Below are 144,179 nucleotides of genomic sequence, written 5' to 3'. Positions count from 1 at the left end.
GAAGGGGCGGGGCTAAAGGAGGGGGGCCTTGCCGGGGCTCTAGGGGCCGTAGGGGGGAGGCTAAAAGGGGAATGGGCGAGGCAGACTCGTGTATGGGCAGGGCTAAAGGGGGAAAGGCCGTGGCTGAAGACGGAATGGGCGTGGCTAAAGGGGGAATGGGCGGGGCCAAGGGCGGGGTTGGCGGGGCCAAGGGCGGAGTGGGCGGGGCTGAAGGCGGAAGGGGCGGGGCTCCTGGTGAGCAGGGCAGGTGCAATGGTTCCCCGGCGGCTGCAGGGGGCTCTCCGGAGCGAGCTCAGGGAGCACGCGGCACTGGTGCCCTGGGATCCCGGGAAGGGATGGGACAAAGGCTTCACAAACCCCTGGGCAGCCGATCCCAGACTCTTGGGAACAGCAGGCTGGAACGGCAGGCTGGAACGGCAAGCTGGAACGGCAGGCTAGAACGGCAAGCTGGAGCTGCAGGGACGAACACAAATCGTAGGTGGCAGATGAGATGTATCCAGAGGGGAAAACCCCACGGAGGCCCAGGCAGGCAGGGCGAGCAGGGCTACAGCGTAGCGAAAGCTCGAAGCAGCAGCGGGGCAGGGCAGCCACAGCCCAGCCTCCAGCAGGGCAGGGAAAGCGGCTTTTGGGGTCCCGGCGTTGTTTCCAGCAGGAAGAAAGAACGGCCAAAAGAAAAGAAGCAGCAGCTCCTTTCTCTGCAGCTTCTCTCTCCGGACGCTCAGAGCGAACTGACCCCACACCCAGGTGTAGACAAAGGCGTAGCCAGGCCCGCCCCACTCCCCTTTTTGTCTTTCTTAAGTACAGCTATTTGTCCCCTAGCAACATGCATATGGGAGAAAATTCCTTTAACAGGAAAAAAACTAAAACTAAACTAAAACCCCAACAGCCAGAAACCGAGCATTGGGCGGTGGAGAGTTCCAAGAAGAAAGAAGAAGAGGGAGCAAGGTTTTGGATGTGCTGTGCACACCTTGATATGCCTTTTGCATGGTGAGTATCCCTGGAGCTCCTGGCTTTGTGGTTTTCTCAATTCTAAGACTAGGCGTAACCCTAACACTAACCCTAACCCTAGCTTGAGGCCAAAATCGGGCATGGGGCTGTGGCGAGTTCTGAGCAGAATGACTAAGAGGGAGCAAGGTTTTAGAAGTGCTGCGGTCACCTTGGTATGCCTTTTGCATGGTGAGTATCCCTGGAGCTCCTGGCTTTGTGGTTTTATCAACCCTAACCCTAGGCATAACCCTAACACTAACCCTAACCGTCACCCTACTTTGAGCCAGAAATCAAGCATTGGGCTGTGACGAGTTCCGAGAAGAAAGAAGAAGACCAAGCAAGGCTTGGGCTGTGCTGCGCTCATCTTGGCATGCCTTTTGCATGGTGAGTATCCCATGAGCCCCTGGCTTTGTGTTTTTCTAAACTCTAACCCTAGGCGTAACCCTAACTGTAACCCTAACCCGAGCTTGAGCATGAAACACGGCAGTGGGCTATGGCGAGTTCCGAACAGAAAGAAGAAGAGGGAGCAAGGTTTCAGAGTTGACCTGCTCAACTTGGCATGCCTTTTGCATGGTGACTGTCCCTGGAGCTAGTGACTTTGTGGTTTCCTCAAACCTAACCCTAGGTGTAACATTAACCCTACCCATAGTTTGAGCCACAAATCCCGCATTGGGCTGTGGTGAGTTCCAAGCAGAAACAGGAAGAAGGAGCAAGGTTTTGATACACCGTGCTTAACATGGCCTGCCTTTTCCATGGTGAGTATCCCTAGGTCTCCACTCTTTGTGGTTTACTCGATCCTAAGTCTAGGCATAACCCTAACCCTAACCCTAAACCTAACCCAAACCCCCAACCCTAAACCAAACCCTAACCCTAAACCTAACCCTAACCCCAACCCTAACCCAACCCTAACTCTAACCCTAACCCAACCCTACCCCAAACCCATAACCCTAACCCTAACCCTAAGCTAACCCTAACCCTAACCAACCCTAACCCTAACCCTAAACCAACACTAACCCAAACCCTAACCCTGACCCTAACCCGAAACACTAAACCTAAACCTAACCCCTAACCCTAAACAGAACCCTAACCCTAACCCCAACCCAAACCCTAACCATAACCTAACCCTAACCCAACATTAAACGTAACCCTAACCTTAACCCTAAACCTAACCCTAACCCTAAGCCGAACCCTAACCCTAACCCTAACCCCTAACCCTAACCCCTAACCCTAACCCTAACCCAACCATAACTCTACCCCAAACCCTAACCCTAACCCCTTAACCCTAACCACCCTAACCCTAACCCTAACCCTAACCCGACCCCCCTAACCCTAACCCTAACCCTAAACCGGACCCCTAACCCTAACCCTAACCCCGGACCCTAACCCTAGCCCTAACCCCTAACCCTAACCCTATCCCTGGCAGAAAGAGGAAGAGGGAGCAAGGTTTTGATATGCCGTGCTTAACTTGTCCTGCCTTTCGCATGGTCAGTGTCACTGGACCTCCTGGTTTTGTGGTTTCCTCAACCCTAAACCTAACCCTAACCCTAGGCAGAACCGTCACCCTAACCCTAACCCTAGTTTGAGCCAAAAATCGGAGATTGGGCTGTGGCGACTTCCGAGAAGAAAGAAGAAGAGGGAGCAAGGCTTGGGCTGTGCTACGCTCATCTTGGCATGCCGTTGGCATGGTGAGTATCCCTGGAGCACCTAGCTTTGTGGTTTTCTCAACCCTAACCAGAGGCGTAACCCTAACCCTAACCCTGACCCTAACCCAACCCTGACCCTAGTTTGAGACAGAAATCCGGCATTGGGCTGTGGTGAGGTCCGAGCAGAAAGAGGAAGAGGGAGCAAGGTTTTGATGTGCCGTGCTTAAGTCGGCCTGCTATTTGCATGGTTAGTGCACCTGGGCCTCCTGGCTTTGAGGTTTTCTCAACCCTAACCCTAGGCGTAACCCTAACCCTAACCCTAAATGTTAACCCTAACCCTAACCCTAGCAGAAAGAGGAAAAGAGAAAAAGATTTTGATGTGCCGTGCTTCACGTGGCCTGCCTATCGCATGGTCAGTGTCCCTGGAGCTCCTGGCTTTGCAGTTTCCTCAATCATAAGACTCGGCATAAACCTAACCCTAACCCTAAACATAACCCTAAGCCGAAACCTGACCCTAACCCCTAACCCTAACCCTGGCAAAAAGAGAAAGAGGGAGCAACGATCTGATGGACCGCGCTTAACAAGTCCTTCCTTCCGCATGGTCAGTGTCCCGGGAGCTCCTGGCTTTGTGATTCCCTCAACCTTAAGACTAGGCGCAGCCCTAAACCTAACCCTAACCCAATCGTAACTCTAACCCTAACCTTAAGCCTAACCCAATCCTAACCCTAACACTAACCCTAAACCTAGCCCTAACCCTAACCCAAACTAAATCCTTACCCTAACCCTAACTCTAACCCTAACACTAACCCCCTAACACTAACCCTACCCTAACTGTAACCCTAAACCTGAACCTAACCCTAACCCCCAACCCTAACCCTAACCCAAAACCTAACCCAAACTCTAACCCAAACCCAACCCTAACTGTACTCCTGAACCTAACCCTAAGCCTGAACGTAACCCTAACCCTAACCCTAACCTAACCCTAACCGCCAACCCTAAACCAAACCCGAACCCTAAACCTAACCCTAACCCTAACCCAAACACTAAACCAACCCTAACCCAACCCTAACCCAAACCCCTAACCCCTAACCCTAACCCGAAACCTGACCCCTAACCCTAACCCTAACCCTGGCAAAAGAGAAAGAGGGAGCAACGATCTGATAGGCCACGCTTAACTCCTCTTGCCTTGCGCGTGGTCAGTGTCCCGGGAGCTCCTGCCTTTGTGATTCCCTCAACCTTAAGACTAGGCGTAGCCCTAAACCTAACCCTAACCCTAAGCCGAACCCTAACAATAACTCCCTAACCCTAACCCGACCCTAACCCAAACCCTAACGTGACCCTAACCCTAACCCATACTCAAACACTAACGCTAACCTAACCCAAACACCTAACCCTACCCCAAACCCAAACCCAAACCCTAACCAGAAACCCTAACCCTAACCCCAAACCCTAACCCAACCGTAAATCGAAACCTAACCTTAACCCTAACCCAATCCTAAACCTAACCCTAACCCTAACCCTAACTCAACCCTAACACCCTAACCCCAACCCCAAATCCTAACCCTAACCCAAACGTAACTCTAACCCTAACCTTAACCCTAACCCAATCCTAACCCTAACCCTAACCCTAGCCCTAACCCTAACCCAAAATGAATCTTAAACCTAACCCTAACTCTAAACCTAACACTAACCCGCTAACACTAACCCTACCCTAACCGTAACCCTAAACCTGAACCTAACCCTAACACCCAACCATAACCCAAACCCTAACCCCTAACCCCTAACCCTAACCCTAACCCCAACCCTAACCCTAACCCAACCCTAACTCTAACCCTAACCCTAACCATAACCCCAACCCAAACCCTAACCCTAACCTAACCCAAACCCAACCCTAACCCCTAACCCTAACCCTAAACCGAACATTAACCCCCTAACCCTAACCCTAACCCAACCATAACTCTAACCCTAACCCTAACCTAAACCCAATCTTAACCCAAACCCTAAACCTAGCCCTAACCCTAACCGAATACTAACCCTAACCCTAACCCCTAACACTAACCCAAACCCTAACCTTAACCCCCTAACCCTAACCCTAACCACCCTAACCCTAACCCTAACCACCCTAACCCTAACCCTAACCCTAACCCTAAACCTGAAATCTAACCCTAACCCGAACCCTATCCCTGGCAGAAAGAGGAGGAGGGAGCAAGGTTATGATATGCCATGCTTAACTTGTCCTGCCTTTTGCATGGTTAGAGTCCCTGGGTCTCCGGGCTTTGTGGTTTACTCAGTCCTAAGCCTAGGCATAACCCTAACCTTAACCCTAAACCTAACCCTAACCCTAACCCTGAAAACTAACCCTAACACTAACCCTAACCCTAACCCCAAAACGTAACCCTAACCCTAGGAGAAAGAGGAAGAGGGAGCAAGGTTTTGATGTGCCGTGCTTAACTTGTCCTGCCTTTCGCATGGTCAGTGTCACTGCAGCTCCTGCTTTTGTGGTTTCCTCAACCACAACCCTAGGCGTAACCCTAACCCAAACCCTAACCCAAACCCTAACCCCTAACCCTAACCTGACACCCTAACCCAATCGTAACTCTAACCCTAACCTTAACCCTAACCCTAGCCCTACCCCAAACTGAATCCTAAACCTAACGCTAACTCTAACCCTAACACTAACCCGCTAACATAACCCTAGCCTAACCCGAACCCTAAACCTGAACCTAACCCTAACCCCCAACCCTAACCCTAACCTAAACTCTAACCCGAACCCAAACTCTAACCCTACCCCTGAAACTAACCCTAAGCCTGAACCTAACACTAACCCCTAACCCTAACCCAAACCCTAACCCTAAACCAAACTCTAACCCAAACCCAACCCTAACCCTAAGCCTGAACCTAACCCAAACCGAAACCCTAAACCCAAACCTAAACCTAACCCTAAGCCGAACCCTAACCCCCTAACACTAACCCCTAACCATATCCCTAACCCAACCCTAACCCTAACCCCTAACCCTAACCCCAAACCCTAACCTAAGCCTAACCCGAACCCTAACCCTAACCTAACCCTAAACCAACCCTAACCTTAACCCTAACCCTAACCCCATAACCCTAACACTAACCCCATAACCCTAACCCTAACCCAAACCACCCTAACCCTAACCATAACCCTAACCCCCTAACCCTAAACCTGACACCTAACCCTAAACCTGACACCTAACCCTAACCCTAACCCTATCCCTGGCAAAAAGAGGAAGAGGGAGCAAGGTTTTGATATGCCATGCTTAACTTGTCCTGCCTTTTGCATGGTTAGAGTCCCTGGGTCTCCTGGCTTTGTGGTTTTCTCAATCCTAGACCTAGGCATAACCCTAACCCTAACCTTAACCCTAACCCTACGCGTAACCCGAACCCTAACCCTAACCCGAACCCTGGCAAAAAGAGAAAGAGGGAGCAACGATCTGATGGGCCACGCTTAACTCGTCCTGCCTTGCGCATGGTCAGTGTCCCGGGAGCTCATGGCTTTGTGATTCCCTCAACCTTAAGACTAGGCGTAGCCCTAAACCTAACCCTAACCCTAAGCCAAACCCTAACACTAACCCCCTAACCCTAACCCTACCCTAACCCAAACCCTAACGTGACCCTAACCCTAACCCATACTCAAACTCTAACGCTAACCTAAACCTAACACCTAACCCTAACCCAAAGCCTAAACCAAACCCAAACCCAAACCATAACCCCTAACCCTAACCCCAAACCCTAACCTGACACCCTAACCCAAACCCTAACCCGAACCCAATCGTAACCCTAACCCTAGCCTGAATCCTAAACCTAACGCTAACACTAACCCCCTAACACAAACCCTAGCCTAACCCTAACCTAAACCTAACCCTAACCCACAACCCTAACCCAAACCCAACCCTAAACCTACCACTGAACCTAACCCTAAGCCTGAACCTAACCCTAACCCTAAACCCAACACAAACCCTAACCCCCTAAACCTAACCCAACCCTAACCCTAACACAAACCTAACCCTAACCACAACCCCAACCCAAACCCTAACCCTAACCTAATCCCAACCCTAACCCTAACCCTAAACCCTAACCCCCCAAACCCTAACACTAAGCCTAACCCTAACACTAACCCTAACCACAACCCCAACCCCTAACCCTAACCCAACCCTAACCCTAACCCCCCTAACCCTAACACTAACCCTAACCCTAAACCCTAACCCTAACCCCAAACCCTAACCCTAAGCCCAAACCCTAACCCCAAACCCTAACCCTAACCCAACCCTAACCCAACCCCTAACCCTAACCCTGGCAAAAAGAGAAAGAGGGAACAACGATCTGATGGGCCGCGCTTAACTTGTCCTTCCTTGCGCATGGTCAGTGTCCCGGGAGCTCCTGGCTTTGTGATTCCCTCAACCTTAAGACTAGGCGTAGCCCTAAACCTAACCCTAACCCTAAGCCAAACCCTAACACTAAACCCCTAACCCTAACACTAAACCCCTAACCCAAACCCTAACGTGACCCTAACCCTAACCCATACTCAAACTCTAAAGCTAACCTAACCCTAACACCTAACCCTACCCCAAACCCTAAACCAAACCCAAACCCAAACCCTAACCCCTAACCCTAACCCCAAACCCTAACCCTAACCTGACACCCTAAACTGATACCCTAACCCAAACCCTAACCCGAACCCAATCGGAACCCTAACCCTAGCCTGAATCCTAAACCTAACCCTAACACTAACCCTAGCCTAACCCTAACCATAACCCCAACCCTAACCCAAACCCAACCCTAACCCTACCACTGAACCTAACCCTAAGCCTGAACCTAACCCTAACCATAAACCCAAACCAAACCCTAACCCTAACCCCCTAACCCCCTAAACCTAACCCTAATCCTACCCCAACCCTAACCCTAACCACAACCCCAACCCCAACCCTAACCCTAACCTAATCCCAACCCTAACCCTAACCCCTAAACCTAACCCTAAACCCTAACCCTAACCCCAACCCTAACCCCAAACCCTAACCATAAACCTAACCCCCAACCCTAAACCCTAACCCCAAACCCTAACCCGAACCCCTAACCCTAACCCCTAACCCTAACCCAAACCCTAAACCCTAACCCAACCCTAACCCTTAACCCTAACCCCAAACCCTAACCCGTAACCCCAAACCCTAACCCCTAACCCTAACGCCAACCCCAATCCTAACCCTAACCCCTAACCCGAACCCTAACCCTAACCCAACCCTAACCCCTAACCCTAACCCTAACACTTAACCCTAACCCTAACCCCAAATCCTAATCCTAACACCAACCCCCAACTCTAAACCCTAACCCCTAACCCTAACCCTAACCCCTAACCCTAAACCCTAACCCTAACCCAACCCTAACCTAACCCTGGCAAAAAGAGAAAGAGGGAGCAACGATCTGATGGACCGCGCTTAACAAGTCCTTCCTTCCGCATGGTCAGTGTCCCGGGAGCTCCTGGCTTTGTGATTCCCTCAACCTTAAGACTAGGCGTAGCCCTAAACCTAACCCTAACGCTAAGCCGAACCCTAACACTAAACCCCTAACCCTAACCCAAACCCTAATGTGACCCTAACACTAACCCATACTCTAACGCTAACCTAACCCTACCACAAACCCAAACACATACCCTAACCCCGAAACCCAACCCAAACCCTAACCCCATCGTAACACAAACCCTAACCTTAACCCTAACCCAATCCTAAACCTAACCCTAGCCCTAACCCAAACTGAATCCTAAACCTAACCCTAACTCTACCCCTAACACTAACCCCCTAACACTAACCCTAACCCTAACTCAAACCTAACCCCTAACCCTAACACAAACCCTAACCCTAAACCCAACCCAAACCCTAACCATAAACCCAACCCTAAACCTAACCCTAACCCCCCTAACCCAAACCTAACCCTAACCCAAACCCAACCCTAACCCTACCCCTGAACCTAACCCTAACCTAACCCTAACCCAAACCCTAACCCTAACCCCTAACCCTAACCTCTAACCCTAACCCAACCCTAACCCCTAACCCCCCAAACCCTAACCCTAACCCTTAACCCTAACCCTTAACCCTAACCCGTAACCCTAACCCCAACCCGAACCCACTAACCCTAACCCAAATCTTAACCCTAACCCAATCCTAACCCTAACCCTAGCCCTAACCACCCTAACCCTAACCCTAACCCTAACCCTAACCGTAAACCTGACACCTAACCCTAACCCTATCCCTGGCAAAAAGAGGAAGAGGGAGCAAGGTTTTGATATGCCATACTTAACTTGTCCTGCCTTTTGCATGGGTAGGATCCCTGGGTCTCCTGGCTTTGCGGTTTTCTCAATCCTAGACCTAGGCATAACCCTAACCCTAACCTTAACCCTAACCCTAACCCAACCCTAACCCTAGGCATAACCCTAACCCTAACCCTGGCAAAAAGAGAAAGAGCGAGCAACGATCTGATGGGCCGCGCTTAACTTGTCCTGCCTTGCGCATGGTCAGTGTCCCGGGAGCTCATGGCTTTGTGATTCCCTCAACCTTAAGACTAGGCGTAGCCCTAAACCTAACCCTAACCCCCTAACCCGAACCCAAACCCTAACGTGACCCTAACCCTAACCCATACTCAAACGCTAACGCTAACCTAACCCTAACACCTAACCCTACCCCAAACCCTAAACCAAACCCAAACCCCTAACCCTAACCCTAACCCACCCTAATCCTAACCCTAACCCTAACCCATAACCCTAACCATGACCCTAACCTGAAACCTGACCCCTAACCCTAACCCTAACCCTGGCAAAAAGAGAAAGAGGGAGCAACGATCTGATGGGCTGCGCATAACTTGTCCTTCCTTGCGCATGGGCAGTGTCCCGGGAGCTCCTGGCTTTGTGATTCCCTCAACCTTAAGACTAGGCGTAGCCCTAAACCTAACCCCAACCCTAAGCCGAACCCTAACACTAACCCCCTAACCCTAACCCTACCCTAACCCTAACCCTAACGTGACCCTAACCCTAACCCATACTCAAACTCTAACGCTAACCTAACCCTAACACCTAACCCTACCCCAAACCCTAAACCAAACCCAAACCCTAACCCTAAACCCTAACCCTAACCTGACACCCTAACCCTAATCCCAAACCCTAACCCTTACCCAACCGTAACTCTAACCCTAACCTTAACCCTAACCCAATCCTAACCCTAACCCTAGCCCAAACCCTAACCCAAACTGAATCCTAAACCTAACCCTAACTCTAACCCTAACACTAACCCGCTAACACTAACCCTACCCTAACCATAACCCTAAACCTGAACCTAACCCTAACCCCCAACCCTAACCCAAACTCTAACCCAAACCCAACCCTAACCCTAACCCTGACCCACCCTAATCCTAACCCTAACCCATAACCCTAACCCGACACCTGACCCCTAACCCTAACCCTAACCCTAACCCTGGCAAAAAGAGAAAGAGGGAACAACGATCTGATGGGCCGCGCTTAACTTGTCCTTCCTTGCGCATGGTCAGTGTCCCAGGAGCTCCTGATTTTGTGGTTTCCTCAACCCTAACGCTAACCCGACCCCAAACCCTAACCCCGAACCCTAACCCAAACCCTAACCTGACACCCTAACCCTAAACCCAAACCCTAACCCAACCGTAACTCTAACCCTAACCTTAACCCTAACCCAATCCTAACCCTAACCCTAACTGAATCCTAACCCTAACACTGACCCCCTAACACTAACCCTAGCCTAATCCTAACCCTAAATCTGAAACTAACCCTAACCCCCAACCCTAACCCAAACTCTAACTCTAACCCAAACCCAACCCTAACCCTACCCCTGAACCTAACCCTAAGCCTGAACCTAACCCTAAACCCAACCCAAACCCTAACCCCAAAACTAACCCTAACCCCTAACCCTATCCCTAACCCAACCCTAACCCCTAACCCTATCCCCTAACCCTATCCCCTAACCCCTAACCCCAACCCTAACTCTAACCCTACCCCTGAACCTAACCCTACCCCTGAACCTAACCCTAACCCCAACCCAAACCCTACCCTAAGCCGAACCCTAACCCACTAACCCTAACCCCTAACCCTAACCCCCTAACCCTAACCCAACCCTTAACCCTAACCCCAAACCCTAACCTACTAACCCACTAACCCTAACCCCTAACCCTAACCCACTAACCCTAACCCCACCCTAACCCTAAGCCCAAACCCTAACCCGTAACCCCAACCCCCCTAACCCTAACCTTCTTGGCCTAACCCTAACCCTAAACCCTCAACCCTAAACTCTACCATGGTCAATTGAGGAGGGTCTAATATGCTCCATAAAGAAGTCCAAGGGAATAGGACACAAACAGAAGGCACTACCAGAAGCAACAACGAAGACGGATGAGAACATCTCCTGTACTTCCTCTGGTCTCAGAAAGCAAAAATGTAAAGCTGCTGGAATAAGCCCAATCTGGGAAAGTAGGCGAGCAGAGACCCCCCGCTGCTGATACGGCCCAGAACAATGCTGATAAAGCATTGAGACATAACAAGGCCCTATGATGCGGAAGTCGATGGCCACAAACTACACAACATACATAACTACATAACACAAACTACATAACACAGATGGAAGTTGAAACTGCCCCGCAGTTTCACCTGATGGACCCAAGATTCCTGCTGCAAAATTGGCCAGAGGCCGATGATGCCAAAGGAAAGAAGGCTCTAAGGCAATAGCACGTGATGGTGCAACAACTTACAAGACTTTAGTGCCAAAGCTGTTAAGAAGATGCTCAAGAAGCTCAGTAGGCCTAGAGAAGGAGGCGATGACTGCCGGGTGACCGCTCTGGACCCCAAAGGTGGGCTCCTCGGGTGAAAGGATCTGCGATGACATTGAGACTCAAAGAGGGCAGATGACACAAAGCTCACAAAAACGTGGGTATGGAACTGCTCAGCCCGGCAAAGGGTCATTTATCGATCTCAGAGTGTAAAAGCACACAAGAGATTTCAGTTTTAATTAGAGGTCTCATACAAGGGCAGCAGTTTTCCCCACAATTTTTCACTAGCACTAGTTCTTGTTGGAGGTATATTTGGTGAATGTGAGGAGTTTGCTTTTACTCTGTCTCTTTTGGTGAGTCAGTATTCTTTGAATTCCTAAAGTATCCCTCTTTTAAAGCAGCCTCTAGCAAATGATTTTTATTCTTCTCTTCATCTAATTGTTTCTGTAAAATCTCCACTAGGTTTTGAAGGGAATCTATGATTGCTTTCTCCTCAGTACATCGCTTTAAGTGGTGATCTATAGCTGCCACAAGGCATGGTCTTAAAACGGAGCAGATTATGATTTTATTTTGGCCAAATTTAAATCTAGTCTCATGTTGTAAAGAACATACTCTATCAGTTACATTATCCAAATTAAACCAGTTATTTTGAGCCCATTCTTCCTCTCCCGGAGAGGGCTGGGCATTATGTTTTGCTAGCAGAGCATAAAACGCAGCTTTAACTTTTGCACTGGGGTTTTCAGTCATTTTATGAAGGGATCAAAACCACTACAGGGAGGTAAAAGTTAATTACACACTGCGACACACACAGCTTCACTGTGTCTCCCTTCGCTTCCCTGGGTGGGTGAAGAGACCAAATCTGCTTGGGAGGTACTCCTTAAGTTACTTATGGTTGTCTCTTTGCTACACCAAGCAGTCTAAATTCACACACACACACACTAAAACAGTTCCCCCTTTTACACTAAGAGATCTTTTGCGAAAAATCTGAAGACAGAGCCTTCAACTGAGGATGGGGTGCTTTTCACCCAGGCATGTGCAGTTTGCGGGAAATTCGAGTCACCCCCCTTGCTTTCTAGACACCGCTCACCCTTTTCAGGGTGTCGGGCTAGGTGTGGCTGGGGCAAAACGTCCTTCCCATATTACAGACTACACACAACCTTGCAACCCCTTCTGTCTGTCAGATCCTGTCCGTGATGCTAGTTTAATGTCACGATCCGCTAATATAAGTGGGGGTCGTGATGGTTTGTTTATCGATCTCAGAGCGTAAAAGTGTTGGGGAAGATGAAACAGGAAAGCCTTAGAAATATGATTGCCTGACAAAAGATTTTGGGAATATGAAAACTACAGGCAACATCGAAATGAAAGCCACTTTTGAAATACCAGGTCTTAGTTACTGAACAACTAGAAAACAATGGTATGGCCACTGAAGTAATCCCCTCTTGATGGAACAATACCCTCTGCTTGCAAACAGGTCCAAGGGTCAGAGCAGACCCTACTAGCTCAGCAGAAGGGGTCCAAAGAGTAGTTTTTAGAAGTTAAGATGTAACACTCTATGGTAATATAAGAACTCTTATAGGCTGTATGTAAATGCTATAGGATTTGTATCTTGTATTAGATTGGTTAGTGACAATTAGAATATTCAGTACAGAAGATGATTTATTGTATTGTAACCAGGACTTCAGACATTCTCACTTCTATTCATTCTCTCTCTTCCACTTCTACTCTTGCTCTTACTCTTACACCCTCTCTCTCTCTCTCACCCGTTCGCTCTCGTGGGCCTGCTCAGAGCTGAGTCTACCAGCTCTGAGCAGTGCCCCAATACCCACGCCCTTTACAATAAACCGACTGTGTCCCAAGACCTGCCTATAGAGATCTCTCGTCTCCATCCGTCACCGTCTACGTCTGGCCGTCCCGACTGGACCCCAGAACCCCGTAACCTACATAAAAGGACACGCGAGATTGCAGTTTTAATCAGAACAGTGCACCTTTATTAAGTGCCCACAACACAGTAATGCGATAGAAGAGAGAAAGAGAGAGAGAGAGAGAAGGAAACACAGAGAGGAAGAAAAAGAGGGGGGCAATAGCTACCAACAGATGAGACGAAGTCCGCGTGGTCTTCCGCCAATAGATTCGTCTTCTTTCCGTGGGGAGATCTCAGACGCGGTTATTTCAGAAAGTCCCTTTATAGTCCTTTTCAGAGGCGAGGGGCAACTGGCCAAGAGGTTGGGAAATCTACAGCTGTTGTTATGGGGTCCGTTGCTTTGGGAAATGGGTACAGGACAGACGTACAAGACAGTTGTACAGGAGAGGTGCACAGGACAGGTCATTCCTTTCCCCTTCAGCGCAGTCCTTCCCACCTGGGAAGCATGAACGGCACAGTCCATTGCAACCTGCACTAATTTTCCTCAGGAATGCGTACCAGTTCCCAGTGGGCACACCCACAGGCAACACTTGGCAGACATCCCACCTCAGCCAGGCCAGGACTCCTGTGCTCAGTCTCTGTCCTCGGCAATGATCGTGAGGCAGATGAGGGATCTTTGGACTGTCTCTTACACCGTTTCCAAACTTGGGCTCCACACCGGCTCATGGTACCTAAGACAACAAAACAGAAAATGCGACTATCGCCCTCCAGAAGATTAATCCCCAGGGCTCCTCTACACTGCTGCCCCAGAGCACCTCAAATCATCCGACTCTGGAGGTGGCCTGGAGAAGGCCTGCAAAGTGAAAAGGTACAAGTTTGGCACGCCGCCGCATACCACCCGCCTATTAGTCGCCCCACCTTAATGCCGACTTGCCTGCTCGCCTCTGTTCCTTGGCACGCCTAGGGCGGCGGCAGCACCTGCAAAGAAACAAAGCAAAAAAACATGCTGAGAGACTGAAATCACAACCTCCCCACTCCGACTGAAGTATGCCACACCGATACCTTAAGCTTGCACCCACCTGGCCTCTGGCATTCTGGGCCGGGACATCTTGTGAGTGGACCGCTGAAAAGGAACAAACAACAATGGATGCTTAGAGCTGAACCAGACATTGATACTGGAGCAATACCAACTCCTTCTGTCCACCAGTCACCTTTAATGTCGCTCCATCAACCTTAAACATCAATATCCGGCTTTACTACCTAAAAACAAAGACAAGGAACAATGCTGTAACATAGCCACCATTTATGCTTGCCATACAAAGACAAACAGTGACTGACCTTCCTGTGGGAACCCCCTCTCCAGGTACAGGGCACTCTGCCACAGTCTTAATCCACCTGCATCTGAAAGAAAGTGATGACAAAAGTCAAAGGGCTGCATGAGAACTTAACAGCTCCAGCGACCCTGTGTCAATCTAGGAATACCATCTTGAAGCCAAACTACACCCTACATCACAAATTACAAGCCCCCAGGCCTTGTCCTATTACGCTCATACACCAGAGTATGCAGCAGGGCAGAGCAGCTCTGGGCCAAACCCACTCAGGCAGCCGTGACACAGGAGATGACAAACAAAGGAACCCTAACCCTACAAGGAGATAAAACTCTGGGCTAGATGATCACAAGGACCAAGAGAATGAGATGACCCAGGCGAGACCAATGGTGAGCCAATGAGGCTGCAAGAACCCTGGCAGAAGAGAATGATAACAGAAGGACTTATTCCAAGAACCGCAAAGATGCATGCCCGAGAATTGGACAGGTAGAATCCTCTAGCTATCTTCTCATTCTTACAAGTCCTCATCCCCTATAATGGATCATTGTGGTGCACAGCTGTCAATGCAGCTCAGAACAAGACCTGAAAAGACACCTGACTCAACGTCGCTGAAGAGAGACATGATTCTGATGCACCTCCAAGCTCACAAGTCAAAGGATCAATGGTATCAGCACTGCACTGAGGAACACCAAGAACAGAGATGCTAAGAATAATGCCCAGCGTTTGCGATAAGCATCACAAAGGGCTAAGGCGAAAGACCTGTGACACGAGATGCACAAAAGACACAGAGCGCACAATAGACAAGTGAAATGTACCGGAACCACTCTGCCCTGCGCAACTCAGCACTGTGATCAAAAGCAAGACTTTTGCTTTATGCGGCCTAAGGGGCCCCTTCTTGGGTATCCCCACCTCCAAATCTGACTCAAAAATACCTCCTGGTGGGTATACTCAACACCCCGCTTTCACCCCCTCTGTGGGTAGCAGGCCTCGACTTATCTCTTGGATGCCTGAGGATGTCAATCTGATTCAGGTGCAAAAGAAGGCCACCTCGCCATGCAGGAAGCTCATGCCTTCATTGGGCTGGTTATCGCTTGGTCAGCTACAATAAACAAAACCAAAGAATGTCAGTGCATGAACTTAGTGGCACCACAGCCAAAACCCATCAATTCTGCCCCTCACCATCTCCTAAAAAGGCCAGGGTCCTCGGAAAGCACACTTTGGCCACGCTCCAAGGCCAACGCCATCGTCGCAGGGTACACCTGGGTTGAGTGGAGAGGAGGTGATGTGGCATTGCTGAAACTTGAGTGGACCCTCGCTCCTCCTCCCTCCCTCCCCGACTTGCTGCAATTCCTCAGCTGTTGCCAAAGGCTACCCGGATGGTACGTTCACATGGAAAATGTAAAGGCTTCATCACAGAGTCCCGTGATACTTGCAGAGGACTCACGAGGGCGGCAAGATGGGTCCGTCGGCCGGTCGGTGAGGGGTTCAGCATAATACAAGGGGACCGCCTGAAACACACAAATGACAATGGATGCTTAGAGCTATACCAGAACTTGGCACCCAAGGAATAACAAGTGGTTCTTACCACCCAGGACTTCTTACCTTGTTCACTTGACCTTGACTGCTGAGATCGGGCTTGACCTCCTAAGAACAACGAACAATGCTGTGACATAGCCACCATTTACCCTTGCCCTACAAACACAAACGGTGACTGACCTTCCTGCAGGAACCCCCTCACCCGGTGTGGGGCGCTCTGCCACGGATTTAATCTGTCTGCATCTGAAAGATAGGGATGACAAAAGTCAAAGGGTTGCATGAGAACTTAACAGGCTCCAGCCATCCTGTGTCAATCTAGGAATACCACCTTGAGGTCAAACTACACCCTACATTACAAACTTCAAGTCCCCGGGCCCTGTCCTATTACACCTATACGCCAGACGGTGCAGCAGGGCAGAGCAGCTCCAGAGAAAACCCACACAGGCACCCGTGATACAGCAGATGACAAATGCGGGGAAGCAACAAGGAGAGAAAACCCTTGGTGAGAAGAATGACCGCAGGCACATCGAAGGGCTAAAGCAGAAGACACGAGACACCCAGTAGAGACAGAACACACAATAGACAAGCTGCACAACGTGCACTGGGACTGCTCTGCCTGGCACGCCTCAGCGCTGTGATCGAAAGGGAGACTTGCCCTTTAGGGGCCCTAAAGGGGCCCCTTCTTAGACATCCCCATCTCTGAAGCTGACTCAATATTCCCTCCCGGCGAGCCCCGACCCGACACCCCGCTTGCATCCCCTCAACTTATCTCTCGGACATCCAGGGATGCGAATCCTCCTCAGGTGCAAAAGAAGGCTGCTCACCGTCTGGGAAGCGCCTGCCGTCATCGGGCTGTCGTCTCTTAGTCGGCTACGATAAAAAAAAACCAAACGTCGAGGCCTGAACTTAGCGGGACGTGGGCCACTACAATTCTTGTACTCACCATCTCCTAAGATGGCCGGGGTCCTCGGGCCGCACGCTTCGGCCGCGCTCCGAGGCTGACGCCACCGTCGCAGGCTATACCTGAGCTACGAGGAGACAGGCCATGTGGCATTGCTGAAACCCGAGTGGACTCTCGCTCCTCCCTCCCTCCCCGACTCGCCGCAACTCCTCGGCCGTTGCCGAAGGCTACCCGGACGGCACCGTCACGTGGAAAAGGTCAAGGCTTCATCGCAGAGCTTTGCGATACTTGCGGAGGGGTCACGAGGGCGGCGAGCCGGGTCCGTCGGCCGTTCTGCGAGGGGGTTCGGCGTAACGCAAGTGGACCGCCTAAAACGCACAAATGACAATGGACGCTAAGGGCTGCACCAGAACTTGGCACCCAAGCAAGAACAACTTTTTCTTTTCAGCGGTCACTGCTTACCTCGCTCACTTGACATTGACTGCTGAGATCCGGCTTTACCTCCTAAAAACGAGGACAGAACAACAGTGGAACAGAGCCACCCTGTTACACTTGCCCTGCAAACACAAACGGCAACTCACCTTCCTGTGGGAACCCCCTCACCTACTATGGAGCGCTCCACCACAGATAGAATTGATCTGCATCTGAAAGACAGCGATGACAAAAGTCAAAGTGCTGCATGAGAACTTAAAGGCTACAGGCACCTTGTGTCAATCTAAGAATACCATCTAGACGGCAACTACAGCCTACACAACAAATTTCAAGTCCCCGGGCTTTGCCCTATCGCACCTATAATGCCAGGCTATGCAGCAGGGCAGAGCAGCTCCGGGCCAAACCCACGCTGGCCCCTGTGACACGGGACGTGACAAACAAGGGGGTGCAACACGGAGAGAAACTCCCAGTGGGAAGGATGGCCGCCAGCACCTCTAAGGGCTAAGGAAAAAGACACACGACGCGAGAAGCCCAAAAGACGCAGAACACACGACAGACGAGCGACACAAGGCGCACCAGGACTGTTCTGTCCTACGTGCCTCAGCATTGTGATCCAAAATGAGACTTTCCCTATACGTGGCCTAAAGGGGCCCTTCCTTGGACGTCCCCGTCTCCAGAGCTAATTCAAAAATCCCTCCGACGAGTCCTGACCCGGCACATCGCTCTCATCCCCTCTGTGAGGCGTAGCCCTCCACTTACCTCTCGGCTGTCCAGGGATGCAAATCTGCATCAGGTGTGAAAGAAGGCCACCTCGCCATCTGGGAAGTTCCAGCCGTTGCCAGGCTGTTGTCTCTTAGTTGGCCACAAGAAAGAAAACCAAACGTCAAGGCGTGAACTTAGCGGCACATCAGCCAGAACCCGACAGTTCCTCTACTCACCATCTCCTAAGAGGGCCAGGCTCCCTGGGGGTCGCACGCTTCGGCTGCGCGCCGAGGCTGACGCTGTCATTGCGGCACATACCTGGGTTAAGAGGAGACAAAGTGATGCGGCATCGCTGAAACTTGAGCGGACCCTGGCGCTTCCTCCCTCCCTCCCGGACTCGCCGCAACTCCTCGGCCGTTGCCTTCACGTGGAAAAGGTCAAGGCTTCATCGCAGAGTCCCGTAATACTTGCGGAGAGCTCACAGGGGCGGCGAGCCGGGTCCGTCGGCCGGTCGGCAACGGGGGGGGCCGGGGGCAACGGGGGGGGGGGGGGGGGGGGCGGCGTAATACTAGTGGACCACCTAAAACGCACAAAAGACAATGGATGTTAAGAGCCGCACCAGAACTTGGCACCCGAGCAATAACCACTTTCTTTCCACCCGTCGCTGCTTACCTCGCTCACTTGACGTGGACTGCTGAGATCCGTCTTTTCCTCCTAAAAATAAAGACAAAGACCAATGCTGTAACGTAGCCACCATTTACCCTTGCCCTACAAACACAAACGGTGACTGACCTTCCTGCAGGAACCCCCTCACCCGGTGTGGGGCGCTTTGCCACGGATTTAATCCGTCTGCATCTGAAAGATAGTGATGACAAAAGTCAAAAGGTTGCATGAGAACTTAACAGGCTCCAGCCATCCTGTGTCAATCTAGGAATGCCACCTAGAGGCCAAACTACACTCTACACTACAAATTTCAAGTCCCCGAGCCTTGTCCTATTACATCCATACACCAGGCTATGCAGCAGGGCAGAGCAGCTCTGGGACAAACCCAAGCAGGCAGCCGTGACACAGGAGATGACAAACAAGGGGACGCTACGAGGAGAGAAAACTCTGGGCTAGATGAGCACAAGGACCAAGAGAATGAGGAATGAGATGACCTAGGCGAGACCGGCGGTGAGCCGACTAGGCTCCAAGAACCCTGGCAGAAGAGGACGCTAACAGAAAGACTTAATCCAAGAACCGCAAAGATGGATGCCCGAGAATTGTATGGGCAGAATCCTCTAGCTGTCTTCGCATTCTTACAAGTCCTCATCCCCTGTAATGGGTCGTTGTGGTGCACAGCTGTCGATGCAGCTCAGAACAAGACCTGAAAAGACACCCGACTCAACATTGCTAAAGAGACGCAATACTGATGAAGTTCCAAGCTCAAGAGTCAAAGGATCGATGGTATCAGCACCACACTGAGGAACACCAAGAGAAGAGATGCTAAGAATAACGCCCAGCATTTGCAATAAGCAGCTCAGAGGGCTAAGACAAAAGACCTGTGACACGAGATGCCCAAAAGACAGAGAACACACAATAGACAAATGACGTGCACCAGGACTGCTCTGCCCTGCACACCTTGGCATTGTGATCAAGATTTTCCCTTTATGTTGGCCTAAGGGTCCCCTTCTTGGGTATCCCCACCTCCAAATCTGACTCAAAAATCCCTCCTGGCGAGTCCCAACTCAACACTCTGCTGTCAGCCCATCTGTGGGTCACAAGCCTTGACTTATCTCTCAGACGTCTGCCTCGGGCACAAAAGAAGGCCGCCTCGCCATCCGAGAAGCTCCTGCTGTCACCGGGCTGTTCTCTCTTAGTCGGCTACCGCAAAGAAAACCGAACAAACATCAGTGCGTGAACTTAGTGGCACCTCAGCCAAAACCCGACAATTCCGCTACTCACCGTCTCCTAATAGGGCCAGGGTCCTCGGACCGTACGCTTTGGCCGCGCTCCGATACTGACACTGTCATTGCAAGGTATACCTGGATTAGGAGGAGACAAGGTGATGCGACATTGCTGAGACTTGAGCAGACCCTCACTCCTCCTCCCCCTCCCTGACTCGATGCAACTCCCCAGCCGTTGCCAAAGGCTGCTCAGAAAGACCCTTCGAACGGAAAAGGTGAAGGCTTGGTCGAATAGTCCCATAATATTTTCAGAGGGCTCACAAGGGTGGCAAGGCAGGTCTGGCAGCAAGGAGCCTCGGAGAATACAAGCAGACCACCTAAAACACACAAATGACAACGGATGCTTAGAGCTGTACCAGAACTTGACACCCAAGGAATGACAACTTTTTCTTTCCACCTCTCACCGCTTACCTTGCTCGCTTCATTTTGACTGCTGCGATCCGGCTTGACCTCCTAAAAACAAAGAACAATGCTGTAACGTAGCCACCATTTACACTTGCCCTGCAAACACAAACGGCAACTCACCTTCCTGCGGGAACCCCCTCACCCGGTGTGGGGTGCTCTGCCACGGATTTAATCTGTCTGCATCTGAAAGAAAGTGATGACAAAAATCAAAGTGATGCATAGGATCTTAATAGCTCCAGCCATCCTGTGTCAATCTAGGAATACCACCTTGAGGTCAAACTACACCCTACATTACAAACTTCAAGTCCCCGGGCCCTGTCCTATTACACCTATACGCCAGACGGTGCAGCAGGGCAGAGCAGCTCCAGAGAAAACCCACACAGGCACCCGTGATACAGCAGATGACAAATGCGGGGAAGCAACAAGGAGAGAAAACCCTTGGTGAGAAGAATGACCGCAGGCACATCGAAGGGCTAAAGCAGAAGACACGAGACACCCAGTAGAGACAGAACACACAATAGACAAGCTGCACAACGTGCACTGGGACTGCTCTGCCTGGCACGCCTCAGCGCTGTGATCGAAAGGGAGACTTGCCCTTTAGGGGCCCTAAAGGGGCCCCTTCTTAGACATCCCCATCTCTGAAGCTGACTCAATATTCCCTCCCGGCGAGCCCCGACCCGACACCCCGCTTGCATCCCCTCAACTTATCTCTCGGACATCCAGGGATGCGAATCCTCCTCAGGTGCAAAAGAAGGCTGCTCACCGTCTGGGAAGCGCCTGCCGTCATCGGGCTGTCGTCTCTTAGTCGGCTACGATAAAAAAAAACCAAACGTCGAGGCCTGAACTTAGCGGGACGTGGGCCACTACAATTCTTGTACTCACCATCTCCTAAGATGGCCGGGGTCCTCGGGCCGCACGCTTCGGCCGCGCTCCGAGGCTGACGCCACCGTCGCAGGCTATACCTGAGCTACGAGGAGACAGGCCATGTGGCATTGCTGAAACCCGAGTGGACCCTCGCTCCTCCCTCCCTCCCCGACTCGCCGCAACTCCTCGGCCGTTGCCGAAGGCTACCCGGACGGCACCGTCACGTGGAAAAGGTCAAGGCTTCATCGCAGAGCTTTGCGATACTTGCGGAGGGGTCACGAGGGCGGCGAGCCGGGTCCGTCGGCCGTTCTGCGAGGGGGTTCGGCGTAACGCAAGTGGACCGCCTAAAACGCACAAATGACAATGGACGCTAAGGGCTGCACCAGAACTTGGCACCCAAGCAAGAACAACTTTTTCTTTTCAGCGGTCACTGCTTACCTCGCTCACTTGACATTGACTGCTGAGATCCGGCTTTACCTCCTAAAAACGAGGACAGAACAACAGTGGAACAGAGCCACCCTGTTACACTTGCCCTGCAAACACAAACGGCAACTCACCTTCCTGTGGGAACCCCCTCACCTACTATGGAGCGCTCCACCACAGATAGAATCGATCTGCGTCTGAAAGACAGCGATGACAAAAGTCAAAGTGCTGCATGAGAACTTAAAGGCTACAGGCACCTTGTGTCAATCTAAGAATACCATCTAGACGGCAACTACAGCCTACACAACAAATTTCAAGTCCCCGGGCTTTGCCCTATCGCACCTATAATGCCAGGCTATGCAGCAGGGCAGAGCAGCTCCGGGCCAAACCCACGCTGGCCCCTGTGACACGGGACGTGACAAACAAGGGGGTGCAACACGGAGAGAAACTCCCAGTGGGAAGGATGGCCGCCAGCACCTCTAAGGGCTAAGGAAAAAGACACACGACGCGAGAAGCCCAAAAGACGCAGAACACACGACAGACGAGCGACACAAGGCGCACCAGGACTGTTCTGTCCTACGTGCCTCAGCATTGTGATCCAAAATGAGACTTTCCCTATACGTGGCCTAAAGGGGCCCTTCCTTGGACGTCCCCGTCTCCAGAGCTAATTCAAAAATCCCTCCGACGAGTCCTGACCCGGCACATCGCTCTCATCCCCTCTGTGAGGCGTAGCCCTCCACTTACCTCTCGGCTGTCCAGGGATGCAAATCTGCATCAGGTGTGAAAGAAGGCCACCTCGCCATCTGGGAAGTTCCTGTCGTCACCGGGCTGTTGTCTCTTAGTTGGCTACAAGAAAGAAAACCAAACGTCAAGGCGTGAACTTAGTGGCACACCGGCCAAAACCCAACAATTCTTGTACTCACCATCTCCTAAAATGGCCAGGGCCCTCGGGCCACATGCTCCGGCCGCACTCCCAGTCTGACGCCGCCGTCACAGGGCATAGCTGAGATAAGAGGAGACAAGGCCACGTGGCATGGCTGAAACTTGAGGGGACCCTCACCCCTCCTCCCCCCCTCCCCCAACTTGCCGCAAATCCTCAGCCATTGCCAAATTCAACGTGGAGGGCACCTTCAAATGGAAAAGGTCAAGGCTCCGTCACAGAGTCCCGTGATACTTCCAACAGGCTCACGATGGCGGCGAGCCGGGTCCATCAGCCGGTAGGCGAGGCGATTTGGCATAAAAAAGTGGACCACCTTAAACATACAAACAACAACGGATGCTTAGAGCTGCACCAGAACGTGGCAACCATGCAATAACAACTGGTTCTGTCCACCGGTCACTGGTCACCTCACTCATTTGACATTGATTGGTGATACCTGGCTTTACTTCCTAAAAATTAAGACAAAGAACAATCTGGTGACATAGCCACTGTTTACACCTCCCCTGAAAAGCTGAATGACAATGGACCTTCCCGGGGGAGACAGGGCAAAACAAAACGGAAAGGCATGTACCGACATAGGGTCCGAAAGCATGGCATTGCCGGATTAGTTTCCATCTGAAACCGCTTGACCATGACCTCTTTCCGCAAGGGCCTCTGTCATATTGGACCAGCGGTTGGAATGCTTCAGACCACCTGTAAAACACAAAAAAACAAAGGATGTTTATAGTTTTATTACTAACACATTAAAACTCCGGTAACATCCAGCTCTGTGCTGGAATCAATACTCATCTCAGTCACCAATACTCATCTGGCTCATGGTGCCCCCGGTACCAGTACCTGGCCGTACCAAGCGCTTCGCATCTTCTAATGAAACAAAGAGCCAAACAACGGGGTAAGCATTGAAGAAAGTCAGGCTGGAGCTTGGGCTTCAGGTGCCAACCCACCTCATTGCTGTGCTCCTCTGGCCTCCTCCATTTGTGTCTGTCTGGTTTACATCCTATCCCTCTGCAAAAAAAATTATTTGTCAAAGTCACTCAGGCACACAGGGAAAGCTTAGCCTTCCCCAAGTTCTCATTTCTCAAAGCAAACCATCTAGGAGCCGCAAACAGCATGCATTAAAACAAATGACTAGAAAACTGCGAGACACTGCAGTACTTCTCCCATGCCTCCACCGAACCTCGCATGAACTGGCTGCGGTTGCTCCATCCGAGGTGTGGCTCAGGTGGCTAAACAAAGCAAAAAGTTCCCCGTAAAGTCTTCTTTCTACTCCACCTACCCCCCCAGTCTACTCCACAGGGCAGAGCAGTTTCAGGCTAAACACAAACTACACATTATGCTACAAACAGTGTGACACTAGGATGATAAAAAAAGCTCTCAGGAAGAAGAATAATGGCAAGGACCGAGACAACGCCAAAGAGATGACTGATGGTATGGTGATGGTGGAGGCTCTACGGAGCAGAAGAAAAAAAACTGTAACTATGACCTGTGAGAAGGACTGTCAGTCACGATGATCAAGATGGCTGCGAGACAATGCTACATTCAGAATGTTCCCCATATCCTTACAGTCTTAGAAGCCCCAGGACATGACAGCTCACGGCTGCAAAGGATGGATGGCAATAGAGCCAGGAACAAGGCCTCAAAAGGCATCCGACTCGACGCTTCTAAGATGCGATTCCAAGATGGGATTCCAAGATGTGGCTGAGCCCGCCGGTAAAAGAACAAATTATATTGGCATCATGCCGATAAAGTACAAATATTCAAGAACCTAGAGATGGCAGCCAATGCTTGTAATAAGGCCCTCAAAGGGAAAAGGCAAAGATATCTGATCCAAGGGATCCCAAAAGCATGCTAGACAGCACAAGACTGAGGGGAACTGCTCTGCATGTCCTACGGTTGCAATCAAAAGTAGAGCTGCTCTCTTTAGCTGTCCAAAGAAGCCCCTTAAAGGGCATCCTCTTTCCCCTCTGCTAATTTTTAAATCTCTCCCAGGAATTTCTAACCCGCTGCTCTGCTGGCATCCCATCCCCAGGTTGTGGCACCCAACTTATCTTTCAAATGATCCGCGATGTGCATCCGCATTGGACGCGAAATAAATCTGCCTCAGCCATCTCGGAAGGCCCCGCAATTGCCGGGTAGCCTCCTGGATAAAAAAGAGCCAAAATCAATAGACGAGTTTAGGAGCACATGGGCCAAATCCCAACAAGTCAGCTGCTCGCTCGCTCCTAAGTGCGCCTAGGTCCTCAAGTCTCTGGCTTTAACCCATGTCAAGGCTGTGGCTGTTATTATGATGGGCACCTGCATTAGCGAGAGACAAAGTTACGAGGCATTTCTGTGAGTGCAGTGGATGCGTTTGTGGGCCGTAAGACGCACGTAAATGCATCTGATGCACGTGTAGAAAAGCTTTAGGGGGCCCCAAATGGACACTGTTTCCTACTGTGCTGCCTTCAAAACCTCCCCACAATAACCCCTAGTCCAATACCCTGCACACCCCTCCCTCTCCCAGTCACAATCCTTGACTATTAGAAGCCTCGATCTCAGTCATCATCTTTGACATGGGGCAAATCCCTTTTGGGACACAATGCATTTGCTGAAAAAAATTGAAGTATCCCACTCAACGCAATCTGGAATTGCGAGAAGTTACACAACTCCTAAAAAAAATACAAGAACAAAAACAGAAATCGCAAAAGCACCTTATCACCCCTGAATGCACAACCAAAAATTGTGAACTTATATACTCTCTGTGTTCAATGCTATCTTCTTCACAGTGCCTTTAAGGCCTCTGATGCTTTAGATACCAAAAGCACCTACTGAAAACAAGCTAAGCTGAAAGATCCCTTTCATTGAAATAAGAGAAAAGCTCTTGTCACAGTCACTCCCAGGGAGGGAATGAAGCCCTTAGCCAAAGGCTGGGGTTGATATAGCTCTGGCCGGGCCCGCCTCTCGATCCCACAATGCCCAGGAAAAGGGAGGAGGCAAATACCGCAAGGTATAAAAGCTCTTGGAGGAGCAGTGGTCATTTGGCTCCTCTGACTTAAATTCGAGATGAGTAAAAGGCTCAATAGAGAAGAAAACTCTTCAGGGAAATGATGACACTTTCTTTTTTGCTTCAACAACATCAAGCAAAAGGGCAGAAAACCGGTAAGAAATAAAACATTGTGTTTTGGCAGCACAGCTAGATAACTTGGATAATTTGTTCCTAACTTGGATAAATATTCCTTAGTGATTAATAAGTAGTATTCCACATGTGACTAAGGTAGAGAGGAATAGTAATTGTATGAATGATGTAACTCTCATTGAGATCTCTAATTAGGGCTATATACATTAAAAATAAAAATAAGAAAAATGAATACACTCCCAGGTGGCATTAGGGTTACATCTGTGCCAGACTCGCTCCCATATGACATTCAGTACCGGGGCTCGGGTAGGAGCACCCTGAAACACAGATTTAAATCCTTAAAATGCTCAAAAAGGGAGAGCTTCCTTCAATTGAGCTCCTTACAATGCGGGAATGGGCACCAGTTACCTCCACTTAAACTGATACAGTGGCAAATAAATGGCTTCTCCCCTTCAATTTAATCCCCTAAACTATTGGGAAAAGAGGGGTTTCCTCACTTTAAATCTCTCCAGTGATGGAAAAAGGGGGATTTTTCCTCAATTCAAACCTTTAAAAAGGAGGGACAACTGGGCTTCCCCCTCAATTTAAACCTTAGGACAATAAAAAGGGGGAAGCTACCCTTAATTCAAACGCATAAAAGAGCATTGTTGAGGTTTTCCCCTTCCATTTAAACTGGAAAATAATGGACAGTGAGGATTCCCTGTCAATTTATACCCCTGATGGCATGGAAAATGCAGGGTTTCCCTCAAATGAGACCATTAAAATGACAGGGGAAGCAGATACCCCCCCAATTTTAACACAGACAATTATGGAAAAGGAAGCTGATTATCTCAATTTAAGCTCCTTTTCTCCTAATAACTCTCTCTTTTCTAGGGGCACTGGGGAGGGACTGGGGGCTCTGGAGAGGGGCTGATGAGATGAAAGGGACCTCACAGGCTCCCCTGCCTGCTCAGGTGCCACCCCTTGGCACAAAGGTTTTTCCCTGGGCATTTTCTTGAAGCGATGTTCTGTACCCGGGTGCATCCGGCCAACTTCCCAGCTCCTGCCGGATGCTGTGACCGTTGTTCCCGGAGGGGCTCTCGAGATGCCTCCGTTGGCCCCTCTCGACCAGCAGCTCCCTGCATAGGTGTGCCCAGGGAACCCTCTGAAAGCAGCCTGTGGCAAGAGCCGCCCCCTCCTCATTCTCGCTGGTCGCACCTGGGGCTGCTGGATCTTGGAGTGCAGGGATGAGGCAGAGAATGGTCCTGCCGGTTGTTCCCTCCCCTGCGCGGGCCATCATCCACCCCCGAAACACCGGGGTGCCAGGCTTTCCTTTCCGTGGAAAAGGACCGGCCTTCTCGTCCGGGTGCCCGTGGCCAAAACTGGGATCCTGCCTTCAAAATTCCGTATGTCCTAGACTTGTAACTACCAAGGAAATTCCCCACAGATCACAAGCAATTACCAGTAATTTTTCTTCCATAATCATTACTGACTTGCGTTTCCAGTGAAGTGTTTGACGCACCCCTTGAGAGGTCGGGGGTTTGGCCGGGTTGTTTATGGCTGATCCTGGCAGGCACGCCCATCACCAGTCCACCCTGAATTTCAGTGAAATATTGATATTGTTTATAAATACTCCCTCTGCCTGCTACTCGATCTTTCCTCGTGCATCTGCAGGGAGCAGATTGACTCCATCCTTTGATCCCAACTGCAGCTCTCCGGCCCAAATGCCGGTCCTCGTGGACACAATCTAAGCAGAAAACTACTATGTGTTTGCTTTTGAAGTAAAAGTCTTATTGCATCTGGCTGTACAATTAAAATAAATACCTGTGTTGATGGTCACTGTAAGAAAGCTTTTCAGAGGATAAAATATCCATTTTGGTAGCACAGATCCCATTTTGACAATGTTGCATTCTTGTGGGTTTGGGAATCCTGCCTGTATAAGACATCTGAAAATTGGTATTTTGCAAATTGATATCTTGAAACAGAGTCATTTTGATATTTTGGAACTTGAGACTCTGCTATTATGAAATGGGAAAAAAAAATGGTATTTTGGAACCTGGTAGTTTGCAATTTTGAAACAGGGTAACTTTGGTATTTTGGAACTTGGTAATCTGGTATTTTAAAACTGAGATTTTGAAACCTGGTTTTCTGGTATTTTGAAATTTGGGTTTCTCTTATTTTGAAACAATGTTATTCTAGTATTTTGGAACCTAGTTTTTGGTAGACTGTTTTTTTAGTATTTTTTAAGATGAGCTTTTAGTATTTTTGTAATCCCAGGGTTTGGTTTTTTGTAATCTGTGCTTGGCAGGGACCTGGGACATCCTAACTGAGTCTCTTGGCTTCATTTGCTGTCTTCCACTACAATTAACCTGGCATGGAAACTGTTAAATAGCAGACTATATGATGAGACACCTCCTGAAACAAATAAATTGCAGTTAAACGTCTCTTCCTACACTAACACCTGGCCCAGTTTAAATCCATATTTAGCCCTTAATCAGGGGGGATGGGGAAGCAGAGGTTAAATGATTTACTAAGAAGTTTTTTGTTAAAAGCAATGCATACAGCTTGCTCAACACTTATTGTGCTTACCAAAGCAAGATGAGAAGATAGAGGACTATTGATAAAGGGAAGGAATCTTGACCAAAGATCCTGTTTTTAACCTAACTCAAACCAGTCTTGAAGTTTAGACTTGGGCCAGGGACATAAAGAGCATGCACATGGAAGCAAGGTGAAAAGTTCAGGATGAGGAAGACCCTTTACTTCATCTGAGGAAGACTTATTTCATTCCGGAGACCCCTGCCCACAACCACCAGACAACACTGCACAAGTGCAGCGCAGACATAAATGACTTTTGGGCTCATTGTAATACAAAGCGAGGCTAGGCAATGAATAGGTATAGGCATATTGGGAAACTTAATGAATATGCAACTTGTAACCCGATATATACCAAGCTGAATGCAGCTGTTGGCATGCATGACTTTGGAGGAACTATTCCCCCGTGTGTTCCAGTGCTGGAATAAACATACCTACTTTACTATTTATTCCAGCAGTGGAATCTTTTCTGCATATCAGCCTGACTCTTCCTCTCCTCCCATTTCCCACCACTCCACTCAGGGCTTTCCACACTCACTCTTTTCCTCCCTCAGTGGCATCACAGCAGAACACAGCAAGGTTTTGGCTGGCACTTGAGCTCTCCAAGTTGATCTTACCAAGAACTCTTCTGCTTTTCACTGCACCAGCCACAACAACATTTGCTCACTAAAATAAATGCTTTCCACAATGAACTGAAGGTGCAAGGGAACAAGTGCTGCACAGCAATATTTTTCAGCCTGAGGACAAAGAAATACTTTCTAAGGTTTGGATCCTGTTCCAGTGCACCGGAACCAAATCAATCTGCTTCTACTCTGAAAACATCAGCAACACCAAACCGAGCTGCCAGCATGAAGCACCTCACTGTTCCTACCCTGCCTGTGCCTCACACCCTGCTTCGTCGTGCCCTGCTCTACCACGCTACAGACTGCCGGGAGCAAGATTCATCCTTGAGAATCGTCACACTGATATCCTTGAACATTCCAACCTCAATGCCAATATTGTAGGAACCTCCTGCATTCCATTCCCTAGTACAGCAACAAGAAAAAGTCCTCACCCACCCTGCATCTTCAAAAAATAGTGTACAAGGTTTAAATAAGCCTTGTGGTTTGAGGGGGACCATCTGCCCAAAAAGCCCAACTCTGCATCCAGATGAAATGAACACCACTGTTATAAACATACTATAATACTGGCTTCTCGCAAGTATAAAAGTAGGTATTATATAATGTTAGAAATGCTTTTTGCTGTGTGGATGTAGTTTTCTCTCTTTTTAGCAAGAATGTTAGCAAGAATGTTAGCAAGTGTGACCAAGTAAGATAACCTCCAAGCGAACAGAGGATGAGGCCCGAGAAGCTGCTAATCAACACTTTGTCCAGGGAACAAAAGGGCCCAAAGGCTACTCCGCCCGAAGAACGGGCGGCCAGGAGAGTCCGAGAGCTGCTATCACCGCTCTGCCCGGAGAGACGAAGAGGCCCAAAGCTGCAATCAGCCCTGACTGTCTGGAGAATTAAGAGATCCACCCTACCATCGACTCTTACCTAGCGAGCCCAACCCCAAGAATCAAAAGAAATAAAACCACAAGGCAGAAGAGTACGCATGCTTTAAAAAGGCGGAACCAAGGAGTGGCCATGCAGCACAGCTCCAGGAAAAGTTTGAATATTAATCGAGAACAGACAGTAAAAATAGTATAAAAAGGACTCACCTCAAGCATCAGGTGTGCTCTTGGCAGAGCACCAAGGCACCAGGGGTTGCAAAGTGGGAGCTACTCCCCCCCATATGCTGGGTTGAGGAAAACTCCTAGAGGACCCAGGGTCTAAAGTTACCCCAAGAGAATTTGGGGTTGGATGCTAGCAGTGCTGGGTTGAGGGAAATCCAAGAACACCCAGAATCCTAAGGATTATATCATACCCATGCGTGGATACTAACAAGTGACTTGAAAGAGGTACCTTATTATTCTATTGTGAGTAAGAATAGGTGAGTGAACAAATATTAAAAAAGAGTGAATGTGTGAATGAAAAACTGTGTAATTAGAAGTTAACTTGGTTTTTGGGGAAGGTGGGCTATAATAAATTTTTTTTTGTACTGTGAAAGGGTGGGTAGTATTTTACAGCAGTGAAGATTGGTGTTTTAAAAGAATGAATTAGTATTTCAAAGGGGGGGATAAATTGGTATTTTAATTAAGTTAGAATAGAGAACCCCTGGAAAAATGGGACAACAACCTAGTAAATTAAGTTCAAATTATAAAAGGGTGCCAGAGGATATACCCCAAGACAGTCCCCTCGGGGTCAAACTCGCAAACTGGGAAACTGATCCTTCTACAAAAGGAAAAGATAAAGTAAAAATGATTCAATTCTGCATGAAAGAGTGGGTCAAAAAGGAAATCAGATATGATCATGTGTACTGGCCAAAATATGGGTCTGATGAGGCATGGATTTGCCAGGCTCTAAATTTTCTTGGGGAAAAGGGACTAAGGGCATCAAAAAGGAAATTACAGTTTGTGGAATCAGAAGTAAAATATCTCAGCCACCTGATAAGCAAAGGTAGCCTAAAACTAAGTCCTGAAAGAATTACAGGGATTTTATCCCTCCCTCCTCCCTCTTCAAAGAAGGAGGTTAAAAGACTGCTGGGGCTACTGAGATATTGCAGACTATGGATTAAAGGATATACACAAGCAGTAAAATGTTTATATGAAAAATTAACAGGGGGAGACAATACACAATGGACCAAAAATGATGATGATAAATTAGAAAAACTGCAGTTGAAACTAGCCTCGATACCAGCCCTAAGCTTACCCTCACTAGAAAAACCCTTTCATTTATATGTGAATGCAGAAAATGGAGTAGCGCATGGTGTATTAGTCCAGGAATGGGGAGGAGTGAGAAGACCAATAGCTTATTTATCTAAATTATTGGACCCAGTAAGCCGTGGCTGGCCAGTATGCATTCAAGCCATAGCAGCTACTGCTATTTTGGTGGAGGAGAGCCGTAAGCCCGGCCCAATTCCTGTATGGGGAACCAAAAGATAACCTGGCACATGATAGCTTAGAAATTATTCAATACCAAACAAAAGTTCGGGAAGATCTAGCAGAACAAGCCCTCTTAGAAGGGGAAAGAATATATGTGGATGGTTCATCCAGATGCTTGCAAGGAAAAAGAATGTCAGGATATGCCTTAGTCGATGGGATAAATATGCAGACCATTGAAAAAGGAAAACTACCTTCAAATTGGTCGGCGCAATCTTGTGAATTATACGCTCTAGAGAGAGCGCTGAAGCATTTAGCACACAAAAAGGGGACCATCTATACTGATTCAAAGTATGCCTTTGGGGTAATACATACCTTTGGAAAGATCTGGGAAGAAAGGGGTTTACTAAATTCAAAGGGGAAGGAACTGATACATGAAGGCCTGATTTCAGAAGTTCTGGAGGCATTAAAATTGCCTGAAGAAATAGCCATAGTGCATATCAAAGGACACCAAAAAGGGATGACCCCAGAAATAAGAGGGAATAATCTAGCAGACCAAGAAGCCAAAGATGCAGCAGAAAATGGGACTAAACGAATTATGTTAATCCTGACCCCAGAAAGGGGAGAATTGGAAATCCCCAAATTTAGTAAAGAAGAAAAGGAATTATTTAAGATAGGGGGAGAACAAGATCAATCTGGAAAACGGAAACTCCCTGATGGGAGACAGTTACTTAATAAGCCACTCACTAAGAGAATATTAGAAGATATGCATTAAAAAACTCATTGGGGTACTCAAGCTTTGTGTGATCATTTTCTGAGAAATTATGGGTGTATTGGAATCTTTGGGGTAGCAAAACAAATAACTGGGAACTGTATAACTTGCCAAAGAGTGAATAGGAAAATAACGAGAAAAACAACATTAAGAGGCCGTGAGTTAGCTCTGCGACCATTCCAAAGTATCCAAGTAGATTTCACTGAACTTCCTCAAGTACAGAGATGAAAGTTCCTATTAGTAATAGTAAACCATCTAACTCATTGGGTAGAAGCAGTTCCTGCTACTAGAGCTACAGCTAACATAGTATGCAAAACCCTTCTGGAACAAATTATTCCCAGATATGAATGGTTAATAAAATAGACTCAGATCGAGGAACACATTTTACATCCAAAGTCTTACAACAAATAACTCAAGCCTTGGGGATAAAATGGGAATTACATACCCCCTGGCACCCACAAAGTTCAGGCCGAGTAGAAAGAATGAACCAGACTTTGAAAAAAACTTCAACAAAATTAATGATTGAAACTCAAATGTCGTGGGTAAAGTGCTTACCTTTGGCTCTGTTGAGAGTCCGAACACAGCCCAGGTCAGACCTGGGAGTATCTCCTTATGAGATGATGTTCAGATTACCTTCAGATTACCACTCAACATGAAACAGCCACTTATGAAGTAGGAGAAGTAAGTGTCAGAAAATATGTCACCACAATTGCCAGAACACTTGAAAATTTGCGGCTGAAAGGAACGATCCCTCAAACCACAACTTTGGAGATCAAAATTCATAATAGCCATCCAGGGGAATGGGTACTAGTAAAAACATGGAAAGAACAATCTTTGACTCCGCAATGGGAGGGTCCTTTTCAGGTACTGCTGATGACTGAGGCCGCAATCCGGACCAAGGAACGAGGGTGGATCCATGCCAGCAGAATCAAAGGACCTGTAAAAGAACCTGAAGAATGGACTGTAATATCCAAACCAAGTGATACCAAATTGATTCTTAAACAGAGGCCAGGTGGCAACGAACTAGAACAAATCTAAATAATCCAAAGGATATGCAAAGAATCACACCTAACTGAGAAGTAAAAGCCAAATTTATATCAGTAGTTTCAAGTGCCCCCTGGAGAAATTCTGGGACATCTTGGAGAAGAATATTCTCACTTCAAACAGGAAGGGTTGGGACTGTATCAAACAGGGAACTCTCATGTTCTGATTCTAGCCTGTGATTTGTGTTAAGAGGGGGGAGAATCACAACTTCCATCAATGCCACATCATATACCCTGTTTGAATCATTCTAACACAGGGCATGCCAGCCAGGTCAAATGTAAGTAATTAATCTAGAGGGAAATTGGCAAGGGTGTCAAGCACAAAATCGACCCCCTATCCAGACAAAATCATAAGCAACAAAAGCAACAACTTTGCTCTGCAGATATGAATTACTAGTGCCTGTTGAATGGGAAATACCTAAGATATAATAAGATACTACAGTTTAAAAAAAAAAAAAGGTGCCAAAAGAAACTTGAAAGGAAGTGACAAGGAAATAGAGGGCAAGACCGGGTTGGCCACTGTACTCGCCACCAAGAAGATCCAATACACCTGCTATGGGTTGCAACCTCATAGGCAAGGGAGGTGGGAATATAAGCCATGCCAGACCTCTGTTACTCCTTCTTTTGTCACTTATCCTGGTCCCTTTCGGGACACCGGCAAGACCATGTTACAAATGCTACCGAAAGCTCTACATGGAAAGACATATTACTCATACCCATATCAACAGTCACTGTTATGACTCGTCCAAATTAGGTATTTGCATGCATAAAAGAGAAAAATATTAGATTACAGAAAATTTGGGAACAAGTGGAAACAGACTAAGAAGTAATTGTCCAAAAGGAGAAAAATAGATTTGCTTCACAGCTGCCACCAGGGGAATAGTCCAAGATTTGGTAAAAGAACAAGTGGTAAGTAAAACTACAAAGCCAGCACAGCAACCTCGCCCTATATTCACCTCACGTCAGGACCTGTATGCAAAGCTTAAACAACAGTTAAAAGGAAAAAAACCCCAAGGTTAGGAAAAAATCTCTTTGTGGAATTGGGGGAGAGGATAAGTAAAGAACTTAACATAACCAACTGTTTGGTCTGTGGAGGAGCTTTAATGACAGAAGAATGGCCATGGAAAGGTAGCAGCGCAGGCCCAGTAGAACTCCTTAAATGGAACCGGACAAATGTAAGAGGGGGGAACCAACCTGAGGGGTGGATTTTAAGTTCAACAGTGATAGGGGAAGAATGCCTCTGGCGAACTGAGAAAAACTTTCTTAATGAAGTAAAAAAACACTCCCTGTAAAAGGTATAAAGTGAGTAACAAAACTTCAACATAGTGGGTCCCAGAAAAACCAACTTGGTATTGGGCTCAGAAAAAAAGAAAAGACTGTGCATATGATAATGAAATTGGACTCTTTCAGTGTAATAACACAAGGAAAAATCCTTATTTTGGAATCCCAGAAATACCCAAATTTTGGGAGAATATAAATCAACAAGAAATTAATTATTGGAAAGCACCAGATGGCTTATTTTGGATATGTGGGAAAAGGGCATACCCGATACTCCCTTCACACTGGAAAGGGAGTGGTACACTAGGAATCATTCAACCAGGGTTTTTCCTTTTACCAGAACCAGAGGGAGATCAATTAGAAATAGCTGTCTATGAAGACTTCAAAAGAAATAAAAGAGATTTGATTGGAGGATTCCAAAAATGGAAAGATGAGGAATGGCCCCCTGAACAAATATTAGAAACACATGGGCCAGCTACCTGGGCACAAGATAGAAGTTGGGGATAGCGAACCCCAATTTACATGCTGAATCGTATCATCAGACTCCAAGCCCTTGTAGAAATCATAACCAATGAAACAGCCGGGGCTATGGAATTAATAGTCAGCCAGCAACGCCAAACCAGAGCTGCAATATATCAAAATAGGCTGGCTTTAGACTATTTACTGGCTGAAGAAGGGGATGTATGCGGGAAGTTCAATCGGATTGTTGTTTAAAAATCAATGACAATGAGGATGCCATTCTAGATATCGCCAACAATATCAGAAAAATAGCCCATGTACCAGTCCAAAAATGGGAATCAATGATGACTGCTAACTGGTGGGATGGCATATTGGGGAAAGAATGGTGGAAGAAGCTAGGCTTCTTCCTCTTATGTGCTACAGCTAGTCTAATATTTCTTCCTTGCTTGATCCCCTGCTTTATTCAGCTAATCACAAGCGTAGTTCAAGGCATGCAAGTTGTGGCAATGCCTACAGACCCAAAGTTGGCTATGTCTGGAACAGCACAAAAAATTATAGTATTAAAAAGAAAGTGATATAAAAGACCCTCTCGAAGAAGCCACATTGATCTGTGAAAAGAACAAACGGACATTAGAAGCCAAGAAAAAAGAATTATTGCTCAAGCCAAATGATTTATAAAATAGAAAAAGGGGGGATTGTTATAAACATATAATATTGGCTTCTCGCAAGTATAAAAGTAGGTATTATATAATGTTAGAAATGCTTTTTGCTGTGTGGATGTGGTTTTCTCTCTTTTTAGCAAGAATGTTAGCAAGTGTGACCAAGTAAGATAACCTCCAAGCGAACAGAGGATGAGGCCCGAGAAGCTGCTAATCAACACTTTGTCCAGGGAACAAAAGGGCCCAAAGGCTACTCCGCCCGAAGAACGGGCGGCCAGGAGAGTCCGAGAGCTGCTATCACCGCTCTGCCCGGAGAGACGAAGAGGCCCAAAGCTGCAATCAGCCCTGACTGTCTGGAGAATTAAGAGATCCACCCCACCATCGACTCTTACCTAGCGAGCCCAACCCCAAGAATCAAAAGAAATAAAACCGCAAGGCAGAAGAGTAGCATGCTCAAAAAGGCGGAACCAAGGAGTGGCCATGCAGCACAGCTCCGGGAAAAGTTTGAATATTAATCGAGAACAGACAGTAAAAATAGTATAAAAAGGACTCACCTCGAGCATCAGGTGTGCTCTTGGCAGAGCGCCAAGGCATCCAGCCATTACCCCTTTGCTTTATTTTATGTGTCTCTTATTGTCTTTATATTAAACCCTTTAAATTCTCACAGGAGGGTGAACCTCGTTTTTCACACCACAAATAGATCAGTGAACAACAGATGCACGGGACACTGTCAGCTTGGACCTCCAATTATCTCCACCCCTGCCGCTGGATTAACACAGCAATGGAAATATGACACCACGAAGGTCTCATGAGAGAGTACAATATACATGGAACACCGCTTCCAGCAGGCACCCACGTTGGTATTTAAAGGCGTGGCTCAGTTAAAGAGCAACACCAAAAAAAGTCCCCAGGCAAAAAGCCTGGGAAGTCGGGGTTGGGTTTTTTCCAATCTTCCTTTCAGTGACTTTTGCAAGCAAGCTCTGAAGCGGACAAGCCACAAGTGTCCCCCAGCGTCCCTTGCCGGGACTCGGGCCGGGCTGGCGCCGTTCCACGGTGCGAGGGGACCGGAAAAGCCACGCGACCCACGGCACCGGCGGCACTCGGCGCCCGGGGGCGGCCCCGCGCTCCCGGACCCGGGCGGAGCGCAGCTCCCGGCACGGAAGTGGCTCCTCCGGCAGGCGGAGGCGGCCCCGCGCCGGGAGAGCCCCGCCCGCCCCCGGCGCCTGCCGAGCGGCCCCGGGCCGAGGGGGACCCGGCGGCGCCCGAGCCCCGCGCACGGAGCGCACGCAGCGGGCGGGACGACAGGGAGCGGCTCGGCTCCGCGCCTCGTCTCCCGCCTGCCCGCCCTGACAGCGCTCGCCTGGGCTCCGCACGGCTCGGACCGCGGCGGCTCCGTCGGTCCCTGTCAGCAGCCCAGTCCCCAAACTGCCATTCCTCCTCAGAAGGGGCCAGAAAGGGCCTCCCCAGGGGCCAGGAGTGCTCCCGCGCAAGACATTGGGGGCCGGGGCACGGGCAAAAGCGCCCTCAAATGCAGCGGCACGCCCCCATCTAAACCCTTCAAATGCTGGAAGAGCTGGAGTTTCCTTCAATTTAACCCCTGGAACTGAGGCAACGGGCAGTGTTTACCACAATTTAAACCAATACAATGGCAAATAAATGGGTTCTCCCCTTCAGCTCAATCCCCTGAAATATCAGAAAGAGACGGGCTTTCCTCAAATTAAATCTTTCAAATAATGGGAAAACGGCGATTTTTACCTCAATTAAAACCCTTAAAAAGCAGGGACAACAGGGCTTCCCCCTCAACGTAAACCTCAGGATGATGAAAATGCGGGGGGGTTACCCGCAATTCAAACCCCTAAAGTGGCAAGACCCGTGCTCTCCCCTTCCATTTAAAGTGGAACGTGGGAACTCCCTATCAACTGATAACCCTAACACCATAGAAAAGGCAGGTTTTCCTTCAATCAATACCCTTAAAGTCACAAGTGAAGGGGCATCCCCCCAGGTTAAACACAGGCAATAACGAAAGAGGAATTTCTTCCGGCAATTTACACCCCTTTTGTCCTCGCAACCCCCTTTTTTTTTTCTGGGGGTACTGGCGGGGGAGGAGGGGGGGGGGGGGGCGGGCGTGTCGAGGGGTTGGCAAGATGAAATCAAAAGGAAAAAGGGGAAAGGAGAAAGATCCCCCTTGCAAACCCACACCGTGGCTCACCTGCTACTCCCTGGCACAAAGGTTCATCCCTCGGCACCTCATTTAAGCAACGCTCCACATCCAAGCGCTCCCAGACCCTGGGAGACGCTCTCACCGTCCTTCTGTGAGAGACACCCCCCGCCCCCCAGGAGCCCGGCATAAGCGCCTCTCTTCCAGCATCGCCGTGCAAAAGTGAGCTGAGGAAACCCCTCCTAAAACAGCCCCCGGCAGGAGCCGCCCTCTCGTCACCGTCACAGCTCACACCTGGGGCTGCTCTGACCCCTCATCATCCTCACAGCTCACACCCGGGGTTGTTGCCAGTCCCAGTGTGAGGGCAGGTGCAGAAAGGATTTGCTGCTCATTCCCTGGACAGCTCATCCTCTGCACCTGACACACTGGGGCACCGGGCTTTCCTTCCTATGGATAACAGATATTTGATGCAAGTTGCAGGTGAACTGTCAGGGTTGGGTTTTGAAATACTTCTTTAACTATAAAAAATTCTGTAATTATGCATGTGATTTTTGACATTTGATATACAAGACTAAATCTCTTGCTGGTTTTCGAGTATGGCATTGAAAGTCCATGTACTTTCTCTTCTTTCCCTGTTCCAAGAGAGTTCTTTGGAAGCTTGTGTTATCTGTGAGAAGGTTGCAACATCAGAACTACTGATTCCAGTGCCTTTATCTGAACTTGATGTATTGTTATCTCTATTATAGCTTAGATGCAGTGTTTTAAACAAAACTAGGAGGCTACAAGAGCAAATTGAAGGAAAGGGTTGTAGAGAAGGAGCAGAGAAAGAATGTAGAGAACCTGATTTAGGATTGAAATCCATCAGTCTGCTGCTTCAGGCTCCTTACAGGAGGTGGTGAAGGAGTTTGGTAAGGAACTTTCATGTAAGCAGTAGTGTAGGTTTGCAGAGGTGTTTGGCAGCACCAAGAGAATTTGCTACAAATCATACCTCTCAAATAGCAATTTACAACAACACAATCATCCCAGTTTTTATTTCAGCCCTAAGCTCTATCTGAAAATCATCAACCAGAGGTATTGTCCTGTTTGTTGTCCTCCTGTTGTGCCACTGCCAGAGAGTATCTCTGGCCTCTGAGCTGAGCTGTAGGGCGATTTGTTCTTCCTGGAAGTTCTTGAACAGTGAAAGTGCTCCATAAGCACTTGTCAAATAATAGCCTCCTGTGAAGGACAGCAAGGGAAGAACGTCTCAGAGTGGTCTCAGTCACAGGTACAGACCGTTTTCTTTGAGATGTATAAATACATCCAGAGAGGCACCCAGACACCCACACGGATATACAGAAAGTCCCTTTATTCTATGGCCAAAATATTTACACACAAAAGGAAAACAGCTCATTGGCCTGCAAAACGCTGGAGTGTGTATTCTCAGCCACTGAGACGCATTCAGTGGTTGCATGTGCTCCATATGATACAGCGGTGCCTACGGCTGGGTCCACTCATGCTGAGGAAAGCCGATTCCTTAAAAGACTCCTGTCTCTCCTTTACTCCCACGTGTTTATTCCTCTACTCTTGGAACACCAGCTTTATTTTAAATGATTATCTAACAGGGTTTTGTCTTCTTCCCAAGCTTCAGAGGTGGATGAAATAAACACGGCTGCTTAAACAAAGTAAAAGACAATCTACTGGTGTTCATCAACATCAAAGCAACCGCTCTTAGTGGCAATAAAGCAACAATTGAGTGTGAGATTTGTACTCTGCAATCATCCCAAAGGGTTGCCTTTGTTTTTAAAACAACAACTGGTCTGTCACCTTTGTGGCATTCCCCATAATGTCCAACTCGTTCGGGAGATGGTGTGTACAGTCCTGCATACTCCACCTTTATTACACAAACAGAGAACAAATTAAAGCCACAACAGAAGCTGTACAAAAGAAGCTGCAGGTCACAAAGTAAAAGAGTCTCGACGGGAGGTAACGGTCCGCAGCAACAGGAGACCTACTGTCTGTCTTATCTTTTCCAAGTCAGCCATTTGGGTGGGAGTGTCCAGCTAAGAGGCAGCACAGTCTGTTCAGAGGCGTTCAGAGATGCGTTCTGTACACAGGGTAGTATTTTCTGTATTACCGACAGTGTCCCCTCTCAGCCTTTAGCTTTGCAACGAGATTGACACACAAAATTCATGCGAGACCCATTAGATAAATTGGACAATACATTACAGTTGAAATGCACAACCCCAAAGCACTACACAATTTTTTCTGCACGGTAGAGCTGAGCTAGTGCCAAAGACAGGCCCAGCCTATGGACAGACTTCCTTTGCGGCATTCATAATATTGTGACTTAATAGTCCAGGAAAACTTTTGGCTTTTCAAGCGTGTTACTGATCTCCAGCTTCACATCTCAATTATTTTCCATGCTAAGATTCCTAACAATGTGCTCAAGGATGCTCTGTACACCAAGCAAGGAGCACACTAGTGCCAGACTGGAGGAATCGTGGCATGAATTCTCCCAGGCATAATGGCATACAAGAGGATACAGCAACTTCAGAAAGCCAAGATGCAGCAGGAATAGGAAACACATACACATACCTAAACACGCAGCTAGGCTTGGCCGCAAGAACCTTTAAACTTTCTCATAAACTTTTTAGATTCTGGGGCCTACCGGAGCCTTGCAGAAAACTTGTTTGTTAAAAATGCTACCATGGAAACAGCAAGGAGGCAGATTTCCTTGCTTCTAGCAGACTTAAGTCCTCATGCAAGTAATGCCTCAAGAAACACATTCCTAGGGCTCAGAAAAATACTTTGTGAGAAGCAAATATTGGAAAGAAGTAAAAATCATTAAAAGGGAGCAATATTTTCAAAGCACTTGCCCAAAGGTGCAAAGAGTCCCCCAGAAGTTTTCACACAGCACCTAACCCAAGTCTCATTATGTGCCTCACAGTGAGCTGAGTGCTGCTGCCCCATAAGTACTCTCAGGAAATTTTTCAGGCACAAAAGGCTAAGGCCATTGGGCACCTGCACAATGGATGTCCTTGCCTGCAGAGTCAAAACGGGTTAGAAACAACGTATTTGCTCGTAAAGCAATGCACAGCAGCACATTTTCAGGCTGCTAGGGCTTGTGCTCTGCGAGCTACCCAGCAGTGGAAATGATTAGGACATTGTCCTGCTACACTACTAACATCACTGTCATTAGGTCTCCCCTTAACAGGATTTCTACTCAAACAAGAGGAACAGCAACTGTGCTGTGAGGAAGAACATCCCCTCACTAGTCCTTCAGGGGGTTCTAGTAAAAATAAAAAAAATCCATTACCTTCTCCATACACCAAGGATGGATCCAGCCACTCTGTCATGTATTCGATTTCAGTCTCCAGTTCATCACACTGGGCTAGGGCCTATGTCAACACAGGCAGGAAGTCATCAGCTCCATACGGCCTCGCTGGGTTGAAGGGAATGCAGGCAGTGAGAGACAAACCACACTTTTTCACCAGTTCCCGTGTTTGAAAGGAAAGCACTCTTTTGTGCCTTCTCGAGCCAGCATGTCTGTGTTACTCCAGAACCCCCTGGAGTCACCAACGTGCAGCAAAGAGAACGTCGCCTGACACTCACTGCACGGAAGACCGGCTCAATCCTGTCCTTCCAACAAGCACGAATCTTACGATGCACGCCTTGAGGCATGCAAGGGAAATTTAGAGAGTGGGCTCACCTTGGCACCAGCTCAACCAGTGAACTGGTGGAAAGGCTGCCATGCCAGACACCTGCACCGCTCTCATTGCCTGAGAGATGATGGATAGGCGTTTTCTTTATACATCCAGGGATAACATCCACCTTCTGGAAGTGTCCAGACACCAACACCAGTCTCTGAGTACAAATCCCACAGCAGAGAAGCCCAAGTATAAAAGCCTATAAGATTTGACAAGGAAATTCAACTCATTTCCTTGGCAGAGAATAGTCAAAAACACCAGTGAGCAATGGCTCCTGTACCTGAAGGGAGCCTACAAGAAAGATGAGGAGAGACTGTAAGGGCCTGGAGTGACAGTGACCCACAAAGACTGTGCTGTACCCAGGCCCGTCCGCGGTCCTGGCACTTTTCCTGCATTTTGATTTTCTGTTCAGAAGTCACTATGTGGCCAAATCTCTGGGTCTGGCTAAACGGTGCTTAGTGCAGAACTGATGTGATGGTCACTCGGAATCGCCCAGAGCAGGAGCAAACTTGCAACTCTGGTGAAACTCAAGTGACACCAGCTGAGGCACACGCTCCAGATAACACACTGTGGGTGTGCCAGGGTCAGGGGCAAATGGTCAGGGCTTACCTTCTCCTGGTTTGAGGCCCGGTTTGGCAGCAACACAACATTCCAGTGCAGGATCAGTGCCAAAGGGAAGGGCTGCGCAGATGCCCTGAGCCCGTCTCTGCATCAGCAGCAGTGGGTGGGTGGACCTCACCTATTTCCAGATTCAAATCCATTTGTTTGTCACTCCTGCTAATTTCTAGGCTCTGAAAGCTCATTTCAGCTGTTGAGTGACAGCACTAGCTGGTCCGTGGATTTAAGGAAGCAGACAGTCTTTGGGAATGTGTGTTGCCATTTGAGACTTGTCCAAGAAAAGGGGCACAGGGGGACAGGAGGAGGACAGGTGTTAGGGACCGAGTCCGGAGAGCTGGCCGCATAAACGACACGTACACCGATACGATTAAGCATCCTTCTCCCTTTATTGTTCAACTATGCCAACTTACATCTACTTTTGCAAAGATTCACACCCAGTCCCTCTAGATGGCCTCTAATCAGAGGGGGAGCCGGGCAGCTGTATACCTTGCCAAGGACTCTCAGGGCTGCCTGCAGTCAGGGGCCTGTTCAGGGGCTTTTCCTCAGCAACCCTGGGTTGTCCAATCTTTCCAGGGGTATCATCTGCCCTTGTTCCATAAGGAATCCCTCTACAGACAGGAGTTGTCACCTGCCCCGTGCTCATGGGCTGCAGGGGACACCTGCACTGAGGAGGAAATGGAAATGGGAAAGAGGGAAATGCAACCGGATGGGACGCACCTCTGGCACCACATTTCCTCTTGTTCCTGCTGTCCTGAAAAGGCCCAGGTAAAACCAGTCCCTCAGACCTTGCATCCCTGAACGCCAGGAGAGCTGGTGTTTTACCCAGATCCTAGTGCCCTGCACGGCTGCGCTGACACGAGCGCAGGCCGATCGCTCCGCCCAGCACCATCCCTCATTTGCCTCCCACGGCTCCCCAAGCGGCCCCAAACCACCCCAGCGTGTCTGTGCCGGGGCCAGGGCCTGCCCCGAGCCCGACCAGAGGCTGTCACCCAGCCCTGCACCAGCTCCCACCCCTGGGAGAGCTGGGAATGCACTGAGAGCTCGGCTCCCCGGGCTCCCCAGCACCCAAACCGCTCCTCACACACACAGAAATGCCCAACCTGCCCCTCTGGGCACAGCCAAACACCACAATTCCATCATCCCCAAGGAACTCTGGCACTCGCCTCTTCACCTCTGCCCATTTCCAGTAGCCGGGGCTAGGACCGGCCTGTCAGAAAGAGCATTCCCTAGGCAGTTCATCCCAGCCCAGAGGAGAAGAGGAGCCTGTCCCTGACCCACACCATGGGCAGGACAAGGGGGGCCCTAGCTGGCTTCGCCTACTCCAACACCAAAGCTCTTGGTCCCAAAGATGGGGCGAGTTCAGTGGTTTTTCCTGTCCTGAAAGAGAGCAGAAAAGGGAAGTTAATCCCACTGTGCAATCCAAGACTCCTGCATTTCATATTTCTGCTCTGATTGCTCACCATGCAGTTTTATCCATGGGAAAAAAAAGGAGAATGACACCATATCAAATAAAAAGTTGATTGATCCACGTAGGGGCTGTGGAGAGAAGGATACAAAGGAACTTTTCCATGATTTTGGGGCTTGAAGAGGGAGTGAATTTCCCTCGAAGCTGGGAAGGGCCTGAGGACGATAAAGCAAAGGAGCAGCTTCATCTCTCCCTGGCAGAGAGCTCTGGGCTCCATTATGGATACAAATCAATCCCAGCAGGATTTCAAAGGGTTTCTTTAGGATGTCAGGTCCCTCTTTATCAGATCCCTGCTGGGATTCAGGGCCTGCCTGGTCACGGGGTGCTTTGATAAGGGCTGGATTTAAATCCCAGATCTGAGAGCAGACATGAAAGTTCCCTGGGTTTCTAAGGGTTGAAAAGCTCGAGCTGGATTTGCTGCAGAGGTGAAAAGTCAGGATAAGAGAGAGCAGGGAGTGGCCAGCAGGCTCAGGCTCCTGATCATGCCCCTGGGATCCATGGGATCCATAGGATCCGTGGCCTCTGGCACGCTGCTCCAGCACCCTGCAGGGTGACTGACAGCCGGGCAGGGGAAGGAGCCACCAGCAGCTCTGCGATGTGCACCATCGTTCACCTTGCACGTGGCCTAAACAGCCACCAAGCACCGATGGACTGACTGAGCCGAAAATATCGGAGAGATCTCAGTTTGCACTCCAAATTCCCTGCAGCCTGTTCCCTTCCTGATCCATCCCTTGAAGCAGCAAGAGTGGAATTCCTCCCGTGGTTGCTCTTTCCCTCCTGTTTTCCACGCAACAAGAAAAAGCAGCCACGTGAACAGGAGTAAAAGCCCCAAACCCACATAAAAGCACATTCTCAGCATCACTAATCCCTGCCAAATTGCCAGGAACCTTCCAAAACTACATCCAAGCTTGGAAACAGGGAGCCAGTTGTTTGTTTAAGCAGCTATTGATCCCGTCTCTTCCAGCTAATTAAACTATTCACTATTTAAACTCATTAAACTGCTCATCCTGCTCCTGGCAGCCAGAGGCAAAGAAGAAATTGTGTCTAGATTAAATGGTGATGGTGAATGTGCCCATGCCAGTCCTTGGAGAGGTTGGAATTGCATCCCTGTTCCTCTGCTCTCTTTTCCTTCCTTTTTCCTGCAGTGATTCCCACCCGGATTCCTCAGCTCCAGCTCTCTGAGCAGCCTCACGGGGAGCATTTCATCCCCTTGGAGCCAACTCCATTTGTTGCATCCTTCATGCCTCAACCACCTCTAAAAGCAGGGAAGTGCTGATGGGCAGTGCAGCTGCTTCCACTCGGGAATGTTTCCAGTGGAACAGGGAGGGAATTCTGAGAAGCTTCCACCCACTGCACGTTATTGCTGGATAAAAGGTGAGGCAGCAAAGGATCAACAAAGGGAGATTTCAGCAAGACAAAGTCCAGACAGAGAGGCTGCAAGTGTTGCTGGGGCTGCTAAGCTGGGAAAACTGCAAGGTCAGGCTGTGGGAACATGGATTATACTGAGGTCTGGAACCGGTGTTGGGAAGAGAGGGAGAAGGGGGAGAAGGGGGAGAAAGGGGGAGAAAGGGGGAGAAAGGGGGAGAAAGGGGGAGAAAGGGGGAGAAAGGGGGAGAAAGGGGGAGAAAGGGCCCAAAGTAACTGCACAGCGAATTTCCTTACCATGAGCCAGGCTCATTCCCTGAGCTGACCGATATCTCTGAGCTCCCCTTCATGGCACAGCCCTGCCAGTAAAGAACAGAAGTTCCTGCTGCTCCCACTGGAATTCTGTAGCGTGCCTGGCATTCCATACGTTCTGCTGCCTGAGAATTCCTGCAGCCGTCCTTGGGAAGAGCAGTTCACTGCCACAGGAGGAACAAGAGGAAAGCAGTTGCCACTCTCGGGTTCTGTGCTCTGTAAAAAGTAAAACCAGATAAAGATCAAAGCTCCATAAAGCTGGAACCATCTCCAACCTCGGGACAGCCCTTCTGTGGGAAAAGCGTGGATGGGCAATTAGGAAGGAGATCATCATGCACATGGGCAAGGGGGGGGAATTAAATTCTGCTGCTTTCTGATTGAGGCCTGCTTCAATTTGCAGCCTTTATAATATCAGTTTAATGGGACTTTTTGTGCTTTAAAGAGGTTTTTATTAGCTGGGGGTTGTCCCTGCCTGGACTGAGGCACAGCACAATGAGTCTCCTGCCTCCTGAAGCCGTGTCGTTATCCCAGCATCTGAAATTAAAAACCAGCACTCTGGGAAACCTCTCTACTCTGAGGAGAAGTGTGAGGAGTGTTTGGGTCTGTGGAGAGCCTGGAACAGCTCTGAGAGACACCAAACATCCTGTGGGAACCAATAAACAGCAAAACATTCCAGCAGCTCCTTCCAACACCACCCTTGTAGGGAACTCTGTCACCCCAGTGGGTATTTGTGGGAGTAAGGAAGAAATCCCACTGATGACCTCAGTGTGATCACCTCTGGTTCGTCTGGGGATAAATCTCCTTTATCCTTCTGGGAGAATAAAGGAATCCAATGCTGCCTTAATCCCCTGCTCCTCGGAGTCTGGATTTCCAGAATCCATCTCCTGGCCCAGCATGGGAAGGGTTGTCCAGCGCTGGAACAGCTGCCCAGGGCAGTGGTGGAGTCAGCAACCCTGGAAGTGCTCATAAAATACATGGATATGGCACTTGAGTGTTCATAAAATACATGGGGAAATACATGGGGAAATATAGGGATAAATACAGGGGGAAATACGTGGATAAATATATGGATAAATGTATATGGATAAACATAGATGGATAATCCATGGATAAACATATGGATAAATATAGGGATAAATAGGTATGGATAAATACAGACCTTGCCTCCCTGAACACCAGGAGAGCCGGTGTTTTACCCAGATCCCAGTGCCCTGCACGGCTGCGCTGACACGAGCGCAGGCCGATCGCTCCGCCCAGCACCATCCCTCATTTGCCTCCCACGGCTCCCCAAGCGGCCCCAAACCACCCCAGCGTGTCTGTGCCGGGGCCAGGGCCTGCCCCGAGCCCGACCAGAGGCTGTCACCCAGCCCTGCACCAGCTGCCACCCCCGGGAGAGCTGGGAATGCACTGAGAGCTCGGCTCCCCGGGCTCCCCAGCACCCAAACCGGTCCTCACACACACAGAAATGCCCAACCTGCCCCTCTGGGCACAGCCAAACACCACAATTCCATCATCCCCAAGGAACTCTGGCACTTGCCTCTTCACCTCTGCCCATTTCCAGTAGCCGGGGCTAGGACCGGCCTGTCAGAAAGAGCATTCCCTAGGCAGTTCATCCCAGCCCAGAGGAGAAGAGGAGCCTGTCCCTGACCCACACCATGGGCAGGACAAGGGGGGCCCTAGCTGGCTTCGCCTACTCCAACACCAAAGCTCTTGGTCCCAAAGATGGGGCGAGTTCAGTGGTTTTTCCTGTCCTGAAAGAGAGCAGAAAAGGGAAGTTAATCCCACTGTGCAATCCAAGACTCCTGCATTTCATATTTCTGCTCTGATTGCTCACCATGCAGTTTTATCCATGGGAAAAAAAAGGAGAATGACACCATATCAAATAAAAAGTGCCCTTTTCCAGCATTTTTATTCCAGGCATTAAAAGGATGCTCATTTCTCTTCTAGCATTGTTTCCCTCATTTTAGGAGAACCGTTTTCATCCCAGACCCCACTCGTCAGTTGTTCGATCCTCTGGCACTGGATTTGGACAAAGGAAGGGACGCACCCGGATCGCAGGAAATCACTGAGAGAAAACCCTTCCAAAACCCGACAGAGAAAAACAACAGGAGATGCAGGAAGACACATCCCTCATTTGCACATCCGGAATGCTTTTCTAAAGACTTCTCTGCATCTGGATGCTCTTTGCTCTTGGCTTTCTTCACAAGAATGCATTTGCTGCTAAACACGTCTCAGACCCTTATTTGATCGGGATAAGGTGGGATGGAGATGAAGACTCACACAGGGAATAGCCAGGGAGATGCAGGGCCTGGGAACATCAAGGACGGAGAAGAGAAGGAACAGGGATTGTTTTTCTTGTTTAGAGCCAGCAGTGCTGTGAGCTTGGAGAACACACGGCACTGCAGGGATCCAGGGCAGGAGTGGGATAACTCCGGGATAAGGGGAATCTGCTCCCACTCCAGGGCTGTGCCAGTGAAGGAGGGGAATTTTTTAGTGCCTTCATTGCACACAAAAACCAAACCCAGCACCACCGAGCTGGACTTCCGTGAGCTGCAACACAAAGCAGCCCCTGGCCTTTGGGGGAACACAACCTCCCCGAGTCACGGAGCCAGGGGATGACACTTGGGAATGATCCTTGCTGCCTGCAGGCAAATCAGATGAGGGAGCCACAGGAGCTCTGGGGTTTCCTGCTCTGCCTGCAACGCCATCGGTCCAGACCAGGAGACCTTTCCTGGAACAGATCTTCCCTGTAAAGGGAGATGCACCAAAGCTCAAGCCCTCATTTAGAGACCCTTGGAAAAGCAAAGGTGAGAGGGGATTACCTGGAGCCCCAGGGGACCGAGGTGAAGGCGATGAAGAAGCAGACAGCAAAGTGCTTCCACTGCTTCTCACTCCAGCAAGGGGAACATCCCTGGAATTTCATGTCCAGCGTCGCTCCCAAACCCCACAGGTGAACCCACACGTACTCCAGGACTGATCTCCTTCAAACTTCCAGCAGCACAGACCCACCGGGAGGAACTGCAATCCAAGGACACACATCAGCAACCGTCTTCCCGCCTGCCGCTCTCTCCACATTTTCCCTTTCCAGTGGGATGCAGGTGCCACCCCCCAGAGGCAGGAGAACTGCCTTGCAATCCAGTACAAAACCTGCCTGGAAAGCCCAGGATGCCCGGAGCCAGCAGCCGTTTCTCCTGGAGCTCCTGCTGACAGGCATTTGAAGCCTGCTGTGCCTCACAGCTGCTTTTCTGCCAAGAGCATTCCCATCTTTTCTTTTTTAGCCCAAATAAAGGTTTGCAAAGCTGAGTTTTGTGGGAAGTGCTTCATATTTGGATTATTCTTAACTTGGAGTTTCCCTCGGCACCAAAATCAGGGGGTAAACCCAACATGGCCTCAAAGGGCCATAAGATCCCAGATATGCAATCCCCAGTTCCCTCAGGATTGGTTCATTAAAGCTTTTCAGGGGTAATTTGGCAAACTTCAGGGTTTGGTGATTTCACCATCAAAGCCACATGAAACCTGTGCAAAAGGAACTTAACTAAAGCTGGCTAAAAGTGGTCCCTGCTGATGACTCATTAAAACACCCCCTTAAAAAGGAGCTAGGATTGATTCCACACTCACAAACCCCCCTTGCCACGATCGGCGCTCTCTGCCCGCCAAGGACACGGCACCGGGCATTTCTCCCACTCCCCGGCAGAGACCTCCTCCTGCCACATCCAGGGAACCGCAGCCGCTCAGGGAACACCAACTTTGTCCTGGGCTGGGAACAGGACAGGGACAAGGAACACTTTGAAGTCATTCCCACCTCGGTGCTGTTCAGACCTGGCAGAAAGCGCTTCCCACACCTCTCCTGGAATTCTCTTCCCCGGCCCTTCCAGCTTCGGAAGGCTTCTGGGGGAGCCTCAAGTTTCGGTGCAGCTCAGAAGCTGCACGTGCCTAAAGCATCCCCACGGGAACACGAAGCTTCCCTCGGGCATTTCGTTTCTTTATCCCAAATATTCTCCCCACTCAGCCACAATCTAGAAAGAACAAAAGGGAAAAGAAGGAAGACCAATTAATTCTGACATAAGGAGTCTTGACTATCCCGACACACTGCCAGGTGAAAAAACATCCCTGCCCCTCTAACAAATCCCTCTGATACTGGCTCCATTCAGGATCAATTATTTAAACGCTGTATTAAGGAGCGTAAGGACACAACGCTTGGAATTCTCAAAAACGGCTCAGCTCTCGGCTACTCCAAGCACTTTCCCACCCAGGGAGCTGAGCTGTCCCAGATTTAAACGCCACGTTTGATCCAAATCCGACAGAAATCTGATCTTGTTTGGCTACTGAGCTTTCCCAAAAGCTGTGCAGTCAAGCCTGGAAATCCTCACTGAAGCTTTGCCATGTCACATCGGGATTTACCCTTGGGAAAACCCCACTCTGAGCACTTGGGTTTCAAGAGGTTGCACCCGATGTTACAGACACAGAATTCCTGTGGGGTTTGGCATTTCCTGCACCTCCAAACACGTGAAAAGAATGAAGTGCCGAGTCCCAAGGCTCCATTATTGCCATTCTCCTCACATCCCTTTCCTCAGCTGCACGTGGCTTTGTGCCTCCTCTGAAGGGCTGGAAAGGAATTTGGGAACCCCCCCTCAGCTTCTTCGGTTTTCAGCCTTTTCTCTGAGGCAGCCCAAAAGGCAAACAGGAAAAAAAAACCCCAGAAGTGCACAAAATCCCAGCCCCTCCCAAGATGCAGCTCCTCACACCAAACCTTGGGAGAATCCCTGGTGCTTCCAACACCGCTGCAATCCCACCTGGAGCTGAGCTTACAGGGTGTCTAATCCACATGCAAGCCTGGATAGCCCAAAGCCTGCAAGAAAAGAGGAGGCAAAGTGAAGGGGAGAGGGGAAAAAAACGGAGTTTTGGGTTTTCCCCGTGTTTGCAAAAGGATTGAAGGGCAGGATGGAGAGGTTTTGTGGAAAAGAAGTACCAAAGGCTGCTTCATTGCCAGCAATTAGCGCTGCTCAGGTTGAATCCAAGAGGACAAATGCACCGGGATCAAACAGGAGCGGCCGACAGGATGGGTTATGACACAGATCTGTGAAGCTGGAGCCTTCTTTCTTCTCCCGGGCTCTCCCAGAAATTCTCCATGGCTGGACGTGCTCCCGCTCTCCCCGCTGGGGAGGATGGACTTGGATAGCCCGGCTGACTGGTGAGCCTAAAACAAGAAAGTGATGCAGTGATCCAAGTGTTTTTCCTGAGGAAATGACATATTCTCTGGACCTGGGATAACCCATATCCCATGGCCTTCTCCAGGAAGGGTCCCAGCTGGATATGGTCTCCCAGAAAGGATTCCATAGGGGCTCACCTTTTGCCTGGAGCTCGGCTGAAGTCCTCAGCAATGCCAGGGAATGTGGCCATTGGAGGCTTTGGGCAGATTTGGCTCATTTGCCTTTTTAGGCTTTGCTTCCTTCTCTCAGCCTTCCCACTGGATTGTGGTCTCCGAGGAATACGTAAAATCCCATTCCATTCCTGCTCTTTTGGACATTTTTTTGTACCGTTCCTGTACCGCTCCAGCCCCCTGTTCGATGCTTTTCCCCACCGTTCCCCGGCAGTTTTATCTGCCAGTGCATTCCCTGCGTTGCTTGGGCTCTTCCCAGATCTCTGAGCTCCTTCACAAGGCAGGAGATCGATTTGGCCCAGGAACGAAACCCTCCCGAGGAATTGTCTGATGCCATCTCCACATTTGACAGCTGATCCTTGTGCTCAAAGGATCCCTCTTTCTTCCCTTCAGCCAATTCCAAGGCTCATGCCCCCAGCTGAGATCAGTCCCCAGTCTGATCCCTGCAGTCTTCCCTGCTGGGATCCTGCTCAGGAATCCATGGGCTACAAATGTAAGAATTAATTCTTCCCACCCCTGCCCACTTCTAATTCCAAAGGATTTGGTGTCTGCCTTACCTGGCTGGAGCCTGCTTCCAACTCTGTTCTTGCTGCTTCTGCTGCTTTCCATTTCCCAGGAATTCCACCGACGGAGCGACAGCGTTTTCCACCTCCTCCAGGATTCCCTCTGTTGCGTTTGGGTGCTGGAAGGATATCAAAACTTTATTCCTAGTGCTGGGCTCTGCATATGGCCGAGAAAATCCCGGCCTCCACACAGACCCAGATTCCAAACTTTTTGATACATTTCAGCAAACCGAGAAATTCACCTTCCCTGCTTCTTCTTAAGGGCATCCTTCTCTTCCCTTACCCGGCGGGCTCTCTCCCGCTGGGGGTGGGTTTTCCCCTTCCCGTGCTAATTAGTCCCTACTTCTAGGAGGTTTAGGTACCTTTCTTCCCTGGGAGGGATTTCTTAACACAGCTACCGAGGCTTTGGGAGTCTTCTTTATCTCCTACTTTCTGGAAAAACACCCTGTGATCCACAAATGCCACAATCCAGACGCCCAACTTCAACAAGACATCCTTTTTACCTAAAAACACTCACTCTCAACTCTTAGATCTTTTAAAGTTTTACCCCCGCAAAATTCCCCTATCTTTCCACCACTGAATTCCTCAGTCCTGCTTCCAAGGATTTCTTGAATACCACGGGGCTTTTCTCAACATTTACCCCCACCACCTTCCCTACGTGCCCACTGCTCATCACCTCATTTTTCCCTCAATGTGTTCGTTCTCCACCCCAGAGAGTTTGTTAAGTGTTGCCCCCAAAATGTTCCCCATCCGTCCACTACTGAGTTCCCCATTTTGCCTCCAAAATATTCCTTCTGTCTCCTCCAGATTGCATCCACTTTTACCCCCAACATTTTACTTCCTCTACAGTATTGATTAAACCTTTTCCATCCCAAAAATGTGCATTCTCTCCCTTAAACAGCACCTCAGCTTTTCCCTCAAAAACGCCCCAGAGAGAAACTCAGATTCAGCCCCCAAACTCCCATTTTCCTACACAAACAGTTCTTGTGGCCCCTCTCAATTCCCCCAGGCTTTCAGCTAAAGGAAGAACTGGAAGCCTATTCCCTCATCTCCGCCCCTGTTTTGCTTTCCCGGAAAACCTTGTGATCCCACGCTTTCTCCAAGAGATCTGCTGGGAGTACTGCAAGGTTTGCTCTCTCAGAGCGCCAGGGGGGTTTACAGCACTTGTTCCTCTGCATCTTTACCCTTTCATCAGCTTTCCCCTGGAATGGTGCTGTGGGAGAAGCTTGGAATTACTAGAAATGGATCAGGTTCACATTTTTGCCCCACCAGTTTTTATCTGGTGTGAAATTCCTGGAATTACCCTCAAATGTGCCCAGGAACACTGCTGTGAAAGGATCAATGAGAAGAACAGCCTGAAAGCAGAAAACCACCTCCAGCAGCAGCCAGAATGATCCCATTTCTCTTCTTACCTGGTCCTGCCAGAGCTCCCAACAGCCATTCCCATTCCAAAACAAGAGCTGTGGAAGGCATTCCTGCTGTCCGTGAGGGTGAGGTGGCAGTTCTGGATGTTCTTTGCTGTGGAACCAGACAACAAACAGAGTGTAAATGATCTTGGTGGTCCCTTCCAAGCCAAACCAGCCCGTGATTCCATGCGTGGATCAGCACCTGTCCCAGCTCCATTCCAGAAACCTCCTCCCACTAACCCAGAACTTTCCTTTTTCTGCTCAACATCAGGGATTTGCTGCCGAGTGCCTCGGGCAGGGGACGCCTCAGCCTTCCCTGGGACCGCAGCCTTCCCTGGGACCGCAGCATTCCCTGCGCTGCCTCAGCACTCCCTGCGCTGCTGTTCCACGCCGATCCCGTGGTCCAGCGCCTGTGCGGGCTGCAGTGCCGGGCTCTCCCCACAAGGCGGCAGCACCGGGAGCGAGCAGCCCCGGCCGGTCCCGCTGGCTCGGGGCAGCTGCGCCTTGAACCCGCCCTGAGCCGGCGGGGCCGTGAACACAGCGGGCACAAACCCCACCGGTGCCCTTTATTTCACCCTCAGAGGCACAGGATCGCAGCATTTCCTGGGCTGGAAGGGACCCGCAGGGAGCATCGAGTCCAAATCCTGGCCCTGCACCCCAAGAATCCCACCCTGTGCCCGAGAGCCTTGTCCAGACCCAAACTCTTCCCCCAAGATCCTGAAAACACAGCGGGGCTGGGAGAAGGATGACAATGGAGGATTTTTTAGATAGATCTCCTTGTACGATCGTTATACAATATTATTAGATAGTCCAGGAACCCATCCCTGTGCCTGGACACCCATCCCTGGGCCGGGACACCCATCCCTGGGCCGGAATACCGATCCCCCGCGGCCCCCACCGTCCGCTCGGGGCTGTCCCCGTTCCCCGCTCACCTCCGAGCCCGGAGCACCCGCGCCGGTGCCCCCGGCCCGGCCGCGCTGCTCCCCGGGCTCCCCGCCATTGCCGCTCCTGGCGAAGAAGGGCGGAAGTCACCGGGACCGCGCCAATGTGGCTATTCGACCTTCTCAAGATGGCGGCCGGAAGGACCCCGCTCCGTCTATTTGGCTGCCTGAATGCTCCCGCCTGCCCCAGGCGCCGCTGATCCCACAGTCGATGTCCGCATAGCGGGAAACGCCTCAGAAAATTGCGTGCAAGCGCTGGGCTGGCGTCGGCGTCGGCGTTGCGTTCAGGCAGCCAAATAGACGCAGCTTGGGGGGGGGGGGGGGGGGGGGGGGGCTTCCCTGCCGCCATATTGAGAAGGTCAGAGAACAGCGTACACACCCGCCATCTTTAGTGTGGCTGGACGAAACTTCCGCCCTTCGCCGCCATCTTGGGTGCTGGCAGAAGCCACTTCCGGTCGAGCCGCCATCTTTAGTGTGGTACACTTAAGGGCCCCCGCCGCTCCTCACAAGGGCGTCTATTCGGCTGCCTGAATCCGGCCCGGACTCCGACGCCGGCCCCGCGCTTTCCGCGCGATTTTCCGCGGTGCTTCCCGGCGCGAGGACACGGCTGGTGGGGTCAGCGGCGCCGGAGGCGGGCGACCGCTCCGCGACCGGCGGCAGGCATCGGCAGGGACACCTCTCAAAGGGGCCTAGTGCGTCCGCCATCTTGAGTGTGGCGGAAGTGTAAACCACCCTCTGCAAGGTCACTTAACGCCGTCCCGAGAGCGCGGAACTGCGCCTTCCTTTCCGAGCCGCCCCCTTGAGAGCGGCACGCGGGCGGCTCCATTCCGACCGTGCCCGCCCGGTGCCCCCCGCCCGGGTCGCGCTGCGACCGCGCCTCTGCTGCCCGGCAAAACCGGCCCCGCCCCCCGCGCTGTCATTCCTCGCGGTCACCGCCCCGCACGGCGCCCACTCCTCTCCATAGCTGTGGCCCCGCTCACGCACGGCCGTGTCCCTCGGCGCTCCGAGCCGCCCTTCGCCCCTCCCCTCCGCTGACAGACCCAGCCCCGCTCGCTCCCGCTCCTTGCCCTTGCCACGCTCGGCAGCCACCGAGGCCACCGCCCTCTCGGCTCAGCCGGCACCGGGCGGCAGCAGCGCCGCCCAGCTCAGCCCGGGGGCAGGGACAGAGCAGAGGGAAAATGTAAAAATGAAGAACTTAACAGGTTTTAGTATTCTGCACACATCCCTCGCTGGGAGGAATGGTAAAAAGTTAAAAACAAATGAAATTTTAAAAGTAGAAAGTTAGAAACAAAGTTACAACGGCAGAAATTTAGAAACAAAGAGGTAAAATACAAGAAACGAACAAATTTCTAAAGGTCGAAAGTTAAAAACAAACAAAGTTAGAAACAAAAAAAAAAATTAGAAACAAACAAAATTAGAAAGGTAGAAATTTAGAAACAAAGTCAGAAAGGCAAGTGTTGAGCCTTTGACAGGGTACCCTTCCCTCTCGGACCAGGGTGAAAGAGCAGAGGAGGCTGCTGTTCTGCTGAGTTCTTTATTTCACAGTCTCACAGCTGTCTTGAAGGCAGAGTTCGAATGGGGTCACATGATAAAGCCAAGCAGCAGCAGCAGGCAAAACCAGCTTCTTCTATATGCTCCATACACTCTATTTTTTCTTACAGAAGTGTGGATTCTATTTGTTAATTGACCAGTAAGATTAACACACCATTCTAGTTTTCTTAACCCATCCTGGTCTAATTCTAACACTCGTTAGCCTCACACAAGTGTTACATCTGTATTACACAGATTTGCATATACAGTTTCTATCAGCTCTTACTGTTTATGTGGACACTCCATCTAAAAAATGTGAACAGTCTAATTCTATCTAGATTTTGTCTAAAGTAAAGAATTCTGTGAAAAGGTAACACTGCTGCAGCAAGAGCTGTGTTTAAGATCTCTCCTACAGCTTTTTCATGTTTAAGGCACTTAGCATATATTTCTACTAAAAGTTAAAAATCTGTATTTCTATTTCATTTTAGTGTGGCTTCATGGATGTCAGCTTGTCCAAAGGTTTTAATTCACACCTAATGCTTTGGCTTCCCTCTGGGCCTGAGGGAACTTCTCTAACAAGAAGGTTAGAAACAAAGTTAGAAAGGTAAAAATGGGGAGAAAAACAAAGGTATAAAGTTTCAAAGTTACAAACAAAGGCAGAAAGGGACAAATCTAGAAAGTTAGAAACAAACAAAGGTAGAAAGTTAGAAAGGTAGCAACAAAAATGGTAGGAATGTAGAAAGGTAGAAACAAGCAAAAGTAGAGAGTTAGAAATGTAGAAAGAAAAGTAGAAACAAAGATAGAAAGAGATGTAGAAAGTTAGAAACTACCAAAGGTAAAAATGAACAAAGGTAAAAAGAGAGAAAACTTAGAAAGGTGGTACAAAGTCATAAAAGTAGAAACGAAAAAGGTAGAAAGGCAGAAGGTCAGAAGGGTAGAAATGAACAAATGTAGAAAGGTAGAAAGGTAGAAACGTAGAAATGAACAAAGGTAGAAATGTAGAAAGTTAGAAATGAAGAAAGATGGAAAGATAGAAAGTTCAAATGGTAGAAACAAACATGTCAAGTTAGAAATTTAGAAAGGTAGAAAGCAACAAAGGTAGAAAAACAGAAAGGTAGGGACTCAGAACCAAACAAAGGTAGAAAGTTAAAAAGGCAGAAATGAACAAAGGGAGGAAGTTGGAGAGGCAGAAAGTGCAGAGGCTGGCAGCAGCCATTCCAGCCTTAACGAGAGCCCTGAGTGGGAGAGCCACTTGTTCCATTGATCTTCACTTTGCTAAGCGCCTTCTGCTCTCTTGGGAAAGATGCAGAGCAGGCAAATGGCTACAGGTAGGAGCACCAGGTGTGACTGTTCTTCCTTCACCTCCCAGAAAGCTGGGGGGTTTCATGTTTGAGTCAGTGGCCTAGAAGGGGCAGAAAGTCTGCCCTGACCAGTCTGTGGGCATGGATCTGTTTTGTCTTTCCCTGTGCCCATTCCCAAAACTCTTTTAAAACTTTCCCAAAATAGAAACACAGAAATACTGGGGCTTGTGTAATAAAGAGGGATCCTGCCTGAAGAAACAGTGGTCTCTGGTTTTTTCCAAGCTGCTACAGAAACAAACAAAGGTAGAAAGGTAAAAATGAACAAAGGAAGGAAGGTGAAAAAGGCAGTTCAAAATCTGTTTATGGCCCCATGAAAAAGAAAGTTGCTTTGAGCTGAAAACCTAAGGAAGCTTTAGGCCCCTCCCTGCAGGCACAAATTCCCTCTCTCTGCTTCTTCTTTTTCTGGAGCTGCATTTTGGAGCAGCCCAAGCTCAGGGATCCATCAGGGAATAAAGAGGATTTTTTCCTTTCACCTCTGCTTCCCCAATCTCCTGTGGCCAGGGACATTTAACAGCCCCAATTTAAAGAGCTCTGACCTGCAGACAGCAGGAAAAAGCTGCTTTTTCCTCTGCTGATCCTCAGATGTGTTTTCAGTCCCTGCTAGGCGACTCCCTCATTCCAGCCCTGTAACAAAAGGCCCATTTTAAACCCAATATTCCTATTTCAGGCAGAGCTGGGGGGATTTTTGCTGAGTTTGAAGTTCCTGGAAGCCTTTGGCACTTTGCTTTCAGTGATCCTGGATCCAGCCCAGCAAGAGCTGCCCCAGATCTGGGGCAAGGTGGAAAGAAGGGAGCAGATTAAGATCCTAATCTTGATTCCATCACGGATTTTTTCATCACCAGTCCTGGTGAATCACTTTCACTTTTATTATTCCTCCTGTCCCATTCTCCATCTGGGAGATAAGATCTTCTTCCCTGGGCTTTTTTTTTAAATTTCAGGTAGATTGCCGTGACACCTTCTGAGGGAGGATGGATTGACAGCTGAATGGATTTTAGTAGAGGAAACAGCTTTAAAAAGCCAGAAAAAATCTGTTTATGGCCCCATGAAAAAGAAAGTTGCTTTGAGCTGAAAACCTAAGGAGGCTTTAGGCTCTGTACAGTCCTGAATTAATGAGAGTTTCTGTTCTGTTCCTAATTTTCAAAGCTTTTGCTTTTAAAGACAAAGTCCATATTAATGTTTTGTATTAGCCATTACCTGGCCTCGAAATCTGGGACCTCAACCGTGCTGTTCCCTAATCCCAGGGATTACCCAGCCCTTCTTTCCCTTGCATCCTAAATACCACACAAAAAAAGGGCCGAAGGGCTCATTTCAATTTTCTCTGCAGTGGTTTTATCTCAAAACTTCCTCGAGTGTTTCTCCATTTCTCTTTGAATCCGGGGGCGAGGGGAGCAGCTCCTTTGGAGCTGTGATTTTTCCCAGATTTCCCAGGCTTTACGGGAAGGGGAGGAACCCAAGGTCGTTTCCCTCAATCAGGAATTTTGCTGTGGGAATTCAGCTGTTCTCCAGGCAGTTCTTCTGTCAAACCATTAAACAGCTTGGAAAAGTTGATTAATCCACGTAGGGGCTGTGGAGAGAAGGATACAAAGGAACTTTTCCATGATTTTGGGGCTTGAAGAGGGAGTGAATTTCCCTCGAAGCTGGGAAGGGCCTGAGGATGATAAAGCAAAGGAGCAGCTTCATCTCTCCCTGGCAGAGAGCTCTGGGCTCCATTATGGATACAAATCAATCCCAGCAGGATTTCAAAGGGTTTCTTTAGGATGTCAGGTCCCTCTTTATCAGATCCCTGCTGGGATTCAGGGCCTGCCTGGTCACGGGGTGCTTTGATAAGGGCTGGATTTAAATCCCAGATCTGAGAGCAGACATGAAAGTTCCCTGGGTTTCTAAGGGTTGAAAAGCTTGAGCTGGATTCGCTGCAGAGCTGAAAAGTCAGGATAAGAGAGAGCAGGGAGTGGCCAGCAGGCTCAGGCTCCTGATCATGCCCCTGGGACCCATGGGATCCATAGGATCCGTGGCCTCTGGCACGCTGCTCCAGCACCCTGCAGGGTGACTGACAGCCGGGCAGGGGAAGGAGCCACCAGCAGCTCTGCGATGTGCACCATCGTTCACCTTGCACGTGGCCTAAACAGCCACCAAGCACCGATGGACTGACTGAGCCGAAAATTACAGCCAGGAACAAGGACACAAAAGACGCCCGACTCGAGGCTTCTGAGATGTGATTCCAAGACACGGCCGAGCCCACCAGTAAAAAACAAATGATATCAGCGTCATGCCGAGAAGTGCGAAAGTTTGAGAATCTAGAGATGATGAACAATGCTTGCAATAAGGTCCTTGAGGGGAAAAGGCAGAGATAGCTGATCCAAGGGACCCCAAAGACATGCTAGACAACACAACATGCTAGACAACACGACACAGGCTGGAACTGCTCTGCACTGCACACCCTACGGTTGCAATCAAAAGTAGGGCCGCTGCCTTTAGCTATCCTACGAGGCCCCTTAGAGGACATCCCTTAGCCCTACACTAATTATTAAATCTCTCCCAGGAATTTCCACCCGGCTACCCTGCTATCATCCCATCTCTGAGTCAAAGCCCCTGACTTATCTTTAAGACGAGTGGCAACGTGAATCGGCTTTGGACGCAAAATGAGTCCTCCTTGGCCATCTCAGAAGGCCTCGAGATAGCCGGGTTAGCCTCTTAGGCAGCTAAGATAAAGAAAACCAAAGTCAATGCACAAGTTTAGTGGCATATGGGCCAAATCCCAGCAATTTAGCTACTCAGCCTCTCCTAAGAACGCCCGAGTCCTCGAATCTGCGGCTTTGTCCAGAGTCAAAAGCTGTGGCCATTGTTTCAATAGCCATCTGGGTTAGCGAGGGACAAAGTTATGTGGTGTTTCTGTGAGCATGGTGGATGCATTTGGATGCTTTAAGACACATAAATGCATCTGTCATGCTCGAGGAAAAGCCCTAGGGGACTCTAAATGGACACCTTTTCCCACTGTATGGCTTTCAATGATGAAAATGCAGGAGTTACCCTTAATTCAAACCCATGAAATAGCACAGTTGATGTTTTCCCTTTCCCTTTAAATTAGAAAATAATGGAAAGTGGGGATTCTCTGATACCCTTAACAGCATAAAAAAGGCAGGGTTTCCTTCAAAGGATACCATTAAAATTGCAGGGGAAGGGGATTTCCCCTCAATTTGATTGCAGACATTATGGAAAAGGAAGCTTTTTCCCCTCAATTTAAACCCCTTCTTTCCTAATAACCGCTCTCTTTTCTGGGGGTACTGTGGAGGGACTAGGGGCTCTGGGGAGGGACTGACAAGGTAAAAGGGGAAAGTTGAAATTTTCCCCCTGGCACCCCACAAGCTGCCCCGCCTGCTCAGGTGCTTGGGTGCATCCAACTGCTCCCTAGCCCCTGCTGGATGCTCCAATTGTTGTTCCTGCAGGGACACTCGGGACACCTCCATTAGCCCCTCTGGACTAGCAGCTCCCTGTGCAGGTGTGCAGGGGTAACCCTCCGAAAGCAGCTGGTCGCACCTGGAGCTGCCGCACCTTGGAGCAGGGGGTGAGGTGGAGAAAGGTCCTGCTGGTCGTTCCTTCCCCGACATGGTCCATTGTCTGCCCCTGAAACACCGGGGTGCCGGGCTTTCCTTTCCGTGGAAAAGGACCGGTCTCCTCGTCTGGGTGCCCGTGGCCAAAATTGGGATTCTGCCTCGAAAAGAAAGAAATAGGCCACCAGGAGCCAGCAAATTTCCGGTTCCGGTTTGGCCAAATTTAGAAATAAATCCTCTGAGAGAAGGCACAATCACCCCTCCCCCACCAGGTTTGGGAAAAAATAAATTTACCTCGCAGGAAAGTGAAGGAGATAAAAACTATTTATTTACCAAACACACGGGAAAAGGAAAATAATGCTAAATAATAAAATCTTTCGCTGTGGAGGAAAAACCTGGGAAAGCGTTAGAGTCCTCCCTTTGGTCTCCTCGGAGCTGGGGCTTGGCTCAGGGCCAGGCCTTCTGTGCTCGGTGGAAAGTCCTCCCGATGTGCTCTGAGGTTGAAAGCAGTCCAGTAGAAAAGGGAGAAAATCCGGAATTCCTGGGAAGGAAAAACAAAGTTCAACTCTGTCTCTCTCCGGAGAACAAGAAACTGAAACAACTGGCCAAAAGCTGCCTGGAAAGCAGCAAGCCGGGTGCTTCCTCGCTCCCCTGCCGCAGCTGTGGAAAAAAAAAACCTGTGAGTGTTTCTGCTTACAGGTATTTTCCTTCTGCTTTTCTTCACAGGGGCTTTTCTGCCAAGGTCATTCCTGTATGATTTTCTCTTGAAAAATGTTTTTTGGTACAGACTCACTGGTATTTAACCTCGTAAAAATCATATGGCAAGACTTAACATTAACCCAGAAGTTCCGACGCACCACCGCACAACTGGGATCGCGGCTACTGTATGACCTCACAGACAAATCAGCGGCACCTGTTCAGCCAACAGCAGCAGCACCGCACAGCGTCGAGGGGTACTCGGCAGGAGCCGCGCGGCGCGGCCGGGACAGAGCCGGCCCCGCCGCTGTCTGACACCGCCCGTCTGCCCGCCCCCGTCGCCGCTGGCCCCACCACCCGTGCCCCCACACCGGGAAACGCCCCGGGAAATCGCGCTGAGAGCGCGGGATCGGTATCGGCGTCGGGTTCAAGCAGCCGAACAGACGCCTTTCTGAGGCGCGTGGTCTTTCCGGAGTACCGGAAGTGACTTCTGCCAGCACACAAAATAGTGAGTAAGGGCGGAAAAGAAAAACAACAACAACAACAACAAAAAACCCAACAAAAACCACGTATACGACACTGAAGATGGCAGGGTGACCGGGATTGGCTTCTGCCAGCACCTAAGGGGGGGGCGGGGCGGTGAGCGAAAGTCAAGTGATGCTACCCCACAGGTGGCGGCGTCATGCGCCTATGCTTTTCCATAGCGGCCGAAACGGGGCCGCGGGGCGACCTCGCTCTTCAGGGAGGCGTCTTTGCGGCTGCCTGAACTTGCCCCCGACTCCGACGCTGACCCCGCGTTTTCAGCGCGATTTTCTGCGGCGTTTCCCGGTGTGGGGACACGGGTAGTGGGGTCAGCGGCGCCGGGGGCGGGCGGGAGGCGCGCGGGCAGCGGCGGGGCTGGTTCTGTCCCCGCCGCGCCTGCTGAGTACCCCCCGTGGGAAATCCGAGGCACGTCAGGGGGGCGCGGGTTTATGGCAGGGGTCAGCTTTAGAGCACTCAGGGTTCAGGTGGCCAGTGCTGCCGCCCCCCCTCCCCCCCGAAATCCTCGTTCCTCCTATTGCATAAGACAAGTATTCCAACTTTGACCCTCACAAACTCCTCTGGGATCTTAAGCAGTTGGGAAGTATCAAAACCGAGCAATATGCAGTAGCAGCATGATACTCAGGTCATTTCTTCTGGAAGGTGGAGGTGGCTTTTCCATCTGAGGATGTTGCTGGGGAGGAGAGTTGCCAACGGGCTCCCTGTGGGGCTGGAGGATCCAGGCATGGGACGATGCCCGGGAGCCGGGCAGAGGCTCTCTTTATGTTACATGTATGTTTTCCAGCAGTAGGAAGTGGGCACTTTAAACCCCAGGGGAGCTTGAGCCTCCTGTTGCTGCATTCAGAGCTAATGGCAACTTCACGGAGGCTTTGCCAGTGGCTGGGGAATGGCTGAGCAAGGTACATGCCAGGAGGAGACAGCAACCATCCTTCCTGAGGACTGTCCAGCAGCAGCAGTGCCGCATTCCTGCTCCATTTCTGATCATCAAAATGAATAATTCAAAAGAGAGAAGGGTGCATTGAAAGCCTTTCCACAGGCTTTATTTATAAATCATAAGCCCCCCCGCTAAATAAACTTTTGAACACCTTTTGGTGACCTCATCAGCATAGCTGCAGAGCCACGGGTCCTTGTCACCACGACAGGCTCCTTGGTTGGGATAGAGATGCCATGGAAACATCCCCACCTCCTCCGATTCTTCACGTGCAGCTTCTGGATAGTTATTTTGTGGAAGAACAAAAAAAAAAGAAAAACCAAAACAAACAAACCGGTAAAAAAGGAGAGAGTGTCTTCCCCTGCATGCTGTGCTCCTACCTGGCTGCAGCTCCGAGAGGAATCTGTAATGTGCTGATTAGACTAACAGACTAAAAGCCGTGTCTTCGTGACTGAAGAGGAAAAAAAGCAATGGGAATCAATCAAAGGAACATCACATCTCCCACAGCCTCAGCAGCCTCTGCTTGGCCCAGCTGGCAGAGGTAGGACGGGGAGCTGCTCTGAACACCAGAGGCAGCTTTACTCAGCAGAGGGAGCTGCTGTGCCTGAGATTTTTTTGCTTGTGTGTTTTTAAAGGCTATTGAATGGTTTAGTGGGATGTTTAATTGACTCGTGACCGATAAAATCACATTGTAGCACATCGTCCCGAAAACAGCTGCACCCTGTGAATGCTTGGGACTATTTAAAAACACAAATAGCAGAGGGAAACTCAGGGCGACCCCTTTTTTCTGTCGGGATGCAACTGTGCGCTTTTTCTGCCTTTCCTGCTGTGCCACAGAGAGCTTTGTGTTACACCTGGCACCAGGGCCATGGGAGCAGCCTTGGGTACTGCAGTGACACCATCTGCTGCCAGGTCTGCCTGAGAAGCTGGCCCTGGCAGGGCAGCAAAAGGAGCTTTTTGAGTTTCTGCAGGAGCTTTGCAGAAGCAGGGCAGAGAAGAAGAGTGTGTCCCAGTGGCTGCTGCCCATGCAACACCTCTTGACAACAGCAGACTCGAGGACCCTGGCTTCTTTGACATCTCATCCAAGTTCTCACTCACCATTTTCAAGGACTTGCAGATGCCCAAATCATATCACAGAAAATTGATAGTGAGGAAAAAAACCAAACAGGAATATCCTAAGGCAACACTTGACCTTGCTTCTGCCACTCCAAACTCCTGGCAGAGGCATCAGAAGGAGTTTGAGCTGACCATGTATCATCCTCCCTGCTCCAGCCCATCCTCTGCAGCACAGCCAAGTGTAGCAGAGTCACAAACGAATGTAATACATCTTGATCCCTCCCAAAACATAAGCTGACCCGACATGGGAATTCTAAGAGCAGGAGTTTGTGGGCACAGATTAGTCTGGGGCAGTGGTTATAACTGCATCCCATTTGGCTGCACTGCTCCTCATGAGAGCCTCAGCCGCCAGTACCTTGCTGTGGGTGGCAGGCTTGATCTGGCATAGGACTGAGAGATCTCCATGTAGGCGACCAAGGTTTATTAGAGAAATTGCTAAATTCCAATGACTCGTATACAAAGACAAGCTGCAGTGCCTTCTGAAAGGCAAAGGTGTTTCTGACCCATAGAAACTGGTACAGGTTACCCAGACACCAGTGACCACAGCAGGCTTGACAGTAAAATAATGATCACCTCGCAGTTAATCTTAGCAGAGTCACGGTTTCTTCTACTTAGTACATCCAATGGGATGTGTACATTGTGTCAGCACAAAACTACCACCTCCTGCCTGCTGCCTTTCTGTCGCTGTCTATCTCAGCAGCATCTCTTCTGTCCCCACTTCATCCCAGGAGCTCTCCCATCCCTTATTTGCTGTGTTTAAACATCCGGAGCAACATATCTCTAATGGAGAGTTTCTAAATTCAACATGAGGCTGCTCTTACCTTTAACTGGATGGGGGAATGAGAAGGTGCAGAACTCAAATCTGTTATTAGACCTTTAAACTAGAATTTAAAAGAAAGAAAACCCCAAAACAAAACCACTGTTCATTTCTCATGGAGAATTCAAACCCTTCACTGGCATGTTCCTAGGAATGTTTTTTTTTTCTGCTTGGAACAGTTAGCCATCGTGGAATTGTATCCTGGAGCACTGTGGTGTCGTCCTGCTGGTGAGGTGAGCTGTCATAGCGCTGCACAGAGCAGTGTTGCTGTCCACACAGCCAGCACGAGGCTGACTGTCAGTCTGGGTGTGGGGTGAGGGCACAGGGACGGGGTGCCCGAGGTGCAGGAGCAGACCTCGTAACCATTCTTCGAGCGGCTCTCGTCGTGCTGCCCCGGCCTGGAGCGCGCCCCAGTCCTGCTGCTCCCGGCTGCCTCGGGGGCATCAGCCTGCATGTCAGTGCACACCAGCCAGTCCCTGGCGATGGACTGTGGGTACCCGGGGTGCACCTCCAGCTCGCTGTCCAGCACCTTCCAGTACTCCTTGCCCTTGAAGAAGTAACTTGCACCTGCAAAGAGACCAAAACCCAAAGACAAGGTGAGCGGCCGTGGGTACTGTCCCAGAGGAAGGGCATAGGAGCACTTGGGAGCAGCAGAAGGGCATTCCCACCCCAGCTGAGCCCTGGGGAGTGGAGGCACATGAGATATCACTGCTTGCTGTCAATATCCTCTCTCGCTGCAGGGAGGAATGCTCCAGAGGGTAATGGTGTGGCTGGCCAGGATCTCTCACACCAGCCAGGAGCCACCAGCAGTTGGAGGTGGACGGTGAGGTGCGGCCTGTTACGTGCAGAGTCCTAGAGCAGATGCACCTCCTGGTACTGTGGGTGTGTAGGGTCAAGGCCCTGTGAACCCGCAGCTGGACAAGCCATACACAACTCTCCTTCTTGTAATAGGGCATGGTAAGGCTGGAGACACCACTATGCATTAATGATCTGGGGTGTGTGTTGCTGACCCTGGGCTCAGAAAAATAACCTGAGCCTGACAGGGCCCTGGTAACCTTCCACCCTCAAGTGCATCTTTTCCACTCTGAACTGGGAGGTTGTGAATTCTCTAAGCAGGCCCCACGCTAAGTACTCTTACCTATGGGCACGTCACTCTCAGTAGCTTTGGAAATTCAGCTTGAAAAGTCTCTGGAAGTGGCCTTCCCCTCTGCCTGGCTTAATTATTGCTATTACACCGTTAGGTCGCCAGTAAATAAACCCCGGAAGTGCCACTTTGTTGTGAGTGAATAGCTGGTTGTAAACATCTCCTGTGACAAAATTTTTGTGGTCTTTTCAGGGGGAAGAAACCACTGAGAAATCTCATCCTCAGAAAATAAGTCGTAACTCTGGGAAAACATCTTTAAAAGTATTTTCTGTCTGCATCCTCGTATATCTAGCTAAAAATCCAATGACAGCAAAACCAGCGAGGACCAAATCAGCCCATACTAAGAAAAAATCACTGCAGAACATCATCAACTGTGTTCTTTCAATAAAGTGCAATAATTATCCCCCCACCCGATATTTTTGTTGCCTGTTTAAAATTAGAGTCTTCTAGTAAGCAGTGTGGGGAGCTCTGGCTGGAATCACACCTCCCTCTTCAGCTTCCAGACACCAGGAATGGCCATCCCATTAGGGGCTCAGCATTTGTGTTGGTAGGCAGGGCTACAGCTCGATAGAGCACCAATTTTCTTTGCTGTACCTTTTTAAACTGCCATATGGACTTACCATCTGACCACCTCATGGCATCATCTAAAGGGCTGGGTATTCCCTTCCACAGGATGGCCGCCGAAGGATAGCCGGGGTCCATCCTCCGCTCATGGTCATCGTAGCGCCAGTAGAGATTGTCCTTAAAGAAATAAGTCTTGTCATTGTGAGCCCAAGAGAAAGCGGCGTCGATTCCTCCCAGGGGCAGGCCAAAGTCCGAAATGGGCCGCGGGTACCCTTCCTCCACGTTGTTGTCTTTGAAGACCCAGTATCTGTCTCCTGTGGAAAGGAAACAAGCACAGAATAAAATTGCATTTGTTTCACAGCCTAAATCAGTATTTCCCTGCAGATGAGCTGAGATAATGTTTTGTTACCTACTGTGGTGACAAAGCCTTGGGGCTGAACTCTGGGCATTTAAGGATGGGAAGAGGAAGGGGTCAGCCTGTGGGGGAACCTCTGGCTTTGAATAGTTACTTTCTTGTGTCAGGCTGTCCATGGACATTTGCCGCTGAAAGCATGACTGTCCCAGGACACGAACACGCTGACACCGTCAGTACAGTTGTCACTTTTATGTATTTGATGGAGGCATTTGGTTTTCTGCCCCTTGGATTTCTGCCTGATATCCAAAGAAACAAAGTTACAGGCAGCTTTTATGGGCAAATCGGGTGCTTTCTGCCTGTTATTTGGCTCCTGAGAAGCCAAGCGTAGTCCACTTTGAAAAAGAAATCGCCACTTTCTAGAGCCAGAGGGGCTGAGAGACCGTGGGATATAAGGGATAGGAGAATGCACAGGGACTGGAAAAATCCCGTATGAGAAGTTCAATGCTCTTCAAGAGTCTTACACAGCCACCCCCCTGGCCCGATCTTGGGGGGGGATGTCAATGTGGGGGTTTTTGCCCAATAAAAATGAAGCATGACGAGACTGGGCCCTGGTCTGTGTGAGAACAAGCAATTGAACCCAGATGTCTCAATTTTTTCATAAATCTCGAACCACTGGGACAGTTTTCTTCTTTTACAACTTCTGTTTGGTAACCTGGAGTGTCCTTTTAGGTATTGCGTAGCCTATTTTAGGGATCAGACTTTTTCCTCTCGGTTTTCTAGAATATCTGAAGAGGCCCCTAAATGCACGCCCGTGTATCAGCAGCAGGACCTTAGAGGGCAAGGTAATTTGCATTCTTCGGTTTCTGTCCAGGGATCAATGAAGCAGCGCTGAAGGGAGAGAATGAGACGTATTTTATGGCTGGAATAAAAACTCTGAGTTTATGTTGGGAGCTAGGCAGGGCTAACACACACAGGGAATGCATGACCACAGAGCATTCTGCCTGGCAGGGACAAGATGCCAGCTATGGCACATCTGGAATTCCAGCCTCCTGAGCAGCTGGGAGGAGCCCCTGGACCTGAGCTCCCCGTTGGTTGTCTGTTCATCCCCAGCAGGGAGAGAAGGGAGGGAGGGAGGGAAGGAAGGAAGCGAGTGTTGGGGTTTTAGTTTAGTCTTAGGTTTTCCTGTTAAAGGAATTTTCTCCCATATGCATGTTGCTAGGGGACAAATAGCTGTACTTAAGAAAGACAAAAAGGGGAGTGGGGCGGGCCTGGCTACTCCTTTGTCTACACCTGGGTGTGGGGTCAGTTCGCTCTGAGCGTCCGGAGAGAGACGCTGCAGAGAAAGGAGCTGCTGCTTCTTTCTTTTTGGCCGTTTTTTCTTCCTGCTGGAAGCAACGCCGGGACCCCAAAAGCCGCTTTCCCTGCCCTGCTGGAGACCGGGCTGTGGCTGCCCTGCCCCGCTGCTGCTTCGAGCTTTCGCTACGCTGTAGCCCTGCTCGCCCTGCCTGCCTGGGCCTCCGTGGTTTTTCCCACCTGGATACATCTCGCCTGCCACCCGGGATTTGCGTTCGTCCCTGCCATTCCAGCCTGCTGTTCCTGAGAGCCCGGGATCAGCTGCCCAGGGGTTTGTGAAGCCTTTGTTCCATCCCTTCCCGGGATCCCAGGGCACCAGAGCCGCGGGTTTCCCGAGCTCGCCCCGGAGCGCCCCCTGCAGCCGCGGGGGAACCATCGCACCTGCCCTGCTCACCGGGAGCCGCCAGCGCCCCTGCCGGCTGCGAGCGGAACTGCACCCGAGGGGAAAGGGCCTGACAGCCGAGAAGGCTGGCACTGGGTTTGTGATTGCTGTTACTGCCATAGTTGTTGTTGTTTTGTTTGACTGGTTATATACAGACATATATATATAGTAAAGAACTGTTATTCCTATTTCCCACATCTTCGCCTAAAGGCTCTTGATTTCAAAATATAATGACTTGGAGGGAAAAGGGGTTATATCTGCCACTTCAAGGGGGGCCTCTGCCTTCCTTAGCAGACACCTGTCTTTCAAAACCGAGACAGCGAGCAAGGGCCGCTGTGATCTACAGGCCTGTCTGGGAGGGTCTGGTGTCAGGCATAAAGGGTGGCACGCTCCAGCTGGCCCCATTCCCTCTGGGAAAGCAGAATAGGGCAGGCTGCCTGAGGCAGCTGCACACACACGGCAGAGCCTTCTGTACGCTGTTCCGTGAGGAGATGCAGGGCTTGGTGTGGCTCTGCGGGGCTCAGTGTGCCGGCGGTCCAGGAGGGCTTTCAGCTGTACTTGGAAAGGCTTCCACAAGCGTAGAGGCTTACATGAGACGTGAGCCGTCTCTCTGGCCTGGCTGGGGGAACTGAAACCAAATTGTTGCTTCCAGAAGTGCTTGGTTAAGCCCTTCTGAAACCAATAATTGCACCACGTTTCAAGCAGAACGGTTGGGAGATAAAAAGCAATTTCCAAACTGGAGGAATGGAGGGCTGGGATGTGTTTAGCACTTCAAGTGCATAACCTTGGTGAAACAAGAGTCGGTGCCTGCCAGGATCTTGAGTGACATTGAGTGCACGGGTAGCATCTAACCAGCATGGGTGGATGGTCTGTGGGGGACTCGGATATTTGTACAGAAACCAAGAGCTAAACTGTTCCTCCAGCTCTTCTGGAAAAAAACCCCCAAACTTGCAGGTTTTTTTAAATAAAAAGAGAGAACTATACCACTTATTTTAAGAAAAAATATAGTAACAGAAATATAATTATTAAAACCCAAGTCCTTCAGTTTCATTTTTATCCTGTTTTTTATCCTCTGTCTTCTTCTTTTCTCAGCAACAAATAGTAAAAAGAGAAAAGGTCAAAGGAGGAACAAAACACCTGTGAAGGGGGGGTTCCTGCTTGTGTTTCATTCTTGAAAAGCTCAGATTTTAGTTACATTTGGCTGAACTTTATCTTGAATGACATTTCCCACATTTTCTGGGGAACATGACCGCTACCCTTTGCTTGCCCTCCCTGCCAACTCGTTTCTCCTGGCCCTGCTCGTGGACAACAGGTCTCAGACCTGCCCTTGAGATGCTTAACATCTGGCACTGGTGTCTCCTGCCTGGCACCACATTCTACACCTCCAGCACCATGTTTGCTCTCACCTTTGAAGAAGACAATCTTGTGGTCACTGGTTCTCTCGTAGACTGCATCCAGGCTGTCCAGGTTGAGCGGCAAGCCCCGCCAGAAACGGTGGATCTGAGCCGGCTGGAGGGAGACCAAGTGCTTATTGCGAGTCAGTCTCCAGAAGTACTTGCCTGGAGGGACAGACTGGACATTACTGAACCACACTCAACCCACCTTCGCTGGGGGGTGAGCGCCAGGTGGACGGCAGCATCAGGAAGCAAAGCATGTGAGGTGGGAGCCATGATTTAGAACCATCCTGCTTTCCAGCAGCAGCTGTGACTGCTTTTTTTATTTCTGGCAGTTTTTAGAAGAAATCCCTCCCTTTTTTTTTTTATTAAAATAATCCTCTGGATGTTGCGCTGGAGTTGTTATACTCCTGGCCACAGTGTGAGGCTGCATCGCTGAGGCAGGGCAGGAGAGAGGAGCCTTTTATCTCCTCCCTCCCTCTCTGCGCAGGACCTCCTGCGAACTGGTGGGACCAGGCACCAACAGCCTTAAGCAAGAGCATCCAAAAAAACATCCCTGTTCCTCCTCTCCTGGAGCAGCCACAGCTTCCTGCACAGAGGATGTCCAGCTGCTTTCATGTTTGGAAATGTCTAGGATGTTACAATGAAACACAAAGATACCAGAGGGGTTTTTTTGTAATGAAGAAAGGGAGTAAGAAAATAGAGGAGGAGGAAACCATCTGAAAAAATCTGGAAGGGTTGAGGAGGGGAAGGAGGCCGAATTAAGGACTTTGGTACCATCTAGAGGTGCAGGATACTAAAACCAGGGACCACAGTCTTGCGGAGTGTCCAGGATGCACGTACTGGTGGTGCCAGCAAATGCACTTTAACACCTGCAGCAGCACTGGCTCAGCTAGGAAAGAGTATTTTGGGGATTTCTGAAATATTTTGGATAATAGGAAAGGAAACAGATTTATCCTTTTTGGGAAGGATGCCAAACTTTTTCCTGCTAAAAGACACTTATATGGGATTTCCTGAGGAGTCTTAATGGTTTTCAGGGGCAACTCCAAACCCAACTCTGCACCAGCTCTGGGATTCTCAGCCTTTTTGCAGTACATTTTGTGCTGTGTTTTCTCCAGAGAGCTCCACGCAGTGACGTGAGCCAGAGCAAGATGTTTAAGAGGCAACTCTCAACTTTGTCTTACATTTGTTATTGCCGGTTAGAAATTATTGCACATTATTTGCGTCTGGTCTTGCATGGATTTCTGAGGGGAGATAAGCAACAGAAACCAAAGGTGCATCTTCAGATTTTTATTCCCCACATGCTCAGCTCTTTCTTGAGAGCTGGCAGATTGTGACACCAGCTTTTAAAATTTTATGGACATTGGATCTTAGCCTAATAGTGCAGGAGGCAAAACTCTAACGCTTTAACATCTGCAGAGAGGGAGTTTTATTCTAATTATAAGGATTTATATCATAGTCTTGTTCTTCTGCTCCAGTTTGCGTATTTGCTCTGTCTTACCGAAACATAAATGAATAATACATTCCAATATGGAAGGAATTGCCATAATTACAGATTCTTTTAAAGAATGTAAAAAAACCCAAGGATTCAAATTTGGTGGCCGTTTTACATCAATGGAAACATATGTAATTAAATAAAGATGATCTCTGCATCTGTAATTAGCGAGGCACTAGACGAGGTCAGATTTTCACTTTTTTAGCAAGAAATACAGCTCAACTTAATTCCTTCTTTAGCAGATCAGTATCTGAACTTTGAAGTGCCCTGGGCTCAGCGGAGACACAAAGGGAAGCCTCAGTACTTTTGACATTTCATCCCTTTGCAAGCAATGGGCTCAGCTGGTGAGCAGCTGCAGCAGGGAAGCCTTAAATCTACCCCCAAACTCAGGAATAGCCTGAGCTGTTGGTTACTTTGGTTGGGTTTTTATAAGCTACCAGGAAAAAGAAAGAATATAAAGCACTTAAGTAACAAGGAATTCTGAATGTAATGGCCCCAGTCTGCCTGGGCTCACGATTTGCCATGGCCCAGCCTGCTCACCAAAGTGCTGCTGTTGCATGGATGATCATCAGCCAAAGCCAGATCCACAGGGGAATTTCTGCAATTAGCACGCAGAAATAATTTAAAAAACAAAATCCCAACTCCATGTTTGTTTAAAAAGCTCAATTTAAACCCTCCTCTGAGCTGGCAAACTGAACACAATGAAAGACAGGTGTGAGGTCCCGCTGCACTAAGATGTGGTTGATGGGCTGAGGCAATTGCTTTCTTTAATTCCAGGTAATTTTGATCCCAGCTGTGTCTGACACTGTCCAGACTTTGGCTGCCTCTGGCAAGACCGCTGCACCCACCATGGAGACACGCACACGCAGGCCAAAGACGTTTAAAACTTCAGGAGTCCGTAGTGAGGCACCTACATCAAAGCGAGCAGTGATTTCAAAGTGCAGAAAACCCAACACTGCCTTCAAAACAACAAACCTGTGAGCTCCGGGGAGCTCCAGTCCCAGTGCCTTTGCAGTGGAAGAGGCTTCTTTCCATCTAGGGAACCAGCTGGAGCAGCTCAGAACAAAATCCCTATCGAGGGACAGAGCTCGGCACCAAAGATATTTAAATCCTGCCCCAGAGGTGACATCCCATTCCTTGGTGTGTAGGATGGTTCGGGGGCAGCAAGGGGGGCTGCAAGGAAAGTGCTGAGGTCTGGAGGCAGACATGCAGCTGGCATCCACTGACCCTGTGCTCTGTACATTTGCTTTTTGGACTGCAATAAATATATCCAAAAATAGACACTGAGATGGATTTCTCTTTACTTCATCACTTTTTCCCCTCCGAGGGACAGACAGCCATTTATTCTGACACCAGTTTGTGTCTCTGAGTTTCCCTTCTTCACTGTGGCTTTTTGGAGATGGCATCTGAACAAATAATGTTGTGGAACTGCCTCGATATTATGCTTCCCTCAGGGCACGGGCAACACCAAATTCTCTGGAGCCCTTTTGCTGTTCTTGCCTGTGACCCAAGGCTCACACTGTGATACCCAGATGCCTGGACACTGCCGCTCATCCCCGGGGCAAACGCTTCTGCTTCCCTGGTGGATGGCTTTGGGGTGGCCAAATGGTGACCAGGGATGCAAAGAAACACCCATGGGCATTTTTACATCTTGGATAGATGAGAAAGCAAGCCCAGAGAGTCCAGCCTACACAGGCTCTGCGCAGCTGAGAAGGCACCCGATGGGATCCTCGTCAACAGCTGGGCACCCCGGGAACGCGCTGCCAGCAAGGGTTTGCTGGCATGAAACCAGATGGTCCTCAGTTGTGTACATACTGTCTTTGAGAGACGCATGGTGAGCAACATTAGGGAGGGTGAAGTGGGGGAGGAAAGGAAGGCTGGAAGTATACAGGAAAAAAGCGGTGGAGCGCTGCTGCTGCTCTGCTCATCCTTGGTTCAACCTCAATTTTGACTCTGATAGCACAAACATCAGATTTTAGTTCTTCACCTGGGCAGTCCAGTGTGACAGATCAGAGTAAAAACTCCTGTGCTGGATTGTCACCGGTGCAGCCACACACTCAAGTATGTGAGATGCCTCCTTGGGTCTGTGGGAGCAGCCCACAAACCCCAGCCAGCTCATCCTCACCACCCACCCCAGCCCGTCCCACGCTGCGCTGCCTCCGGTGCCAGCACAGCAAAGCCACCGCAGGGTGACACAGACCCCTGGTGCTCACCTTTGAAGAAGAAAGCCTCTCCTCGGATCTGGGCCACTGCATCGAAGTGCGTGTTGCACCTGTTGGGCACATCCCGCCTGAGCCTGTGGAGAGATGCCCAGGTGAGCAGGGCCCAGGCAGGCAGTGAGGGGCTATGTCCCCCCGATGCCTCCTATCCCACGGACTGAATCACCTCTGCTCCTGGAGACTACGGGCTGTGCCCATCTGTCACTCCTCATGCTCAAGCCCAGCCACGTGCATGGGGATTTCCAAGGTGAGCTCAGGCAACCCTCAGCCTGAAGACAGCTTGAGCTGACAACCCTGGCCCACCAGACACCATTGCTGAGAGTCAAGTGAGGACACACTCTACATCCACCAGCTCGTGTAGCTGGTGAGGGCTGAGCTGGCTTCCCACTCCCAGTTGCACAGCGTGGCTTGGCCAGCTGCCCCAGGGCAGCAGGATGTGGAAAACAGCCAAGCAGCCTCTTGCTCCAGCAGCTCGGGATGCTGCTGCTCCAGGGCTGAGCTCCAAAATGCCAGTGAGAGGTGACAGAGCTGCAAAGCAGAAAGCAGCTGAGCCTAAACAGAGGGACCCGAAGGAGCCATGTGATAACCTGGTGAAAGATACCTAGTGAAAGCCACCTGGCAAGTGGCAGCTGAGATACTAAGCTGCTTTAACAAGGTGGGTGGGGAAGGCACAGAGTATGAAGGACTGAGAGAGCCACAAAGCCCACATAAGAAATGATGACTGATGGAGGAACAAGGAGAGGATGATGGGAGCATGCACCGAAAAGCAGCTGTGGGTGATAGGGAAGCATAAATCTATCCTGCTGATAGAAAAATTGTGCTGGGCTGCCAGCACCAGTTTCACAGCCCTCTTTGGCCACAAAATGACAGGTGTGGAGGCAAACCCCATCCACCCTCCCAGCAGACAAGGCAAGAACAAGGGGTTGGCATGAGCAAGTTTCCTGCTGCTCCTGCTGCTGGTGTGAGACGGTGGCCTCCCACAACAGGAGGGAGAAAGGCTCTCATATTTCTAGGTCCAAACGTGGCCATAAGGACCCTGGTGGACAAGAGCCATTAGAAGCTACGCACAGAGAAACATAACTAATGGCATTCAGCATGTTCAAACAAAAGGAGCATGAGGTGAAGGTGACCTGCTCCATCTCTGCCGCTCTCACTTGGAGTGCTCTTGGTGTCTGGCAAAAATGTGTGTGACCATAACCTCCTGCCTTTTTGTTCAGTGTCTCTTCTTCTCTTAACTGTCCTGCTGTCCTGGTCAACATTTATTAATGGGCGATATCCAGCACTTCCCTTAATGAAACCATGCTGGTTGCTTGATGACACTCGGGGTAAGCAGCCCTTTGCCAATGCTAACCTGCGTTGGAGTTGTGCACTTGTTCCAATATTCACTCCCTCGGGTACATTAGGGAGTTGCTCAGTGTGGAATGATTTCGGTAACTTATGCTTGTGCAATTCAGGATATTGCTGAGGAAGTTTGATTAAAATTGAGGCAAGGATGAATTTATCTAAGGGTGATGGTGACAAATTTCCACTAATACGAGTAAAACGTGTGAGTCTCAGTGAAATATCCAGAGGTCCAGAGAGAAATACCAAAGCCAGAGTGAACAGGCAAGAGATACTGATGAAGCAGAGCTTCACTACTGCACATCCTTTGCGGGAGAGGAAGGAATTTGACTTACTGGACAGTGGAGCGGTTCTCTGGCAGCTCTGGCAGGATTGGATGGTCATCTGTTTCACTTACTTCAGGCTTGGCTGTGGGGGACACAGATTCCCTGACTCCTGTGTAGAAAAGAAGCAGTAATGGGGTACACCATCCTCCCCACCAACTCCACTCACCCCAGAAAACAGCTATTCCAGTGTGTCCTGCCATGACAGGAACAGGCTATAGCCACGTGAGGGACACAGACTTACCATAGAGTTGCCAGATCCGGACTTTGTCCTCGTAAGGCAGGTCGTACTTCAGAGGATCCCCCACTGGACCTTGGTAGTAGGGTCTCATGATAGACTCTATGGCAGAGATGTGGGTCAAGCCAATGGCATGGCCAAACTCATGGACAGCTACAGCAAATAGGTCCATCCCATGAGTGTCTGGAGATAAGGACAAAATTGAAATAAAAGTCACTAAGTGCTGATAGTAATTGGGGGATTTGGGTGGGCTGCAAGGGTTGTAAGTGGAAGTGTAGGTTTATGTTGGATAAACTGGAAAGAAGAGCTTAGGAATAGGTAAAGTTTGAAAAAGGCATTTTTTTCCAGTCGGAGACTGAAGTGTAGCATATGAAAATGGAACGCAAGCCAGACATCAGCCTACGCCAGCCTGGGTATCACCCTTTTTATTTCCAGATCACTGTTGGCACCTGAGAAAAAGCTGGACAAAGGGCTGAGACAGCAACCACATCACAACCATCTGCTGACAGGCACTGCAGAAGCTGGGCCAGAGCAGTCACTCTCTGCATCTCATGTCTGCTGCAGCTGCTGACACAGCCTTTACGTTGCCCAGAATACCGGATTTCTGCAGCCACCAGCCAGGAGCTCATCACATCCTGCGACAATAAGCCGGGGAGTGCCGGCAGTGCCCGCCTGCCCACGGCGCTCTGCGGGGCTTTCCCTTCCTGGCCTCGCACGCTGCTGCCCTGGCCAAATCCATCCCTTGGCCTTCCTGTATGCACACAAATGCAGGAATGCTCATCTGGTCATCAGCCACCGACCTGCTCTTCTCACTGCTGCCGTGACGTGGGTAGGTGACCATGTCCAGCTTGTTTTTAGAGGATTTATCATCTTCTCCTGTTACACACCTTGTGCTGGCAGGGCTGCAGCTCTTGTGGCTGCTCCCTTGGGCAAACAGTTTGATCGTCACGCGCCACAATGGGCATTAGGGAGACATTGTTGAACATCAATACCTCCTTTGATGACTTTTTTCCTTCAGTCTGGGCTATCTCTGCTATATTCTCTTTCCCCAAATTTCCTTATTTGCAATCCAGCTCCCAGTGCCTCACACCACACCCACATATAGACCCATCTTATCCTCTCCAGAGCCTGAGACACTCATGAAAGGGGTTAATGCTCATTTCCAAACATACATCACTGCTACCAAAACCAAGGAGGAGCTGCTCCCAGGAGCTGTATGGGACTGAGCCTGCTTGGTGCATTCCCACCGCCCAGCTCCCGACAGGCTGGGCCACACATCCGTATAATTTCTGCCCCTCTCTGCTCAGCAATGTCCTGCAGAGCAGTACCAGAGGGTGGCAATGATTATAAGTGTGGTTCTTACAAAGATCATGATGTCAATATTGTAATAAAGAAGCAGTGAGGTTGGAAAGGTCCCTGTGGAGCTCAGGGGATTGTCACATTCCCTGAGAATGGCTGGAGACTAAGAAGATGGCTACTTTTTTGCACAAAATTAACCATGGCTGATCCTGCCCAGTCCTTAGTGCTCCTCACCAGGCTTGAGGTGTTAGAGCAGGGAGATATCTTTTGCTGAGTTTTGCCTTTTCCTTCATGACTGTTATTTGCAGTGTCTGTAACCAGCTGAGATTTTTATAACCTATGCTGTTTTCCCTGGCACTAGGAGAGAACAAGACATATGCTCTCTGACATTTTAATGCCGGACTGACAACCTTGGGGATATTTTTATATCACCTACCAAGTAGTTGTTTTTGAATCAGTAGGAAGAACAAAACAAATAAAAGATGAAGCTCGGATAGCTCAAAGATCTTCAAAATAGAGGGCAGCTTTTCGCTGTCAGGCTCATCCCTCATCCCTTGGTGGTGCTTGGAGGGACACTCCCTGCAGGAATGCTGGCTCTGAGCTCTCTCCTTCACATGAGTTTGTTTCACAATGAGCATTCCTAACCACCAGCTGCAAAACTGACTCCATCACTAACACATCCGCTGTGGCAAGCTGCTGACTGCAGCACTTGCCTCTGCCCTGTACATCTGCAGATCAAAACTGCTGCTTTTTTTTCCCTTCCTGATAACAGCCATCAGTTGGGGCTGCACAGCAGCATGAAGCAAGGAGCAGGTGTAATCCTGAAGGATCAGCCTGTCCAGACCTTTAACTTTTACCTCAAGACCTCCTCCAGCACCCCTGGTGAACACTCCTGCCCACAAACACCCAGGGGGATGGACAGAGGTCAACCAGTGGGCAGGAAGAAGGTATTAGCTTGTTTCAGAGAAGACAATTAGGTTTAACCAAAGTTGTTAGGCTGTGGCAGCAGGATCCCACTAGGAGACTGGCAGAGGAGGTGGCATGACAAGTAAATTAGCAGCTGGTGGCTGCAGAGAGGACGTTCTGTCAAAACATGCCTGACACGAAGGCTGGGGACCTGATCCCCACAGATGATTTTGCAGCTGACGAACACTTGCTTCTGATACTCCCTCTGCTTATTAAAACTCTGCTTTAGATGAGGTGAAAATAAAAAAGAATAGAACTGCAACTTGTAACCATCCTGATGTCAGGTAACAATCAGGAGATGGCAGGAAAAAACTGGGCCTTCTTCCCAGCAGAACACAGAGCCCCTTACCCTAATAGTATACTTTAAAAATAGGAAACTTGGGCATGTGGCAGTGAAGCCACCCAAAACATGCCAAAGGCACAGAATGCAGTCCCCATCCAAGAGCTCCACCAGCCACATACCCAACCCGCAACCTTCCATGTCCCAGAAGAGATGGGGACTGGGGTTGGGCAACAGGGAGCTCTGCAATTGCTGGCAGGATAAGGAGAAACATGGAGATGCCATTGAGACTTCCAGGAGCATAAGTGTGTCCTCAGCACTGCCTGAGCTGATTTTGCTAGCAAGGCTGAGAGAGGAATCAGAAGAAGAAGATGGGATCCTGAAGCCTGGGGTGAAGGTGTGGCAGAGACTAAACCACTCCAGCCACCAGAGAAGAAGAGGGAAATTGTGAGCCCTTGTGTTTGGCTGCAGGTCTCCCACCCTGACCTACCTGATGATCGGAAGGTCCAATATTCGTCATCGTCAAAATGAGTGTCCCCTGCTGTGTGATGGTCTCCAGGGAAGAAAGCATGTGCCACCGTCCCACCAGGCCCGTCGAAGGGATAGCCATCATGGTGATCTGCCTTGGAGAAGTCTATCTGGATGTCAGCATTGTTTCCTGCCACTTCATGGAAATTCAGCGGGGTGATGTCACTCCAGACCTTCAGGGCATAATACATCAGGGCTCGGACAGTGTCGTGGCCCAGGTGGGACTCTTTTGGGAAGGTGCGAACTCTGAAATAAAGAGGGCAAACAAGAGGATGGGTCAGTAGCATGAGAGATCTCCAAGAATCACCCAAACTGGCTCTGCAGGTGCCTGTGCATCAGCACCTCAGTGAGGCCTTCAGAATTTTTTTCATTTTTGGGCTGAGCTGGAATGGAAGAAAAGTCAATGTTTCCTGTATAACCCAACTTTGAAAAAGAATTCCTAATATAATTGATTTGATACAGGAAATGAAAAGACAAAGAAGCAACAAGGCACCTTGGCTTCTAAAGGAGTATATTTAGATAATCTTTCATTGACAATTTTGACAAAAATATACACACTTTCCAAGTAAACATACCGTTGACTGAGTAATTATTGACAAAAGCCAATTCCGATGGATAACTTCTGACCAGCTCTACCCCAGTATTACCCCAGTAATAACAGATACGTTATTTTTTGTGCACCAGCACACCAGCCAAAGTGTTCATGAAATATTCATGGTTTGACAGATTTTTAAAGGCTAAAGCAACAATTATGATCACCTCACTTGCCCTCCCACATAATACAGCTGTGACAGCATCACTTGGTACCGCACCGCTCCCCGTCACCAACGGGCAGCAATGACTTAACTACACTTCAATAGGTAATTACAGGTGTCAGAAGGGGATGTCACAGTACTCAAGCTCTTCCTGAGTAGTGATTTGAGTGCTGAGAGATGCCATGGATCAGAAAAGGGGAGTAGGAATGACTTCGTTGCTGAGGTTGGGAGCTTTTGCTTTCACAAATATTCACGTAAATCCCATGCCCTCAAGAGACAGGCAGCCCAAAGAAGGCACCACCTTCAGGCCAGGGCGAAACTAGTCAGGATTAAATCTAGGATAGTGCAAAAATGGACTTGTGAGAATAAGCAGAAATCTCAGTAACAGTTCCTCTGAAGTGCTTGGGAAGCTCCAGAGATGGTGGGAATGAGTGGGTGAATCAGGCAAAACACATCACAGCCAAATGAGCAAAAATCATTCATAGCTTCGCCTTTGCTATCTTTAAACTCTTTGGTTTGGAAAGAAAAACCTTATTGACTAATCTAAATGACTGAACATACTTATAACCAGATGATTGTGGAGCTTCAAAGAAAACACATTTGTAAAGGAGACAGCACAGAGGTACAAAAAGTATGAGCACAGGATTAGAAAAGACAATTTTTAGGCAATTTTTAATTTATAGAAGAGACTGTGTCTGGATGTAATCCTCCACAGTACAGAGAAAAAGGCCACCTGGATTCCAGATATTCATTAACTATCTGTCTTCATCTTTCATAGCATTCCTCGGGATTTAGGTAAACCCTTTGCTGCTTTAATTTCTACTGAGTAAGTCATTATACGTGTAAATCACACCATGTTTAGTCCAGGAATTATGACCTTTCTCCAAAATCATGGTGCCTAAGGCACAGAGTCACATTTGGGGACACTATCTGCTCTTTCCTCCTCAAGGCCTGCTCACCACATGAGCTGTTTTCCTTTCCTTTTTTTTCCAGCTGTAGAATGAGGATAATAAATCACATCTCCCTTGTACAAGGATGGTGTATAGAAAGCCCTGTCTAAAAAACCAAATATTATTAATATTCCTCCCAACATCTGACTCCAGAAACATTACATTAAGGCAGAAACAGTATCAATACCTATTTTACTTCTTATAAAAAGTCCTGCGTCTCTGAGCTGACCCACATTTTATTAATATGCTGCAGGTGTAGGTGAGAAGTCCCTTATCCTTTATTCATTATCACTGTCATTTTTCAAGAGAATCCCATCAGGGTTTTTCAATGCGGCGTCTGATTTGATTGCTGGAGCTCTGCTAATTGTTTTCAATGAGATTAGGAAAAGACTGTTATGCTGATAGGATGTTTGTTGGCCTTGCATCACCCAATTCCACTGAAAAGGAGGCACATTTCTAACAGCATGCAGATAAATAAGCTTCCTCCTACCTTTATTTATTTAGTAGTAGTAGTAGTAGTAATAGTAGTAGTAGTAATAGTAATAGTAGTAGTAGTAAATGGTGCTTAGCTTCCCAGTGGATGTAAATCCCTTCTGAGACTCCTGTTACAGAGCTTGGATCTTGGGCAAAAGCCTGGTGTGAGTAATTGGAGAGAATGCTCCAGACAGCCTCTGCCAAGCCGGAGGGAGGGTGATGAGGACTGAGCTGCTCAGTTCCCCCAACCACCCCACCGACAATGCCCTAAGCTGTAGGGTCAGTCACATCCCTCTGCAAATCACACTCTGGGACATCCTGAGGAGTCTATCCCCGTGGTGGATGGGGCTGCAGGAGGGAGCATCAGCCATGACACTGGAACTGGCAGTTGCCGAGCTGGATGTGGTGCTGATGGGCACAATCGGATGCCAAGGAGAAAATCTCCCCTCTGCGTTTAGAGCTCAGCCAGGCAGCAGCACTGCCGTGCAGATAAATGAATGCTGACTCTCACACAGTGCTGCCAGTCCTTCATGTGTCCTCTGAGTCACCTCCTTTGCCTGACTCACCCTAACCAGACTTTGTGTCTGGGGTGGTTCATAAGGAGAGACTGGAGAGGACTGATGTGCCTCTGTTTGCCGTTGAGGGGCACCCACACCTATTTTGATTTCTGGGTTGCTTATTGGTTTTTGTCCTCCCAAAGACAAAAGTGGGAGAGTATCAGTGATGGATGAGAAATCAATAGGTCATTAATGAAAGCACTCTTTCACTTTCCCAGCCCTGAAACCACAAGACAAATAAAATAAATGCAGAGAACTACCAAACACAGCAGGCTAAGGACTGCTTGATAAACCCACACTGATTTTTCTCACAAGAGGAGGGAAGAGGGGATAGTTAAAAGGGTGGATGCTTTCTGCCTTGGCAAAGTTGCTTTTCCAGCTGCCCAGAGGCATCCATGGCACAGCAGCCCTGATCCAGTGCTACCCTGGCAGTGCTGCAACATCCCATTCCCAATGTCACAGGAGGAATGCAGTGGGTGCTTGAACCTTCCATCAGCCCTCTCCCAGCACTTAGACTGTCACCCAAAAATGTTCAGTTTTTTCATTCTCCTGTCCTTTATCATGCACAGAATGCCAGTCACCCACAAGCCATTGTGCCTCCACACACCTGCCTGCTCTCTGCTTCAGCTGATTGGGGATTTTCCTATGAGGGTCCCAGTTGCCTGTGACAGGGGCATTACAACAACCCTAAGGCAGCTTGACAACTTGGCCAACTGAAACCCCCAGACATGGGGCACAAGGCAGTCTGGGCTTGGGATGGGAGGTCCCTATGGCAGGATGCCACTGATTGAAGGACAAAGCAGGAAGATCAGGACCGCTGTGGGGATGGGAGTGCGGGACTGAGGGTTGCACACCCTTCCCCTTGACTGCCACCCCTCCGTGCCTGAACACATCCACATCCTGGGCTCAGGCAGTGGCACACCTCCCCTCAGGAGGCGGCTCAGGACACTCACAGCAAGGGTGGGCACTGACTGACAGGTGTCACTGCTCCTCTGCCAGTGGGGTCAGTCTGCACCCGCTCCGGCACCCCATGACCTGAGCATCGCAGTGTCCGAGACTGCAGCTCTGATGAGGTGGCACAAGGGAGTAGTCCTTAACTAAAGACAGATGAAAGCCAGCTCAGTTCAGCACTGAAAGAAAAAAACTGGGAAACTTAAAAAGCTGAGCTTCCAGGCTGCCCCTGCCTCAGGGAGCTCAAAGTGTGCAGAGATGGGTCATGGCCCTGCTTCTGCACTTCCCAGGACTGTGGGGAGACAGCGAGCACTGGGAAGAAATGGAGATGCCATCTATGAACTCCCCCTCTGTGGGGCGTAACCAGAAGCAAGAAAGCAAAATCAGCAAGTGACAAACCAGGCTGCAAACATGAGGAGGAAGTGGCTGCGGGCAGCTCCGGCGCTGATGCCGGCAGAGGGCATCCACAGCACGCCACTCTCTCAGCAGCTGCCTTGGCACCTGGGGAAAATAAAGTAATAACAAAAACAATCCTGTGAAAATAAAATTTCTATGCTGTAATATCCTGGAAACTCTACATGGAGATGAGGCACAGAAGACCATCTATTTCTGATGCTGTAATGGGATGCTACAAGGCTGTACTGTGAGCCGTGCAGGATGCAGCCTGTACTGTTTTGCTCCCTGAGCCCTCCAGTCCCACCAGTTGGTTGTACTCAAAGGTAAAAAGAAGAAACCTGAATGACCTGTATATCTATAAGATTTTGTTTGCCCAAAATTGCCTTTTCAATCAGTGCACGTGCCTATTTCGAGGCCCTCCTTTCCTACAGCTTTGCTTACCTGTTTATCTCAGCCTTGCAATTGTTCACGTTTTCCTTCAACTTTTAAATCCATGTCAGAGTAGCATTTAGTTTTGTTTTCCTCTTTTAAAATCTTCAATCAATGTGTAAAAGGTAAGCGAGTAAAACTTTATGTCTCTGTTGGCCGATTTTCATGGTATTTTCCAAAAAGCCAGTTTAATCTCAAGTGCTAGATGTAAATACTACATTGGAGTTTCTGTAATGCTATAGCCTTCTGCTGGCTACAACCTACAGCTGTAAAATACAGTCTTTTCTTGGACAAAAGCCAAGCTCTTGGAAAGGATCAAAGAATAAAAAGCAGAAATTACTTTGTCAGGAGATGGATTTTTTTTTTTATGCCTTACATATAATATTGTCTCACACCTAAACCCCTTTTTACGGCATCCTTGCTGCAGCATCACAGTTTCCAAAGGGGTGGGAGGCGGGGCATATCCCAGGACTGCACCCATCAGAACAGTCGGACCCCATTTCACCTCCACGTTTCTCTCCAGCCTGGAATTGAGGATACTGTGTCAGCACATCCAAAGTCCTGGTGGCACCTGCAGTGCCAGTCCCCTGACCGTGCTGCCCAGCCACCACACCTGCCCTGCCATGGGATGTCACTCAGGTTTGTCAGGAGCTGCTGGGGTCAGGCTCTGCGCAAGCCATGCCCCTGCACTGGCTCTGGCAGATTCCAGAACACCAGGGTAGGTTTTTTTGTTGCTCCCAAAGGATTGTCTCCTTTCTGAAATGTGAAGTTTATTCCCCTTTCCCCATCGAGTCAGGGCTGGGCAACAGGGAGACAGGCTGAGTTTTTATAATATGGGTCACTTTACGACATGAAGCCATCTATGAACCAAAATTGTTTCTTACTGGAGCTGAATTATGTTTATCTTTTCTCAAAATAAAGTCTCAAAGGAACCTGCGGGAACATAGACCAAATCTCTGCTAAGACCAGTTTCAACATGTGTCGACAGCAACAGCCAAGCTGAGATTTGTTACTGCAGCGGGAAGAGGACTCTCTAGGGGCTATGCCAGGATCAAAGAGAAACTTACTATTAATTAGGAGAACTTTCCATAAGATCCATGTGTGTTTTCAGGACAGTAGAAGCACCTCATGCTGCACACTGCTCTTAGAGGAACAATCACGGCAGCACATGGTATTTGAGGGAGCACAAATCTTGGTGGGACATGGATCAGTATGCTTGCCAACCCTGACCTGCAGCATGTTTCTGAAAGCTGGACCTGAACTTCTGTGTGTCACAGGTGCAGAGGGACCCACATGTGTCACTGCCTGACACTGAGGGAAAAATACTCCCCTGTGGCAGAGATAAGGAGAAAAAAAGTGACTTTATTTCCCAGAAAATGCTCCTACCCTTGGACTCAGGTGGGGCAAGAGAAGAAGCTCCAGGCTTGGCAGCTGCTTGAGACAGCACAGAGTCCTAATGAACTCAAGAAAAAGGATGGTCTAAGAACCATTGCAACCCATAAAAAAGCTCCCACCTAATTCACTAGCCAAATCTGCACTGTTCCCAGGCATTGCCAAGTGGGTCCAAGAAGTCACTGCTGAGACTGTCAAGAGAAGAGTTAAAATAAATAGTCTGTGGGGTCCTGGGAGCACAGAGGGACACGTTTTAACCATCACCCTGAAACTCATCTCAAAGCAGTATTTAACAAAGGTGTCTGTGGAATTGGTCTTTTGCTGCAAGATTTCAGCAGGGATAGATGAATTCCTACCTCCAGGACAAATTCCTTTTGCTCCACTTGGTGACAGCCTGGGCAAATCGCTTCCTCCTGGTCTCTGCAATGCTGAGGTCGGGCAGAGAGCAGCGAGGGGTCTTCATCAGCTCCAGGGTGGCTTCATCTAGGGTTAGAGAAAAAACAAGAAATCACGGGAATGGTGGGTTAAGAAATCCCAGGGGGACAAAGAGATGGGAAATGAAGTGCTAAGAATGTACTAGAAGGGCAAAAGTCCATACTCAGGAGCCCATTGGGGCATGGCACCAGTCCCAGCATGTCGTGGTGACACCCACAGAACACTGAGCCCCCTACGTCTCACTGCTGCTCCAAGCACTGGGCAGCAATTCCTACTGGAAGCCTACCTGTGGCCAGCTCTGATTATATTTTAAAACATATTTTTTTAAATATTCAGTTTGGTTCTCTATTGATGAATTTCCCAGTATTCCTCTGGCAAGGAGAAGCATTCACATGTAAAAAAACTCCATCTCTGTTCAGCTAGATCATTTGAAAAATGTCTATATTCCTTCTTATTAATTTTTAAAAACTAATGAAAGCTTCAAGTGTCTATTCTCACCAGCTGAAATGCAGAAAGGTTGTTTCATTCACTCATTTCCCTGCTGACTTTACCTCTTGAACTCTGTTTTCATGAACAAACCCACATCTATGACCTGTCCAGGGCAGCCATCCCTCCCCCCAGCCCATTTCAAACACCCCCTCCGAAAATGCAATTTGAAAGGCCACCCCTGTTCCTGGGTCTCCTGCAGCTCGTGATGCAGTGGAAGAGAAATAATTGCATGTGCTCAATTGAGACCAGAGAAAGGAAGTCCCGGTGTTAGGATGCAGCCACAGCTCTGGGGGACCAGCAGAGGGACGCTGGGGTGTTGGGATGGATGGAGACCACCTGCTAATTAGCTGCTTCTCCTTAATTGTGCCCCGAGCAGCGGAAGCTCAATGGCCCCGTGGCGGGAGGGTCATGGAGGGGAGGAGAGCAGAGAGGTGCCCTCCTGCAGGCCAGGATAATGGTGGCTTTCTCCTTCCCTCAATGAAGGCATTTAGAGGAATGACCCCAGCCATGCTGGTGAACTCGTGCTGCTTCAGCCTGCCCTTGGACTGCTCCCTCCCAGGCAGATGTGCCCACCACACAGATGCCACTCCCTGCCCCTGCCGCCCAACGGAGCTGCTGGAGCAGATGATGGGCTCCCGGCTGGCTGGGCATGACTGGGGAGTACCTGGAGCTGCTGTGGCTCAGTGAGATCCCAGGAGAGCCCCAAAAAATGCACTGTGGGCAGGAGCAAACAGGGTTGGGGTGATACAACACCATCCTTCGCCCTTCCCAGCCTGTGCCCCAGCAGCAAAAAACCCAAAATATCTACGTATACAAATCGAGAGGCTTAATCAGGATTTTTGTTCAATTCAATTTGATGGTGCACGTAAGGCTTTGAACAGGACAACTTTCTCCCCCTTTTTTTCCCCTTGTCTTTTTTACGCTTTTTGTTGGTTTACTTATTTTTGGAACACACCAAGAGCTATTTTAAGCACACTGAGAACCCCAAGGGTTTGTGGGTCTGTTGAAATAATTGCTTGCCTCAGGTTCTTGAAACCACAAGGCAACAGAGCACCTGAGCCATGTAATTACTCTTACAGCTGCAAACTGGGCTGTATGCTCCACCCACGTGAGCTTCTCCTGGAGCTTTTGCTGATGCTGCTCCAGAACACAATTACAAGTCCCTTTTCCCCCGCGGACCTGCAAGAAGCCATATCCCTGCCTCGCTCTGCACCAAGGAGAGGAGGGGTCATCAGCCACTGACCTAGGACTCCTGTGGCCTCAAGCCCTCCGAACCTCTGCATGGCAGTGATGGCCTTGGTGAGCTCCTCCTGCGTCTGCAGCTGCCCTGTGACAGGGTCCGGAGGAGGCAGATACCCAAATTTTGTCAGCCAGTCCTGTGAAACAAGGCGAGGGGGAAATGAGAAGAGAAAAGGAAGGAAATACAGACACAGGGAAAGACGCTCTGAAGGTCCTCTTCCTTCAGTGCACCCTGATGGTTTGAGGGCGTTAGCTTAATTAGCTGCTTCTCCTTAATTGTGCCCCGAGCAGCGGAAGCTCGATGGCCCTGTGGCAAGATGGTCATGGAGGGGAGGAGAGCAGAGAGGTGCCCTCCTTCAGGCAGGAGTCTTTTCCCACTTAAATGATTCTGTTGGAGTGGCTTGTTTTACCTTGACCTTCACAACACCAAGATTTTGTTTGGAAATACACTCAACCATGAAGTCTCCAAGCCCCCTTTGAATCACACAGTCATCCAAGACTTGATGCAGATGACCTCAGCATTGACACAAAAATGAGCCCCCCTCTCCAGCATTTCCACGCTCCCTGGTTTAATAATCTTCCTGCCAGTTGCCCTAAAGTATTTAGAGCCAGGTGTGGGTCTCTCTACCACCAGAAAGCAGCAGGGAGCTGTGGAACCCCTGGACATCCCTCTTTCCCAAAGCCTAGGCAGGCACAGCCATGTGCAAGTGATCCCCTTGCCACAGGTGTCTCATTAAACCCAAACCCACTGTTTGATAGGAATTTGCCTCTCAAAGGACAATGTATTTTTATGAAGACTTTTCTCTTTCTCTCTTCAGGCTAAAATGGATAGGAAAAAAAAGCCATCAATATCCTTCTTAAAACTGCTTTTTAAATGTCTCGTGAATTATCTTTCTAAATCCTTTCTTACCTTCCCTCTCTCTCCCTCCCTTCCCTTAGCAGAAGGATGAGCAAGGAATAATAATACCGCACGCAGGGAGTGCCATAAATGACTACTCTCTATTTTCTTTATCTGTATCAAACATTGATCTGTTGAGCCTCTTGAAGACTGATATTGATCCAGACTTCCACTGCAGTCAATACGCCACAAATTTATGGTAGCCAGATTAGTGCCAGAAGTCAGTAGCTGCTTATCGCTACATTCTGAATGTCTCATAGCTTGGTGTCACCTGCAGCTGCCACCCTGAATGCCACAGCACCTCCAGCCTCCTCTCTGCAAAGTGCAATTAAACAGGTTCACACTTACAGAGCTTTATGACAGATATCCCCAGGCTTGGTGTGACTCTCCATTGGGGAGCATGGCCTGCTGTGCTGTATTTCTCAACAGCAATTCACTTCCCTGCCCACCCTCCTTCACAGTTGCCTTATTTCAGTGGAATGGTGTTCTCAGGAAACAGCTTATCTGGCCATTTCTTGTCGCTTAATGCAGCTCCATTAGCCACCACCTTGCTGGGAATGTGTGAGGATCATCACAACCCTTCCTTGTCATCGAGCTGCTGGCCAGGCCCAGCGCTGTCCCCTCTTTTCCCTGCTACTTTTTGTCCCTTTGCATAGCCAAGTCATTTGTGACAGAAATTAGAGATACGATTCGTCTTTGATTCTTTGTGAGAAATTGGCTGTGACACGGAGGTCAGCAGCTGGTCCATCAATTGCTGAGGACAGTGGAGTTTAATCTGGTTTCTTCCATGGAGACAGTGTCATTTAGCCTTTAATGACAGTGGAGACACTGCCACACCGGAGACAGACACAACTCGCCTGTCCTTGGGAGCTCCTGGGGGTGGAGGCAGCAGCAAAAGGCTGGGGAAAGCAACAGCACAGGGATATCCAACAGAGGTTGTGCAGGTCCTCTTTCCTTCCTAACCCCAAGGGACAGAGAAAGCACAAACACAAATGGACACCCCAAAGCAAGTCAGGGGCTCTCTACATGAAAGATGGAATAAGTGGACAGAGATTGCAAATCCTTCGCCTGATCTACCTTGCAAGCACCAATTTCCCTGCAAGTGGTTTTTCATCTAGACCATCAAGATTATCCTGCTTTACTCAGATCCTCCTCAGTTTTATAGACCTCTGTGAGACTGCTCTCATTCAGCTCTTTTCCAGTGCAGGGGTTCTGGCTGGTTTCCTCTCTCCTTGTAAGCAAAGCTGATTCGTAACACTGAACTTTAGCATTCCACCTTTGCTTTGGCAGAAAATTTCATGAGGGAAACCGAAGCTGGCATGGAGATGAGAAAGAACAGCAGAAATTGTCTGGCTAATTATCTGTCTGCCCCATGAAAGCTTCTCAAGTATTTTCTTGTCCTTAATAATGACAAAGGCTAAACTTACATACTTCCATAAATAAGAATATGAAAACATTTTCCATTGAGATAACTTCAACACATCCTCTTCTTATTTCCACTGTGATAAACATAGCTCTTTCTTTTGCCAACTCTCATTAGCTTAAAATGTTTAAATGAAATAGGGATTTCATCTGAATGCTGAAATGGGGATTTCATCTGAAAGTTCTATGAACATATTTCTTGCCTGAGCTGGCACGATAAAAACTTTTCCTTAAAAGTGTACTGTGCTAAATGAATTCACCTAATCCCATGAGAAAATTCAGCCTTACCAACTATTTCAAAAGTTTAAAAATTGCTTTATCAAAAAAAATCAGATGAAGCCAATGTCTGACCATATTCCAGCGCCGAGAGGGGCTGGGAATAAGTGGGGCTGCACTACATGACTCATGCCATGCCCCAGGGTAGGTACCTAGGTCTGGGGCTCACATGATCCCAGCTCCATTTTTGTGGGAATCACCACCATCAAAGATGGGTCTGGGAGCGAAGTCCAGAATGAATCTTCTGATCCGGCTCCACCACCGAGCAATACAGAATGAAAGGCTCCGCATTGGCTCAGGTCCAGGAAAAAAAAGAAATAAAAAAGCAAGAAGAAAGAACTGCATGCCTGGCAGAAAGGTCCAAAACCACCCATCCATCTGCCCCTCCTCTCTGCCAGATAAACACAGCTGCCAGCAAGGGCTCCCGTGCTGCTCAGCGCAGAGCAGCAGCACACACATTGCCTACAAACCACAGATGGGATATTTATGGATAAAACACTGTCCCTTCTGGGGGCTGGAGGGCCTCCTTGCCCTATTCTGGATGGTGGGACTTGCACCATGTCCTCAGCAGTGGGCAAAAGCCATGGCAACATTCAACTCTCAGGACAGTGGTTCTAGAAAAAGTTAAAAAAAAAAAAAAAAAAAGGAATTTTTTCATTTTCCCCTGCCTCTACAATCTTCAAATGATTTCATTTTACCATCCTACCATGGGCGGTACCCAACAAAAGATTTACAAAGTCTTAAACCGACTCCAAAGCACAATCTGCCTTTGCAAAGGTATCCTATGTTAGCAGTGCCACAGCGTCGTTCCTTCACGGAGCAGCTCCACACGTGTTTGGAGACAAATTACTCACTTGGCTGGCTAAAAATAAACTGTATTTTTTTTTCTTATCTAGGTTCCCATCTGTAATGGGGAAAAGCCCGCTTCTTGCCTTAAAAAAAAATGTTTAACAGAATCCAAAACTACACATTTTTTTCACTTTTATTTTTCCATTTGGAGAAGCACAAAGTTAAGAAAAATGGTAATGCGGTCCTCCCCTCTGCAAACAAGCTCTGCTTCAATTTTGGACTTTGTTTTGCTCCTAAAGCCACTTGAATGGAATACCAGGGAGCTGCCAGGGACTGGAGCTTTCCAGGGTCAAGCAATCACCCAGAGCAAAGTGTTGGGTCCAGCAGTAGTGAGGCCTCTGGTATTATTTATATATTATTTATGCAGAGACAATCTTCAGATTAAAAACGGCAATTTAATTTCTTTCATCTCTCCACTTCCTTTGTATCAATATCCTTTTGTCCTAGAACCTACTTACCTGCTTTATTTTAAAATAGATGGTAGATATTGCCCCTCTTTTATGGAAGATTTATGAGCTCTGTAGGTCTGCTTTTACAAATATTAATATTATATAAGATGATGGGCTTATTCAACCACCACAGGCAAAGGAAAGAATCAGTCAGCAAGTTTTCTTCCTGATGACTTCTTTTTAAGGGTGGTAGGCTGGCGTTTACAAGAAGACAAACTACTTCAGGATAACAATGAGAGGATAAACAGCAAAACAGAAATCAGGATAAGCAGAAAAATTCTACTCAAGTGGGGTCCACACTTCTGCCTACTCTTGTAGTATTAAAATTACTATCTTTCTAAAGCTTAATCTTGAACAATCAGGACGTTTTTCTTTTTCTCTTGGGGAAAAACAGCCTTAATCCTGTAGAGGTCATAACATTCCCTTTGCTCAGGGATGGAGATTGTTATCCTCAATGTACCCAGCCTGTTGCCAAGCCAAGAGAAGAGCAGAGCTTTACCACAGTCACTGGCTCCTTGGCAGACTCGTGGATCTGACCCTGAGCTTTGCACCACTATGCCAGACTGTCTCCATCCCCATCACATCAAAGCTGAACGAAGAAACTGGAGTTAAATTAAAGACACTGCTGGCATGGGTACAGGCAGCACCCCCAGTGCTCTGCCTGAGGGTGTTGGTGGTGACACCCCTGGGTTCCTCTCCCTGCTCCATGTCATGGCCACCAACATTGCTCCAGACACCTCTTTGCAGCCAGTGACTAACATACCTCTAGAGACGATTTGGATGTGCAACACGCACTGAGAGGATCCTACTATGTCACAGTTTCCAAATCTTTGGGGCAGTCCAAGGCTTGAGCAGAAGCAAGTTGTTTTCCATTGAAAAGATTCCTCTTATTAATATTCTTTGAAAAGCTTTATCAGACTGCACCTTTTCTCATTAATCAAGTGACGTATTGGTTTTATTCATTTTAAAAGGGCGGTGTCATGGCTGCGAGGTTAAACCCTTACCCTGACCTGAACCTGGCCCTTGGCTTTCTGGCAGGGGCACCCCGGTCCCTCTCCACCGTGGCCCATGCCCGGGACTGCAGCAGGAGCACAAACCACCCCACCACTCTCCTCCATGGCTCATCTCCTGTCTTCCATGCTGGGTAACCACAGAGAAACAGGCTTTGTTTTGGTGGGGTTGCCCAGGGGCGAGAGGATCTTGAAAGCTCCCTTTCCTGCCAAAAGTCCCATTATACCGTGGGTGCAGCCATGCTTCACACATGCTGGGGAAGAAAATCCAAACACACTATTCAACAAAATTAATGACCCAGATTACTAAAATAAAGCTAAAACTCAAACATCCGGAACTAATTTCCAAATTACACTTTGCTTTATCTCTGCAGTTACCATTAAATAGGGTGGAAGCTTTTAAAATAATAATAATTTTAAAAAATCACCAACACTACAAGCTAGATTAAAGGAAATTGCTTTGAGCTGTTTGAGGTTTTCTTCCAAGTTATCGAAGGTTTATAGTATTACAATTTTTACAGTCATTTTCCTGAGATCAAAAGACCCCAGGAACAACACCCGTTAATTAGAGCAACACATATGGTGCTGCAATACTCGGAGGAGCATGTTCCTGCAATGGAACGGCCTCCGGGCCCCACAGAGCCAGCACTTCCCTTCCAAAGGTTGCCACGCACCTCTCTAATGTGCTATCGCATGCACGCAATCAGCTGATTAATTCATTAGGAGAAAAAATTGCAGTTTGGATTACAACCAGAATTTTGGCTGATGCCACTGCTGAACTGCAGGACCAGTTTCATTAGCTGCCGTCAGAGGAGTTGCTTGAATCCAAACAGCTCTTTAATTTGAGCAAACGCTGTGCACAGAATCCAGGGCGGAAGTTAATGCAGCTGCTAATGACTTCTTCTCCCTACTCCTTGCTTTAAATGTTCCATTAGTGGAACAGCCAGCAACTGGATGCTAACTTGGCTGCCTGCGGGTCCTGTCAGATGTGGTCGGGTCTAGCAAAAAACCTCAAATGTTCATTTGAACAGCTCTGCTCGCATCACCACTCTCCTGGTTGTTGGGGGGGGAGGACGTCCTTCGCCAGGCAAGCTGGGCACAGAGGAGGGCTGTGGTGATTTGGAGACAAGCTTCATCCACTCTGCAAGAGATGTTATACAAGGTGTAAGCATCTCTTTGGTTGGATGGATACCGTTCCCAGAGCCTTCCCAGAAACACAGACTTAATCAATAGATGTTGTAGAAGCAGAAGGAAATTCTCTGCAGACCACAGAATCAACCCCTTTGAACTGAAGATCAAAGAACCAATTCGCACCCATAGAAGGCAGCAGAGCAGCGCAGCACAGCACAGTGTTTACTACAGATGGCTTAGATTTCTTTCCAGAGTACCAAAGAGTGACAAAACATATAAACAAGGTACAGTTTATTCTGCATTTTCGACATAAATGTGTGTTTTTCTTGGTGGAGATTTAATACACCAGGGTTTTAGGGAGTCCTTCAATCACTGGATGTTTTCCAGAACATCCTAAAAATTTGCACTCGAAGTCAATGAACAATGCAAAAAAAAAAAAAAAAAAATCCGTGTGTAATTGAAATTCCACATGAACATCTAATAGCAGTTTCAAGAGTAATATTTTTTTGTTTTTAAATCAATCCTAGTTTTGCACTATGCTGCCTGTCATGGTGAAGCATCCTTGGCCAGCATTGAGTTATCTAAGAAGGAAAATAAGAAATGCCGGGTGTATAATGGTCTGTTGAACTGTGATGGGAAGTCAGGTAAATGACCAAATTAGCATCCTTTTATCTTGCTACAGAAATAGCTCTAAACCACGTAACTCATGTCTGGGTTTATGAAAATAGCCCTGCTACATTGTGCAGGTGCAGTTGGAGGCTGCCTGTGGCAGGCACAGGAGGCTCTCACCTAGCAGAGGCACATCTTGGTGACAGATGCCTGCAGACAGATCCTGTGCTGAACAGCAACCTTGGGACCTTGGCTCTCCCTGCGTACCCTAAGCACCACTCACTACAAAGGAAAATGCCAGAACTTGCATGGAAAATAAAACCACAATGATTTCTAGTCCTCTGGTGGGCCCAGAGGCCAGTAACATCACTGGAGGGGAGCTAAACTACCCCAGTGCTCAATTCCATTGAGAAGCACAATAAGTAACTACCATTGCAACATACGGCTCATAAATACTGGCATCAGTTTGGATGTGCTTTCAAACCCACTTTAGAGCGTCTGTGCTGCTGGTACCCAGGCTGTGCCTGGCTTTGCATCCTTCAGTGTGGTAGCTGTTGGGTTAATTCACAGGCTTGCTCCAGCTTCATTTACACAGGATGAACCATGGGTATGGTCTTGATTGACGAATCCAGGTAGGATGGACAGTGGCTAAGCACAGTAGAGGAAAACTCATCTCCAGCATAAGAGATGGAGCAACAGGAATCCACAAGAACTGTTAGTCACCACTCTTGAAGCAGCTGCAGATGATGATCTGTGATGTTCGCAGCTCACACAAAACCCCAGGACCCCAGGCAGTTCTGGATGCTGGCTCCTCCTGTGCTGGAGACCAGCAAGCCAGCATGTGCCCAGACCCGGGAAATCCTTTCCCCTGGCATCCCGCTTTCTCTACCAGCATTGCCCACTGTTGTGCTCTGAGCAGGTATGACAGGATCAAATCTAACCTCATATCTGCTGTGACAGGGCTAAATTAAATGTTACCAGATACAGTTCTGACAGCATTTGTAAGCTCACAACTCCTCTCCCTACGTGCCCAGCTGCAATCCACATGTAACCAAGGGAGAGGTTTGCCTGCTTGACACAGCACAAGAAATCACAGTGAGTGCCTCATCCATGAAATCACATCCTCTCTGTATGAAGTGAAAGCCAAGACTTTGTAAATTCAGGGTTTTCTGGGCACAGGACAGGACTACCCCCGGTTTCCTGGAGAATTTTGTACAAGGGTCATCAGAGTCCAAATCTGCCTGGAGGCTGCTGTGAGCAGAGCCAGCTGGGCAGCGCTCCTCAGAAAACATCTGCTGGAGATGGACTGAGGGAACAGAACGTGCCTTGACCTTCTTCTCCCCACGCTCCTCCACCCTGTCCCATCCATACAGCAGGGAGGGCAGGAGCTGTGGCTCATGTCCAAGGGAATTCCAGCATCAGGAGGCTCCCTGAGCCCTCTCAGTCACTGGAGTGAGGACACCTGCCCTGCGTGCAGTGGGGAGGCTCTGTCAGCACACAGATGTTTGGGTTTTTACTTAAAATCTCCAAACCTCCCAAGTATCTGACATAGGGCTATTGACATCACCCAAACAGACTGTGTAGAGAATTTCCAACCACTCCTATCTTCCTGCTGGACTGAGACCAAGATGAGCAAGAGAATGATGAATTCTTTTAAAAGAAGTACAAATTGTGCTTTACCAAACTGAGAATACATGTGGAGGTTCTCCTAAGAGGTGGCATGAGAGGTTCTGATTTTGCTTAATGAGTTTAATGAGCCCGCCCATCTCATCAGACCTGAACAACACACAGCTCACAGTACGTAGGGAAAGTGAATGTCACACGGAGGGCACAATGCAGTTAAATCTATACTCTCCCAGTCTCACAGAGATGAGCTCCTACTCCTTCAGTTTCAGTCATTAAACAAAGCCAATCCGGCAGCAAACTGAACAGACTACTATAAATCAAAACAAATCCTTGCTAACTCCATTTACCAGATCCTTTGTTAGGACAGTGTCTTCTCCAGGATGGACTTCAGACCTGTCTCCTTGCAGTATGACCAGGAGCACCAGACCTTGGCCTGTTCACACCCTTGTTCAGAGCTCTCAGCCTCCATCCCAGCCTTTAGAGTTTAACCTCCAGCACGGCTTAACTGATTCCCCATTTACAGGGGCTTGGTAGCCTAGCCCAAGATAACCTCAGGGCACAGGCTGCCTGTTTAAATAAGTTTGCAGCATGGCTCTATATCCCTTTCAAGAGACTGTAGAAATTCTCCAGTCCTCAAATTCAAATGCTGTTATCACCATGCTCAGTCCTAGGACTGGTCCAAGGACTAGTAACAGCAGCTGCAGTCCCTGTATCTACCTCAGAGGCTTTTAGGTCAGGATTTAGCTGCATCTTCCCATTTAGTTTTTAGCAATTAAAATATTGTGATGTTGAGAAATCCATAAATCAGAAGCTGTGCTGGCATGTGAAATAGAGCATCCATTTGGGAGAGAATTAAGCTCTACTTATGTCTCCTGTCCCCAGATCTATGTGACTACAGGAACAACACATTTACTTTCTGGCTGGCTTTGTTGCTTTCCCCAGTCTCTTTAAAGCAGTGGTATTACAATGAGCTTTTCTTGTTGACAGGTTCTTTCTATTAGCTGTACAAATGCCTCAAACAATTATTGATGCTGTGGGCAACTGGTGAACAGAACAAAAAGGAGCCTTCTGGCTTCACAAGCAAGGCTATTAAACCAGAGGAAGCAATAATATCACAATTCTCAGGTGACCAGCCCTCAGGTGAAAATACCAGGAACTCTGCAGAAGTACTTCAGGAGCACCCCACAGGCTGCATGAGCTGGAAGAAATTACCCACAGATAAAGAGCCCTGCATCACCGGGGTGCATTGGACTGTTTGCAAAACATGACCAAAAAAAAAATCTTTAATTATTAAAACAAACTAACTGAAATGAATAATTTAACCTGTTATGACCAGTCCAGAGCATTTTCCTGTGTCTACCAGATGACTCTGCTTTCAGTGAGAACCCGTGTTAATCATAAGCCGGGACCAAAGCAGCTTTGCAGAAAACAACCAGAACAGAGCAGAGACCGAACAAACCCTCCGATTACACTTCTCCCCAGAGAGATTCAAATTGTACAGTGCCTGACTTTGGCAAATGAGATGAACCATTCAACATAGAACTTGCTTCTACCAGCACTTCCCTTGCCCCAAATGTTAATTTAAGGAATAACAAATCTGCCCATCAGTAAACAGTGTTATTTTTTTAGATATTACAAGTCACGCCGAATTATGAAGCACCAGTCGTGTATGTACCAGACCACCATAGCTGGGCAAACAGCAACAGCCACTCCCACACGAGAGTGAGAGCCCCTCTCCTCACCAAGGACCTGGGAATCCCTCTAGCCGTATAAGTCTCAGTGAATGCTGGGACCCTCGGCCACTCAGTGGCCTCACACCTGTGGCTCAGCCCCTCCCAGCTGCCTCCAGGCTGTATCCTGGGCCAGTTTTGCACAGCTCCATCCCTTTTGGCTGCTATTCCCACACTACCTGTCCCTGGGATGTGGGCACTCTGTGGATGGAAGGATGAGAGGACCGTTAAGTCCTACCCACATAGTTCAGAAAGAAACTAGATCTAAACCCCACATCCCATCTGCAGTAATGAGAACTTCTATCTGCCCAGGACTCATCATGGGGTGGCTCTGGGAACATCCCCAGAAGGTCCCGCCAGCTTTGGAGTATTTCATAAGGGTTTGGGCAGTTGGATCCCAACAAAAACATGCCTGCAAGTGTCCCTGGCTGAAATATTACCATCAATTTGCACATTTGGAAAGTATTTTGTTTTGCCCGAGACCGCACTGTGCTTAGGGCAGCTTGGGACCAGAGTGAGATGGAAGCCATTGACCCTGCAGGCTGCAGTGAGGACACTTGGTCAAGCACAGGCATTTTGGGTGCTCAGGATCATCTTCAGGCTCTTGGGTTGAAGCCAGAGGTCTTCAGGGCAGCGCTCATCCTGTGCAGTGTCCCCCAAAACTGAGGCTTGGCAAGGGGGAACAGGCTTAGCTGAGCATCACCTGTGAACAACCACATCTCTTATTAGGAATTCTCATCCTTGGCTCCAATCACAAGCAGTGAGAAGCCCCAGAGGTGCCTGTCGTGACTGGTGGCACCAGTCACAGCAGCCACTCGGTCACGGGCAACACTTTATGCACAGGCCACAAATAATAAATAATATTTCCATGGCTTTGAGTGTTCCCTTGAAGAACACTGGTACAGAGTGTTGTTGTCGTGACTCATGTCTATTTGAAAGGAGAGGGGACTGGGTAGCCACGTGCTGAAGGACAGACTGTTGTGATGTACCCCTACACAGCTTCCCTACACTGGGGACCTTTGGGAGACTGGTCCCCAGTGGGTAGTGGCATCCCTGGGGCAGCCACCTGGCACTCCAACCCTGCAGTTTCTGCCAGGTGACTCAGTGCCACATGCCCATGGCCACAGGGTCACCCTGCTGCTAGTCTTCTCATCACCAGCCTGCAACCTCTAAACTCTGTGCTATTTTTTACATGGGCTTGGACAAGTGGGGGGCAATGGCATCCCAAAGCTGTTGGGCAGGGATGAGCCTGTGTCACCCCAGCCACGCGCAGCGTCTCGGATCCAACCCTTGTCTTAATTACAGCAGCGTCTCTTCACTCACTGCAGTCCTGATCACACAAATGTGGGAGGTGGAAATTAAGGCCGGTGCCTGTGATTTTACACATCAAAAGCCAGGCTGGTGATAAAGGCTCTGGCTGTCCCCACCACCCTTTAGCCTGCATCTCTGCACAACCCCTCCCAGCAAGCTGGCAACAGGCATGGTTATGCACAAGGATCCTATGTCCCCCACTGGATGGAAAATGATGAAAAAAATAAAAGAATAGAACTTCCATATTGAAAAAGCTCTAACGGGAAAAAATCCCCAGTCTTCTGTGGCCTCTCTGTGGTGTTGATACAACCTGCCACAGCTGGAGGCATCCCTCACCTTTCTACATGTAAACAGCCAGATTTTATATACATATTAGAGTTATTTGCACTGCAGACAGGTATGGAGATTTAGGGGTTTCAGCTTCCCAGCAATGCATCCTGTTCTGGCAGCCAGGTAAAAGGATCCTATCTGACTGCCCCAGCACTGCCAGTCTCCCAAAGAGACCATCATAACCCCCATAGCACGAACAGTAGAGGAAGAATGTTTTTATCTTGCTGAATCTTTGCTGAAAGTACATTTTCCCTCTCTAAGGGCTGTGTGTGTTGGTGGTGATGGCAGGATGAGGCAGATGGCTCCAGTTATGGCCAGCCACTACTCTGTGCTTGCGAGATTTATGAAAGAATTCAAACTCTGGTCCCTTCCCGATATCCATTCCAGCAGGAACAATTCTAGACTATCTTTTCATACCAATCAAACTCATTAAATGGAGAGATCTCGCATTCCTACATAAGCAGAATATGAAATGCAGAGAATGATCTCCTGGAAGAGAGCATCCTGCACAGCAGAGCAGAAATCCATCTGGTAAATTGGATACACTTAACCACGCCAGGTTTGCTTTGCCCTTTTTCTTTTTTTTTTTTTAAGGACCATATATTTTTCCTTCTTCAGTTTCATGACACAAGGTCTGTCAGCACATGTGATTGAAAATGTCAAAGTGGCCATCTGTTTCACGTCACAAGCAGGCTCCCTCTCCTTGCAACACCAGGACAGCTCTTCATCAGGAGCAGAGACATGCCCTGGCATGCTGAGTGGGACACTGCTCTCTTTGTCCATACCTATCAAGTACCATTTGTTAGCTATATGGGAGCCAAGTGTCCAGACCTGCTGTCTCCTGCCCTAAATACCACAAGAACAATCTCATCTCCTACTCAACCTTGTTCAGAAATGCAATCAGCATCACCCTGCCACCGCAGAATCTATAGGTGCTTCCAGCTGGACTACAAAAACTGCCCACAATTTGCTGACATTCCTGTTTCCAACGTTGGGAAAGACGCAGGGGTGAGGACCCATGTGTGGCGATGGCTGCAGCACGCAGGGGCTCAAGGACTTGGAGCAGTGGATCTACAACAGAAAGGCCAGCAAAATCTGCTGGAAAGGTTGAAGACAACAGAATGTGCATGTCCTTGGAGGGACCAAGGCAAAGCACTAGGTTCTGCTGACTGTATGGTGTAGGGTTTTGCCTTGACCACCAACAGCCTTGTTCAGAAATGCAGGTAATTCGTTTATCCCCCCTGAAGAGCAGGGTGAATCCTAGCCTTCCTCCTGCTTTACTTGCAAAAGGAAGGATGCTGCTGTGCTCAAATGGCAGCTGGCACACAAGAGCCATAAAAATATCAGTAAGTGTTACTCTCCTCTTTACCACAGGAATGAGACGATTTGACATTTCCAGACACCTGCCACTTTCTACAGCTCCAGTCTTGCCTTTTAGAAGACATTTTGCGGTACATCCAGCAAGTGTACCACAGAGAGCTTTCAAACAGTGTTAAGCAGGTCAGATAATGAGACCTGTCTAGCTGTGATAATCAGTTAGCTTTGTTTTGTTCAGAGTTTATTATTTTGGGATTTTTTTCCTACATGCCACAGCCACTGGTATAGACATTATCCGTTATTTTCTTCCATAGCAAGGGCACAGGCATCTGGGTGTGAGAGATCTATTGATGCTGTGGTGCAATTAACCCACTTTGGCAGACAGCTGTCCTCAAGCAGGGCCAAAACAGCAGCCACCAAGGTAGGACACGACTCCATCCTCAAAGGAATAAAACTTTCAAAGCTTAATTAGGACAAGTTCAGTGATCAAGCCATTTAACCAAGTTACCCTTGTCTGTGGTAAAATAACCAATGAAATCAAAACATACACTCCTAAGTTAATGCAAATGTAGGCTTTCACGTTGATTGCCCATCACATATTTGTCATTGCTAATCTAGCACCACCAAAATGAACATTCTTCTAACAACAGGATAAATAATAAAAGCCTCGATGAGCAGTAGTATCACTGGCTCTGACACTGCTGTCCCACAGGGTCCCCCTAGGGACAGATCCTGTCCTTCCTCCAGGGAGATCTCACCATGTCAGGACTAGAAATGGCAAAAAAGAAACAAGGAGGAGAAGGGGTGGGCTGGAGTCACACTGTGGGGAGCATATTTCCCATCTTTCCCGACCACCGAACCTCAACACCTCTCAGCAATCGTTCACAGCAGCACTTCATGTTACGCCTTATTATCTGTTCTTTTTCCTGGTTGAAGCCATAGGTTAAAACGAAACCAATGTTTAAGGGTTTTTTTAAATCTAGCTTTTAATTTTATTTTTCATTATTTTTTATCTCTTGGGCAGCATCTGGAACTGACAGGCCATTGTTGGGGAGGTGGCAAAGCAGTAATGCTGTCAGCTGGCTCATTGGCTCATGAGACCATAACGGTTAACAAATCCCTTTTGCTTTCTTTTCTGTACTTAATGCCACCATTTATAGGGCCCTTGGAAAAATCACCGGGTTTGTCTGTGACTGTTCTGTGAATTTTCCACAGGAAACCAGGTTTCTGTGAGTAGGGATGCAGGCGAGTGTCTGTGTTTAATGAGGTTGTGTCAGCTGGCTGTATGAGAAGAGTGAGGGGTTTGCAAGAGCCTTTTTCCTTTCTCTCCTTCATTTCCTTAAGTGAAAGCCTTTGGCCATCTTTCCCTTCTCCTTTCTGCTTTGCAAACAAGCCCTCAGCATGGATTGGTGACCATGGCCTAGTACAGTGGGTAGCTTGAGGCAGAGAAACCGAGGTACACTGGGCTCCCCAAGGATCCCCAAATAAAAGCCTTTGTGCTCCTAATAAATAAAAAACCAAATAAAACTCAGGAGTGGGAAAGTCAATTGGATCTTGCTATTGAGGGCTGTGTTGCCCAATTCCCTTGTAGACATGGGTGGGGACAAAGACCAGACTAGTTCAACTAGTTCAAGAAGGGGAACAAAACCAGCAGAAACCTTCCCTGCCCAGCTCCTGGAGGTTCCTCAGCACGGCATGATGCCTGACCCATGGTATGGCTGCCTGTTCACTCCCAGCCACTTATTCTGTCTTATTTCCTCACTGCTCCAGACTCTGTCAGGAGTGGAAATCCTGGCTGCCGGGCTGGGATCAGGTCTGGGAGAGCTGTGCTCTGCTCCAGCAGACACCATGCCCTGAGTGAGCTACAGGCTCAAGCTGGAAATCCCTCAGAGCCATTCCCATCTGAAGGACTAGTGCTGCACCAAGGACAAGGAAACACAAGGGAATGTCCATGGACAGTATCCTTTATCTTCCATCATCTGTGTTACAATTAATGCAGAGCCATAGCAAGGTGGGGACAAGGCAAGGTGAGTATTAATTGCTGAGGCAAGGAAATTCAGGTGGCACGTGGCTCCCCTTTCCCTGCGCATCCAATTAAAAAAATGATTCAGGCATCTGCTGTGTCTTTGGCTTCTCCTTCTTCCCCTGGACTAGCTCTGCCACGGGCAGCATGAGGCTTCTCTGCTAACCAGGTACAGCAGGAGCAGAATGAGTATGGGAGAAGAAACAACTGACCTGCTGCAACAGTAAAGTCACCCCATGGCAGCCAGATATCAGAGCCCCATCCTCTGCTACTGCACTTGGCCTGACAACCCAGAGAGAGGTGGCCTCCCTCAGCCTGTGCTGATCTCAGTCATACCAGAACTTCATTTTGACCTGTCTTTTTCCTTTCTTTAATACAAAGCCCTCACTTGACTTTGACCAATCTATCCATCAGCCTGAGCATTCAAAGCAATAAAAGGAGACGTCCAATGCCCATCTAGCAGAAAAGCAAAGAAATCTCACAGGCAGGGCTCACCCCATGCCAGGACAGCATTGTGATGTGTGTATTCTGTGAATTAATGCCTTTTAGCTCAGCTAGTAAAACTTGAATCTTTTCCAGCCCATAGGCTCAAGGCTTTACTAAGGAGCAAGTATAGACTATTAAAAATAAGCAAGATAATTTTACGACCATCAGGAATATTTCAAGCTATACAAAGCCACATAATGGCACAGAGCGGGATGAAAGACATCAAATCAGTCCATGTGTATCAGGCTTTAATTACTGACTGACAACAGCCAAGGAGGAATTCAGAAGCAGCATTTCATACACGATTACGGGCACGGCTGTTCGGAGCTGAGAGCACATCCGCCCTCCACAGGAGGGGCTCAGAGTAGGAGCAGCAGGACCTGTGCTCCCACCAACACTCCAGGAGCTAGTGTCCTTCCCTGGCAATCCTCCTCTCAACCACCACACCAGATGCACAAATCCAGCTGTATACTGGATGGAAGGACATGCTTCTCTCTCTCCAAACTGCCCAAATAAAGAGGAAAAGCCACCAGCATGGAGCTTGTGCCAGAGCTCCGGAGGGAAACAGGGAGAAAACATGATGTGAAAATATGCAGGACACAGTTTCTCTACAACCAACTCAGGAAAAAAAGATAATAGAGTGGAGAGCCTAAAGAATAAAATGTGAGCCCAAATCTATCAGACAAACTGGAGGAGGAGCACTGCACTGGGAGGGGATGGAGCCAGAAGGATGGAGCAGAGTGCTCCTCCCTACCTGTCCCTGCAGAGAGGGAGCTGAAGATCAAGTCCTTGTCATGGCAAGAAGGAAAAAGGCTAGAAGATTGTATTTTTCTCTCAATTCCATGGCTGTAAAGTGTCTTCCTCCGGAAGGCCAGCACTGAACACAATCCAGCACTTCCACTGCCACAGTTTTCACTTCATGGGCTGGGAGGTTTTGGGAAGAACAGGGCAGGAAAAGAAAGGGTGAAATCTCAGCTCCTCTGAGACCAGTGCAAAATTCCCACAGCTCAAAAGGAGTCAGGATTTCTCCCCCACATGTGACCACTCAGGTCTGAAGAGTCACTTTCCTCCTCCATAATTCCAGTCAGACCCAGCTTCAAGCATGGCCACAGCTCGCAAACTTGTCAGCAAAAGGCATCCTTTGATGGATTGCTGGATGGAGAGGAAGGAACAGAAGAAAATCTATTCAGATTAATCTGACAAGATTTAATCTGACTAAAAGCCACAACCGCAAAGGCAGCAGCAGGCAGATGCCCATAGTAACCCCAGCGGGGCCCATCTTAATGGACTTTTTGTTTGCTCTATGTGTAAGTGAGCATATTGTATGCTGTCATCTTGTACTACAAGAAGCAATAAAGCAGCTTCCCAGCTCTCAGGGCATGAGCAACACATGACAGCTTGGGGGCCCATGCAGTGGGGTGCTGGGGTGGGCAGGCACCACCAGGTCGCCCCCAAAGCCTGGCATGTGGAAAAGCAGCCTGCAAGGTGAGTTAGAAAGTGCAAGGAGAAGGCAAAAAGGCTCACCCTCATATAAAGACATCACAGACTGCTTGGTAAGAGAAGGCAAGTGTCAGCCAAGAACAAAGAGACCCCGATGAAGATCTGGCTGAATAGAAAACTGCAGCAGTGACCTGCATTCCAGGGATTACTAAAGCCAAGGTAGGTCCAAGAAGGACCTAGTGCTGGGATAAGCCTCTCCCCCATGGATGCTGCTAAGGCTGTGGAAGCCCACCACCTCCTGCAGTCCTCCAACACTCCAGGCCTTGAGCAGGCAGGGGCAGGCACATTGCAAGAGCCTGGGAGCTTCCCATGGTGTGCTGTGCCCACCAGGGTCATCACTGGTGCAGCTATTCCCCCACCAGCAACAGCCCATGTGCAGCATTCGCATACCACTTGGCTTGCCAAGTGCTCCAGGGCAATGCTGCCTACAAAGCCATCAATTCCCCCTGGGGATCAGATACTCTCTCACAGGCATGTGGCTCCTTGCTCCCTTCCTTGCTTTTGCACCCACCGAACCCATCCTCTTGCCTGTGCCCAGCACATCAGAGATGATCTCTGCCAACTTGAGCAGCCCGAGGAAAGCATTTCCAGCAATAAATCTGCCACTATAACAAACTGAAACTATTAGGGGAAAGCAAGCAAGGTCTTTGCACAAGAAAACTTCAGTCAAACAACTTTAGGCAGAGTAAATTCAAGATGTAGTTGATCTGAACAGCAAGAAAAATAATTTAAGTGTGTGGCTTCAGCCTCCTTTTGCTGCTGGAGGCCCCACAGGCTCCCCGCACACAGCCCCAGTGAGCAGGGCTGAACACCCTCCTGGCCAATGCAGGCAGGATCTTGGCACATATCAGCCATCCCAGAGACCCAAGGACAGCAGAGGTAAAGCTAAAATTCCTTACTACTTGGGTAGATGAAGCTGTGGGGAATGAGGCAAAGGGTAAGCAGGGAGCATCCAGGGAGAGGAGCCTTCCCCAGAGCCCCAGTGAGTAAGTGCGTTTTAATGTTATGTAAGGGTGGACTTTACAGCAAGTCTCCCTTGGAAACACATCTTGTAAGGAAAGGTTAAAGCTTAAACTATTCTCTGTGAACGCGGAGGTTCACAAGTCTTTTATATAGCTTAAAGTACTGGAAGCCGGAAGTGCAGCCCCCCATGTGGGGCCTGGCACTGGCAGGACTTTGGGCTTCGAGGGAAAACAGAAATTTTGCAGGAAATAATATTTCTTTGTATTTGCACACCTACCATAGTGCGAGCTCCAGCTGAGCCCAGCTAGAGAAGTGGTGAAATCACATTTTTTTAATTAAAGAGCTGGCTGAGTATGCTGTTATTCAAGCTCATTTTGTGGCTTTTCTGGCCGTGAGTCTCCAAGGCACCCCAGGACAAATCAAAGCAGAATCCTCAGGCACTGCCCTTCCCTGTCCCATTGGTTTGTTAGAGGGACTGAACAGGTCCAGTGTGGCCAGACACTCCCCAGGGCTCTGTACCCATGGAGGGCACCTGCAGGGCCATGATCCCTCCCTCACCACTCACAGAAAACCTGCCCACAGGAGTAGGACATTGCGTTTTTCATTACAGGCACAGGATGCTCCAGAGTAGTGCTTAAGGTGGTTTTGGTCCAGTTTCTTTCAACAGCCACTGCCCATCAGCTACATGCCTGCAGGGAGAGCTCCCTATCCTAGGAAAATTGTGCCTGATATAGCCTCCTGCTTCCGTGTCTGAGTTCTACATCATGCCAAAAATAGATTAGTTAATAGACAAGGAGAAAATATTTACTGCTTCTCATAAGGGAATATCTGAACCCCTCAGTGCACTCTCAGAAGGCTCTGAGCACCTTGACACCTGAAACAGGAATACACTAATGAAGGGATATGATAAAAACAGCTTATTAAGCAAATTGAAGACTTTGTCTTTCTGCCTTGTCATATGATGTCCCACTCTCCAAGCCCAGAAACTGGGGAAAAGGGGGAAGACGAGACCACTGTCCCCAAGGGACCAGCCAGGGCCCTACTCAGGGTGGCTCTGCAGCATCTTTAGCAACAGCAGGAGCCAACTCGGACAAGGAGAGGATTCAGGGGCTGATTACTCAGCCTAATAAGTTAGTTGAGATGCTGAAGCAGCTACATAAAGAAGACACTGTTATGTATCATTTTAATTATGCATATAATGGCTTTATCTTTTTGTTACCTTATTTCATTATTGAAAACCTTTTCTCACATATACATTTTAATTCTCAAATCCAGTCACCAGCAGAACAATTTATAAATAATTTAATGCACAACAAGGCACCAATTCTTCCAAAAGCGGCAATCCTGGAATGAGGCCACTGAAAACTCTCTCAGCATCTGATACTTAAATGTCATACTACCAGTATTGCACCCAGAAGGTAGCAATATACAGCTCCTCCAAGCTATACAGGCTCATTTAGAAGCTGTAGCTGAGGAGCTTGTGCAAGGAAAACATCTCTTGGTGATCCTCAAAATACAAGAGAAGCCTTTTGGCATGCACCAAGGCAAGGAGAGCCTGCCACTGAGTTTGTAACACCAGCTTGTGAGCTGCACAGAGAGAAAGGAAAGAAATCTCCACCTGCAGAGTCCTCTCTGCCCTGGAGACCCATAACCAGCTACACAGATTGGGCTGGGCAGGAACATTCCCCTATCAAAGCCCTTTGGCACCACAACATCGTATTTAGGATGGAGAAGTTGTTACAGCACATCAAGCAACGCCAACCAAAGGTCTCGAGCACTGAGAGCAACTACTGAGTACCAGCATCCCTGCGAAATAAACCCAGGAGAGCTGAAGCAAGACCCTTACCTCCCAGCTGTTCCTGGAGGAAACACTGTTAGTTATCCTCACCCACAATCAGTGTTTGCTTAACAGACAAATTTTTCTAATTATGTTTGTCAGCTTTGCTAATTACACAAGACATGAAGCACAACACCTTAATTTTTCATGTATCTGCCTTCTTTTTTTTCCTTCCAATGGAATGAAATTAAAAACAAATTCATCCATACAGCCTCTACCCCAGTGGAAGTCAGACTTTCACCACAGGTATCTACACAGCCAGGCTTTTACATTTTACTTTTTCATTGCATTTATTCCCCCAGCAAAGCTGTATTAAAAATGTATCGGTTAAAACAACAGATACCTGTAGATGGAAGTCTGTGCTGTGTTTTGTTGGGTTATTTTCCTCTCTCCTGGTCCTGTTACAGTGAGCATTTGTGTCTAAAGCCCAGTGAGGTCAATGGGAATAAGCAGGTGCTTAAGTTGTTAAGTGCTTAAGTTGTCTCAGCTGTTATCAAAGAGAGTGTGTATTTTACTGGTTGCTGAATCAGTGCTTTCAAGCTATCAGATTGGATCAGCCCGATTGCCATCACAGAGAACCTTTTTGCTTCTCCACCACTGAGGGAAGACCTCCTTAAACTGATAATTTTTACGTTACTCAGTGGAAGGGGAGAGATGTGGAGAGCTTCTCTGAGCCCTTGCTTCCACCAACCCTTCCCCATGTCCCCTGTGCTCTGTCTTGGGCTCAGGTAAGGGGCAGATGTAAAAGGAGCTGCTGAGATACTGTAGCACTGCAATGGGGAGGTGAGTGCAACCACCTGCTGTGGGATCACTCAGGATTTGCTGCTTTTCCATATGCATGGTGCACGGACCATGGGCAAGCCTTCTGCTCTACATTAAGATGGGAAATTAAGACATATTCCAAGGTACCGTCAGGTTTTGCCAGTAATGCTAGTGAAACCACAGCGAGCAATAAACAGAGTGCAGAAAACAGTCTAAACTGGTACTGCAACATGGTGACAAAACATTTGCAGCTAGTGGTGTCAAATGAACTGCAGGCAAAAATTCATCTGAATGACCACCTGGATGATGAGTTTCCACCAAATCCCTCCCACAAACAAGCCCAGAGCATTTGCTAATGTCAGTAAGGGGGAATGCTCTGGATCACCCTGACATTGCCTATGCCAGCCTACTCCATGATGGCCCAGCCCTGCATCCTGCTCTAGGCGCTGTGGGCAGGCTCTGCCCCTACCTGCTGAAAACTTCCTGGCCCCAAAAACCAAAGGGCTGGCCGGTTTTGCACAGCTCCAGTCTCTCCAGCCCCATTTATACACAACTAGGAGATGTTGCTGCAGGCTGGGTTAACTCCTGGTTTTGGAATCCTCAGGACTTTCAGGCAAAAGTCCCATGGCTGTGACAGGCATCATTCTCTGCTCCTCTCCCTGCTTGCATCTGGTGTGGGAGCACCAGTTCCCTCCCAGGAGCAAACAGCCTTTGCAAAGGGGCTTTATCTTTGCTGTCAGGAAACCGTGAAGGTTAAAAAGCAGCGAGGGAAATTTGTGCTGTCAAAATCAAAGCTGCAGTAATTAAACAGGCATTTCTTCTGTCCCAGGGAGGTGGTTGGCAGAGCAGTAGTTGTGAGCAGGGACAAAAGGGACTGCACACATACAACAGGAAATCTCATCCCACTCCCCAGCACACCATCCCAGCCCCAGGGCTGTGGCTGGTGCCAGGAGTAAGGTCACCACGCTCCTGAGCTCTGTCCCACTCCCATGTACCAGTGCAGTCTGAAGACCCTTACCCTGCTGTTCAAAGTTCATCTTCCCCCTGCAACTCAAAACTCACCCTTTCTTTGTTCAAACCTAAGAAAAGCTCCCAGAAAGAAGCGGGCGGGAAAAAAGAGCAGCTTCTAGAGCACTTCTCAGTCTGATGTGCAAAAGCCAATTACCCAAAACAGAGGTGAATCGATGGAAAAGGCCATTGGGTGTGGGGGAAGGCAGCAGCTGGCCTTTCTCAGGGCCACACACAGCCTGGATTGATGCTGCTCTGCACTGGCATCTGCTCGCCAGATCTCTATTTGTTCCAGCAATGGGTTGCCAAGGTGTTAAAGTCAAATCATTCAAATTGCTCACGGAGTGAAAGATACTCAAGATTCAAAATTATGCCTTGACCCAAGTTGGGTCATTTTGCAGCAATTATCACCAATTTCTATGGTGGAAGATTGTAAGAGTTCAGAGGAGGAGAAAAAAAATGTCCTTTCTTCACCTTGCATACAAATGAAAAACAAATATGATCTTCTTGCTCTTGACATAACCATGCTTTAAAGAGCTTCACAAACATCCATTTCCTCATTTGAGCTCACACGGAAGACATATTATCTCTTTTAAATATGACTTCTCCTTGGCAGTGCACAGCCTATTCTCTATCTTTAACACTTTAAGAAGCCAACAAGTGGTTATTTGCAAAACTGATGGTAGGAGATGGATATAATCTATTTTAAACCTCAGCAAAATCGGCCAATTTGTGTCTAAAGCCCAGTGAGGTCAATGGGAATAAGCAGGTGCTTAAGTTTTATGCATGTGAATAAATTATGAAATGTGAAATACAGCCCTCCAAACTCTCCACCCGCATGGGAACAATTTGGAAAATGCCCAACTATATCAAGGCACAGTGAAGAGAGAAAAAAAAAAATAATAACAAAGCAAATAGTTTCCAGCACACAATGGTTTCCCAAGCAGTGATGCTCTCCCTATCAGAGCTTCTCTGTCTTGTGAGTTCCACCTCAATTTGCCTTTCTGTCATCCCCACGCTCTGCTCTTTCAGTAGTGAAGGAAATTAGGAGTGATATCTTCGGGCTCTGGACCCACTCATTTCTGCCTCTTTTGCAGTGGGACTGGATCCAACCCTTTCTTCCCAGATGCTTTGGCTACCTTCTGCCTTTCCCTGCTCTTTTGTACAGATACTGCCACCACAAGTTCTGCTCTCCAGGAGAGCAACCCCTGTGCTGGTTGGAAACAACTTCATCCTTTACAGGAGAAATAAATCCAGGAAAAAGCATTTCCTTCAACATCAAAATTATGGACTCCTCTGACTTACTTGATCTTGTTTGAGGGGTCTTGCTGTTCAGTCATTTGGAGACTGTTTATTGCTTCATCTTTCTTTTTTTTTTTTAATGGCTGAAATAACTGTTTTAACAGAGAATGAGGAAAAATTACCCATTCCCAGGCAAAACCACCTGGAGCTGGCTGCGACTTGCATCTTTTGCTAAAGATAGGGCATCACACACTGAATGCTCCTTCCAGTAGGGATCACTGGGTTGGGTCAGGGGACATCAGCAGAGCAAGGCCATGTTGGGTTGGTGTTATTGAGGGAGCTGCTCTCTGGATCTGGATGCATTGTTTTTGGGGGCACAGACAGCAGCCTCTCTCTTATGGACACCTTCTCTCAGGTGTCTGCACTCAGAGGGGATTTTCAATAATGACAAATACAGCATGCACGGAGATGGATTGAGCCTTCCCTTGCTCCTGAGACAGGCAGCATCTGCCAGGTGCCAGTGGCTGTGCAAAGCCAGGGAAGGCTGGATGTGGCTGGAATGCAAAAAAGGCTGGGGATAAGAAGACAAATGGTTCTGGGGAAGTACAATGACCTCCTCAGCAGTGTCAGCAAACATTTCTCAAATGGAAGAAGTCATTAGCTGTTTCTCCACTCACCTATTGGGAGCGTCACCTGCCTGGTGACAGCTGCTTCATGCAGACCTCACAGAGCTGCTTCTACTGGGGTCGAGGTCAGCTCTCTGCTCCAGGTGGCAACAGCCACCTTTTCCCAACACAGGCTTAGCCACTGGTCCAGGCACCCCTGACTCTGCCCCTGCCTTGCTGATGGGCACAGCAAATCGAGCCATGCCAGGAGAAACCACCTGGCTCCTGAAGTAACCCTCAGTGCTCATTCCTCTATAAAATTGTAAGATTGTGCTAAAGGCAAAAGGCTACTACAAGCCTGTCGCAATGGGTGGGAAGCCAAAGACCTGAGCAGGTAAAGGACTTTCTTAAACTCCATGAACAGTCAACACATGTGCATGGGTTTACACAAATACTTAAATATGCAATCACCCAATGCAATTAAACACACTGCAAATAGTGTCCCACCACATTTCAACCAGGGCAACAATTATTTTCCAGTGCTGCCACGAGACCAGCAGCCCCCCACAGTCCAGAATTAACAGCTCCAGCATAGGGAGCATGGGCCAGCAGGGTGTTAGAGCCCACTCAAGCTGTGGCTAAGTGCTCTCATGAGAGGCTTTTGCCCAGCAATTGCCTTAGAATAAGGGGAAAGGAATTCAGTTAAGTGCATTCGTCACCTGGCAATGAAATGTTACCATCAAGGGTCTCTTTGGGGCAGTCAGTCAAACCTCATCTCCTCTCTTAGGAAAAATGGCACAGATATCTGAATCAGTCAAAAAGAGTGGAGTGAGAAAAGAAGGAGGCTAATCCAAACCTGAGTGTCACCAAGGGATGCTGAGACAAAAAAATGAACGAATGAACTCATGCATTGGGCCACCCCACAAAGGTGAGCTTTAAATTTAGCACGACTGCATCAAAATAAGACCATTTTCTGCATTATTTCTTAATTGTGAAGAGGAGGTGGTACCCCCAGGAAGGGCAGCTATGGGGTGGAGGTGAACTAGAGGGGTTCAGCAACATCAGGCCCCTGCTAAACCTCCTCCTTCAGTGGGAGATGGTGTCCAGCACCTCAGCGGCACATTGGACCCCCATAGGCACATCCCTCACCCATCTCAGGCCCAAACTCATCTTCCTACATAAAGCAGCAGCATGCCCCTGGAAGCTCTAAACAAACAGTGCTGAGAGTCTGTGACATGAGGCAGTGAAAATGAGCAACAGCTGATACCAGAAAAGCCACCCCCAGCCCCTCAGCAGAGAGGCCACTGCTCTGTGCTGCTGTCTGCAGCAAAGGAATACAGAATTGGGAAGAAGTCAAGATATGATTTCTTTCAGTGGGTCGTAAGCCTTCTTCTGCCATTAAGACACCACACTGGCACTTGTTGGTTGAGTCACCAAATCCACTTTTGCAAGCTCACCTTCCTGAAGGAACCTCTCCTTTGAAAGTGGCTTTAAAAGGAGAGTGGAAAGGGCTACAGAATGCATGCAGGAGTGAGCAGAGCCCCAGGGCGCTGCCTCTGCTGCCTTGGTGGAGTGCTGCTTTCCCATGGCAGCCTCCTCCCGAACATTTCCTCTAGAATGGAACTGCATGCTACAAGTCACATAAATATAAAACATATTTATGTGTTGCCTGATCATAACAAGCAATTCTCAGCCTGGTTTTCTTGTTCTTGAATCCACAGCAGAGCAAGGCAGGTTCCCGCAAAGCCTCACCCCAAACCCAGCCAGGGTCACAGCACTCTCCCCCCCATCTAAACCACCTGCACAGCTTTCAACCATGTCCAGTTTCCTTGTCCTAGACTCGGATGATGTGGGCTTTTTGGAGTGCCCAACCCTTTGCTGACACACACAGGCGGTGGAAATCAAGAGTTAATGCTAAGAGTTCAATTCAAATCACAAGGAAACGGCACTAGCACGAGGCTGGAAATAGGACAGGGCTGACAGAGATGTGAGTGCTGGGACCGAGCCCCCTGGGTGCTGTTTTAGTAGGGCAGGGGGAGAAACAGGATCACCAGGAGACCCTGAGCAGGTGGGAAGTGTCCTCCAGCTGTCACTCCACAAACTAGGGCAGTTTTTGGTCCTCCCATCTGCTCAGAGCTGTCCCTGCAGACAAGGATGGTGCTGGGGAAGCCCTGTGAGAGCCTCTCAGCCAGGGCATGCCTGTGCACGCCATGCTGGGCACCCTCCTCCCCCCTCTCCTTCCCCCTCCCCAGCGCAGGGCAGCACAGCACCAGGGAAATTAAGAGGGCGATTTCTAAAGCTGAGAGAAAAGCAGCCATCTGGGTCCTAACAGCCAGGTTGCTTGATGACCAAAAGGAATTTTCTAGAGAAGCCAGAAAAATGGAGCAGTGAATAAAAGAAACAGTAGCTGCTCCAATCCATCCAGAGGTTGCTGTAAGAGAGAAGCTTTCAGAGAGCTCTGAATACTGGTTAATGCCCAGTCCTGTCTAATTAAAAGATGAAGCAGGAGATAGCTGGAGCAGTGGGAAGCAGGAAGGAGTAGGGTGGGCTGGGGCTGAAGTTCAAGGTTTTCTGTGCCACAAAGAGCCAGGATAGATGCCCATGACGGCCAGAGCAGGACCCTTCAGCCCCTCTGCCCAGGCACCTACAGCTGCACCTCTGGGGACGGCATTTACATCACCAAGTCTGTCAGGAGAGTTTATATCTTAATTCACACCATATTCCCTGCACAAAACAAGCACTGCTCATGTGACAAAGTGAAAGCACAGGTGACTTCCCCAGGTCACTGCTCCAAAGTTTAGGATGTAAATGTGGCATGCTTGCCCTCACCCTTTCACATCCACCACCAGCTACAGATACCACCTCTCCTTTCTGCTTTTTCTCACAGGAAAACCATCATCACTCCTAATTCAATTTGTGAGTACTTTCGTACTGTATGGCTTCATGCTCTACCACATTTCATATGCTCCTTTGCACGTTTGCAGGCAGTGCTCCCTCCCCTTCTACGGGGGCTGGCAAGCAGGTTTCTTCTGAAGCTCTTCCAGGTTATTGAACTACTTTGTTAATGCAGCTTGTTTCCCATCAGTTGAGGGCAGAGTGCCAGGGACATAATTTCTTTTCCATGTTTATTTATGTCAGGAGAGTCCTTAAAGGATTTGTTTGCAGTTGCCTCAGTTGCTGCTCGTGTTGAGGTTACTGCCTGCCCTGCTGCACTGCCAGCAAGTCGGGCTTGGGGAGACAGGAGTCCACCAGCTTCCCCCTCTTCTGTTCTGATGCTATGGAAACAACTAATTTCCCTTATGTTTCTTAATTAGGAGCAGAATCACCCTTTTTGCTGGCCAATAGGCCCTTGTGCCCCATGAAAATAAAGCAAGCTGAGAACCAGCAGCAGCTCCTCAGCTGAGCAGTCCTTTCTGCACAGTCGTAAAAGATGGGACAGTTCTGGTCACCTCCTTTTTGGATGATTTGAACATGTCCTGCCTGGACTGTGATAATACAAAGACAGCAGAAAGCACTGTTGCTCCCACAATGGAGTGCCCCAAGAATGAGTTTCTTCTCCAGAACAATGTGGATTAAGACCTGAAGCCCTTGAAATATTGAGGTATTTGGATTTTCTCAACAGAGCAATTCCCCCTGCCTTCTCATCCTCTTAGGGTAACCAGCTGGGTCATATTTTACTCCACCTGCCACCACCTTTATTACTATGATTTCTCTACACTCATTTATGGCTGCAGGAGTCACTTTTTTTTTAGCTATAAACAATCTATTGTCAATTTGCAAACTGAGATATCCTCCTCTGCACCAGCCCATACTCAGGGCTCCCCACCAGCCCAGCTTCATCACCTGTTGATGTCCTCCCAATACCAGAACACCCAGATTTGTGAAGAAGAGGGAGAAAAGAAGAACAAACGCACACCCCAAATCCTCCGTCTTGTTACATATGTCCCAGAAACCTAAATTTTCCAAACGCAGGGTTCCAACAATCACCCACAGATGACAGTAAGACACTGCACCCTTCCCCATGTTGTCCAATCAAACACATTGCTACCCAGCAACTTCCAGATCTTTGGAGCATCCCAAAGTGATGTGCTGGGGACCTGGCTGCTAATTAGTTTGCTCTTTAGGGTTCAAGGCTACCCTGGGGAAGGGGAGCATGCCATATCGATTTTCTCTGCTGTTCTTGCAGCCATCCAGGTAAAGAAACATTTGTTATTCTGTGACAGATCCCTGTGGAGGCCATTCAAGCATCCGACCTGCTGCAAAGCAGAGCTAGCAATTTTGCCAGAAACTCTGCTTTGAAGGGGTTTGCAATGTTAATTAAATTTCTGCAGTTGTATCTCTTGGCTCTGAATAAGATCCGAGCCTCTCTGAGCATGTAAGCTCAGCTCCTTGTCCCTGTTCAAGCCTGGCTCTGAACAAGTCTGGCTCCCAACGCTGAATTCCCTCAGTGCAACATCAGAAATATAATATTGTTCCTCCACAAAAGGAAATGAATTCAGGACTGTCAGGGTTCAGACATAGCATTGGTCTAGATAACCTACAGGCAGAGAGATGATCACAGAGCTACAAAAAAAAGAGCAGATGTCCTTACCCAAAGAATTGATTCCTCTAAACACACAAGCAAAAACGAGTATCTGTGATCACACAGACAGGCAGGATGCAGGAGGGACAGCAAGTCATCACAAGGACTCTGGATGAATTCCACACAAAGTTCCCAGAACTCTGGCTCCCTTTCACCTCTGCACCCCTTCCTGGGTTGGCACTGGTAACCTACCCGACACAGCTGGACTTTTGTAGACACTGCTTTCCAGGAAAGCATGGAAAGGAGAGGAGCTGCCAAGTCTGGAAAATGCAGGAGACAAGTTGGTTTTAACAGCTAAAATTCTTCAGACATTTAAAAGAGGCAGCTTTTTAAGGATATTAATAAATTAAATAGAAAGGAAACATGGAGAAGATAAGGAGAACTTGAACTCAAGGCAGCTGTGGAAATGGGGCTCCTAGGCAGCAGAGACAGATCTGCTGCTGGGGCTGTTCCTGCAGTAGTAATGAGAGACGGGCACGTGGCTCACCAGAGCCCCACAGGGCTGGGAAACCAGAACAGAGGACAGAAAACAGACTGACAGTGCTGGGCTGATATTTCCTACCCAGCACAGCACCATTTCTGCCAGCTCTTACAAAGAGGCCTGGGAGCGAGGCGGGTGGCAGGGTCAGAAGCCACTTGGCACCTGCAGGTTTGCTCCAGAACAGCCATTCATCACCACCCTTTGTGGCCAGAGCCGCTGAGTGTGACTCAGGGCTGGGGTCTGTGAAGGCGAGAGCCAGCATGTTGGCCCCATGGTGCCCTGGGCACATTCACCTACTGACATTTTCGGAAGATGACCAAAGCAGCATGATGCCTTCCCAAGGAAAGCAGCAGAGCTGCTGCATTTGGGAAACAGCGAGTCTGTGCCTGCCCTGCAGCTGCAGGGGACACCTGGCAAGACTGAGTGTTTGTTCAAGAAGAAAGTTTGTGCTGCTGCTCATAAAAGTGTTCGCTGTGAGGGAAATGGGAATTATTGCAGAACAAGAGAAAGGAGGTGCAGAGGCACTTGGGGACCTTTACCCACTTAAAGCACAGACAGCGGTCACCATACTGGGATTCAGCCACCAAAGGTGTGCACAAGGTGCAGGATTTGAGACCTGGGAGCCCCTGCCTCCAGGCTCAGTTAATATCATCTCCCACAGTGACAATACCATTGGCAGCAGTGACAAAGGCTCTCGGGCTGCAGCTGGAGGGGGCACAGCGCAGCCCCAGGGGAGCACCCAGCATTTCTCCCTGCTCCCTCGGGTGGGTTTCTAACCACTGCTCTCAGCTCAGCACTAGCATATCTTCTCGGGTATTTTCCTTGTTTCCACAAGAGGGCACCGGCACGACACCAACGAGATGCTCCAATGTTTCCTCCCCCTGCAGCCGCCCCGCGGCGCCGCCCGGTCCCGTCCCTGTGGCGGCGGGAGCAGCGGGAGCCAGAGACCGGGGTCTTGCCCAGGGTTTTGTCTGCAGAGGGAAAGCGGCTGATGCACATCTCCCAGGAGATCTCGGCTCTGGAGCCGTGACTCAGAAATACAGAAATAAACTACATTTGCTCAGAAGAGAGATTTTCTTGAATTGCTCTGCCAATGCCGAGGGGCTGCAGAGAGGGGAACAGGCGTGCAGAGGGGCTCCCACTGGCACCTGTTTACTCCAACCTCCCCATCGCGGTGCACTGACCAGGCAGGGAGCATGAACCCTCGGGAGCTGCTCCTCTGGGGAAAGAGCTTTGTCTGAAGGGTGTGCTGGGCTCCTGGCAAGCCCTGATGCAGGGAAAGACTTTGCTGGGAAGAGATAAACCAGTGAAAGTAACCCCCTGTTCCCTCCCCCAGTATTAGAAATGTGAATGAGAAACATACAAAAGCCACGCAACTCCAGTCTGGACTGGACATCCTTCACAAAGGAAGCTTTTGACTCTGAGACCTGGTGCTCAGAGCTCAGGTCACCCTTCAGGGAGTGATGAAGCTGCTTGGTCAAGAACTACACCTCATGCCACAGAACCTGGCAGTTCAGGCACTTGATGCTGTGGACTTCAGGCAGAGAAAGAAAATTTCGGTATCTTCTGGGGTGAGTTTTTAGCCCAGGTGAGCATGTAGAAGACTGCTCAAATCAATGTTGCCCTGTTGACTGCCCATACAGGACCCTGGTGCATGACAGTTGATTTCTTCTAGATTATCTTGATCTTTCTGGACACCGCATGTGTACCAAAGCACGAGGTGTTTCAGAAATGCCAAAACAGCAACAGATTGTCTGAATGGCCTGTCATTCCATCATGAAATACGACGTGAATCCCGCCCAGGAGGAAAGACTGGATTGCTGTACACTTCAGTGCTGGCTGAGGCCGAGCAAGATTCCTCATTTCGAAGTCTCATTGATCAGATGTGGAGGATACATTGCTGCAGCATAAAAAAAAACATGTGGCAAAAGTACCAAACCACCTACCTCTCTTTAGCTGTGCCTTTATATAAAACATGTTGCCATTTCACAGGCACATCTGTGAGGAATTTCCTTCCTGTGAATCCAATTTCCTCTCACTTTTGAACAAAAATGCATCTCTGGCGTGAAGGATGCAAAGGTAGAGACAGCATGGCTCAGTACAGAGCAATGGGGAATTGGCCAAGCAGCATCAAAATGGAGAACAAACAAGAAAAATAAAAGCCAATTTAATGCAGAGAATTTACCAAAGGAGAAAAATGCTTCTTGAGCATCATCACTGATTGTCCTGCTGTGGCAGATGTGCCAGAGGGACACTGTGAGCATGACAGAGGAACAGAAATGACAAAATAAACACAAGTAACAAGGTGGGAACAAGAGAAAGGGCTGGTGGGAGCTCCCATGCTCCCCACCGCAAGCCTTGCCAAAGACACAGACTTGACCAAGCACCAGCCAGGACATGACTAATGTGAAATGGATGTAGTATCTCCAGAGGAGATACAGCATGTGGGGGACTCAAGAAAAAACATGAGAGACTGCTTTGTTTTATTCTTGCTCAGTGATAAATGAGACCCTTTCCCAAAGACTGAATTGATCAGCTCCAGTGCTGCAGGTAATTAGATCTGGAGTCATGGCGGGATTGTCTCTAGCAGTCATGGTATCATTTTGCTCCTTGTGCTTTTGTTGTGATTCTGTAACTAAACTTCCCAGGAGCTACAGAAAGACTAAAGGAGCATTCTCTTGTGTTACGCTTTTCATCCCAGCCCTCATCCAAGTTTTTGGTAATTATAGCTGTGGAGGAGCCCAGCAGAGCCACCCAGCAGCTCAGCAAAGTCACGGCTTCCATTTTGAGGGAAACAGGAGACTGTCTCTTGAGATGTACTTCAGCCACAGTATCAGCAGTAGCACTTCTGCATGACAGCATCTCACTGAGAAAGGCAAGTCTTCATGAAGAGTTGACTGATATGTAGACAGTCAAGAACAAGCACTATAACCTAGAACTTGCAGTATTTTGGAAAGTCTGCTGTGGTGCCATCCAGCTGCCAATCAAGTGGATGCTTCCTCAGAAGAGTGTTTCCAGGTTTTCCTCTCAAAAGAGATCCCTTTCTGTTGGGGTCCCTCCCCTGCCGTGTAGCCCTGGCAGAGGGGCCCTGAGGGCACACACACGGGGTTTCCCTGCCCCTGCTCAGCCTCGTTCCCATTGGTTGGTTTGTGTTCCCTGCGCGGGGAGAAGGACCCTTGGTCCCGTGACTGGAACAGTTCCTCGGCAGAGCCCCGGCCATGCGGCTGGAGAAATAAACATCTCTCTGAAACAGCTATCAAGAATCTGTCTGTCCATATATATTTCCTTTCCACGGGACTCCTGGTTTGATATATGCGTGTTGCAGTATCCCCACTGCAACACCTTTCCTCACACATTGGTCTTTTTCTTCTTTTTATCCCATTTGGGTCCCCTCCAGAGTTCAGCTGCTCCCTTGGTCCCAACACCATTCTCAGATCTGCTTCCTCAGCCCTTGGACAGTGAAATCCCTAAAGTCTGCAAACAGCCCCCGAAGTTTCCTTTTGCTTGGTAGTCTGCCATCTCCAGCCAGAGGCATTTGGTGGAAAGCAAAAAAATCCAGAGCCAGGAGGTTTTGGATGTGAGCCCTGGAGAATCTGCATGGGGGCTAGATGCCCCCACCATGGTGCATGACAGGCAGCCTCCACAAATGAAGACAAACCTGTGGGTAAAGCAGTCCAGATCTCTTACCTCCCATTCATGTTTTGGACAAGGAATACTTTGGTCCTGTATCCTTAAAGAAGGATGTGTGTAGAGGGCTGTGTAGAACACACTTGGATTTCAGAGCAAACTCAGGATGTTAACAGCAGCGCCGGCACTGTTGGATGATCTTCAGCAGATGGGAGCTGAACCACAGAGATGCCAGTTGGGGTTTGTTAAATGACAAGACAATATAATCTAAACATGTACATCACCTTCGAGCAAGTGACACAGGTAAAATTGGTTTTGTTCACTCGAAAGATCAGTATTGTCAGGATGAGATAACATGTGAGCCAGTGTGAAGAACTCTGCCTGACCACTGACTGTCAGAAACAGGCAGGAACTCCCTCTTGTAAACACAATATGAAAAAAAATCCTGAATATACTGCCACTTCCCAAGTCACTGTATTTGGACTGTTATCACCAGGAGCTGTAGGCCATCTTCAGATTTCTTGGAAGAACAATTTTCTGTGCACATGGTGTGTTCTGATGCAGGAAGTTCCTCAGATTTAATCAGGTTCTTTTCTGTTAAATCATCATGGCTAATCAAAAAGCCGGAATCCCAACTGAAGACCACACTACTCGGTGAATGCCAGCATTTAGTCCATGTCAGGTCTTCCCTCGGAACAAACCCGGTGTCAAAGGCAGTTTCTCATTCTGATCTAAAACTCTTTGGTCCTTCAGCAGCTCTTTCCCCTCGCCCCCGCGTGTCTGCTTTGTTTTGCACTGGATTTAACTTTGCATATGTGGTTTGGTGTGGGTTTTTTTAATATAACATCAAATCTCTTAATTCTCTGACCCAGAAAACAGAGACAATCCTCATAAAAATCTGGGACAAAGAAGATGCTGCTGGCACGTGTGCAGCAGCAAGAGATTCTGAAACTCCCAAATCTACCCATTTGAAGTGATTTTGATTAAAGAAAGAATTTTGAGAACTGTTGCTGTCAGATATCAGGTTGTTTTGAAAGCAAATCCTAAGCTTTCAAAGCTAGTCTGAGCAAGACACTTTAAAAAGTGACAGTGTGGTGGCCCTGTGCTCATCGTCAGCTGAGATGTGACGGCTTTTCCCTTTCACGTTGTCACCTCCACAGGGCCTGCCAGGACACAAGACCCACACAGGGTACACAGCTGCTCCCACAGCATCCAGAAATAAAGGTTCCCTCTGCCACAGCACGACCTTTCCCGGAGCCACAGAGCCCCATTCCTGCAGCACTTTTGTCAATGAGTAAATAATGAGAAATTAGTGCATGGCCCTGATGATGAGTCACAGTGAGCGGCCGCTGGCATTAATGAACCTGCCAGGACAAACAGGGTGTCACAGACAGCCAAGCCCTCCAGTTTCATGACGACATCACCCATGTCACACCCATGTCACTCCTTGTCCTCCACAAAGCCAACACACATGGTCCCACTGGTGAGTCACACCCAACACCAAACCGGGAGAGCCCCATCCAATGCCAGGCAGGGATGGGAACACATTGCATTTGGTGTTTCCTCTTTGAGGAAGAATAACAAAACATCCATGCTGAGTCACACAGGCAGCAGTCTCCCTTTGCCCAGGAGATTTTAGGGGCAAAAGGAGGGGATGGAGGTACAGCCCCACTGCATGCTGCCCCCAGGGAAGGGAGGCCTGCTAGCCAGCAATTTCTACCCCCAACACAGCACCAAGGATGAAGAGTGAGGGCAGTGTGGGAGCTCACTGCTCCATACCCAGCACCATCTGTGGGGATCACCCACTGGCTCTATACACTTCCCAAAGGCAGAGTTTCATTAAACCGTGTAATTTGGCCTGACTACCCTGGGTAATTCCCACGGCTGGGGCCCCCAATAGCAGCCAAGCCCAGAAGGAGATTGCATCACTGTACATGGAGATCTCAAATCTGAAAGGGAAGGAGCAGCTCATACCGACCAGGGCTTTAATACCAGATTAAATGCTTTCACAGCAGCCCGGCTGTTTGAAAGCTTCCAGAGGGCCTTTTGTCAATTTACTTTCCATTGTACTTTGGCTTCAAGAGGTACTTTAAAATGTGACCATCTTTATTTTATTATTTTTTTAGTATGGTAGCTTAGCTTTCTTGAAGGAAATTCATGGACCTGGGATGGGCACTGCTCCGTAAGGGAAGGCATGAAGTGCTTTAATGGCAGAGGGGCCAAGCAAAGCTCCTCTCTCCAAGGCTGTTTAGGCAATCTATTAAGCATTCTGTCCTTTAAAGACTCACTATTTTAGAAGGCTGAATGAAGCTCCAACTGGAATTATCAATTTTTAATTTCCCCATTAGCAGAAACAGAAGAAGTATGGTCCTTTCTCCTGATACAGGGAACAGCCTACATTCATACTTTAAGAGGCTGATTACCCCAAGCCTTCAACCAGGAGCTAAGACATGTCTCAGGGACATGCCCCACTGGGTATTTAAATGCAGAAATTTAGGGGAGTTCTTGTCTGACTCTGGGCAGGTGGGAGCAGGAGGACAGCTGGACCAAGATGTGGCATGTGGGCACCTGGCAGCAACAGCAGCAGGATAGTTTTACCCTATTCAAGGCTGGGAAAGTACCTCAGAAACATCAAGGATGAGTCGTGGGCTGGCTTCTACTCTGAAATTTGGCACTTGGGAGATGCAGAGCACACACTCATAGGAAACTGATGCTCCTCCTGTCCCTCCGCTCCTTGACATGGGGACACAGAGGAACCTCTGTCTCTCCCCTGGCCCACCACAGCCAGCCGCGAGGGGGGGGCACAGCCTCGAAGGGCTCTGTGCCACCCCGCTCTGCCCACAAATGCATCCTTGTCATTCAAATGAGAAGCGGCCACAAAGGCAAGGGCCTTGTCCTAAACAAAGAGCCACTTGGGATAACAGCAGAGGGGGACACGGGTCCCTGGTCTCCGCTGATGAATGCAAATGCCTCCAAAGCCTGGGAGCAACTTCTCTGGGAACAACACAGACAGGGCTTTGTGAGCAGGAGGCTGAGAGAGGCATCATCATACGCAAGCCCCCAGGAATGCCCAGCAATCCCCAGCTGGAGAAATGCCGTGGGGGCATACAGAGACCTTCCCTCTCACCCTTGGTCACAAAGTCAAGAAAAAGCCGCTCAGAATATTTTTTTTTCACCCATGCTCTGGTAACCAAGCTAAAACTTTCCTGGCAGTCCTGCATCCCTCAGCCGCTGATGCCAGAGCCCATGTCCACACAGGGTGATCTCAGTGATGCCACCACCAGCACCCCACTGTCAACTCCTGTCTGGTGGCAACCTCAGTGCCAGGCAAAGAAACTCCCTAGGGCAAAGCATCTCCCTTGGGGCCAAGCTTGCCCAGCCTAAAGCATCAGTCCATCCCCAAGCCACAGGTTTTGCCCTGCATAGCCATGTCCCCACAACAGCAGCAATGCAGCCCAGGGGGCAAGGAGCTGCCTGCAGGAACAGCCGGCTCCCTTACAAACCAGCCAGTCTCCAGGTCAACACCTTCGGTGTTCAGACTCCACACACCAGCTACGCTGAAAAGCACAACTTGAAGGTAGACCTCCCCCCAGACCTGGTTCAAAGCCCAGTGAAGTGAGAGGTCTCATTATCCAGTTACTGCTAACATATAGGAAGTCTTTGCTCCCTGCACCCCTGAGACATCTGAACTCAACAGCCATAAAAAGATGCAATTTGTGAACGCTGTGGTGAGGAGGCATTGGGGGTTTACTGTAAAGACAGTGGTGCAAAATGCGAAGTCATAAATTTCAAAAGCGGCATACTAAAATTCAATGGAATCACTCAAGTCAAGCTCTGTTCCATCTGCTATTTTATGTTCTCTTTGTCAGGGCAGCTAATGGTGAACAATAAAAACATTAATAATCAAGTTAGATTTATAAACTGGGCAGGATATTCCACTAGTAATGAAATCTGGAGAATCATTCCATGTTATATTGCTTTGGGCAGCGCACTAACAAGAACTGCCTTTGAATTACAGCCCTCTTTCATTTTGCTGAACTTTAATTTGGCCCAGCACCACTGTTTCATTTAAAATAAACTTCAAGCAGGAGTGGAGCAGAGGACAGAGCTCAGAGGCACAGTCCAGCTCAGAACTGAAAACCTCTAGGTTGCAGGGGGCGAGCATTTGGGATATAAAAGCTCTGTTGACATTGTTCTCTTTACTGCAGAGAATTGCTGGATATAATTTTCCAAGGTTAGCAGAGCTTTCTATTGCCATGGTTTCATGCTTCCTAGTTTTGAAATATTTGATTGAAATGCCTCACAGATCTTTAATTTTGTAGTTGCTTCATAAAGTGGATGTCAAATAATTCTTGAGGCTCTCACTTCTCACAGAGTGGTAGTTTTCTAACAAAACCTCTGAAAATATCTGGCTTCTTGTGCTCCCTGCTGCTCATTAGAGGGCATAAGCATAAACCTGGTTTACATTCAACCCCTTTGGAAACCCACGAATGGTGTCTCAGGCTGAAAAGATTCTTTGCCCCAGCAAGCACACCCACAGGAGGGAGACAGCACCCTGACACCCATCGTACATCCTAAATGTCAGATTCCCAGCCTAAATAAGTCTTGGTTTAATGTAATCCCCTTCTCCTGCAGTTCACTTCTGCTCTATTACCATCATCCCCAGCACCTTCTCCTTTGCCCAACAGCCCCAGCTCTTCAGCAGGGTTTGGAGAGAGTGGTCAAGTCCAGGACTAAAAAGGTACCTTAATGCCTGAAAGTTGTCATCAGTAACTAATAAGCCCCTCGAGTATTAGCATTTACCCTGTAAAAGCTGAGTGCAGCATATTCGGTAGCGAGGGTAAAACCAGGTCAAAGACAAAGTTTGAGTGAAATTGATTGGGGCAGAATACATCAATTCGTGTGCTGTTTGCATGAAATATTAATTCCAGCTTTAACATTTGGTTACAGAGGAGTGAATGCACCGTAATGATGCAGGTATACTTTATATTCGCCACAGTTTTTATTCTCCTAGGAACAGCTGGGGAACGATAGGCTTTGTCCTCCCTGGCAGGTGTCTGAGTCGGAGCCTGTGAGCCGAAGCACACGCTTGGAGCCGGAGCCTGGGCGGCGGAGGCAGCGTCCTGGCGCACTGCTCTGAGCAAGCCCCACTCATTAGATAACCCCGCCGTGCTGAAAACCCTTCCTCCCTCCTGCCTTCACAGCAGTGCACTGGCAGCATTTTGAAATTCGATGAATCTCAAGGAATTTCTCCAAACTGGCGGGTCCAGCCTCAGGACTGCCCACCCACACCCAGCCACAGCTGGCTTTCTGACACCCGGGTTTGATACAGTCGTGGGGCTTCTCTGAGCTACAACCACAAGAAACTTTTCCTCCCCCAGAAGAAAACCCTTAATTTCTTCCATCTCAGAGGGGTGAAGCTGTATAGACCTGCTGGCACTGTGACCTGGCAGAGACATGACCTAAGCTCTCCACACTTGCTAAAACCTGTTACACCCCTGTGAGGGGAGAAGTAGGACCACAAGGATGCCCGCGCTGTGCAGACCCCCGCAATGAAGCCAACCCTCCGCCCGCTGCCGGCACAGAGCATCCCTTAAACACATCCCCGAGCATGTCTCAGTCCTCGGGGACCGCTCTGACTCCAAACGTGCCGTTTTACTCTGCATGCTGCTGGAGTTTGTGTGGCTCCATGGCAGGCAGGGAGGGAGCCCTCGAGACAGGCCAGCCCTTTCCCAGCGCCTGAGAAACCACCATCCATGTGTGGAAGCTGGTGGGGCCATCGCCCCACGATGCTGGGCTGGGGGAAAGTTGGGTCACCAGGCTGTGGTGGAGGAGAGGCACCGTGCACTGGGTGCGGTAGGGTGCACTGGGTGCAGGGGAGGGGGACTCTGGCTTCCAGAGGGCTCGGTGCAGCGGGTAGGAGGTGGGAGGCACTGGGTGCGGGGGGGGGATAAACAGACCCTTCCGTCTGCTCGGGGGGTGGCACCAGCTGCAACGAGCGGCACCACGTAGAAAAATGCTGGAGGGGGCACCGGGTGTAAAAGGCCCCAGTCAGCGGGAGCAGGATGGAGGGCACTGGCGGCAAAGGGGGTGCCGGGCAGGGGGGCGCGCCAGGGAGCGTTTCCAGCCGCCGAAGCTCGCCCAGTGCAGCGGGGGTCGGCGATGCCCGAGGGTGGGGGAGTACCCGGGGAGGCGGGGGAAGGGGGATCGGAGAGGAGCGGGGGGCCGCGGGTAACTCACAACTCCCCGGGTGATGTCCTCCGCCGCAGGGGTCGGCGCCGCGGGCGCTTCTTGCCACGCCAGCCACAGAGCGAGCACGAGGAGCATCTCCCGGCGGCGGGCGCGGTGCCGGGAGGCGAGGCTCAGCATCCCCCCGCTCTTCGCGCCGCCCGGCCCCGGCCCCGCGATGGGCTCCGCCGGGCTCCGCGCCGCATCCGCGCTCCCGCCCCGGGCTGCGGCCGCCGCCGGGGAGGGAGGGAGGCAGGGAAGGAGGAAGAGAGGCGAGGGGCTCCACTCCGTTCCGCGCTGTTCCGCCGAGGATGGAGGCGGGGGGGGGCTCCGCTCCGCCCCGCCGAGGAGGGAGGTTGGGAGGACTCCGCTCCGCGCTGGTCCGCGCTGCAGGGGAGGCTCCGCCGCCGGGTGCGCTGTCACATCGCCCCGCTTCCGCAGCCTGCGGAGCGGCAAAGTTGCTGCGGACGCTGGCGCGGAGCAGAGCGCGGCTCGGCAACGGGAGCCGCTGCCATGCACCCCTCTGCGGCCGGCCGCAGGAGGAGGAGGAGGAGGAGGAAGAGGAGGAGGAGGAGGAGGAGGAGGAGGAGGAGGAGGAGGAGGAGGAGGAGGAAGAAGAAGAAGAAGGGATGCTAATGAGGGAGGCGGTGTCAGAGCTCCGCGGGCGTGGGGCGGTTCGCAAGCGTGGTCTGGCCGCAGCTGAGCGCCGAGCACCGCCACCGATCCCGGCCCGCTCCCCCTGCGCCGCGCGGGCAGGAGCGGGCTCAGTCCCCTCCCGTTTTGGTATCTGTGTCTGGCTGAAATCCCACGGGTTTTTTTCTAAACATCAACATTTCTATAAGTACCATCTTCATCTCTGAGTTTTTAAGGGACTATGGAAAAGACCTCGTGGTTGGAGCATCCCCGACTGACACCTCGTCTCAGCGAGACAAATGTCTGGCTTGTCCCCATAAACAGCATAATGGGATCCTATGGCCTCTGCAGCGTGTCCTCCCTCGAGAGCTGTGAATCTACCACATGCTCCGACAGGCCAGATGGCAGGGGACACCCTGACAGCTCTAGCTCCTGCCAGTTGAGGATGAACATGTACTTCCTACTCAGCATCTGCCTTCCCCAGTTCCTTTTGGCATATTAATACACTCAGCAGCTTTGCAAACGGTTTTTAAAGTTTGGTGTTTTGTTTGGTTTTTTTTTTTAAATAAATTTGCACTTTCTGTTTTAAGTTAAATAAAAAGTGGCGATAATGAAGAATGGACAGAAATGAAAAATTGCTTCTAGGTGCTGCTCAGGCAAAATTGTAGTGGACATTGATATGACATCTTCTGCAGAAACAGATTAATCCAGCAATGAACCATAGCTGCTTCTGGAGATATTTAATATCAGACAGGACTGGAGAAAACCAGTGGATAAGGGAAGAAGAAATCTCTGTCCAAAACAAATTGGTTAAAGAGAATTGGCAGGGAAACCTCACTTCCTGTGGGTGAGTTTGCACTACCCTGTGTCCCTGTGAACTGGACTAAAGTTACTACTCCAGCACCAGAGAAATCAGAGGGAAGACACCTGGATTACAGGACTCAAAGCCTCACCAACAGCTACCTGTTGTAGCTCAAGAGCTGTTATCTCGAGAACTTTGCTCCATACTAAAACAAAGTTCAGCTTCTTAAAGAAACCAGCAAAGCCCAGGCTCTGGTTCCACAGGTGAGGAGAGAGGGTTTCCAAACGGCAGGGCTAACAGCTCCCGTTCACCATGTCACGGAAACTGCGGGAAAAAAAAATTCTCCAACAACATTTTTTGTGTTAGAGAATTAAGGCATTCCTTTACTCTGGCCAGGATGTTGTTCATTCATTTCATCCACATATTGCCCGGGTTGTACAGAGAAATTCCTTTGATCTTCACTAGATTTCCCCCATACTTATACAATCAAAACCCGGAGAAATTAATTGGTTCAATGTTCATTGGTCCCGAGTTACACAGTTCTTAGTATTTGGTTTCCTACCGGTTATTGATCCCTTTGCCTTCGATGTTAATTAGGTTCTCATTCTTCGTTCTCTTTCCCAGATCAGGTGTCTCCGACCATGCCAGGGGAGATGTTCGGAGGTGATGTTCGTTAATGGTCGTTATCTTTTGTGCATCTTCTGTGCTATTCCCAATCTCGTTGGGAAGTTAAGTTCATCAGTCCTTTGAAAAGAAACTTCAATTCCTTTCCCCCTGGGCAAAGGCGAACAAAACCCCCGACTAAAGTTATATAAACTTGGTAACATTTCCAACAACTATTTAAATTCACCGTGGAAAGATGTTCACGGCCCCTTTACCACAAAGCCTTCCCAAAGTGCCTCTAGGGAGTGGTTCTCCGTCTCTGTACATCCCCCTCCAGTCTGCAGGACTCACTCCAAACCTGTGCATCGCCTGCTGCTCCCGCCTCCTCCCCTCCATCCCGCAGCTGCCGCTGCTGTCGAGGGAGAGCTCTTTCTCACTTTCAGTAGCCGTCACACTAGCCCCGACGGGACAAGGGCTGTTATTTGCACTATTCTCGACTCCTCTGCTCTGAGCAGAAAGCAGCAGCCACGGACCACCCCTCAAATTTTCCCGGGTTTTCCAACAGAGAAGCGTTATTCCAGGCAGTCAAGCCAGCCTGAGATTGCTTAGCAACATCACATGTAGTAATTTCCTGCTAAGCAGTTCTGGAATCTCCTCTTATTAGGAGTCATTTCTTTTGGCAGTTGACGTGACTGTGGGCAGATCAGAGCCATCCTCGGGAGGAAGGCAGAGGGAGCATAGCAGGGCTGGGAGGAGTGCATAGCAATGTGTCAGAATCCCCGAGTTTGGGACAAATCTGCAGCCCTCCCCTCGGGATGAACAGCTTCTGTGGTGGCAGTCTCGGCAGAGCGAAAACTGCCAGCACAAGTTCACTGACATGTCATGGGCTTGAGGTTACCACTGACAAATGTTATAAATAAAGTATCTAATTCGTGCTATTATGTATAAAACTGGAATGTAATCAGACCATGTAGAGACAGAGTTTCAAAATCCCTCCACCGGCCTGGCTAAGAGAAACATTTCACAACACTAGAAGAAGTTCTCTCACAATAAGTGAGGATTCCACCTCGGCGGGGTTAGATCTTATCACCGGGACATTTGCACCTTGACGACTTGATGACCACCTTCTGATATCTACATCTCATCTGATAAGGAATCGGATATTCCGGGAACTAAAAATAACTGTTCCAGGAACCAGAGATGGCCCATCCATCATCAGAGATGGCCCTTCCATCGCCAGAAATGGCCCACTCATCACCCAGGACGGACAATTCGTCAGACCCAGGAAAGGCTTTGTGCAGCCCAACTCCGGGACAAGAAAACTTCATGAATATGCTAAAATTACGGGAAGAATAGAATTAATTCGGACTCTGCCCAGAAACTGTACAAGAAGGGACCAGCCGAAGCAGCACCCGTGAACTTGGGAGCTCTGGTGCGATAGAGATCAGATCTGTGCGTGTTCACCCAGCTCCGACCCCGGGCTCGGAGCTGCTTTTCTCCATCGCGGCTTTCTGTGTGACCGATCTTTCGGCCGCGGAATAAAATCTATTTCTTTATTAAATTTAATTTGGCTGAATTTCTTGATTTCACAAAGGCTTCAGCAGTACCTTAAAATGTTTTCTAGGGATTTTGGGTCCTCGAGAACTGCTCAACACAGACTCAGCATGTTCTGCCCCTCTGCAGGACACAGTTTGTCTGGCAGCCTGGAGTTCCAGGGCTTGGTCCTAACCCACATCCACCGTGCCTCCTCTCCCGTCCTGGCCAAGGTTACCTCAGCTGCATTCCTTGCAGTTCTGAAAGATGTTGCACGATCCACACTGACCTTTCATCCCATTATTCAAAAGTGGGCAACGAAGAATAAACGTTCATCATGGGCAGCCACTGAGCTGATGGACCAAAGATAAAGGCTTGAGCCCTCTCCAGCTGGAAGAGTTTTGCTCTTAACTTCAGGGGATCAGGATTTTAGGGCACATGCTACCATTTTATCTTCCTCTCCTAGGTCATCCTCTCTCAGCAGCACATCAGGGACAAAAATCTTCACAGTTTCTGTCAGAGCAGGTGTTTAAAGGAGAGTGACAGCAGGCCAAACTGAAGATGTTGGTCCATGTCAAATGTGCTTTAATTTTTTTAGATTCTTTCCTGTGGCATTAAATGCAAGAGCATACCCATTTTCACCAAATGTAGAATGTACTAAACTTGCATATTGCAAGAGAATATTATTTCCACAGATGTTTCTCACCCCACAAAAGCCTCAGAATTTTGAAGGGGCCAAATGTCACTGAATTTCCCAACCTCTAACCTCTGTAGATCTCAATGCCCTGTTTCCCCATCTGCTCAGGAATTAGTTATTAGCACATGTTCTGCGTCAGCACCTCAATCTGTCTTGCACCACAAGAACCTGAAATGTGAATGATTATTTACACTGGATCAGTAGTCCATATTCTGTTGAAAGTAATTCCCAACATATTTATAAACATTTTTAGCAAGCACTTACAAGAGACAAGATGGCAGATTTCTGCCATAAATTACAAGACCAAAGGAGTCCACAGCCATGCCAGGTACAAAGAGCCAGGAGAGCATCTTTAATAGTTTAATTTTATTGCATGAGTCTTCCTCCTTTAATAAAACACTGCTTGACCATCAAGGCCCAAAGAAATATCAGAGAGGTGCTAAATCCTGTATTTGAATATATATAGTATATATACTCAAATTTAAGCATATGAGTAATCACACTAACTTCCCTCTAACCTAATGAAAGTAATAGAAGAGCAGCTCTCCCTGGGAAGGTGGAAGCTGTGCCCAAAATAATGAGGCAGATTGTGTGGATGCCATCAGCTCCTTACAGCTACAGAGAGCAGAGCTGGGCAATAAAAAGAACCTGGTTATAACAAACTGAACTGTGAATATTTTTCCTCTCTTTCCTTTTCAGTAAACAAAAAAACCCACTTCAATGACACAGGTTTAACTCTGTGCTCATGTCATAAGGACTATATGAGGGTAGATGGAGTTTTCATGCCATTCATTACTTAGGCAAGTTGCTGAATAGAATTTATTTAAGGAAGGAACAACATGATGATTTTAATTCTGTTAAGTGTGGTTTCCAAAATGCATTCTTTATGCTTCATTTATTGAAAATGAATGACTCGGTTAAAACAGCATTTCAACACATTTTAGCCAAAGTATTTGCTTTGCACAACAACAAAATAGAGATAATTGCAAACAGCTGTAAGAGCAAGCAAATAGACACCCAGAGCAGAGAGCTATTTGTGGTGATACCTATGGTCTGTTTTACCACAAAATTTTCATGCTAAACAAGAAATACTAGTAAAGCTGATTTGCAAGTTCACATTTCCCCGATCTGCCCATTATTGCCAGTGTTTGGAAAAACCTGTAAACAACTACACAATTTGTTTTTCTTCCACATACATTCCAGCCAAATGCACATACTTAAAATATTTTCACCTTTGTGCACCAAGATGACAAGTTTGAATTTAAAATGTCCTTATCTTCTAGCTATACATGCTATGTGGAAGATGAAGATTTTTCCTCGGTGTCTTTAGCATAATTAGCATATATGACAACATCTAGACGATTTAATTTCCCAATTACACAGCTATACTGAAAATATCCTTTGCATTAAATATGCAGCAGTTCTTATCAGTAGATACTATATGACTTTTTCTGCCCTGTTATATCACTGTAGATGCTCGTATTCTGGCAAGTGAGAACGGAGAATTTTCTGCCCTATCAACCAGGGAGACAGAAATTGCTGTGCAGAGTGGGGCCCGGGCTGCTGCCACGGTCCCACTCTGTGAGGAGCCGCTCTAACAGCACACACGGAATTCCCAAGGGGCAGCAAGGACTTCCTCCCAAGTCCAAGTGGTGAATCTCAGAACCTGCAAAGTCTGAGAATGAGGACATTTGTGATATTATCCTGCTGTTCTCCAGAACCTTTGGTAGCTATAACGCAGTTGCTGGAGTATAATTTGCTTGCTTGTAATTAATATAATCCAGAAACTATTTATTTGCGTTCCTACTTTTAAAACTGATGGGTGACCAATAAAATTGGAAAAGTGAGCAATTATTTTTCCAAGACCAGTGGTAGACACCTAGTTGCACATATGTTAAGTACTAGTCATGGGAAGTTTAGAAATTTTTCTTTTCCCTGAGTAGAACCAACGTGTATCAGGGCATTTACAGATGGCTTAGGAGTATACATCTTTTTTGCTTCCTTGTTATCCAATTGAAAAATCAACCTACTGACATTTTTTCATAACTTATACTAAAGGAGGGAAACCAAAGTTGGAAGGGGCATGGAAAACAGTATTTTCCTGCAGGCCAGGGCTCTGGAGTGGAGAGAGATGCTGCAGAGATGCTCACAGTGCTCTTAGCCACAGGACTTTTGTTCTCTACATAATCGCACACTGGCACAAAGAACCTCCAGCATCTCATGAATGTCCATCTGCCAGCTCCCACTCCACAGGCTGAGACAGCACTAACCACTATTTCACTGGAGTCCACTATCAGCAAAGCTTAGTCCTCTCTAATTCACTCTAATGTCTAAATCTTGCAGATTTCTCTCACGTAACTCCTGAAAAATGCAGCCTTCCTGGCTTCCCCTGAAGCTTCAGCTCTTCCCAGCCTGCTTCTCCTCTGCTGGAAAACTCTTTTATCCCCCTGCCAGCCACATTCCTGCAGGTACCCATAGCAAATCCTGTTTCAGAGGTCTTTTTCCAAGTCTAACACTCTGATCTCTCAGCACTGCTTTCAAGCAGCCCTCTGTGGAATTCTTTATATCAGATAAAATAAACTGCTCCTCTTTATTTCAAAGATTTTCACAGACAACCCTGCTTTGTCTTTTATTGCTCATTTAGCACCAAGAAATCAGCTCCTTTGTCCACCTGACCATGAAATCTACCTCTTCCTTCCTTTGCTCAAACACCCAAGCTCACATTCTTCCATGCTCTCCCTTCTGCCTGGGAATATTTCCTTCTAAGCAAGCCCGAGGCAGCCATGCTATCCTCCCTTTGCCTCTTATAAATACACTGTAAGACCAAGACACCACCACCCAATCCCAGTATATTTTTTCTAGTACAACCATACTCCAAGAATTTGAACTGTATTTTTCTGTAGTTTCCTTTGCCTCCCTTGCTTGCAGACATGTCTCATTTTCCATCTTCTTCCCTTTATTCCAGGTTTGTGAGGCACCCAGTATGAGCTCATCTCAGTCTACTGCTGGAATCCCTTGGCACTATAGGAACGTGTGTGGCAGCTACAACACCCACAGACTCAGCTCAAGGCCATGTTGCCACTGAGCAGACACCAGCACAGACCATCTGGAACAACACCAGCCACTTCTGCCTCCCTGCTGCATCGTGTTCTTCTCACAGAACAGTGTTTAAGGCGTTAACACCCATGAATTATAAAACAATACAAAAGAAGCTCACGTTCCGCAGGTGTAGCTTTGCTGCAGCGTCCCTAGTACATCAAGATCTCGTAATAATGAGCCAGGCAGAAGGATGGGTCAGAAGTGCCATGTTAATGCAAACCAAAGTGTAATTTTCTCTTCACTAACAGCATTCCTATCCTTATTCCCATTGCTTTTCAATAACAGTCCATGAAAGGATGTTGATGTCTTGTTTAAGCAATGATGAGAAGTTCAGAGGTTAATTAACAAGAAGTAGAACACAGTCACTTTACTGAGAAAGAAGTCCAAGAAAAAACTAACAAAAATTTTTAAAGCTACAAGGTATCATTATATTCCCTTTTCCAGTGGAAAATAGTACTAATTTTAACACTACTTAGACACTACAGACTGTTCTTTGGCCAGGGAAAACCACAAGTCTGCTGACCTGTTTTTATAATGCTTTAATACGTGTTTGTACTTTCTGTCAGTCAGGAAGACACCAAATTATGTGGCCTACATCAAAAGCCAGCAATCTGTAATACGCACACATGCTCTGTACCTTACAGAGGCAGATACCCACTTTAGCAAAGTCAGAACATCTCGTCAATTAAATCTGGCCATATATCTTCTTCCAGCTTGTGACATGTTGATTGACAACCTGTCTGGAGGCCTGGCTCAGACAACGGGGGGATTTTGCTAGCAAGGTCAGGAAAGCTTCTCCTACAATGCGATTTCCATCATGGGGCCCTGGGGGGACACGTTAACAAACCTCACCTGCACTCCGTGCTGTGAGACCCTCCTGCAAACAGCACGCCCCTGGCCTTGGCTCCTCGCTCTGCTCTTCCTGCTTTACCTCCAAAATCTTTCTCTGCCCAGACCTTCTTATATACATCCTGCCAGTTCCATGAATTCCCTCTTAAATGGTTTTTGACTATACCCTGCTCCCCACTGAGTTCATTTTTTTTCGAGGGCAACAACACTTTAGGGTGCTGAGAGCCCTGGATTTGAGCTCTGGATAAATTCTGGTGTCCTTCACCTTCCAGTTCTATGAATCTCTCTGAGGTAAGGATTACTTGGTGTTAACAGAGAGCAACAAAAAGCATTCAGACATTTTATGGGAGAGAACTTCAGACCGACCATACCCAGCTTTCTTAGGGAAAATACTACCGGAAAAGGGGCAGAAACCATTCATGAAGATGGGAAGCAGAAAGGAGATTAAAACAGAAGACGTGAGACAAATGTTATGGAAAGCTGTAAAAATAGTGAAATATTTAAATGAATTGCCTGGAAGGACTGTGGGATCCCCACCAGACCAAGAGGCTCTCAGGACCAGCTCGGGCAAATTTGGTGCAGGAGGATGGAGAACAGTCCTAACCTCTTCCCAACCATGTTTTACATTTTATTTCTTCTGTTCCTCATCTGACCTGGATCTTGCCCATAAGATCTTCATGAAGAAGTTCAAAAGGTGAGGAAAATCAGCCATTAGCCTAAAGCCATTGCTGTACTCACACAGATACAGTCCAAGCTGCTTCTCCCATATAATAGGATCTTGGAGCCTGAGTTTACAAATTCAACTTTTTCTTCAGTAAGCAAACAACCTTTAAGATATGTTTGAGCCACAGGTCTGGATTCAGAGGTAAACACTTACCAAATTACATGTCCAGGTGTTTTTCCCTGACCAGTTGCTTACAAAGCCCAGTTGGAACCTGGTTTGAAACATCAGCAAAACCCAGGGATATTTTGGAGCTAATGTTGCAAATTCAGGGCTTTTTATTGATATAAACAATTCATGTATTGGAAATACAGTGCCCACAAAGTTAATGTGGCCCTTAACAGAGCTAAGCACAGCCTAAGGCCAGCTGCCAGGGCTGCTCAGCTTCGCTGCTAATGCCCTAATGGGAAAACCCTGCATTTCTCAAGCAAAGATATTTCAGTACATCAGATCCAGGCAAATCATTACCTGCAAGGCTTCTTGCTCCACAGCTTTTTCTAGAACTTCTCAGCAAAGCTAGAACCAAAGGAAAGTTTCACACCCTTGATCAGTCCTCCCTGCTTGAAGCCTGAAGGAAGAAAAACAGTTAAATAAGGCAAATCCTTACTATGAAAACTGTTCTTCGTGGCAAAACCCATTTTGCCTTTGCAGTTATTCTCACCCATGGCAGTTTCCACTAAGCTTGCAAGTTAAGTGGATTCTGTTGGAAGAGGAAGTATTCACTACTGCAAACTCGAGACCAAGTCCTGGGAGGAACATCATTCTCTTGCTTTGCTCTCCTCTGCACCTAATGAATGTGAGGAACGAAAGATCCATTTGGACTGGAAGGATTTATGCTTCTGTATGTCAAAGTCATGTGAAATAAACAGCATAATTTGTGGAGCAACTTTGGGAACTTAATTATTTCTCAGGATGCAACTTTAATGACTCCTCTCTACTCCATGGATCTTAAGCAGCTACTGGTGTCATGTTGCATTAGAAGCTGAAGCTGCAGCAGGCAGAATGGCAGCATGACAAGAGAAAAAAATAAACCTCTGAGTGATTTTCCCAAGAACAAACATATACAGTAGCACAGTGCTTTGGAAATAAATTGCTCGTGAACCTTCTGGCTTGAAGCTACCAGTAAATATCCCTGTTTGCAATGATGGCCAGTTACATACAGCACAAAATCTCACTGCTCTATTAAAGGTCTTACCGAAAAGTTTCCCTGCTTTACAGAAAAGCTCTTATTTGCCCCTTGTGTCCTAAGAATAACAGATTACCACAGTTTCTGTCACTCACAGCACAGCTCAGCTCTGTGTCTACATCACAGAGCGAAGTGCATCATATGCATTAAAAGCTGTTACATACACTGAACTTTCATTGTGGTGGTGGACACGAGGTGTCCAAAGGGATGGTTTATGTACCGCCTCTCTCTTACTCAAAGCACAATCAAATGCCTTTTTTTTTTTTAATTAAAGCTTCACTAGAGAAATGTTTTATTATTTTTAAGTAATCCAATACTTTGCCACTAATTCCCTATGTTATTAAAGCTTGAACAAGGAGACTAGGGTCTAGCTCCTGCAAATCCTCAGTCAATTGAGTTTGGGGTTGCTAAAGCCTCAGTGCTGAGTGATCCAGACCTGAACTCATTGTATCTGAACAGCCAGAAGAGAGATGCCAGTGGGCAGGAGGCTCAAAACTGCCCTGCTCTGCTCATTTTTGGCCTTATTTTGTCCTGGGAATGGGCAGCTGCATGATTTAGGAGCAGGATGGAGAAGGTGGGTGATCAGGGGGCACTCTGGCCTGGAGATGTCATGTGAGATTGGGTGCAACCAGCAGTGCCCACTCACTCCAGTCTGACAGCAGCATCGTGTCTCTAAGGGGCTCCCTGAGGAAGATACAGGACAGACCTCAAGATGTTTGGTTAACATGGCCCTGTGTCTGTGGGAAGGAAGGAGGCTCCTGCAGCAAAGGTCTGGGGTCCCAGATCTGTGGGCTTTCAGGAAACAGCCTAGAACTGACCACCCCAATGGATGATCGTGCTCTGCTCAGCTGGCCTGGGTGTGAGGGCAGCCAGAGTGTGCATAGACAGGAGTGGGGGGGCTCAGTGAGGGGTGTGCTGCTTCCCAGCATCTCAACACCCACCTTCTGCCCCCCAGCATGCACACTGTCCCAAATACAACCCCTCACCCTGCCAGAGCCATCCCTCGGGAGCTCTCAGTGAGCACAAGTCCTCTCCCAGGGGGCAGGAGCAACTTTCCCTGCCCAGGACAAGCGGACTGTCTCCTGACAGGAAACCATACTAATTGCTGTCTGGTACAATTAGGTTTATTCCTACTTGTAATTCAGTTCATGTGGGAATGCTGGCTCAGCACAGGAGTTCATGTGCATTTGTGGCTCCTTCCATGAGTGGCACTTTGTAGTCACTCAGACAATGGCAGTGACAGGGCTCTGTCTCATCCCTCCTGGAACAATGCTCCAAGGGCAGCAGGCGCTGGGACATGTCCAGCCCTGCACTGAGGGGATCTGCTCAGGGTATTGGGGCAAGGCAGGACGTTTGGGATAAGCCAGCTCTGCCATGACCCTCCATGGCATCAGAGGTCACAGCCAGGAGCCCTCCGGTCACTCTTGCACCAAGGACAGAGGTAAGGGCCAGGTAGAGATGGGTGTCAAGGGAGACTGGAGAAAAGTCAAAGGAATTAAAAAAACCTAGGAAAAGCTGCCAGAAGAAGCCTGACATGGACAACACCGTTACAACCAGCCCAGGGGCCCCTTACCAGGAGGTTTGCTGGCCCACAAGACTCAGGTGATTCTTCACATATTTCTCGTGGGATCAGGAATGGCTTAGGTACCAGTTCTTGACTAAATAAGATCTCCTGACATCTGTCTTTCACATCCTTTGCTCTGCGCACAGATACTATTATATCCCTCTTACAAGCTTTTTGTATAGAAAAAAAAATTACACTATTTCCTTAGGCTTCAAAAAAACCCACTCCAAACTATTCACAAAATAGGATACCTGTGGAGGGCTGATTTGAAAGTCAACACACCATCACACCTCCTGATCCAGAGACATGCCTAAAGACAAATACTTCAGAACATGTAAAAACATTCTCAAATTTAGTCATGTCCTGCCTGTTTTACTCTGATATTTGCTTCAAGAGCCAAGGATCACAGGGGAATCTGCAGAGGCTTTACAGATAAGAAAGACCCCTTTGCTGCCTGGATGCAAATGGTCCCTTGGAGGGAGAAAGGCACAGCATCTACAGGGAATAAGACAGATAATGTTTTATTTGGAGAAACTAGCAAAAATAACCCCAAACAACCCACTATTCACAACAATTAGAGAAAATAATAAATTATATTTCCCTTCCATTTAAATTCTCTTACGAAAGCAAAACACTTTTCCTTCACCCTGATTCTGAAAGGACCGCCATGAAAATTTAACAGTTACAATAAACCCATTTCTTTCAAAAGGTTGTAGTAACAGCCTATATTGTTGTTATATTGTTATATCTATAATTTCAGCAGTAATTGCCGGTGGGCAGTGGGAAGAGCTGCTGAATGTGCCATCATCTGAGAGACTGAGGAGAGGTTAAAGGGGAGAGCTAGAAGAAGGCATTCACCTTCCCAAACGGGCCATAAACTGAGGTGACTGACTGCAGCCAACTAAAAAGCAAGAATATTTCCCTTGTGTAGCAAAATAAGAAGCAGGAGACTCACTGGAGCCCTAAAGATGCTTTAGAGGAACAGATAACTTGAACTGTTTTATAGTGAAGCAGCACAGTTACCACCACAGTCACACTGATTAGCCCCATATTGGAAGCTGACACCAGCACAAGCTTTGGCCTCCTTAGGCAGTGCTGGGTGGGTAAATTCAGCTCTCCAGCACCAAAACCCACACAGTTTGCCCAAATATTAGCCTTTGACTGTCATTTTCCCCTTTTCCTTCTTAAATCACTCCCTAGCAAACATGTGGTGTCTGGACACACCAGACCAGCTGATTTGCAGGGGTTGGCTTTTTTTGCCCACCTGAGCCCAGGAGCTCTCAGGAACCTGGCTGAGACTCATCAGCCTGTTATAGCTGGACAGCAAGTGAAACACTTGGAAAAACCTACACCAACTAACTAGGAGCAGAGGTATTATCACACCCCAAAATATCAATATTGTGCCTTTAGCCAGCACATGACCAGAGGACAGGATGAACAGTGTCACCGAGGAAAGGGAAGGGATGGGACAGCCTGTCCTAGCAATGAGAGTGGGGCTGGGTTACAGCCAGGCACTTTGGGCAGAGGTTCCATGCCTTCCCAAATGCCACAGGGCTGGCATTCTTCAGGTGATGCCCCCAAAACCACCCCACAGCTCTTGTGGCTTGGGGACAGGAATACTTCCTACCTACTCAGAGGCAGTGTGGTTATTTGATGCCAAAACTCCACTGAGCATAAGGAATTTTCTCTTCTCAAACACTGCACCAAGGGAAGAGAGGTGCACACAACAGACACAGCTGAGTGGGCTCCTTGGGCAGCAAAGTCATAAAACATGACCTCATGGGTACCACCCACCCTGCTGGAGACAGGCTGCTCTTCCCAGTCAATGCCAGGTGGGAAGACATGCATTGACCCAAGCACAAGGTGGTGAGAACAGCTCTGGGGCTTCAGGTAACAGATTTCTGCCACAAGGAGGAAATCTAGATATGAAGACAAGCCAAGCACATTTGCAGCATTAATAAATCATTTTGGAGTCAGGCACGTGACCCCACATTTGACACGGTTCACACACCCATTCTCCCCAAGCTCAGCCCAGGTGAAAAGTGCATTTTGGTTGTGCCAGGCTACGTTGGATGCTCAAGCCTGCCCCCAGAACTCTCTCAAATCCAGGTTATTCCCATACTTGACCTCCAAGAAATCTATGTGAGTGGGATGAACAGATGGAGGCAGGATTTGGAGGTGGCAGTGTCCCAGAAGAGCAAGTGGCAGCAAGGGGCAAATGCTGCCAGAGAAGCAGGAGGAGCAGCAGGGAGGTTGAGAACATGAAGGCTTTGGCTCATGGCTGTGGACATGCCCAAGGTGGGGGCTGTTCTTGGTGGGGAGATGGAGCCAAAGCAAGACCAGAGCCTCTCCCCAGGCAGTGACCAGATGGAGAGAGAAATGCAGCTCCAACATTTGTGGAAGCCATAAAGAGGAGAGACTCTCTGAACTAGCTCGTTGCAGTGCCTGTTGTGAGCCTAGCTGTGATTAAACTGCACAAGTGAGGCCCCAAGGCAGCTGTGTGCACTTTATGAGGGTCGGGAGCCAAACAGCAGCTCCTTGCTTGCAGATTAACAACACCACAGATTTACAGCACCTTCCATCACTCACCCGGAAAGCCACTTCAGGATGTGTCAGGCCAGTGTACCCCACCAGCCTCCACATCTCCACGGCCAGAGCCACCTGGAACATCCTAGCACAGCCTGGTCCTGCCAAGATCCTGCTCTGCACCCATAACTGCAGTGCTGCTTCACTGCTGCTCTTGTTGGGTGTTTTTCTTTTTTCTCTCTGCCCCACCATAAGATTTTTCCTCACAGCCCTCAGGACCTTTACAGCCACAATCAAGGGGACAGAAAAATTTCCTCATTGTATAAGAGCTGGGAATTCTTTCAAAGCTAGCAGAGAGAACTCTCCTTTTATTTTCACCAGTAACCAAAAGAAGGGAAGGAGTCACACTGCTTTATAGAACATTTATGTACATGAATTGCACAGAAACACAGCAGAAGTCTCACTCAGCCTTTGTCCAGCTCTGCACAGGGAATAGCCTGGAGAGCCTTCCTGCTGTTCCACAGCTCCCAGCAGGGCTCTCGCGGAGCCCTCAGCATGCAGCCAGCACCATGCTTTCCCTCTCAGCATCTCCCAGCTGCCTGCAAGAGATTTGACATCCTAAGGAAGCCAGAGAAATGGCAATTACCCAGATGGTAATGAGACACAGCACTGGCTGTTCCAGAGTGCTGTCAGGGAGGCAGCACGTTACACACTCAGAGACACCCTGTGCCACACACCTAGGAACACCCCACGGCACCTGATGGCACAGGAAAATCTGCCCTGGTAGGATTTTTCTAGTTTACCGGAGCTGAATGAGGAGGCAGTGGTGAAATAATGAGGTTTCTGCAACTTCTCAGCACTCAGGTGTCCCTTTGCTTGAGCAGAGCTGTGGCCCTGTCACTCCAGCCCAGGCACAGGTCTGCCCGGTTCCCAAACAAGACACATCTTGCTCCAAGCACCACAAATCCCCAGGTGAGGGAAGAGTCTTTCCTGCTCTGGAATGCTCCAGGGAAGGAGCAACTGTCAGGTGTGTCACCACCATAGCAGCCAGTGACCAGCCCCAGAAAGAACCAAGTGACAAAACAAAAGGAAACACAACAGTGAAACCCTGTGCAGAGTTTACAGAAAAGAGTACCTGAAGTGCTAAGAACCTAGTTTAAAGGTTTTCTTTTATCTGAGACTGTTAGATGCTTGAGAAAAACCTCCTTTGGAAAAAAAGGCTTTTTAAAGCTTTAGTCATTTTCTTAAAAGTTTTCTTTGAAGGACAACTCCATACATCTAGAAAACAAAACTTCCACCCTGAAAAAGCAGAGTTATTTAGAGCTACTTCACTTTCTGGTCCCTTACTTAACTGCACTTCAGATCACTTTTCCCCTTTCCCATCTCACCTTCACCCCGACCCCCACAATTCTCACACCTGTAGAAATTACACTACACACATGTTCAGTTTTACCTGTACCATTTCCCTGAGACATGCTCTCCCACATTTCCAAGCCACACCTGCTTCATGCCTCCCCTCTCCTGTTGTGCAGGGTCCAACCAGTCTAGGTAGAAAAGGGAGAGAGCATCAGGTACATAATGTGCTCTCAGCAGTTTACTGGGAATTCTCAGGATGTTTTCCCTCTGCCCCAGAGCAGCTGAGCTCTATCACGATCCCTGAACTTCCAGCCCCAGCTGCACAGGTAGGGCAAGAGCAAACAAACTCTGAGATGCTGAGCACATTCATATTTCAAAAAAATTTTTTTTTCAAAAGAAGTAAGAGAGTTGAATCGAGCTTTATCACTTCCCTTTTAAAGTTTGGCTTTCTAAATGATTTCATTTGGGAGAGCAAAGAAGCACCTCCCAAGCAGGGGAAGGCTGGAGAGGTCAGCAGCTGGGGCATCAGCTGTGATGGGATCCTGTCCATCAGGCATGGAGCAGCCAGCAGCAGAGGCGGCTGGGAAAAAACTTGAATATCTCAAATGCAAAGACCAATTCAAGCACCACATCATGCCCATCAGTGCTGAAAGATAGGAAATGCCTCCAGGGACATCTCAGCCCTCGTGTTCCAGTTGGTGCAGGGCTGTGCCAGCTCTTTCCTGGCGTAATGGCTCCCAGTGAGAGTCCCAAGCTGGGGTGAACTTGCTGGGTCTGATCCTGACACTGACAGGTTGAATTAAATTTTGTGTTTCAAGCTGGAATGCATAAAAGGAGCTGAGTAAAATGAACCATGGGAGTAAGTGATAAGGTGAGAAATCTGCTCAGCAGAACCAACTGCCTCAGGGCCTCCTGCACATGAAAGGACTTGAGATGGTGCCATAGCGATGGAGAAACAGTGGAGTTCCAGGAGAAATCCCAGAGAAACCTTGTTTAAACTTGGACTATTTAAAAAAGCAATAGGAAAAGTGGTACAGAGAGCTCTGTGCCCTGGGCCTGCTGCCATTGTCCCATGTCCCTGTCCCCTCCCGGGGTCTTGCTGCTCCCACAGGGGCTGTGTGTGTGTAAAAATGTGCACAGCCTGTGCTGGAACTGGGCTGCTGTGATCTCTAAAAATGCTCAGTTACTGCTTGAGAGCTCCTGGAAAGCTCCTGCCTCCGTTCTGCCCGCAGAATTGTGTGGTGGGTGCCTGCCACTGCTGTGTTACAAAGTTAAATGCACCTGTGGAAATCCCTTCTGGGTGTGTGCCAGTTTCAGTGCAGTTCTGTTAGAGGAGACATCTATGCCTGTTCTTCCCACTGCTGTCTGCAGTATCCCCAGGCTGATGGCAGGGCTGGGACCTGGGCTGTGGGAAGCTGCCAGTCCGGTGGCTGTGGGAAGGGGCTGCCCTGGCTGGGCTGTCCCAGTTCTCCTGCCTGCTGAGCATGGACTATGCATGCCTTTCCCATGTGCATAGTTAGTGATGCCAATGCATCCAGCTGCTCTTTGGTTTTCCACAGGATGCATACTGAGTGCTCGGCATGGTGTTCACAGCCAGGGATGGCACAATAATCTGAGCAAGAGGTGTTCAGGGCTCTTGGAAATGTCAGCCTTGTACAGCTCAGGCATGCTGGGGCTGCATTTTCCTGTCTGCAGAGCAGGTAGGGAGTTAAATGTCAGTACTTGTAGGTGTCCCTTGGCAAGGATCCAGACCTTTCAGTGAGTGCATACCCACCTGTTCATCCCCAAAGCTGGACACTGCAGTTGTCATGCTTAGGAAGGAGGAGGCTAGAGGTCACCTGAAGGTTTCCAGGATGCTGGAGGTACCTGGAGAGTCAGTCTACACTTCTTGGCTTTGTAAGCAGCTCAAATCTAGCTGGATGTGCCTGAGTGCCTGGTAAAGGTTTGTTCTGCAAGGGATGTCCCTCGGGCTTTGTGGAGCAACTCCTGCCATGGGACAGGCAGTTCCAGGGAAGTGAAGGATGGCAGGCACATCATGCTGGTACTCGGCTCCTCACCTCCCACACAGCATCCCACTATGTCCCACTGAAACCAGTCCCCAGCTGCCCTGACCATCACTGTAAGTCTGGCCTCGCTGCTGGAGGTTCTTGAGGATGGGAACAACCCTTTATGGAGCATGGGATGCCAGAGCCTGGAGGGTAGCACAGCAAATGTCCCAACCCCCAGCCGACAGCCACACTACCTCCCCAGGCAGGGGCTGTGCAGAGCTCAGCATGTTCTGAGAAGCCTCGTTTGCATCAAATACCGGGCTAGAGGTCTGAGGACCATGTCTTCTGACAGCTCATCCTCCTGCAGGCTGGAGAGCGATGTGAATACAAGGAAAGGCGCCTGATCCCCATTATAATGCTAATCTCCTCCAACTCCCAGTAGGAGCCAAGTAGCATCCTGTTAATGAAATTATAACCATGGCTCACACGGTGCATTTCTGCTGAACACATCTGAAATCTCTTTCCCTCAGAGGCTACATAACCAACGCCTGGGAGTTATCTTGCTGCTGTTATAGAAGCAACACGATTAGAGTGCTGAAACTAATTTAAATCCTGTTGAATGCTATTGTAATGCAGTGAGTAAATCTGGTATGCGACATGTCATTGAGACATCCTTAGAGTGGACATATCAGGCTGATCCCCAAAAGTTTAAGGGCTATATTTAGAGACTTCAACATAAATTGCAAATCCTTCATGAGCAGGTTCTGTTTGATGTGACTTTCAGCTGCTTAAGGTACAAGTCTCATTTAATTGCGGGACAACTCCAGGACTCTGAGCTGGCCCCATACTGAAGTATCTTCTTCTATCCTCAGTTATCCTGAACATCTTCCAGGTACTGCAACATCTTTGCTCCCAACGTGAGCAACAGGTGTGGAGCTGTGGGAAACTACTCTGCTAAACTTGAGCACTGGCAGGGAGGCAAAAGTGGAGCTTAACTGTACAGGTCCGTTGTGTTGGGGGTTCTTCTAGTCTTGCTTTATGGGCTTAGAAGGGATTTGGGGTGACTGTGTGGGTTTTTAAGAGCTGGGTTGTGTACACCTGAAAGAAATGTCTCAGCCTCTGTCAAACAGCAATTCAGCTCCCACGCACAGCCAGGACATCACCCTGGGAGTTACACAGAGGCCCCCATGCTGCAGGGCAGCCCTGGCAGCTCAGGTAGCGACAAGCAAACCAAACACAGGGCTGAGAGGCTTCAACTTGACCTTTACAAGCTGCTGCAACATCCCAGAGCTCCAGCAATCGCCACCTTGCAGAGCCTCAGCAAACAACCCTCCAGTCCAGCAGGGAGTGGAATCAGTCGGTCCCTGTCCCAGCATGACAGCAGACTGCAGCATCCAGCTGCTCCCCTGAGCCTGACACCAGGACAAGTGCTCCTGACAGGCATTTTATCATTGTTCCCGTGATACTGAGTGGGGTTGAATTGTGCCTCTTCTCCTCCTCTTTTCCCCAGCACACCTGAGGGCAGTTCACAGGGATGCAGTGGAGCAGAGGGCTCCTGATTTTACCCCCCCAGACAGTGACAGAGCATTTTGTCCTAGTTCAAGCCAGCCCCATCTCTGGCTCTTGGCCATGCCTGACATGGATGTCACACCCCGCTCCATTCTCTCCCCTCACCTGATGCTGTCAGGATGTTCTCATAAGGCCAACACGCAGCACTGCACTGCTTTCAGCCCTCTATGGGAGCTTTGTCCTCATGTCGCTGCCCCTGGTCCACCATGTCATGATTTCCTTTTCCATAATTTAACATCCTACCCCACAAAAATAAAAGTGTGGGGAGGGGAAGAGAAATGTGTACAAGGAGCAGGAAGAAAGGCGTCCCAAACTCTGTGAGGAGATGATCTGTCACCTGTCTTTATGGCAGTAGAAGAACAAGCTACATCTTTACCAGGGTAAAGCAGCTCAGCTCTTTGCCCCACCACAGGTGTCCTGTAGTCTTTGCAGCCCCAGACTTGTCTTGGCTGCCCACACAGCAGGGTCGGCTCTGGGAGTCTCTTGTGTTCCCCTGAGCCAGATGTTCCATTGCCTCCAGAACATAAGACTCCTCCTAACTGAGGTATCAGCCCACGGTTTTGTGGCAGAGCTGGAAACTGCGCTCTCCTGATCTTTAGAGCTTCTCCATTGCTCCTCTTCTTGGCCATCAGCATCACCCTACTCTCTGAGGCTTGCTGGGGCCAAACACGTACCTGCTGTGACTAGAAACAGATAGTGAAGTATTTTAGGAGGGGAGGTAACATTCCCAAAATGAACTCATCCTTT

General features: G+C 48.7%; 1 protein-coding gene and 3 long non-coding RNA genes across 4 annotated transcripts; 1 reads left to right on the top strand and 3 right to left on the bottom strand.

The window, feature by feature from the left end:
• Positions 1 to 22,919: 22,919 nt before the first annotated feature.
• LOC125335078 lies at positions 22,920 to 23,398 on the bottom strand. The gene is made up of 3 exons (XR_007207335.1): positions 23,339 to 23,398; positions 23,175 to 23,216; positions 22,920 to 23,080 (listed from the first exon to the last, which is right to left on the bottom strand). It is a non-coding gene; the product is annotated as an uncharacterized LOC125335078 (long non-coding RNA).
• Positions 23,399 to 39,109: 15,711 nt separating this feature from the next.
• On the bottom strand, positions 39,110 to 42,457 carry LOC125335535. The gene is made up of 2 exons (XR_007207474.1): positions 41,077 to 42,457; positions 39,110 to 39,920 (listed from the first exon to the last, which is right to left on the bottom strand). It is a non-coding gene; the product is annotated as an uncharacterized LOC125335535 (long non-coding RNA).
• Positions 42,458 to 62,201: 19,744 nt separating this feature from the next.
• MMP17 (matrix metallopeptidase 17) lies at positions 62,202 to 124,847 on the bottom strand. Its single transcript, XM_048322900.1, has 10 exons — positions 124,319 to 124,847; positions 86,009 to 86,141; positions 84,198 to 84,324; positions 77,900 to 78,183; positions 74,871 to 75,047; positions 74,639 to 74,738; positions 72,957 to 73,039; positions 69,261 to 69,413; positions 65,821 to 66,078; positions 62,202 to 64,623 (listed from the first exon to the last, which is right to left on the bottom strand). Exons 1-10 carry the CDS (start codon positions 124,445 to 124,447, stop codon positions 64,298 to 64,300), a joined length of 1,770 nt encoding a protein of 589 aa, XP_048178857.1. The 5' UTR covers positions 124,448 to 124,847; the 3' UTR covers positions 62,202 to 64,297.
• Positions 64,475 to 65,612, top strand: LOC125335350. The gene is made up of 2 exons (XR_007207425.1): positions 64,475 to 65,013; positions 65,393 to 65,612. It is a non-coding gene; the product is annotated as an uncharacterized LOC125335350 (long non-coding RNA).
• Positions 124,848 to 144,179: the final 19,332 nt, after the last annotated feature.

This window comes from Corvus hawaiiensis, chromosome 18 (genome assembly GCF_020740725.1).
Source record: "Corvus hawaiiensis isolate bCorHaw1 chromosome 18, bCorHaw1.pri.cur, whole genome shotgun sequence".
In the NCBI taxonomy this organism is placed as follows: domain Eukaryota; kingdom Metazoa; phylum Chordata; class Aves; order Passeriformes; family Corvidae; genus Corvus; species Corvus hawaiiensis.
The sequence above is the reverse complement of the archived record's forward strand: the minus strand, read 5'-3'. Positions and strand labels throughout refer to the sequence as shown.

Excerpts from the sequence above, each read along its gene's own strand:
- MMP17 (XM_048322900.1), bottom strand. The coding sequence starts at position 124,447 with ATGCTGAGCCTCGCCTCCCGGCACCGCGCCCGCCGCCGGGAGATGCTC. Across the intron at positions 73,040-74,638 it reads GAGAACCGCTCCACTGTCCA|GCTCAGGCGGGATGTGCCCA; the intron begins GTAAGTCAAATT and ends ATCTCTCCACAG. Across the intron at positions 66,079-69,260 it reads CAAGATTGTCTTCTTCAAAG|GAGACAGATACTGGGTCTTC; the intron begins GTGAGAGCAAAC and ends TCCTTTCCACAG.